The following is a 144179-nucleotide window of genomic DNA, read 5'->3' as shown; positions in this document are numbered from 1 at the left end:
GCAAGCCTTCAGAGCATTTTCTTAAGTTAGTGATTGAAGGGAGAGGATCCAGCTATTGTCAGTGGTGCCATCCCTGGGCTGGTGGTCCTGAGTTCTATAAGAGAGCAGGTTGAGCAAGACAGGGAGTAAACCAGTAAGCAGCACCCCTCCATGACCTCTGCATCAGCTCCTGCCTCCAGGTTCCTGCCATGCTTATGCTCCTGTCCTGACTTCTTTGACATGAACAGTGGCATGGACTTGTGAGCCAAAGAAACCCTTTCCTCCCCAACTTCCTTATTACTCATGCTGTTTTATCACAGCAATAGGAACACTAACTGAGACGCTCACTGTGTATACTTGAAACTAGAAAGAGGCAATCCTAACACGGAGAGAGGAAGGGAAAGGCAGAAGGTAATGAAACCCATATGACATGAAAGTAAAAGGCAGGGAGACGACTATCTGCAGGGTGGAAAGGTACCAGCAATAGATGACAGGTGGACACCGAATCAGAGCAAAGTATGTATGAAAACACTACACTGAAACCTACTACTGTGTGTCCTAACTGTGAAAAGGTATATTTCCTGTGTGCCCTTGAACTCCTCCCACACACACAATGCCACTCTGACCTTAGTTCCACTTTAGAGCACCAGCAAGTGCCCCTGTGCCTCGGGGGCTCTCCTTGGCCCAGAAACTTTGTGGAAGAACACCTTCATTTCTCTCCCCACTGCTGTGAGGGCCTGTGGGAGCTCTGAACTTCAAGGAACAGCTAAATTAGTCAGCCGTGATCGCTAGCAACATACCAGAGGTCATCAGTCAAGGAAGAAAGGCTTACAGTAGCAGAGGGAGTAAAGTCTAGAAGTAGGATGAGGCTATATACTCTCAAACCCCACCCCCAGTCAATACGTCCTCCATCAAGTCCTCCTAACCCTTCCCAAGCAGTGCTACCAACTAGGAGCCAAGTGTTCACACGGCTGAGCCTAGGGGACATTTCTCATTCCTACCCAGCACTGATGCTGTTCTACTTCATGCCTTATTAAAAGACATGTCCTGTACTCCATTTCCCTTTCCAAAGGCTACTAAGACTTCACCTAACCTATTTAACGTTTTTCTCTAGACTCTAACAAAGTTGTCTTCCGGCTTTCTTCTGAGTCTTTTTTCTAAATTCTTTTAATTAAACCAAGAACACCAAACGGAACTGTCAGTTCTCCCTTTCTACCTTGTGCCTGCTTGCTTGTCCACCTAGCTCAGAGCTACTGAGGAATGGCAGCTCAGATCATCCTATCGCCTTATCTCTCCCTCATGTTCTAAAGTGAGGACTCAGCACTGAAATGGGAGGCATCACTGCCTGCTCACTGTATTGTCCTGGCCTCACTAGGAGAGGGCTCTATTTAAAACAGGGCTTTTAAAAATGCATGTACAAGGAAATCCGTAACTGTTGCTTATTAATCAATTGAAGTCTTTGACTAATTTCACAAGTCACCTTGTTGAGTGACTCTAAGCCGGAAAGGATTGGTTGATTCACTGATCTCTCTTCTAGGAACACTGTGCCTGATGTCAAAGTATCTGGAGCAAGAACTAGCTGTGTCCCGAGCATCAATCCAAACAGCATCATTTTTGCACCAGACATGGCCTGTTCCCCTCTGGTCTCTTGGTGGTAAGGAGGACAAGTAGCAATTCCTTTGTTCTGCTCTATGGGAAAGGAAGCATTGATATTCTGAGAGACCCCTGTGTTCCTAAGAGACTAGGCTGACTTTAGTGACCTTGACATCAGATTAGTGACCAGAAAGCAAACGAGGCTCTTCCCTGAGGGGACTGAGCTCAGATTTGTTGCTAGCCTAAGATAAACCCAGAACAAATCTAATTACTCACTATCTTATCTGCCAGCCTCAGTGGGAATGTCTTAAATTCACAAGACAATTGGAAAGGTGGAGTCCCAGGGAGCGTGGTTGCTCAAAGAGCGTAACACAGAAAGAGGCTTCCTCTACAGTTAGAACTCTTCCATTTTCAATTTTGCTCTCTACAGTTTAAAGGAGAAAATGAACACCTAGCGAAACAGACCTAAAGTGCTAAGTAATATCAGAGCTACAAACATGACCTCAGAATCAGACATATGCATGTTTAAAAGATTGTTGCTTGAGAGCCACACAATAATGAAAAAACAAAACCCCAGGAGTGTGTGGCTCAGTAGCAGAGTAGCATGGGTGATGCCTGGGTTTGATGCCCAAAGTTTAGCCAAAGGTAAGAAAGAAAAATGGTGTGAAGGGGAGAAACCAAGAACTTCTAACAAGGGCTGGAGAGATGGCTCAATGGTTAGGAGTACATACTACTCTTGCCAGGGACCAATTTCTAGCACCCTCATCAGGTGGTTCTCAACCTCCCATAACTTCAGCTTCATTGTGGTCTGATGCCTCTGGCCTCCTGGAGCATCTCACTTAGCTGCACATGTGTATGCTCTCACACATACTCTCTCTCTCTCCCTCTCTCTCTCTCTTAAAAATGAATCTAAAAGAACTGTTAAAAACAAAAAAAAACAAAACAAAACAAAACAAAAAACCTACCAGGTGGTGGTGGTGCACGCCTTTAATCCCAGCACTCAGGAGGCAAAGGCAGGTGGATCTCTGAATCTGAGGCTAGCCTGGTTGACAGGGTTCCAGGATAGTCAAGGTTGTTACACAATGAAACCCTGTGTAACAACAAAAGTTAAATATTCTGATTGGTCAGAGAATGTGATGTGCATATGTTGATGCATCACCGTTCCCAATGGACACGTACAGTTTATATAGTAACTGAAAACTTTAAATTCCATACCTGCAGTTCCAGCAGTCCAGAAGCAGGAGAATCATGAGTTCAAGGCCAGCCTAGGCTACATAGCAAAATAATATCCCCAACCAACAACAAAACAATGAATGTAAGTTTAAAAAGAAAACTTGCAAGCACTGCCGCACAATTTCATCTTCGGTTTTTACCTTTGACCTGTGTTTTATTCTGCTTTCTCTAAATTGGTAGAATGCTTGCTTGTCATGCACAGAGTTCTCAGTTCTATTGGAAGCACCACTCAAACCTGGAGTGGTGGTACACTGTAATCCCAGCACTGGGAGGCAGAGGCAGGAAGATGAGAAGCTGAGAGATTTCCATTAGTGCCCTGCAATGAAAAAGAATAAAATCTTTAACACTAAGGGGCTGAGCTTAATAATCTTGCCATGCAGCCATCTAGCTACCAGCCTCAGACTCACGAGGCCGATCCTGTGTGGGTTTGCTCTCTTCATTTTCGAAGTGAGGATAAGCATATCTACATCAGAGGACAACCACTATGAGTCAGAAAGGGAGGCTGGAAATGATTAACTGGAGCACTTTATGAACTGGAAATTACTTTTTTTTCTTTTATTGAAAATAGATTTTGTTTTCACAAAATATGTTCTGATCACAGCTTCCTGTCCTCCACTCCTCCCAATTCCTCCCCATGTCCCCTTCTATCCAGATCCATAGCCTTTCTGTCTCTCATTATAAAAAAAGCAGACATCTAAAGAATAATAAAACAAGGTAATTCAAAAGCAAACCAATTAGAATAGTACAAAACAAACAAAGCCAAAGAAAAATCACAAGAAACACATGTAGATGAAGACACACACGTACACACACACACACACACACACACACACAATCCCATAAAACCAGAAGCCATAAGATATATGCAAAGAACCTGTAACAACAACACAAGGACTGAAGAGATGGCTCAGAAGGTAAGAGCACTGGCTGATCTTTCAGATGACTCAGGTTCAATTCCCAACATCCACATGGCAGTTCACAGCTGTCTGTAACTCTGGTTCTAGGGTACCTGACACCCTCACACAAGGATACATGCAGGCAAAATATCAATGCACATAAATAAAAATAAATTAAAAAAAAAAACAACACAAAAGCCCTGACTTAGCATTTTAAGACACAGAATCCAAGCAGGGACACTGATAGAACTCAAAGGGAGACTGATTTCTAAAATGCCATCTATCACGTGATGCATGACTGCATTTTGGCAAACTTGGTTCTAAAACTCTACCAAAGTTTAAGCTATACTGCATTTTTTCTTTCTTTCTTTCTTTTTTTTTTTTTTTTTTTTTTTTTTTTTTCTGAAATAGACTCAAGACTAGCTTTTAACTCATAGCTGAAGATGACCTTGAATTTGTAATCCTCTTCCCTCCACCTCCCAGGGACTGAGATGACAGGTGTCTGCCACCATGCCTGGCTGTGTATTGTTTAATTAAATCATTCAGAGAGCCTATTTAAATTCAGATAGGAAACACTGTTTCTGTATCTACCTTTAACAAGCAGCTATTTCCAACCCAGCTCTGAACTAACTTGCACAAAGAACTGGTTGTCCAAGACAAGATACTGAAGAGAATTCTCTCCAATGTTTAACACCCAATAATTTCATGGTGAAGCAAGCTAATCTTGAGCTCTGTCTCACACTGAGGTTATACCTTGTACATAACATTTACATAGTGATATTGATTATTTGGAGTTAAAGAAAGATGGCAGAGTGTTTCTCTAGCATGCAGAAAGCCCTGCATTCCCTTCCCATCACTACATAAACTGGGTGTGGCGGTGCAAGCCTGTCTGTCAGTCCAACACTCTGGAGATGGAGACCTGAGGATCGGAAGCTTAAAGTTGGGGTTGTAGAGATGGCTCTGGGCTAAGAACACTAGCTGCTCTTACAGAGGACCCAGATTCCATTCCCAGCACCTACATAACAACTCATAAAACATCTGTACTTCAGTTGTAGGGGATCTTTGTTCTTTTCTGGTCTCCTCCAGCATGAGGCACAGACAAGGTACATAGACATGGCATGTAATCAAACACACATGCATTAGATTAAATAAAAAAAATAATTTTTAACTAGAAGAAATTTGAGGACATTGTTGGCTACATAGCAAGCTTGAAGCCAATCTGGGCTACATGAGATCCTGCCTCAGAGAATAAAAGACAGAGAAAAAGACGTCTGAGCAGGACCATATTTGACTGTGTGGTCAAATATTTACTTAAAAAACTACATTGATTTGTAGATTGGACCTGACCACTACGAGCTCTTCCTCCCAGTGACATTCCTATTTAAGATATTGATTAAAGACTGTTCATGCAGGAAGCATTTTTCTTGTCAGTTTAGTTATGCTGGCTTTTGTAATAAGCTAATTTGATTTCCTTTTTTAACCTTTGTTTGATTAGGGGAACAGACATTTGCATTAAAATTCAAGAGAGATGAAGTCTATCATCGATCTTGACTTCCTCGTGGACCTCTTGTACTCAGGGAGAGATGATTTAGAGAATGTCAAGAGTCTTGTGACAACCATAATGAGATAGGGGGAAAAATCACTCCAGGCATATAAAGCATCGAGGGCGTATTTGACAGAAAGGGCAATCACATTTGCTAGATATGTTTCAGAGAAATCAAATTCAGGAAGTTTAATTTTGTTCTGAGGCCAAGTCATTAAAAGATCTATGAGATAAGCCACCATTAATAAAGTACTTGGAAGTTAAACCAAAACATCCCACAACAGTTGAAGAGGTTAAACAAAATACATGCATTACTGCTTGTAAAAAAGCTTGTTTACTTATTATAAAGGCCAGCAGTAAATTCTAATAGTGTGTGTGCATACATTTTTGTGAGTGTGTGTGTGAGCTCATGTGTGTGAGGATTCATGTGTTTTGCATGCATGTGCATATGCCTTTCTGTGGAATGTGTGCACATGTGTACAGAGATGACGTTATCCATCTTAAACACTCTCCACCTTGTGTTGCAGAGTCTGTCTCAGAACCTGGTGTTAACCCACACACTAAACTACCTGGCTATCAAGTCCAAGGGACCCGCCTGTCTCCACCCTCCCCTCCAATGCTGGGACACAGGCTTTGTGCAGCCATACTTTCTGCCATCCTTTTACATGGCTTCGTGCTTGCACAGCAAATACCTGACCCCTGACTGTAAGCAATGCCCAGAATTTAGAGTTGTTTTATTCTTTTGCTTAGTTTGTAAATATTTCTGGTAAAACATTGTCTCAAATAAGTTTTGAGTCCATCCTTTCTGACTTCCTCTTAAAATGGTGGAGTAAAACCTGTTAGACCAAATCTTACTTGCTGAAAGTTAGCGCTTTTTTACAATAAGGCTGTGCTGGTTTGGATGAGAAATATTCTTGATAGGCTCATGTATTTGAATATTTGGTCCTCTATTAGTGATGCTGGAGAAGCTGTGGGATCTTTCAGAGATGCAGCCTTGTTGGAGGAAGGATGGAGACAGGCCTTAAAGGCTTGTAGCTTCTCTCCACTTTCTGTGTATGGATGAAATGAGATCTGCCAGCTTCCTCCTGCCTCTGCACATGTCTTTCCTGTCATTATGCACTCTGTCTCTGGAACTGTAACCAATATAAACAGTTTCTTCTTTAAGTTGCTTTAGATCAAGATATCCTGTCATAACAACAGGAAAGCACCTAATTCAAAGAATTAAAGCTATTTGCCACTCCTTAGAATAGTTAGACTCTGCACCATTCTCTGCGACCTCAATATCTCAGGCCCATTGTTCTTATAATAACTTGAAGAGATCTTTATTTGTAGCCAGTGTGATGGTACGTGGCTTTACTCAGGAGCTTAAGACAGGAGGTCTTATATTTGAACCCAACCTGGGCTATGTAGAGAGACTCATCTCAAAAATCAAGAAAAATGATACTTATTATGTTACTTGCATGTTTTCTGGAAGGAGGCATTCCTCTGTGATTCCCACTAGAAATGTAAATTTAAGTGTTTCATTAGCATATGTTAATTATGCATAATGTCGGTTTTATTATGACATTGTCACACATGCTTATAGTATATTTTGTTCATATTTGCCCCATGTTACTCTTCCTTATTTCTTTCCAACTCTTGATAGTTCTATTTCCAAATAGCCCCTTTCTATTTTCGTGTGTGTGTGTGTGTGTGTGTGTGTGTGTGTGTGTGTGTGTATGTGAATAAATTAAATTAGCATTTCGTATAGGAACATGAATAAAAGGTTATTTTCAGCAGCATGAGCATCTTGCTAGTCTACACCACTGGAGAAAATGTCTTTCTCTGCTAGCCATAATTACCTGCTTGTAGATCCTTGGAGACAGCAGGATGTTGATGGACTCAATGTTTTAAAGATTGTATGCATGGAATATCAGCTGCTCTGAGTTCAAATGTGTAACAGCTATGTTATGCCTGCAAGACAGTGTCACACAGCACAGCACACCTTCCTTTGGAAAAAAGAGATTTTCAAAATTTCAAAATCAACTGAGACTGGGCAACGGTGGCACACACCTTTAATCCCAGCACTCAGGTGAATCTCTGAGTTCAAGTTCAGCCTGGTCTACAGAATGAGTTCCAGGAGAGCCAGGACTACACAAAGAACCCCTGTCTAGGAAGAAAAACAAACAAGCAAAAAACAAATAAACCCAACCCAAATTCCATCCTTGGAATCCACATAAAAGCCAGATGTGCTGGGGCTTTCTTATAACAGAAGCATTCCTAAAGTGACAGGGACAGAAGCATCACTTAGAAGCCCCCAGGCCAGCTAAACCTGGAGTCTAAACACAGTCTAAACAAAAAGGACAAAGTGGAAGGCAAGTACCAAATCCCCAAATCTTTGCACTGATCCCCACACATATCCTATAGCATGCTCACAACACACATACATGCAATAAACAAATAGTAAATAATGTGCTGTTATCAGGGATTTTATCACAGCAGCAAGAGAAGTAATTGGGACACCAATATAACTGACTTCTTCCAGTGCAAGTGAGTAAATTCTCATGATTCTAGATTACATAAATTACAGTTATGGTCTGACTGGCTTGCATACATTGTCATATATATTACATATACTTATGTATAGTTAGTTATATTACCATTGATGTGGCTCAGTGTTAGAGCACTTGCCTAACGTGCATGGCATTCTGGTTTCCATCCCTCCTCCTTGTGCATACACGTACATAAACACACAGTTATGTATATACATGCATATAAGTGTGTGTGTATGTGTGTGTACGTGCACCAGGGACAGAACCCTTAGTTCATCAATGTTAAGCAAGTGCTCTACAACTTTGCTGTCAACTTTATTCTTAATTTTTACATTAATACATTTTTCTCTTAAGTTAATCCAAGCTAGAACTCTGGCAAACCAACTTTTAAAGAACTCGGTTAAATCTGGGACTAGAAAATATTTATGACCTGCCCTCAGAAATAGATCTAGTGTTTCCTTCCCTTGTGGGTAATGATATAAAATTGTATGATAAGGTCATCATCAAGTGAAGTAGGTCACACATATGAGAAACATTTTTAAGACACAAAATTGGTATAACTGAGCACATTTGACATTCCATGCAGTTAGGCAATTTAGCTGTAAAGATGGCACAGTGACAAGAAGAAATGTTCTGTTCATGGCAGTGAGCCTCCTTGCTGAGTGGAAGCCCAATGTGAGGAGAAAGTTACTGGAGAGCCCTGGAGAAGCACTTACATATGTCTCATCCGGGCAGACCATTAACGTTCATCTATGCCACAAATCCAAAAGTATCTACATTCGATTTTACATTCTGTGACAAATAATACAATACAATGTAAACTACATGCAGAGGATAATTATGTACATATTCCTACAGCAATTTTAGTTGAGCCATTTATTTGGACTTCAATTTTAAACATAAGTTAGCTAAACCCCACCCTCAATAATTCCCAGGGTGGTAGCAGGGAACTCTCCCAGCATCTGGGAAACCCATCAGACTGGTCCAGCTGGAGGTTTGGAGGGCAAACACAGTTTCCACACTCTTCGGTTGCCCTTCAAATCCATTAAGCAGAATTCCTTATCTCATAACAAAGATTTTACAAGAGGATTTTATGTGCAATCCATCAGCGTGGCTGCCAAGATGTTCAAATGTGTATTAATAAGGCAGGAGCTTTGGGGCAGATGGGCTCAAGGTTTCAAACCCTGATTTTGCATATTCTTCATCTCCCCACTGTCTCTGACATTCTGTTGATTGGTGGGAACTGTGTGCTGTTCACCTCAGCCAGTTACCCATTACTCCAAGCCAGTGATAATGTCACATGGAAGGTCACAAGGCTCACCTTGAACCTTCATTCCAGTTCTGAGTGTTTTCAAGGTTAATAGATTGATTTTGAGCTGAGATAGGATGCATTTACAAAATGGAAGAGAATGAAAAATTTGGCCTCACCAATCTCAAACAGACTTAAATGATTCATTTGTTACATTTGGACTGTAGCCATGAAATTCATTTGACATATATCACCTAGTTATATTCCATCCAAGACACTGGAAAATAAATTAACGATACATTTTAACACTGGATGACTTTGCCTGCACCAACACATAGCTGCACCAGGGTGAAGCAAACCTGAGCAAGCTGACTTTCTCAGTCTCAAAGCGCAGAAACAGCACATATATAAAACGGCATCCAGTTGCTTGCAAGACTGAGACTCCATAACTCACAGCTAAGCTAGACTCTCAGCGCTAAACAGCTTGGTTGTTGATGCCTTCCTGCGTCTCCTTGCCTGGCACAGGGATAAATGGCATGCCCACTCTTCATGCTGCATAGCCTGGATCTCAGGCTTCAGTTCCAATGTGCAGAGACTCTGGGGTCACAGGGACCTTTTCCACCACCTTGTCTGCATTCCTGCCTGTGGTTTCTATGTGCCATCTTCAGTTTCAGGGATGAACTTGGAAATCTCCAGCAACTCATCAGTTGCTATCCTGGGTTGAGGTATAGCCCAGCATTGCTAGAACATGACCTACTAGAGAGAAGCCAGCATTTTCTGGGACAGTCCCCCAAAGCCCAGAAGCCCAGAGCCTTCACTTCCGTCTTTGAAATGTGCAGCATTGGTAGAATGCTTGCCTGGCTAGCATGAAGCCCTAAATTCAGCCCTTAGTACTGTATAAGACTGAGTGTTGTTTGCATACCTGTGACCCCAGGACTTGGGAGGTGGAGACAGGAAGCTCAGAAGATCAAGATCATTTTCATCTACATGCTCTAGTTTGAGGCCGGCCTGGACTACCTGAGATTCTGTCTCAAAAACAATTGCTGGAGATGGGGTAGGGGACTTAACAGGCAGAGGCAGGAGGATCTCTGTGACTTTGGCCAGCCTGGTCTACATTGTGAGTTCTAGGAAAGCCAGGGCTATGTAGAGAGAACCTGAATCAAAAACAAAACAACTACAAAGGGCTTGCAGGATGGCTTAGCTGGTAAAAGGGCTTGCTGTGCAAGCCTGATATCCTGAATTTGATTCCCAGAACCCATCACTGAAGGAGAGAATCTTCAATCTTTTCTCTCTCTCTCTCTCTCTCTCTCTCTCTCTCTCTCTCTCTCTCTCTCTCTCTCTCTCTCTCCTCTCTCTCCTTTTCAAGACAGGGTTTCTCTGTGTAGCCCTGACCATACTAGAACTCAGGTATTTGCCTGCCTCTGCCTCTCAAGTGCTGGGATTAAAGGCATGCAATACCACCACCTGCTTTATTACAATTCTTAAAAAGTACAGTTCAACTCAGTCCTAAATGGGATGTCTTCATCAAACTCCAACCCTCAGGGCTTAGGGAGCTATGCAGAAGAGGAAAGGGAAAGACTGTTAAGAGTCAGAGGGAATGGAAGACACCAAAGATACTCTCTTCCAGATAAAATAGGACTGTGCATATATGAACTCACAGACACTGTGGCAACATTCACAGGGTATCGCGGTTAAATAAGGATCAGGATAAACAAATAGGCCGAATAGATGTTTATTCAGGGAGAAATAACTTACAACCTAGACAGATGAACACCAGGAAATTCAACCCGATCCTCTCCTGTCCGAGTCACGCCAGCAAGAGAGCTTTTCCCGGCTCTCCCTCCGACTTCCTTCCACAGGTCACTCCGCCCATGGCTCCACCCCCCCCCAATGGGCGTGGTCAGTGCCACAGAAGGACTATCTCACTACAACAGGGCCTTCACAGGTTCCAGCCAGAAGGGGTCCCAGCTCTGAGAGCAGGAAGCAGACATGGATCCCCACTCCTAACCAAGAAACTACTTGCAGTTAACATCTTTGCAAAGGAAAAAAAAAAATCAGTTTTCTTCAATGGAGTCTCAAGTGTAGCCTGGTGTTGCCAGAATATGGCCTGCTAAAGAGAAGGCCAGCATTTGCTGAGAGAGCAAAACCCAGAACCTCCTCCCTACCCTGAGCACTTCAGGAGTCCTGAAGTATGTCTAAGATGTTCTCTGTCTCTCTGTCTTTCTCTCACTGACATGGTCTCCTGTAGCCCAGGCTCTGCTCCTATAGTCAAAAACTCTCTATAGAGCTGAGGATGACCTTGAATTTCTGACCATCCTGCCTGCACCTGGAATTCCATATTTATACTACCACATCCAGTGCTTGGGGTACTGAGGATCAAAACCAGGGCCTCCTACATGCCAACTGGGCACGCTACCCACAAAGACACAGCCATGGGCCAAACAGTCATTATTTAGAAAAGCATTTCTTTGGAAGAATGGCATATTACAAATCTCTTTACAGACTTGGTAAAGAAGACTGCAGGCATGGATGACTGTGGGCCAGCTGCCTTTCTTTTGATTTCTTTAGGACAGCCCTCGGTGTCTCTTCACTTGCACATCCACTAAGCTTCCTTCCTAGGCTCCCACCAGGCTCTTTTACAATACCACACCAGCTCAGTCACAGACTAATCACTGCTTCCATCCTTTCATGCCTGTGCTCTTGCCATGACCTCAGCATATTGTTAGATATGCTTAAAATCAGTTAAAGTGCTTTCTATGCAGACCTGAGGTCCTCAGATGGATCTCCAGTCTCATGTAAAAAGCCATGGGTGGCACACAGTTATAATCTGAGTGCTAGAGAGATTCATGTGGACTCTGGGGCTCTCTGACCAGCTAGTTTAGTTGAATCGGTGAGTTCTAAGCCAGTTCTGGTCTCTGCCACACACACACACATACACACACACACAGGTCAATTGCCATTTGTCAAAACAACAAGCCAAGGTAATATGTTTTGGTTCCTGTTTTGAAATTGTTTTTCTGCCATCTCTATGTTACAAAATAGAAAGTAAAGGAAAAACCCACTGTTTGAAATCCACTTAACTCAGCACCTCTGAGTTGAAACAAAAAGTCAGGGAAGACTATGTATTGTAAAAAGTACTGCTTGAGGAAAAAACAAAAACCTTAAACTGCTGGAGAGAGAGAAAGAGAGATGTTTTATTTTGCTCATGAAGGAGGAAATTTATCCAGCACACTTTGATCTAATGCTTTTTATTGACAGCTGCCACCTGTCCAGCAATTTTGTCCAGATTTCTCTTGCCCGGAGGTGTTAGCATTTAGACCCCATCTTAGTCCTTTCCCACCATTTTCAGCCCCTCCAGTGCTTGGAGGACCTGGCAGACCACACTCTTGGAGCCTCTGCTGAAGTGGCTGGGCCTTAAACCGTTTCTTTGCTGTCCTCCATAGATCTTGGTCATGAGCCAACCTCAGCAACCACTGGGATGGCACAGGTACCAAGCAGCGGAAGCATCTCCTGTAATAGACCCAGTTCTCATCACAGCGGACAAGCTCTTTGTGTTCGGCCAGCTTGACTGTGTCCACCCATTGGGGACTTTTCAGCTTCTCTGACTTTCTGAGGAAGGCTGCCAGGGTTCTGATGATCTCCTGCTGAGTTATGTCTTTCACAGTAGCTCCAGGCATCATGTGGCCTCTGCAGCTGCCAGCCAGGGGAAAAAGCAGCTGCTGTAGTTTTAACTACAGCTGTCAAGATGCTTCCAGAACCTAGAAAGAGTAGGTAGCCCAATAGAAACTTGCTCAGAAAATCTGAAGGCTGTGCAAAACCCTGATGGCCCTAGAGCCTTCCAAGCTTGTTCCTCATAGACTGCTGTGTTAGTTGCTAGCTGTCCTACCCGAGAAGCCCTAGTGCCTTGGCCTGCAGCTCTGAAGACGAGAGGGAATGTGCAGATTCTTAAGATGAAATATGACAAGGTGGGCGGGAGGCTAGTATGAGGACAGTAAAAAACAGAGGAGAAAGGAAAAGTTCTCTTTCTTGCAGACTAATCCTGTGGGTTTGGGTTTTCCCCAACATGTGGCTTGATTTGGTTGCTTCTATGTTTTTTAACCATAATGTAAAACCCTATACAACACATAACCCACACAAAGGCCACATGTATACATCATACAGGCTTTCAAAATTAAAGAGAGAGAGATTAAAGATGCGGGAGGGAAGGCAGAAAGAGGAAGAGGGGCAGAAAGAACCAGGCTTATCTCCAACTCACTATGAAGCTAAGGATGACTTCTGACCTCCCTGCCTCCACTTCCAAATGTGAGGTGTCAGCCTCCACACCCCATTTATACAGTATTGGGACGGACCCCAGGCCTTCATGCATGCTGGGCAAACATTCTACCAGCTGCATTTTGGAACAGTTGATACAGACCAACAAGGGACCGATTTCTCACTTGTTACTATTTTACAGCAACATCAGTTGGGTGGAATTTATTTACTACGTGATGGGATGTAGAGGAACACATGTTTGAAGACAGAGCTGGGAGTAGCCTGAGAGATGCTACAACTTAATGTCCTCTGTTGGCAGATGGAGAAACAGAGGGTGTGAGAAGTGAAGAATAGGGGATGGGGTGTAGCTCAGTTGCCTAGCATGCATGTCTTAGTGTTATATTGCTGTGAAGGTGAAGAGACACCATGACCATGGCAACCCTTATAAAGGAAAGCATTTGGTTGGGGCTGGTATACAGTTTCAGAGGTTCAGGGTATATGGTAGCACACAGGCAGACATGGTTTTAGAGAAGTAACTGAGAGTAGTTCTGCATCCAGATTTGCAGGCAGCAGGAAGAGAGAGAGCCACTGGGCCTAGCTTACAGAAGGCCCTGGGTTCCATTCTCAGTGCTACACAAACCAAGGAGGGTGATGCACGTGCTCAAGGAAGTAGAATCAGGAGGACCAGAAATTCAGTCATCCTTGACCACACAGAAAGTTAGATTTCAGCCTTGTCTTAGTTTGGGTTGTTATCGCTGTGAAGAGACATCAAGACCATGGCAACTCTCATATGGAAAAAGTTTTAATTGTTCCCTTTTCAGAGGTTCAGTCCATTATCATCATGACAGGGAGCATGGTAGCGTGCAGGCAGATGTGGTTGGAGCTGGAAGTGCTACATCTTTCAGGCAACAGGAAGTTGCCTGACTCACTGGCTGTTATCCTGGGCATAGGAAACTTCAAAGCCCACCTCCACAGTGACACACTTCTTCCAACAAAGTGGGGGCCATACCCACTCTAACAAAGCCATACCTCTTAATAGTGCCACTCCCTATGAGATTGTGGGGACCAGTTACATTCGAATTACCACACAGCTTGAGCTACATAAGGCCCTGTCTCAGAAAATAGGGATAGTGGGGCATGGGAGCTCTTGCCTGTGACCCTAGAAGCAGGAGGTCAAGGTGGGAAGAGTGTCACAAATTGGAAGTCATTCTATACTACATAGTGAGACTCCATCACAAAGCCCCCGCAAAAAAAAAAAAAAAAAAAAAAAAAAAAAAAGACAAAAACATGGAGACTAATGGACTCAAAGTCAGAAAGATGGTTCAGGTAAGACCTGGGATTAGAATTCAAGTCTTCTACAAGTAACTGGCTTTCCAGGCTCGAATGTTATCTCAGGGGTTACATTAACTTACTGCAGTGGGTGTGGTGGCAACATGCCTATGATTCCAGCCTGTGGGAGGCACAGGCAGGCATATCTCTGTGAGTTCAAGGCCAGCCTGGTCTACATGGTGAGTTCTGGGACAGCCAGGGCTGAGTTGAGAGACCTTGTCTCAACAAACAAATGAAAAACAAATAATAACAACAAAGCCCACTTATTGTACAATCACAATGGATCCCAGCACCCAGGAATAAGCCAGGCACCTTACTGTTCTGGTAGAAACTTCATCCCAGCCCCTGGCATTCATTACCCAAAGAGTCTGGGGTGTTATGGTGGAAGTTCCACCCTAGCTCCCTTCTCCCGTCTCCCTCCAAACCCTGCTGCATCTTGGAAAGCCCACCCAGAGATGCTCAAGACCACTCCCAAAGGGTATTTAAACTGCCTCCCAGAAAACAGTCTAGTGATTTTCCTGGTCTCCCTTTCTGCTCTCCGCTTGGGCGAGGGGGGCACGCGGCCAGAGGGCCATCCATGAGTGTTGTATCCATTAAACATGGGCTTTTCTAATTTGGTTTGATTTAGTCTGATTTGGATTGCTGGATCAGTGGAGAGGCTTATTGGGTTGTAGAAACTTTTCACTTATAAATTCTGTTCATGTTGGGTGGTGGTAGTGCATACCTTTAGTCCCAGCACTCAGGAGGCAGAGGCAGGTAAGATCTCTGAGTTCAAGGCCAGCTTGATCTACAGATGGAGTTCCAGGACAGGCTCCAAAGAGAAACCCTGTCTAAAAACAAAAACAAACAAACAAACAAAAAATCCAGTCAAATTCTGTTTGTAATTCCAACTCTGAGGGATCCAACATCTTTTTCTGTCCTTTACAAATACAGAGGTTCATGCACCTATCAGTATGTACACACACACACACAGACACACACCACACATGAACACACAAATAAATACTTAGAAATAATGATTAAAACCACCCATCCACTCTGAACAGTTGTCAGCATCCTTGTGTGGGGGCAGAGGGTGCTGGAGCCTGGGGCTGCCTTCTCACCCTGAAGTTCATAGTGTAGTGGGCTGTTTGCCTAACCGCTAGTTTGTGGTCTCCACACCTTCTGAGGTGTTTATGTTTCACAATGGCTGTAAGATGGAGAGGAGATTAATGAAATGCTTTCCTAATTCCTGGAGCCAGGTGCTTTCACTCTGAGACCCCTCTCAGCACCTTCTCCTACCTGTTCTCCTCTAGTTTACTCTCAGTTTTATCATTTCTAAAACATCAAACATAGTTCATCCTAAGCTGTTGGCAGAAGGCACTTGAGAAGCATTGGGGAAGCACCCATGACCAAAATTCAAGTCAAACTACTTATTTGTGCCACCCTGGGCTCCTCCTGTTAAATTACCTTCCTGTTGTCTTTTGCTGTTTAACTTCATGAGCTCATCCTTCCAGCACTCACCTTGGGCAGTGACTTATGGAGACAACAGAGAATCTTGGCAGAAATGGAAGAGAAACTGTCTTGAGGGGAAGGAGAAAATGGATTTAGCTGACAAAAAGCAGGGTTGCCTTTTCAGTCATGGAAACCAAAATGAGGTTTCCAACCTTATGTGAAAAGGGAATTTGACGGGGTGGGAAAAGTGAATTGAACATCTGTCTCTGTTGCTGTCCAGAGTCTGGATGCCAATCTCTCACTCTCTGGGTCTCTTCTCATTCTTTCAGATTGGACCAGCCTAGGTACCCCTATTAGCCATCCTGGGGGCTGATCACATGACACTGACTGATATATATATATACACATACATACACATACATACATATATATATACATACATACATACAATATATATATATACATATATACATATATATATATATACATATATATATATATATATATGAAGGTGAACTCCTTTTACTGCCAAAGTCACTGACTCAGAGCCACACTGCCACCATGCCAACTAGGAAGAGGCCTGTCTTTGCTTGTTCCTGAGATTTATTACAGGAATGAATTCTGCCCTGTAGCTGTCCATTTGCCTTTGGGAAAGTAGAACAGGAGCTCCTTTACTGGGATAGAATCCAGAGTATGCTCAGTTCAGGACATGGGCATTCCCAGTAGAAGGATGGGCTTTGCCATGCCTGGGAGATGAAATGCTAAAGTCAACTTACATCTTTTCTGTGTTTCTCCCAAACCTTGAACTTTTCTTCCTGCAGATGTGTGAGGATTCAGGCAGGCAGAATGGTCTGAGCTTGGCCCATCTCTTCTCCCGTGCCCAGGTCCCCACTCAGTGCAACAGCTGGAGTGTTCTTTCTGCTTCTCTCTCTCTCTAGCAACTCGATGCATTAGAACATATTTTTGAATAGCTTTCAACCCCTTTCCCCCAGCCCTTTGAGACAGAGCCTTGTATAACCCAAACTAGATTCAAACTCTCTCTGTAACTGAGAATGACCTTAAGCCTCTTTTATTTATTTATGTTTTAGTGTTTCACATTGATTGATATAATGAGTCAGGCAGGGCTCCTATCACCAAGCACTTGTGAAGGACAGAGGACAACAGGGAAGAGTGGGTTCCAGGGGTCCAACTTAGGATTGTCAGCAGATACCCTTCCTTATCCACTGAGCCATCTTACTGACCAAACTTAAACATCTGATCCTCCTGCCTCCACCTCCTGATGGCTGGGGTTTCAGCATATGCTATCACACCTAGGATGCCATGCATGACAGGACTCTATCATTTTCCCCTTCCCTTCCTTCTTCCATGGCCCCCCATGTACCCTTTGCTCTCTCTCAAATTCATGGCCTCTTTTTCTTTCATTTTGTTATATATACATGTGCATATATAGACATTGTTTTTGAAACAAGGTCTCACTTTGTAGCCTTGGCTGGCCTGGGGTGTGCTATGTTAATCTGCTTGCCTCTGCCAGCTGGGGCTACATCCCCAGACTCACCTTCAACTTTTCTTAAATAAAATTTGCTTTGGGAACCATGGTACATTCCTTTAGTCCCAGCACTTGGGAGGCAGAGGCACATATACATGTAGGCAAAAGTCTCATACACATAAGTAAAAATAAATCTTTTTTCTTTCCAGATGGAGTCTCTCTGTGTAGCCCTGGCTGTCCTGGAACCAGGCTAGCCTTGAGCTCTTGAGAGCCACCTGCCTCTGCCTTCAGAGTGCTAGGATTAAAGGTTCAAGCCACCATACCCAGCTTAAATAAATACATTGGGAATTTGTTTCTATTTTAGGGCATGGCCTTACTCTGTAGATCAAGTTAGCCTCAAATTTGAGGAAATCCTCCTGTCTCAGATGCTCATGTGCAGGGATCATTTGCCTGGTTTCCAATGTTGTGAAGTTCTGGCTAATGCCCAAGTTGGCTCTTCAGTTAGACGCTGGTACCCTTAAGGACTCCTAAGTATCTATCTCATTTAGTTATTTACCATGACATGCTTTAGCACAGTGGAGACATCTAGAAACATGCAAGCAAACAAGAAGGAAGCAAGCAGAAGAAAAAGACAGCACACCGGCTGACAACTCCCTGGCTGTGGTGAACTTTGTCCAGTGGGGGGGGGGGGTTCAAATCAAATCCACAGAAGAAGCTGGGTTGGCTGCTGGAGGGAGCAGGGCAAGGGGTATCGGTGTTTCATACAGGAAATGCCATTTGCAAAGCCCTAAAGGTGTGAAATGTATGTGATGCTTTGAAAGAGCAGTCAGCTCTGCTCCCCTGCAGAGTATGCAGCGCCTGAGGCAGAGGAGGCAAGCTGGGTCATGAGCAGCAAGAGGGAGTTGCATGAGGGCTGGATGGAGAAGGCATCTTGTGCAAGGGCTGGCAGCTCCTTCTATTAAGACTGGAAACATCAGTGTGTGTCTGAAAAGCTGACTTCTACACAGCAGGGGACATTTCTGGGCTCTCACTTAGATGGTGTTTACCCCCATGGGCTTTCCTTAACTTCTTCAAAGCAATTTGTTTTCTTCTTGGACATGCAGAAGACTACAATCAATGCCTGTACTCTGGCTACAAGGAGCTTTGTCCCTGACTTCCATCCAGGGAGATGTGTCCAGTGAAATGACTTCCCCTTCCAGAATCATCTACCAGAGAACCCCAGAGCCCCCAAAGCTGGTAGAGCCCAAGGTGAAAGAATGACAGGTCCTAGAGTCACTTCACAGAGTCCCTTCAATTGTTCAGCCATACCAATTGGACAAGGACCAGGGCTGGGGGTGGGGGAGCTTTCTACACAGGGAAGCTGGGAATGGGAGATTTTTCTGCATAGTATTTAAGCAAGCAGATAACCCACTGGTTGAGGAAGCTCTTAGGGAACAGGTATGTGCTCACCAGCTACTGAATCCCAGTGCATGGATAAACAATAGCATCACTTGCTCACTTCCTCTCAAGCTAAAGCTAAAGCCATCATACTAAACTCTCCAGAGCTCATTGTGACATCATTCCAGCCCTGCCCAACACACCTCCTTCAGAGTACAGATGAGCTGCATGAAACCAGGTCTCCAGACAAGCTTCCAAGTGTCCAACCCTGCTCCCAGAAAACGGGAGATGTTTATCCCAATAAATGTCGTCAGGGGTCCCTTCCATTTTTCAGAACCCCAGGAAAAAGACAGACATGTAGGAAGTAAGAATGCATGCCTATATGTAAATCTGATTAAGGCAGATGCTGGATTTCAAGCTCTGGAGCAGGTGTGGCGGGAACTCTGATGGAGTCTAGGACCTGTGGGTTCAGCCTGTCTTGACTCACTTTGGTCTTCCTCTTTCAAGCCTGTGATGTGGTGTCAGTGGTGTTTGCTTGACTTTAACCTGACTTTTTCTGTATATACATGCTTATTTAGGGGGTACCCAGGAGCCACCATATGTAGTATGTCTGAACTTAGTGCTCCCTGGAAACAAGTCTGGATACATCTGATAAGACATTCTTCCACCTGGAAAAGCAGACCGAGTTTGAAATAAGGAAAATTGAGGATAGGAAGGAGAGCACTTAGAAATAGGTGCTGGTCTGTGATGGATAGTCCCATGTAATTTCAAGAACTGAGTCCCTGAATATGATATTTAGCAAGAGCTCAGAGTTCAGTCCTTTGTGAATCCAGAGATAGGCTAGTAATGAGAACTCTTCTGGAACAAAGTTCCCCTCATATTGTAATGTGAACCCTCCTCAAGATGCTGTGGGTTCTTGCACCCAGTGAAAGTGTAGCAGAGTACTTCACAGGGAGCTAAGAAGGCTTGCTGGGGGTGGGGATCAGTCATGGAACCCCCTGGGCTTGGAGTTCAGTGCCTGTAGCCACTCCTATACCAGGTTTTACAACCTCAGGGGTGACACCACCAACATCAATTTAGTTGGCTCTTTCCTTTTGTCTTTCTTTCTTCCTTCCTTCTTTCCTTCCTTCCTTCCTTTTTGAGGTAGTCTTATACATCTCAGGCTTGCCTCAAACTAGTCAAAAATGACCTTAACTTTCTGACACTCTTGTCTCTACCTATCTTTCCAGTGCTGAGATCTCAGACATGAGTCACCACACCCACCTCATGCAGTGCTGGGCCAAGAACCCAGAGTTTCATGCATACTAGATGAGCACTGTAGTATCTGAGTCCCAGATAACTCATTCTTGGAAAAGCAAATAAGTTCATCTCAAGAGGTTTTTATGATGGTCACACTTGAGTCTCCAACTTTTGCTTTACTGGTAGCTGTTGAAACTTGAGACAAGAGAAGACTGTGAGTACCTCCATTAAAATAACAGATATGGCAGCAAAATTTGGAAAAAGACTCAGTATTCTGGAGTCAGATCCCTAGGACAAAATGCTGACCCTACCATCAGGAAGGCCCTTGGACAAGTCACTGAACCTCTCTGTGCCTCGGTTTCCCTCTCTGGCTAGACAGTCATAGCTGAGGCATGAAGTTTGTACCATCCATTTTCTTCTCATTTGCAACTGTCCCTATAAACATCCTCATCTCACACATTGATGCTTGGCCATGTGACTTACCCAAATGGCTCAGGAACAGAGAAAACATTTTCTTCCTTTAAGTAGGGGATTTCACAGATATGGAACATTCTCACCAGCTCTCTCATGATTTAACCCCCAATCTGAGTCTATTAGCAACTCTAACATAGTTGTACCTCTGTATGGACTGAAGGGACTACTGGAGAAGACCCAAGATAAGTCTGCAGTTCTCAGAAGGTTCTCAGAAGCACTGTCAGCCCTGAGTTCAAAGTATTAACTCCCAAAATTATCTATGATTATAAGCACTATGGGTAGCGCTTGCCTAACACACACAAAGCCCTGAGTTCAATACCCAGGAGCACCTAAACCAGGTATGGTTGCCCACTGTCATTCAGGAGATGGTGGCAGAAGGGTTGCCATTCTTTTTCTTTTGAGACAGGGGCTCATGTGTCCTAAGTGATCTATAATTTCACTATGTAGCCAAGGATGGCCTTGAGCGTCCCGTCTTCTGGTCTCTACCTTTGAGTGCCTAGATTATAGGTGTGCATCACCCTTCCCTGTGTAAGCAGGGGGTAGACCTCGGGGCTTCTGCATGCTAGGTAAGCACTCTCCCAAACCAGCCACATTCCCAGCCCCTACCCAGGGGCTTTACATTCTTTTCCAACAATGCCAGTCTTCCTGGTGAATCAAATACATGCCCTTCCCTTGGCACCCTCAACTTAGATACATGACTTGCTTTGACCAGTGAGACAAAAATGGATAAGATGTTTGTCATGAAACTGGAAGGTTTCAGAGGTGTCACATCCCTTTCGATGTCCAAGAGAGAGGTTTCTCAACCTCATTTTCATAATGAGAAGATTTACAAAGTCCACATAAGCCAAGCTGAAGCTCACCTTCAGCCTTAACACCGTAAGCTCCTGAGATTAGATTTACTTCCTGGCATCCAACTTTGACTGTTTCTTACAAAGTCATTCTGAATGGTGTCTGGGCAGGAGCTGAATGAAATGTTTCACGGAATATAACCAAATGCTGGGCTCACATAATATTAGTTAGTAACAAAACTTGTTAAATATGCAATGACCAAAACTGGACTCAAAACCAAATGTGTAATGAATCCTGCTGAGTCCTGGGAACAGGGCAAAAAAGGGTGATTAGGAGAGAGGGAAGATGAGTTCAATTGTCCTTCAAGCAAGAGATTGATTAGCACCAGCAAGTAGTATAGTGGGTTCTCATGTAAGATATTGCAGCCTTGCCAGACAAAGCAAGGAATCCATCTATTTTTTAACGTTTCTGTGAGAAAGGGAGGTGTTGTTCTTTAAGGAAGCATGATTAGTTAATATGTGACCTGTGATATGTGACTGAGTCAGGAGAACAGAGCACATGTAACAGGCTATGTGACAGGCTTGTTCTTCTTTTCTGGGTAGAGGAGTACGGTTGGTTAAAGCCTAGCAGGGAAGGTGTGTCAGGCTGCTTCAGGCTCCTGCACAGCTGAATGTGCTTCTGCCCTGCTCACAGCTCTTTCCACTCAGGCCTGGGTTCTCTAACCAACCTCAGGTACTTTCAGCAGCACTAAAAACCTTCACTGCAGCCTCGGCTCTGAATACCCAAGCGGGCACTCTTCACCCCACACATGATGTCACACCACACAGACCCAGCAAACATTGCCTGAAATGCCTTAGCTCAGAGCCAAGGCTGTTGTATGTTATGACTTGAAACTGTCAGTCAAAACAAATCTTTTAGTTGCACGTGTCAGGCTCCTTCTCTGGGCAAGGGTGTGAAATTCATGTAACTAGACAACAGTCAGGCTGCCTCTGACTCTAGCGGGGACAGAAGTGGGTGTGGGCTTGAGTACCAGAGTGGTACAAGCCCTGTCTCACCAGGGCTTGGTTACCTTAAGGATCTGGTATCATCAATGTTTACAGTTTCTTTAACTGTAAAGTTCAAGGCTCTGTGCTGCTTTTCTTGCTCAGTTTCATGTATGCAATCATTCTCCTTCAACAGTCTTGTTAGCTTCTGTGTAACTATCTCCTGGTGGAATGAATATCATCCATGTAGTCCCCAAACCCTAAGTACATACATCTATTTCTATTTTACTTAGCTACCAAGTCCTGCTCCAGGACCCAACCCCTCAGGGTCCCAAATGGGCACCAGAAAACATATGCTTCCATAAAGTTTTTTTTTTGTTTGTTTTGTTTTTTGTTTTTTTTTTTTTTTTTTTTTTTTTTTGGAGTTAGCACTCCTCCCTTGGGCCTTGAGCCTGCTAAGCAGGTACTCTACCACTGAGCTACCCCAAATCCCTTCAGTGCAAGATTTGATAAATTTATTCTGTTCAAAATAAAAATAAATGCAACACAAGACATCAGACAGAAAAATGAATCCATCATGGTCAGGGGACCGTGACTTTTAAGCAATGGGAAAGGGTTGAAGATGTGGCTGAATGTGTAGCATGCACTATAAATCCTGGGTTCATCCTCAGCATCACACAAACCTGGCATCCAGCATCCAGCACTCAGTTTGTGGAAGCAGATGAATCAGAAGTTCCAGCTCTCTGCAGCTACTTGGGGAGTTCTAAGCCATTCTGGACTCCACAAGACAATGTCACAACAAGCAAACAAATACATCTCAAGTAGCTGTTCTTCATTGTTCCTCACAGGTGGAGCCTAGTAACCCAGGACACCTGCGGCAGGTCAAAAAGCACAGCAATGCAGTTGAAGGAGTAAACAAGATAGATAGCTTGCTCTTTAATTAGAGGCCTGTGTTAAATAAAGAACATCATATCTTCCAGAGTATCAGTTAGTGGTTTTCAAAAGGGACAAATGGGTGTGGGCTGGCTGTGTGGCATAACCACTCAGAAAGAACTGAAATTGCCAGGCAGGCCAGTACACAACCACACACCCTGATTAAAATCTGCTGTCTGGCCACTCCCTCAAGCGCGAGCTTGTGTCTACATGTCCAGCTAAAATTAAAGGACTTTGTGCATCGCTCTCTCTGTGCCAGTCCAATGACAGTGAGCCTGGGAAGGGCACTGGGCAGAGGTGGGCTAGAGCTCCTGGCCTGGCACTATCAGGAATGCTCTGGATCTCAGGGTCCTCCTTCAGAGAGCAGGGATAACAGGGGCTGCTGATATAGCTTGGTAGAGTGCATGCATAGTGGGCAAGGAGCCCTGGGTTCCAATCCTGGCACTGTATATGTGCGGTGTGGAGGTGCACAGCTGTAACCCCAACATTTGGGAGGTGGAGGCAGGAGGATAAGGAGTTCAAAATCATTCTCAGCTGCACAGAGAATTTGAGACCTACTTTGGCTACAGGAGATCCTATCAAGGAGAGAGAGGGGGAGAGGAGAGGAAAGTAGGAAGGGATAGAGAGAGAAAGAGAGAGAGAGAGAGAGAACATAACAGCAGCTCCCTCTTCCATGAGCTGAATGAGAGTGACCAAAACCAATGGCCACACCTCTAAAGGATAGCACTGCATCCCCAAAAGTGCAGGGGATGTGAGAAGGGGTAAATAACACTATCTGGTTATTGTTTTACACTATGTGTTGTGTTAAATTAGAACAAAGTTTGTGTAAGAACTATTAACCATTTGTTGATATTTGCACCAGACTCAGTTACAGAACATATTCTATAGTAATCTCATTACAGATGATGCTGATACAGGAGAGGTTGGATGCTGATCAGTAAGAGGTTTTGACTGGACATGACAGCACCAGTGTCCAGTGTGAAGACCACAAGCAGCAATGAGACAGACTTACTGCCATAGAGTACCTGGGGAAGGGTCCACACAGAGCGAAAAAGCCAAGCTGTGCAGATTAAGCATGAGCCCAGATCAGTGAGACTCACTCACTGCCTCTAAACGTAAGGTGGAATGTGACTGGTAAAGAACCCAACATCAGCCTCTGGCCATTTGTTCATATACATGTGAGAATGTGGGGAGGGAATGGGGTTCCACAGAATCTAAACAGCAAGGGAGCAGCAAGGTTAACCAAAGAGCGGTGCACACTGGGTCATAGCTAAGAAGAATGGAATCACTGAGCAGCTATAAACCAAGGGGAACAGTGACAGGAAGTAAAACATGAAGAGGTTGGGGAAAGCTGGAGCTGAACTCCTCCCAGAGTCTCAGGACTCATGTGGCATCGAAAAATAAGAAACAGCAAAGACCAAATGACTAACTGGACATGGAGAGCTCAGAGACATTCACTCAATTTGAGCCTGCATGACCAAAAAAAAAAAAAAAAGAGTGGGTATTCATAGGTCTCTAATTGGCTTCTTGAAGTCTTCTCATTGTCATCTCGCATCAAATCTCCCGGTCCCTAGTTGCAGTGAATGTTCAGGGATGTGTCTTCTTGGTGTTTTGTTTTGTTTCTGTAACTCTTCATTCTAATCCGAGCTCTGGTCTCTGACTGGTATCCACAGCCAACACAGTGGTAAGATGCAAATCCAGCTGGGTACACTAGATGGCAGACAGCTACTTCCTCTAGATCCCATTCCCAAAAAAACCACATAAGCCACTTGGTGGGAAAATGAGGGCTAGGGTGCAGCTATGTTTCTATTGGTCACATAAGGGACAGCACCAGATCTGTGCCACATCTGCATCATGCCACAGAGGAAGGGGGCGGGGAGGGGGAGTGTCAGACTTTAGAGTCAGGATACATATTCTCTTACAGGGAGGATTTGTTCTTTGAGGTTTTTTTGTTGTTGTTATTAAAGGCATGTGCTATCACAGCTGGGCTCCTTTGAGGGTTGTTTTGTTTTTGTTGTTGTTTGTTTTTAGCTGAGCTTAAGTTCTATGTTTTAGCCAGTAGAAAATTCCGGAGGGAATATAGACCATAAAGGCCATGGCTGTGGTAATATAAAATGGGACCAGGTTGGTTATAATGCAGTAACTAATCAATTACCTTAGCTTCTGCATGTGTGTAGGTAGGTGTTAGTGCATGTAAGCTTGCATGCGGGAGCCAGAGGTCAATGTCCGTGTCTTCCCCATTTGCTCTCCACCTTACTACATTTTGAGACAGGATCTCTCACTGAACCTGGAGCTCACCAGTTTGGCTAGGCTGGCTAGCCTCAAGATCCCTCCTATTTGCATTTCCTATGATGCAGGACTGCGCCATCACATCGCCATCACATCCAGCCTTTATTCGGGTTCTGGGGACTGAACGAAATCCTCATGCTTGCAAGCAAACGCCTTTCCTGATTGAGCTGTCTCCCTTGATTAGCTACTTTTGCTGGCCAGAGTAAGGGCAAATCCGGGTGGGAGGTGCAGCAGGAGTATTTAGGTGGAAAGGGAAATAGGTTGAAAGGCCCTGCCTCTGCCACCCTCCACCCCACCCTGAACGGCCCTGGTTTCCCAGTCAGAGAAACATTAATAAGCACTGCACCCAGCGGGCCGGAATTGACTTTATTCTGCCTGAGTAGGCTGGTACTTTTATCAGTTTAGTGGAAAGAACTGGCTGTGTGTGGACTTCAGATCTGATGCTACGCTATGAAATGATGAGTCGCTGGGAAGGTTGAGTCGCCCTCCTTTGAGTGCTCTATTTGAAACACACTACAGGGCTCCTGCAGAAGAGGGCGAAGCATCCAGTTTCCCCTTTTCATTTTCTAAGTATAGGTACAAAGCAAAACTAAATGCTGTTTTATTTAAATACAAAATTCGGATGAGAACTCGGCAATAGCCTTGGAAAAAGTCTCTTCTCCATTAGGTAACGTTAGTCTATGATAGTCTCCCTGGTATTGACTGCTGCAGGCAAGACAGACACCATCCTGGAGCTATATTCCTAGACCTCCTTTTACACGTTTTACTTCGAGACAGCCTCACTAAATTCGGATTGGCCTAGAACTCAACTCTATACCCAATGTTGATTGGCCTTGAACTTGCGATGCGCCGGGATTCCGTACAGGTCAGCTTAAGAGGGTTTTTTTTTTTTTTTTTTTTTTTTTTTACCAAATAACCAGGGGTTTTTTTTTTTTTTTTGTTTTGTTTTGTTTTTTTTGTTTTTTCAAGGATGATGAGATCATTCTCAAAAGACATCCTAGTGCACGCATTTCCTTAAGCCTCTGGTGATTCGGACCGGCTTGGGCTTTTCTGGGGTCAATCTAAGTAGAGAACAGAGGAAGCTTTTTTTCCCTCAGAGACTAATAACCCAGCAGGATTCCTGCGCCGCTGCTCTTTGCTGTCCTGGAACTTCCTCCCTGGTGCTGACGGTGCCTAGTTCTGCATTACAGCATGGAAAAGCAGTACACTGCCCCGCAAGTTCCGTGGTTACGGCTAAACCACCAGACTTTTGGCAACTCCTCCTTCTGTGCTGTGCCCCACTATCTCAGCCAGAGCGCCCCACAGATCAGGCAACTTGCTGAGCGGCTAGGAACTGGTGCACTGGCTGGACCGAGGGCTCGGCACCCGCCGCGCATAGCAGCTTCACTGTGCACCAGGCGCCTGCCAGGCTGGCCCCCGCAGTCTGGCTCCGCACCTCGTAGCACCGCTCTGAGCTGGCAGAGCTTGCAGTAGCAGCACATCCACCCGCTACAGCTGCCTTAACAATAAACCTCCCGGTTGCTAACAAAGACGACTGCGGCCAATGTCAGAAAGTTTATGTTAGGGTGATGTCACTTTCCAGTCTTCCCGGGAAGCTAGCAGCTTTTCTGGTGAGCAGTATTACCATATATAGAAAGAAAACAGCCCGGTGGAAGTGGGGGAGGGAGTTGTGGGGGATGGGGAGACGAAGAAGCAGCGGATAGAGAAGCAAGAGCCAGCTGCCATCCTTAGGAGAGCTTGGGCCCCAGGGTCAGAGGAAGTCAGCCCTGGGCCGAAGGCGGTCTACTATCTGGTAGGAGCTATGATGAAGGCAGACTAGAAAAGGGAACCTCTCAAATGTCAGCATACTCAGAAAACCTAACTGCCGGGAGGGGTGGTAAACAGTTACTAAACTCTGGGAGAAGTGATGTAAGAGGCTTTCCATGACTTTAAAAATGAAAACTTGATGTTACTATTTTATATTTTCTTTCATTTTTGTTTTTTCTTTTCTAGTGCCAGTAATGCACCCATGTCTTGTGCATGCTAGGCAAGTACCCTACCACTGAGCTGTATACCCAAGCCTGCTTCCCTGGCCCCCCACATGAATCAAAAATAATAATCCTAAATAGAACACGCAGCTGGAGAGCTGCTAAAGCCTACTGTAGCAAGGAGACTGAGGTAGAAGGATCAAAGCCAGCCTAGGCTAACATTGCAAGTTCTAGATCAGCATGGGCCACAGAGTGAGACTCTAACTAAAATAAAAATAAGAAATAAGAACAGTCTAGCTTCTGATCTCAAACAAAACTCTCTATGACTAAGAGGTATTGCTAAAAAATTAAAAAAAAAAAAACAAACTCAGTTACAGGTCACATATGAGACAGCCTAGCTGACAGAGCAAAAATTCGTTTTTGTTGGTTTGATTTTAGGGTCAGAGCATCCTATAGCTCAGGCTGATCTCAAATTCACAATCACAATATAGTCAAGGATGATCTTGAACTTTTGAACCCTCAGAATCCATCTCCTGAGTGCTGTGATCACAGGCAGGTCCCAAGAAGTGGAAGCTTGACTGTGGAAAGGATTCTAAAGTGTTTCCATTTATCCCTACAGATAATTTTTGTTGACACAAGCCCAGCATTGCTTTCTTTCCAGTCTTAAGGCGAGCACCACTGGTCTCTATTGGGTTTCTTACACTCTATTTAAAAGTCTTCAGTGGTTACAACGTGAAGCTTTTGAACCTCCTAGAAGAAATATATTCTTAGCTTTTAAATGTTACTATCATCATCCTCCCTGGGGAGTGGATAGGGGGTGGGATGGGGGGGTTGGTGGAGGAGCATGGGAGCACAGGAAGGAGGGATCGGTATGTAAAATAAGAATGTTTTTAATTTAAATAAATAAATATATCCCCTGATGACCAATATTTAAGTACACATAGTCAATTATTACCAGATGATAATAAATTATAAGTGTTTGATAAAAAGGATTTAAAGTACTAACTAGAATGAGTCTGTGACTTATTCTTAGGTTCCATAACAATGGGAGAAAGGGACCTGGGGATGTGGTTCAGGTAGGAGAGTGCTTGCCTAGCATGTTTGATTCCCCAGCACCACATAAAGCAGGCAAGACAGTGCATGTCTGCAATCCCAGCCCTCAGTGTTGAAGAAAGGAAGGCAGGAGGATTAGGGTTAGGGTTAGGGGTTAGGGTTCAAAGTCATCAAGAGCCACACCGGATACTGCAGCCAGCCTAGGCTACAGGATACCCTGTCTCAGCAAATGACAATAAAAAAGGAAAGATGGACCCCCCCAAATCTACCTTAGGCATGAGGTAAAGGTAATACCTACTATGCCTTTCATGCTCACATCTGCTAGCTTTCTCCCTGTTTTTAAGCAATCTTTTTTGTTTGCTTTGTTTTTGTTTTTTGATATGGGGTTTCTCTGTATAGCCTTGCTTGTGCTATCCTGGAACTCTCTCTGTAGACCAGGATGACTTTAAACTCACAGAGATCCACCAGATTCTGCCTCCTGAGTGCTAGGTTTAAAGGTGTGCATCTCCACCGCCAGGCTACTTGTGTTTTTAAGCAACCTTGAGCATGTTCAGTAAAGCATGCAGACACAAAGAGAAGCCAGGGCCTCCTCAGGCCCCACAGTGATTCCAACATATCCTTCCCAAAATGTGGGCCTTCCAGCTTGATGGTAAAGGAAAGGCACAGAGAGAGGTGACTTAGTCAGAAAGTTTGCTCCTCAGTCATGGGATTAAGGCCCATGTCCATGGACTTCAGTCTGGTCCCTTGGTCCTCTACCTTCTACTGTGCAAGGACGTGGTGCTCCTTCTGCTCTCAAGGAGGCAGTGACAGGGTGCTCCCTTGAAAGCCCTCTAGACGAGACATTTCTGTTCACAAATCCTCAGTCTGTGGTGTTCTTTTGCAATTTGAGTTCCCTGCCAGACATAGCAGAAAGACAAATATGTCCAAAGTCTGTCCCTTGGTACTGGGCATTTCCTCACAATGTCCATCCTTTCCTTTTTCTTTCTTTCTTTCTTTCTTTCTTTTTTTCTTGGTAGAGCCTTCATTAGACAGTTTGCATGGGTTTTGTTTTGATTTTTAATGTTAATTTAACTAAAAAAAATTTTTTTCAGACTGGGTCTCATCACATAATCCTGGCTAGCCTGGAACTCACTATGGCCTCCAACTCACTGAGATCTTGCCTGCCTCTGATTACTAGGGAATTCTGAGATTAAAGGCACTGTTTTACTTGGGGTTTCTATTGCTGTGAAGAGACACTATGATACTTGTATTTAACTGAGGCTGGCTTACAGTTCAGAGATTCAGCTCATTATCATCATGGCAGGAAGCGTGGTGGCATGCAGATAGACATGGTGCTGGAGAGGCAGCTGAGAGTTCTACGTCTGGATCCTTAGGCAGCAGGAAGAGAGAATGAGCCACTGGGCCTGACTGGAGTTTCTGAAAGTTCAAAGCCCATCCCCCAGTCTCACACTTCTTTCAACAAGGCCACATCTAATCTAACAAAGTCACGCCCTCTATCTAATAGTACCACTCCCTATGGGCCTAAGGGGTTCATTTTTCTTTAAAACACCACAGGCAAATACCATCATGCCCAGCTACTTAAAAAGGTACGTGTGGGTGTGGGGGGGGTATAGCTGGGCATGGTGGCACATACCTTTAATCCCAGGACTCAGAAGGCAGAGGCAGGCAGATCTCTGTAAGTTTGAGGCCAACCTGGTCTACAAAATGAGCTTCAGGACAGCCAGAGATACATAGTGGAAACCCTATCTCAAAACAAACAAGCAAACAAAAACCCACAAAACCAAACAAACAAACAAAAAACAAAAACAAAAACCCAGGGTCTTCTATAACCTAAGCTGGCCTGGACTCACTGTGCAATGCAGGAGAGCTTTGAATTCCCGATCCTTCCCACTCCACCTCCTGAGTTCTGGGGTTACAGGTGTTTGCCACCACATGCATTTTTCTGCAGTGCTGGGAACGAAACTAAGGATTTCCTACATGCTAGACAAGCACCCCACAAACTAAGCTGTGCCCCATTGCCACATACCTGCCCCCCATCAGCCTTCTCATTCTTTAAATTTTCATTGTTATGCTAAAAATATGATACTGACATGAAACACCTAAGCACACCCAGGGACTCCCAAGGATCACGGGGGGGGGGGGGGGGGGGGGGGGGACGACGTGCTTTGGAAAGTCCACAAGGCACAGCTTGAAAACTAGCATTTACCTCTACCTCTTCATTCTACTGACTTATACCTCAGGCCCAAAAACATGTGAAAGGTGGTTTGAAGGTCAATTTACCATAAATTAGAATCACATGAGTAAGAAGCCACACTTGAGTTGTTCTGATTTCCTTAGTTGATGCTGGGAAGAGCCATCCAAAGCAGGCCAGTAGCAACCCAGAATAAAACGGTCTTGACAGAAGGAAGATTATTCACTTTATGCTCGATTGATGAGTTTATTTACCTTGCTGCTGCTGCTGATTCCTTTGCTGATATGGGAGCCAGCATTTCCAGGGTTCCATTGTTGACTAAGGGCCAACTGTTGCCTGGAGTCTTCCAACTCCAGGCTGGGAGGGCTGAATCCACAGGAACTCAAGAGCCAGAAAAACAAGATGGCCCAGAAAACCCACAGAGAAGCTTCTGGGATTTGCACCCCCCTGCTGTTTCTGTTTGTATTAGTTATTTTTCTGTTACTGTGACTGTGCTGCATGCACAGTTTAATGTCAACTTGACACAGTAAAGTCATCATAGAGAGGGAGCCTCTACTAAGAAAATGCCTGGATAAGATCAGGTTGTAGGCAAGCCTGTAGGGCAGTTTCTTAATTAGAGATTGGTCTGAGAGGACCTAGTCTGGTTTGTGGGTGCCAGCCCTGGGCTGGTGGTCCTGGGTTCTGTAAGGAAGTAGGCTGAAGCTTGGCAGTGATGGTGCACACCCTTACTTCCAACACTTGGGAGGCAGAGGCAGGCAGATCTCTGTGAGTTTGAAGCCAGCCTGGACTACACAGCTAGTTCCAGGACAGCATCCAAAGGCCTGCCTTTAAAAAACCGCAGGTTAAGCAAGCCAGGGGAAGCAAGTCAATATGTAACACTCTTCCATGGCCTCTGCCTTAGCTCCTGCCTCAGCTCCTGCCTCCAGGTTACAACCCTGAATGAGTTCCTGTCCTGGCTTCCTGTGATTATGAACAGTGTAAGCTGAATAAACCTTTTCCACCCCAGGTTTCTTAGGTCATGGGGTTTCATCATAGCAATTGTCACCCTTACTAAGACAAATGAAACACCATGACCAAAGGTAAATTAAGAAAGAGAGAATTGTATTGGACTTACATTTTCTTTCTATCTTTCTTCCTTCCTTTCTTTTTTCTTTCAGTTTTTCTAGACAGGGTTTCAGTGTGTAGTCCTGGCTGTCCTGGAACTCACTCTGTAGACCTCGAACTTACAGAGATCCCCCTGCCTCTGCCTCCCTAGTGCTGGGTTTTTAAAGGGGTTAAGCTTTCAAGGGGGAGAGAGTCCGTCATGGTGGTCAGGCATGGCAGCAAGTGACAGACATGGTGGCAGAAGCAGGAAGCTGATAGATCACATTTCAACCACTAACACAAAGCCAGGAGAGTGACCTGAAGTGGGGAGGCTATGACCCTGAAAGCCTGCCTTTGGTGATGTCCTTCTTTCAGCAAGGCCACACCACTTCCCCAAATACCAACAACTGCAACCAAGTGTTCAAAATCTCGTTCAAACCACCACAATCGTTTATATATCTTGGTCATTTGTACCCTCACCTATTGAATCATGTTTCGCTGTTGCTGTTTTTTCCTTAACAGAGGATCTGGGTGTTATGATAAGCGTGTAGGGAAACTTGGCGGATTCCATGGGGGAGGGGGACAAATATGCCAGGCAGACAAAACTTAAGTGAGAAGTTTTACTAGAAAGGTGAAGGGGAGAGGGGAGGAAAGAAAAGAGGTAAAGAGACACAGGACAGAGAGAGGACAGAAGAGAAGAGGGAGACAGGAAAGGTCCTGTCTGCCCCAGGGAAACAGCAGGAAAGAGAAGAGTGGAAAGAGAGTGGAAAGTGGGCGTTGCTCTTTCTTTTGAAGGGTCCTTTGAGCCGGGCAGGCGGTAGCGGCACAGGCCTTTACTCCCAGCACTGGGGAGGCAGAGGCAGGCGGATCTCTGAGTTTGAGGCCAGCCTGGGCTACAGGGTGAGTGCCAGGACAGGCTTCCAAAGCTACACAGTAAAACCCCGTCTCAAAACAACAACAACAAAAAGGTCCTTTGTGTCTGTGTGCAGACTAGGTAGCCATGGAACCCTGGGCTGACCAGTTTTCTGCCTTAGTGCATTTTGCCAGCTGACAGGGGCAGGCTAGCCATGCCTGAATCCTTACACTGGGCGCTTTATCTCAGACCCTCATGGATGCCAAGCAAACATCTTACTGACAGAGCAATTGCCCCAGCCCCTTCCTTCCAAAGGCTGTAATGAAAGGAAATCCCATATTTGGAAAACTTGAGACATGGCTATGTTTTACGAAAACTGTCTTTCAGGCATCCTCACCCAAATCAGCAGCAGTGGATCTAGAGGCCCTGTTCTTTTCTTGCTCATCTCTGAATGCTTTCTTCTACAATTCAACCAATTGTTTCTCCTTTGGAAATCCTTCCTGTCCATCCAGCCCCTCAATAGGCTACACCAGGTGCTAATTCCCAAGGATATTATGACTCTTGGAGAATAGCTTGTGTGACATTTCCATACTTGTGTGTTTGGTGAGAATGGACATTGACTTTACTTAATCTTTAAGAATACCCTTCCAGAAAAAAAAAAAAAAAAAGAATACCCTTCCAGAACAGTATGTTTATTATAGAAAGGGTTTTAGGATAATATATATATGTCTATAATAAAGGCACAATCTTGTTTTTATTTCCACAGTCCAGACTAAGTAGTACCCCCCTTAACATTCTCTCTCTCTCTCTCTCTCTCTCTCTCTCTCTCTCTCTCTCTGTGTGTGTGTGTGTGTCTGTGTGTGTGTGTGTGTGTGTGTTGTTAGGAATGGAATCCAGGACCTTGTACATGTGGTCAAATGTCCTACCACTGAGCTGTAACTCCAACACTAATGTGATTTCTTGAGCAGGACAGTTTACAGCAACAATGTATCCGGGTCAATTTTAAATGCTACTATGAAGGAAAACCATAGAGTACTTGCTAGCATAAAGAAAGCCTTGGGCTCCATTCCCAGCACTGAATAAACTGGACACAGTGTTATCTACCTGTAATCCCAGAATTTGGGAAGTGGAAGAAAGAGGATCAGAAACTCAAGGGTACTGAGCTACACAACAAATTCAAGGCCAGTCCTAAGTCAAACATAAGACAAAATGCGAAAAACAACCGATTATATCTAAATAGTTCAAATCAATGTACCAGTTCAGGGAATGGGCTGTGTAAGGAGATGACAGCAGGTGAGAGTCAGAATGATGGTAAACCAATTTTCCTCCACCCACCTGTAGCCAGTGACTGCAACTGACTGAGCAGGCGATGGGCAGGCCGGGCTGTGTCCTTTCCATCTTTCTGCGCTCTTCCAGCATGCCAAAGACCTGGCTGCCTACCACTGCCTGAAGCTAAACAGCATGTGCACAACACCCCTTCAGAGGACACGGGACCCGTGCTGCCTTCCACTCTTAGAGATGGAGGGTCCAGGAGCACATTTACAGAACCCTCACTGCTCTCAGGGTTCAGCCCTCCATCCTGCTGCTCAGAATTCCCACTCCCAGGCTACAGTCTCGAAACTCTCCGGCTCTGTCTGCCCACCTTCAGACTACACACTCCTTCTATCAGACTTTGTGCCCTCACTCATGCTGGGACATCCTGCTCTGCCTCCCCACTACTAGGTTCTGGCTCCCCATTATCAGGCTCTGGCCCCCCACTATGAGATCCTGCCCCTACTATTTGCTGTGGTACACCCTTAGCCTCCCCACTACTAGGTTCTGGTTCCCCACAGACGTGCTGTGCACCCCTACTATCAAGTCGCAACTCCCAACGTCAGGCTGTATTTCCCCTACTCTCAGGCCGAGACCCCCCCTCAGGTTGTGTCCTCTTATTCTTAAACTGTGCCCCCACCCCACCCCATTCCCAGGCTGTACTCTTCTACAAACTCTCAGGTAGCTTCACTGCCTGAAAGAACCACTGGCTCATGCCTGGAGCTATATCACCCACAGGGAATCTCCTCCAGCAGCCTGACTCATTCCCTCAAAGGCACAGGGCTGGATGACAGAGCAGAGGGAAACGGCTGCCTTAGACAGACTAGGAAATGGGTGCGGCTAGGAAATCAGGCTTTTGCTTCCGTGTTCTCTCACCAGACATAAAATTTCCTGTCAGTAGGTTTTTGGAGAAACAAGATTCTATGTGAAAGTATAGTCTTGTGAAAGTATCCCCAGTTCTTCGCGGTAGCACATGCCTTTAATCCCAGCACTGGGGGTGGAGATGGGGTGAAGAGGGCAGATCCCTGCCTTTGAGGCCAGCCTGGTCTACAAAGCGAGTTCCAGGACCGCCACTCCTGAAATGTATTATAACATGCTTCCTGTTGTTAGATTTAGGGCAATTCCATTTGTCTGGATCATCAATAATTCTGCTTTGTTCTAAAACTGTCAACCTCAGGTCTGCAAATCTGTGACCATAAGCAATATTGTTTCTTTTACTGAATTTTTATCAAGTACTGTTAAAAATAATTTTGTTTGCTCACATACCAACCATCCATTGATCGCAGATGAGTTATTTATCTATTTATATTTTGATTTTTCAAGACAGGTGTTCTATGTGTGTAGCCCTGGTTGACTCAGGGAACTGACTCTGTAGACCAGGCTGGCCTCAACTCAGAGATCTGCCTGCCTTTGCCTCCTGAGTGCTGGGATTAAAGGTGTGAACCACCACTGCCCAGACCCATTTTATTGTTGTTGGTTGTTTGGTTTAGTTTGGGGAGTTTTATTTATTTATTTACTTACTTACTGACTGACTGACTGACTTATTTTTTATTATTTATTTTTCTTTTGTGTGCATTGGTATTTTGCCTGCATGCATGTCAGTGTGAGGGTGTCTGTTCCCCTAGAATGGGAGTACAGACAGATGTGACATGCCATATGGGTGTTGGAAATTGAGCAGGTCCTCTGGGAAAGTGGTCAGTGCTCTTAACTGCTGAGCCATCTCTCCAGCCTCATTCATTTACTTTTTAATTTATGGGTTTGTTTGTTTGGTGCTGGGGATGGTGAAGGCTAGGCAAGCACTCTACCAACTTGAGCCCATCCCTATATATTTCTTTTCCTCCCACCCCCCCTTTTCTTTCCTTTCTTTCTTTCTTTCTTTTTTTTGTATGTGTGTCTGTGTGTGTGTGTGTGTGTGTGTGTGTGTGTGTGTGTGTGTGTTTTGGACTGAGCTCCATTAAGTAGACCAGATGGCCCCATGACCCTTCTGTTTTAGTCTCCCAGCTGCTGGGATTGCAGGCCTGAATACTCATACCTGCTTCCATATATATGTTTTAAGCCTAGTAGTCACATACCCCAACTAGAAGAACTTTGGCCAATTCATTTTAATATTCACTGGCAGTTTTGTCAGATCCTCTAAAGAATCAGTGTCTACCTTTATGAGCTTATAATTCAATATTTGGGGTTTTTGTTTGTTTGTTTTTTCTGAATCACTTTAAGCAGAGAGCATTAGATTTCCATAAGTGCTCTATTAATAGGTTTACTTATTATTTACCAGGCATCTCTCATGTGCCAGGCACTGTTATGGGAAGCAGGGGTACTGTGTCTTTGCACAACTTGAGGACCATCTTAGACACTGTGAATGAGGTACAAGGAATCTTTATATGATCCTTTTACCCCTTGCTTCCAAGTCCTATGTCAGTTACAAAGGAAACATCTGGTCTTTGTCCTGTACTTGAGAGAATGCATCTTCTCATCTCTGGCCCTGTCACTGACGTAGTAACCAGTATGGATATTTTAACAAAAGTCTAGACTGACCAGAAAATATAATTGCACACTTTATTTCCTGATGCAATCACAGCCTGCAGATTGTGCAGGAAGCTCTGTGCTCACAGTGACCTCAGCTGTGATTAAGTTAGGACTGAGAAACTGCTGGCTAGCCTTGGCCTGTTCTCAGGTTCCTGGACCACAGCACACCTATCTCTGTGTGTGACTATTGTTCAGGTTGGAATTTTCCAGGGTACATTTTCCTTCTAATGAATAGGTATATAGAAGCAAGTGTATGTTTTTCTAATAAACTTGGTTAAAACATGAAGAAAAACATTTTAATTTTTAAAAAAATGAAATTCTAAGGATCTTCCTGTTCTCTCTCTCTCTCTCTCTCTCTCTGTGTGTGTGTGTGTGTGTGTGTGTGTGTGTGTATGTGTGTGTGTGTGACTAATGTAATATAATTCAATAAGATTTTTTTTTTCTTGGCTCAAAGGAACTAGATTGGAAACAAATACTGCTTTTCATAGAATTGCAAAGTTGGAGGGGTCCTGGGAAAGCACCCAGGCTGGTGTTAGCAGGCTTGGCTGCCCATTCAAGGTTCCTACTGCCAGCTGCTCAGGCAGAAAGAAGTGGAGGGAGAATGTGCTGAGTGCTGCCTGGAGGAAAGTGAATGAGGCACATCTGTGTGCAGACCACTAAGGGTTTTAGGCACCAAAGGAGTTACCCTGGAATGAGTGGAGTATCTTTCACTGGGTTCTACTGTCCCAAGACATTTGTTCTTGTCTTTCATAGTCTATCTGGACCTGGCTTTTGCCTCTACCAACCTGTAGGTGCAGTTTCTCTCCAGATAAACAGACTTTCTTCCAAGCTGAGAAAAGGTGGTGGGGCAGAAGAGGGTGGTCTTTAGAATTTAGGATATCATGAGGGAAAGCATATGCCTTTAACAACCTCGCGAAGGGGAGGGTTTGCAGCCTGCCATACAATTGCTCCAGAAGCCCAGGCAGGAAGGAATGTTTGAGACCATCCTGACTACATAGTGAGACTCTGCCGAGGGTGAAGGAGAGGAGGCAGGGGGCAGGAGGAGAAAGAGGGAGCAGAGGTAGGAGAAGGAGCAGGGAGGGGGAAGGTGAAGGAAGAGGTGAGAGAGGAAGGGTATTGAGGAAAGGGAACAGGGAGGCAAGAGGAGGGGCAATAGTTTCCCTTCCACAGGCACGGAGAAGGCTGGGGTGCAATTCATTGGTAGATAGATAGAAGACTGCATTTGCACGACAAAGCTCTAAACTCCCTCCCCAGCACCAACAGCAAAAGCAAAATTAGCAGGTTCTGCTGCCCCAACAAAGTCATATATTGGGTGGCATCTCAGGAAATGCCAGTCCCAACTTCTTTCCCAGGAGAGGAAATTAGAAATCACAGAGATTCCTGGAGCACTATTCTTGACTGCTATTGTATAGCAAAGAGAACCTTGAACTTCTGATCTGACCCTATTGCCTTGACTTTCCTGAGTGCTGGGATTGCTAGCCTGTGCTGCCACCACACTTGGTTTATTCTGTGCCACCAACAAAGCAAACACTCGGCCAGCCTCAGGTATCATCCTGCAGCCAGCAAAGCAGGAAAACAAAACAAAACAAAATCACTTGCTTTTAAGTGATCCCCCCCCCCCCACCACCCTGCTTTGTTTAGTTGTGTTACCTCCCAGGCTGCAAAAGCCTGCAGTGCCCTGCATCAGCCTCTCCTCCCTCACCCTTAGTAGTCCTCACTCTCCTTCACCACCACCCTTCTTCCTCCCTTCCCACTTCCTTCCCTCTTTCTTTCTCCTCTCTTCCCTCCCTCCCATCTCCCTTTCCTCCTTCCCTCTTGTCTCTCTCGTTCTTTAGCCTTTTCATTTGTTTCTAGTAAGACTGGGTTACCCTCTGTAGCCCTGGCTAGTTTGAACAGGAGTTACAGGCAGCCTGCCACCAGCCTGCAAGCTAACCTGTCTTCGTGACTTCCTTCCTGCCTCCCTCCCTTCCTTCCTACCTTCTAACCTACATTAACGCTACAAAATAATGGGACTTCATTGTGACTTTTCCTTTGTGGTGTATATGCACTTTAATCTTATTCAATCTCCTTTAATTCTCTAGTCTCCTCAGTCTCTAGTAAATGATCCATTTAAAAACACAACTTTGGGGACCGGAGAGATGGCTCGGTGGTTAAGAGGACTGGCTGCTCTTTCAGAGGTTTTGAGTTTTAATTCCCAGCAACCACATGGTGGTTTACAATCTTCTATAATGGGATCTAATGCCCTTGTCTGACATGCAGGTATGCATCCAGGCAGAGCACTTATTGTATGTATGTGTGCATATATTTGAATACAGGTGGCAGGAGGCCAAGTAGCCTAGAAACAGTCAGATGCCACCACCAGAAGGTATTTATTTAGAGCCTACTGTAGGGCTGGCAATTACAGGTGGGTGCCGAAAACCATCTCCACAAATTGTCCTCTGACCTTCACCTGCAAACTGTGGCACATGCAGCCACACCTATGTACCATGCTTAGATACACATACACACTAATAACAACTAATTTTAAAGATATTCTACTGTGGATGGCTCTGGACATTTGAGACCAGGTTTTTTTTTTTGGTGGGGGGATGGGTACGCAGCCAGTTTTGCTTCTATAACAGAAAGGAAAGAAAAAGTCTTTGGGCTGTGAATGTAGCTCAGTTGGTAAAGTACCCACACCAAGCTCTGGGCTCCATCCACAGGATCACAGAGCCTTCCTTAGTAGTCATTGCCTCTAATCCTAGCACTGGGGAATCTGAGACAGGAAAACCCTAAGTTCAAGGTCATCCTTGGTCACACAAGTTCAAGGCTAGTCTGAGCTACTTGAGACCTTGTCTCAAACAACAATAAAGCAAGTGAACAAATGAAAGCCAGCCTTGTTAATGGAACAGATCATGAGAGAGATTTCCTTTCCTGATGTCAGAGCATCCTACTGCTGTTGAAAGGCTTCAGGGTCTATTTAAATGAACAGTAATGCAATCAAGTGGGAGATCCTGTACCTGAGGTTCTGGGTTTGAGTCTCAGCACTGCAAAGAATATAAAATAAACTTAAAAAACAAAGATTGCTTTACCCTGGAACTTACAAAAATCAAGTCGGGATAATTTTATTCTTGCCTCCCTCCTTCTCTCCCTTCATGGTTGCCGTTCTTTCTATTTCCTAGCTACTGGAGACTAATACTTTTGAAAAATTCAGAAAAATAACTAAGCAATTTCAAATTGTTATAAGTCATAGTTTTTTTTCTAAGTTGATAAGTTACCTGTTTTTGTTTGTTTGTTTGTTTTTTTGTTTTTTTTGTTTTTTAAACAGGTTCCTCACTATGACTGGCCTGGAACTTCCTATGTAGATCAGCCTGGGCTCAAACTCATAGACATCAACCTGCCTTAGCCTCCAGAGTGCTGGGATCAAAGCAGTGTACCACCATACCCACGTAGCTTTGTTGTTTTCCTTTCTTTCTGCTATTCTTGGTGCTCCTGTTTGAGGCAGCCTCACTTTGTAGCCTCAGCTAGCCTAGAACTCAAACTCAAATCCTCCCTGACTTAATTGTACAAGAGTTAGGGTTTTAGGCTTGATACATCATGACTGGTGGTCAGGCTGTCTTTGACCTCTGTCTGCCTCAGAGGGAGTTGGAATTATGGGTGCCATTAGTCCACCACTATAGGCTACTATAAATGCTGCTAATCGCCAGATTTGTCCTAAATTCCCCAAAGACTGTGAATGGATCATACTTTGCTCTATACTTTTGCTTACTAATCTGTAAAATCTTTTTTTTTAAAGATTTTATTTATTATTAAGTATACAGGGTTCTGCTTGCATGGATGCCTGCGTGCCAGAAAAGGGTACCAGATCTCATTATAGATGGTTGTGAGCCACCATGTGGGTACTAGGAATTGAACTCAGGTCGTCTGGAAGAGCACCTAGTGCTCCTAACCACTGAGCCATCTCTCCAGTCCCCTAATCCATAAAATCTTGATCCTACTATTTATATCATGTTGTTGTCATTAGAGAGAGAGAGAGAGAGAGAGAGAGAGAGCAAGTGAAGACTGAAGGCTGGGAGTGGTTGGTAGAGTGCTTGCCTGGCATCCACGGAGGCTGTGGGTTTTTCACGTCTAGCGTAGCTTATGATGAACACGGTGGACGCGTCTAAATCCTGGTACTTAGGAGGTGGAAGGAGAATCAAAAGGCCAAGGTCATCCTCAGTTGTAAAACTAGCTTGAGAGGTCTGAGCTACAAGAGACAAAATTGCAGGAAAACAAAACGGGGGGGGAGGGGGTCACTGTATTCTGCATGTCAGGAACACAAGGGTGCCGAGACAGTGGAGTGAGAAGACACAGACACCTCATCTGGGCTCACTTCACTTCCTATCTGAGTCGTGTCTCAGCATCTCAAATGCTCCTTGAGCTACAAATCCCACGACTGCAGTTTTTGAAGTGCTGTTCTGAGAGGGGAGTGAGTAGCCTGACTAGAGAGCTGTGACTCACACCAAGGGCCTGCCCATTCTGGACTCAGCCTGGAGCTTACCCTCTGTCCCCAGCACATCACTAAAAATAAGCCGACAGTCATGAGTGTGCCTGACTGAAAGAAGTGAGTGTGCTATGATCAGATTGCCACCAGGGCTCAGCTACTAACTCTCCCTTTACCACCCAGCAGGATTAAACAGAGAAAGCATACCTTACACCACCTGTGTAATAACCACGTTCCATCACTCCTTGGGGTGTCACACATTGACCTCAGGGATGGGATGGGAACTGGGAAGGGAATGCCTTGGAATGATAACCCCCGGTTATTCATGACTAGTGATGGGATTGTCTGAACATGCTGCTGAATCACAGCTTCACTCATCAGTCTTCCCACAATACTCAGCTCTCTGAGCATCTGGGTATGTAAATCATGGTGCCCCCAGGGGGCATTCTCTCATATCTTATTCAGTCTGGCATAAACCACAAGGGAGGTGCCAGGTAAGCACAAAACCTGAGACAAAGTATGACAGGAATTGTCTGATGACTGGAGCTCTGAGCAAGTCGACTTGGTGCCGGCACTGCCCACCAGAGTTGTCAAGCTCAAAGTTCAAAGCCTCCGAATTCCTGTAATTCCTAGCTTATATCAAACCGAATTCAATTAAACTATTAAAGACATTTTTGAACCAGGTACAGTGGTGAACACCTGTAATCCCAGCCCTCAGAAAGCAGAGGCAGGAGGATCAGGGTTTCAGGTCATCCTTTGCTGCCTAGTATGTTTAAGGCCAGAGCAGGCAACACCTACGGGAGGGCTGGGGGAGAGACAAGGAAGGAGGAAAAGGAAGTATAAGACAAAATAGCTTTGTCAAATCTGAAGCAGTAAAAAAGAAAGAAAGAAAAAAAATCTTCCAATTGCAATTCCCAGAGGAAATAAGGTAGAGAAAGTCAAACAAAAAGCCAGACTGATTGATTCAGTTGAATGAAAAAAAGAAATAAAAAGGAAAGGGCATGACTGTTGTTAGTATGGTGGAGTAGAAAGTTTATTGTAGATAAAAGGGAGGGAGTAGGTGGAGGCAGGGACAAGGACATCTGGGAGAGTCCAGAGTTAACATGACCAGACTGAGCTGGGCCACGTGGGGAGAGGGAGAGGGGAGAAAAGGGAACCAGGTGCAGCTGCCAAGAGGCCAAAGGTACAAAAAGGGCGGGAACAAAAATGTCTGGATTATATAGGAAAGAGGTTCTGGGAGAAGGGCCCAGTCGCTGGGCTGGAGAGTTCAGGGTGGCGAGCAAGGTATACCATCTATACCCTATAACAGATAGGGACTGAGGGATGATGGGAGACCCTGAAGGCCAGGTCTGCTTTGATATGTTAAATAGGCACCTCAAGTCTTTGGTCCTAGGTTTGAAACTTAGCATTGGTGAGACTAGGGATCAGCACATTGAATGTGGTGTGGTGTAAGATAGTGAAAAACAGCCTGATATGGCACATGCCAGCGAGTGAAATTGCTATTGTCTAAGGGTCTCGGGCAGCTACAACTTCAGTTGCATGGAGATGCTGCCAGAGCGAGGGTAGACAAGATTCTAGCTTGTAAGACAACCTGGACAGAGGAAGGGAACATTAAAGGAACAAGGTGTAAGTTAGTGTAAGATGTTAGTGTAGATGGGTTCCTAGGAGAGATCCTGCCTTAAAACAGATTATTAAGGGAAGAAAAATAAAGGGAGAGGATTCAGAGCCAGCTTAAGCCAGTTCATTAAAATCTAAACATTGTATGAACTCCACTCACTCATAATACATCAGCAAAGGAAACACATCTGCGTGGTTCTCCAAATGGGCAAATCTTATTATACAGGAAAGTAAGATACATTCAGCAAATTCACAAGGGGCTATATGATTTGATTTCATTAGTAAACTGGAATGAAATAAGTACCCTAAGGACTAATTTCAGGGGAGGTAATAAAATCCTTTAGGGCTTCAATTATTTACTTGGCAACGCTTCAAGTATTTCCTTCCATTAAAACTATATTCCTATTTAGCCTTCAAGTTGCATATTTGAAACAAATACTTCTATAAGGCAACTGACTTGGCCTTTCAACAGCCTGGTAAATCAAGAGAAAAAAGAACTGGAAAGGGATTAGTGAAATAGATAACAAGACTCACCACATATAAAACCACAGGCAATGTAGGATTAATTTGGAGTTTTTTTTTTTATTTGTTTAGGCTCTGACTTGAACAGACCAACCATATATATATATATATATATATCTTCAGAGAAATTTGGGTTTAGTTTTGGCATTATGTATTGAGAGAAAACCAGATCTGGGCTTGCTGCTCAGCTGGTGAATGGCTTGCCCAGCATGCTCAAAGCCCTGGCTTCAGTCCCTAACACTGAACTCATGACTGGAATTCCAGCACTTGGGAGGTAAAAGCAGGTAGACCAGAAGTTCAAGATCATTCTCAGTTACATATGGAGTTTGAGGCTAGCCTGCATTCCATGAGACCCAATCTTAAAATGAAAAAAAAAAAAAAAAAAAAGGAAGGAAGGATATAAGGATATTAAGAGAAAACAGAAAACATTGCTCTTCTGTCAGTTGTGCTGAAGACATCCTGGTGGTGTAAAAGAACCCTGTTTTGAAAAGTATGTGTTATAAAAGATCTGAGGAAAGGATCCCCAATTTCCAGGTTTTGCTTCCACATACTTCAAAAAGGTGAAACAGGAGGGTGAAGTCTGGTGAGGATTAGGTGTGGGAGGCTGGAAGTCTCTATGCTCTGCTCCTTAGATTGGACACCACTCACAGATGACAAGCTAAAGAAAAGGCTTCCAAATAACAAGGAGTCAGTTCTGTCCCCAAATGTTAAAGTGATTCTTGAAAATGAAAACTGGATGTATTCATATTTGCACTTTCCCCCATAACGTTAGACCACACAGTGTTTTCACGTCTGAGAAGATGGTTGTGATTTCGTAACTCGAAACTCACAGTGTGGTATCAGAACCTCAGAACCTCTGCAGTTTCCATGTTTTCTGAGGTCCTTTGATATTGTTGGGAAAGAATGACAATCAGTGTGCTTCGAGAAGATCTACTAAAATTTAAAAAATTTTTTTTTTTTTTTTTTTTTTTTTTTTTAAGAATTTCTCTGTGTAACAGCTCTGGCTGTCCTGGAACTAGCTCTGTAGACCAGGCTGATTTTGACTCCCAGAGACCCACCTGCCTCTGCCTCCTGAGTGCTGGAATTAAAGGCATGTGCTACCAAATGCCTGGCAAATTTTTTGTTGTTGTTGTTTCAAATATAATAAAAATAGATGGTGATGTATTTTTGAATTAAAGTTATTCCTTCATGTGTATAAAATGCCAAACAATTAAAAGCCATGATACTAAATATCACAAATTTTCAAAAATTTGGAGGATAAGAAATCTAAGAGTATAAAGGGGAATGGATATAACCCAGGTATGTTATATGGGCACTAAAAACAGCACAATAAAACCCCTTATTTTGCAGCAAGAACCTGGAGGACCATCTTCTCCTGGTCCCAAGAGCAAACTCCTCTACATTCTTTCTCCCTGACTTATTTATTTATGTATCTATTTATTTATTTTTGTAGTACTGAGGACTTCCCACATGCTAAACAAGTGTTCTACCAGTAACATACTTTTCCAACCCCTAATGCTTTTATTTTAAATCCTTCTTTCTGTCTTATTGGAATGTTGCTATGAAAAGACAGTGACCAAGCCAGCTCTTATGAAAGAAAGCATTTAATTGGGGGCGTGTTTACATTTCAGAGGGTCAATTCATTATTATCCTGGCAGGAAGCAGACAGGCATGTTGCTGGAGCAATAGCTGAGAGCTTTACATCCTGACTCACAGGCAGCAGCAGACAGAGAAGACACTGGGCCTGTCATGTGCTTTTGAAACCTTAAAGCCCGCTCCTAACAACATATGACACACCTCCCCAAGGCTACACTGATTCCAACAAGGCTACACCTCCTAATCCTCTCTAAGCAGTTCATCAAATAGATGAAGCATGCAACATATGAGCCTATGGGAGTCATTCTCATTAAAACCCCAGCCCCTCTTTCTTTTTCTTGAGACGGGGTCTCACTTTGTAGTCCTGGCTGACTTAGAACTAACTTTGTAGACTTGGTTGGCCTTAAACCTGTGGATATCCACCTGTTGAGTGTTGGGATTAAAGTCATGCACCACCTTTTATTTTTCTTTTAAAAATTATTTTCATTTATGTGCATGTGTGTACAGGTGTCTGTGAAGGCTAGAAGAGACTTGCAAGGCAGCTGTGAGCTGTCCAGTGTAGGCTTTGGGAACCAAACCTGGGTTCTCTGAAGAACAGCAGGTATTATTTATTCCAGGCCAATCTTTCCAGCTCCAAGGCCGAAGATCTTTTGAGTTTTTTTTCCTGCTATGAATGGAGGAGAAGGACCAAAGACACAATCTAAGGAGGGGCCTCTTTGCTATTTTAGACATTTTCTTCAAGAATTTTGAAGGGGAGGAGTAGCTTATGCTGCCTCTGCGGATCTGGAATGTATGGAGGAGCTGTGGGATAACTTCAGAGTACCCAGACTGTGTCCCCCTGAGTGCTGTGCTGTGTTCCTTAACAGACATGAAAGTAAAAAGGCCTCCTGGTTTTCTTCTGCCATGCTACAGATTGGATGGTAGATATCTGGGTGACGTGATGGCTGTCAGGATATTCACTCAGCTGTACACTAAGTTATCCACTTCTGACTTCTACAATACTATCAATACACAGGGCTACATAAGTTACTGTTTCAGTGTCGTTGGTTAAAAGTTGTACTTAATGTCTGGAGATTAAGCACAAAAGAATGTACCACCACCTTTTTAAAGACAAGGTCTTGTGAATGAAGCCCAGGTTGTTTTCAGACTTGCTCTAAAGCCAAAAATAGCATTGAATTTCTGGTCCCAGGTGCTGGAATCACACACGGGAGTCACCAAGCCTGGTTTTTCAGTGCTGGGATGGAACCCAGAGCCTTGTGCATGCTGGGTAAGCCCTCTACCAACAGAGCCACATAGCCAGGATTTGTTTCAATGCTTTTATTTATAGTGTCTTCCCCCTTTCTTTTTAAAAAAATTATTTATTTTTATTTGTGTATGTGTGTGTACCTGTGTGATTTTGTGTGCACCTTGTTCATGCATTTGCCCAAACAGGTTAAAAGAAGGAATCGATCCCCTGGGACTGAGGTTGCTGGCGTTTGTGAGCTGCCTATTGTGGGTGTTGGGAATTGGACCTGGGTCCTCTGCAACAACAGTGAGCTCTCTTCTCTGATGAACTAGTTCTCGAACTCCTAGTATTCTTTTATAAGGGCATGAATACACCATCAAGGGCATATTCAATAACTGCAAATTATGCCTCAGTGTATATGTGTGTGTTCATGTGTGGTATGTTTTAATCTGAAACTAGTCCAGTTGTCTCTTTCAGCTGTTCTGCGATGATTAAATGCTTGAATAGTTCTGAAGTCACAGCTTCAGACCTTGAGTCTCGGTGGCTCTTGAAAGGCCCATTGCCGTGGAGCACTTGCCAAGCATATGCAAGAGTGTGGGTTGATGCCAGGACCATATAGAAAAGAGAAGAAACTCTTTTAGCTGGGTGTGGTTGAGCATTTCTATAATTCTAGCATTTGGGAAACAGAGGCAAGGAGGATCAGCAGTTAAAGTCATCCTCAGCTACACAGCAAGTTAGAGGCTAACCTTGGCTACTTGAGAAGGTGCTCCTTCCCCAAAGCAGTCTTTTAAAACTCCCCATAAGTATAGAAAGACCAAAGCTAAAATGAAAATCAACCTGAGACAGTGACAATATTTCTTGCTTTAGAAGTAACACAAAGATTTAAATTTGCAGAAAAAAAATATAGAAACTATATTACTTTGAATGACCTGTAGAAAGTTCAAAATTTCAAAAGATGAGAATAGGTATTTAACCAGTCCCTCCAACATCAAATCACATGAAAACAGAATAGGAGTAAAAACTGCTTCCTTCCACTTTTTTTTTTGCATAACACCCTGACTGCCCAGCTGCAAGGTTTTTCATGTTTTTGAGTTGGTGACTCTGATTTACATGGCAAACTTGTCTTGGATCAGTTGTTCTGAACAGAGAAGAAAAAAAAAAAAAAAAAAAAAAAAGAAAAAAAAGAAAAAAAAGAAAAGAAAAGAAAAACTGGCCTCAAATACAGATTTTATGTCAACAATATTGCTTTTCTCATGAAATCTGGCACCAGCTTTGTTCTGCTTTGCCAGTGTAGTACCAGCTAAAACATTTCTCTTTAATAGCCAAAGGTACAGAACATCCATCATTCTAAAATAAAAGTCTCTAAGGGGAGAGGAGAAATCATTTACCATGTTTTATAGACTTAAGCTCCAAATTTACTAAACGGCTTGACAGTGAACAAGCAAAGCCTTCACAAGGGTCCTCATGGCATGTGTAACTGATGCTGTCCTGGGGAGATATGGTCAGGGTCGGTGATTGGAAGACCATGACACAGGAAATAAATGCTGAGAAGTACTTCGAAGGGTCCCCCTTTTTGTCATTTTACATGCTGATCCCAGGCTCCCTCCTCCCTCCCCTCCTTCCATCCCTCCACCTCTCCCTCTTCCCACCCTCCTTCCACTCCTCAGAGGGGTAAGGCTTTCCTTGGGGAGTCAACAAAGTCTGGCAAAGCCAAGTTGAGTCAGGACCAAACCCCTCCCCTCTGAATCAAGGCTGAGCAAGCTATCCCACCATAGGGAAAGGGTTCCAAAAAGCCAGTTCATGCACCTAGGATAGGTCCCGGTGCTACTGCCAGTTCCCCCTCCCCCCAGCAACAGATCAAGTGTGGCAATATATTTTATGAAAATATCTTTTACATCCACAAAAAAATATCTCTTACATTCACTTTTTGTTGTTGTTTAGAAAAGCCCTTTACTGTCTAGGTGCTTTATTTCTTTTTGTACATTAGGCCATGAATTCATGTATAATGGGATCCAGCAGCTCAGGCTCTCCTGGTTAGCCTTCACAAAGTGTGCTTCTCTGGGTGGAGCTGAAGTCAGGTGCCCTTCTCTTGGGCTTCCTTTTTCTTCTGATCATTTTCCTTTGCCCGCTGTCTTTGCTTTGAGCGTGCTTGTTGCTCAGTCTGCACGTTACTTTTCTTGGCAAGAATCTTGCCCTTAACTTGCTTGTTTACAATGATACCCACAGCAGGGTGGTGGTGACACGAGCCTTTAATCCCAGCACTTGGGAGGCAGTGGCAGGCAGGATCCCTGTGAGTTCCAGGCCAGCCTGGTTTACAGAGTGAGTTCCAGGACAGCTAGGGCTGTTACACAGAACAAACCCTGCTTCAAAAACAAAGCAAACAACAACAACAAAAAAACAACGATGTCCACAGCATCCTGGGTGACATTGTAGACCCTTCCTGGTTTGACATGGTAACACTTATCAGGCATTCCTCTTTGAACAGTGCCCATTCCCTTGATGGCTACAATATCACCCTTTTTGTCCACGTTTCCTAAAAGGCCTAGAGAACAGAGAGTGTCCTTCATCTTTCCCTTTGTGTTTGTTATTTTGGCCACCGCCGAAAAGGACATTCACATTTTAAAGTCCTTTTCAATATATTTAAAATAACCAAGGTTGTTTCCTTGTTTTTTTGGCATTCACCAACCTCATTCCACCTCAATCCATCTTGTGTGTTTCCTATTTGAGGTTGGAATCAGCCGTTGTTTGGCAAAGTATGTTTCTTTCCACTGGCCTATGGTTCTAACACTATAGTACACATCATTATTTCTAAGTGTTTTCAGTATTCCAAAGTAGGGATTTTTCTCATTGTTGTGTGACCAGTCTTCAGAATGCTTTTCATCTACAAAGCTGATTCTATGCCTATGAAAAGCAATGACTTCCCATTCCCCCTTTCTCTACAGACTTTAGTCTGCATCAGCTACACTGCTATTGTCTGTCTTTATAAGTTTCTACTTCAGGTCCCATTGCAAAATATTATTTATGTGTTTTATAACTAGCTTAATTTATTTTATTTATAAATAGCTTTTTAATATTTATTTACATAGCATGCTATCTTCACATTCATATCATGGCATGTATCAAGATGTCTTTTCTCATCATGACAGAAGACTGACTATTCAATTGAGTTTGCCATATTGGTTTATGTTCCCATCTATTGTGGGCACACAGGCTGCTTCCATCTATAGACATGACATGTAATGCTGCTATGAATAAGGGTGGCACATATCTGTAATCCCAGTTTCAGATACTCAGCAAGTTTTAAGGCTAGCCTGAATTACATGAGACCCTATTTCAGATAGGTAGATGGATGGACAGATAGATGAAGTTCTCTTCAGAGTATATTTAAAGTGGAACCTGTGGGTCCTATTTCTATAATACTCATCTTAAGGGAAAAGAGTTTGTGACTTTATATTAAGTAGCACACTAATATAATTGCAGGCATAACATTGTTAGACACATAAAGGATGGTCACTGTCCTTGAGAAAGTTGGTATATATAAGGCTCTAATAAAAGTTACCTATGTATAAAATCTGGAGTTATTAGGTTAGATAATTTTTATCATGATTGTATGTCCTTTTACAGTCATATGTAACAATTATAACATTATCCTTTACATACTGTTTGGGGTCCAAGTCCTAACAGCCACGCTCACTATCTCAGTTCTTTAGAGAAACACTGAGATGGGGATGTTACATCATTTTTACAGCAAATGCTGATCCTGGAAACTGGGCTTACTCATACAGATAGACTGTCCTTTCATTCTTCCTCCATGGAGAATGGCCAGGCTGTCCTCCACAGTGGTGCTGAGAAGAGCAGACACTGTTTCTGCAAAGTTGTTCAGGAGATCAAAGGAGGTAAGCGCCCTTGATAAGCATGTGAACTCTGGAGTCAAGCTGTCTGGGTTCCAATCTCTGTAACTTAGTATTGCTCTCTTGTCTCTTTTTGCTGGCTGATAAAATGCAAGAGGCAAGAGAATGGTGAGATCCAAACCAACTTGGGCCATATAGTGAGCCTCTCCATCAAAACAAAACAGGTTGAGGATATGGCTTAGCTATACAGTGCTTGACTAGTCTTCATGATGCTCTGAGTTGGATCCCTAACACCTCCGAAGCTGGGCATGTGATATGTTAGGATCAGGAGTTCAAAGTCCCCTCAGCTATGTAGTAATTTTAACACCAGGCTACATTATATGTGTCAAATAAAACAACAACAACAAAAAAAAGCAGTTAATTATTCAAGTTATTGGATCCATTCACTCAATCATAAGATCATGTTTTAAAAATAGAAGATTCAGGGTAGAGAGATGTCTCAACAGTTAGGAGCACTTGCTGCTCTTCCAAAGGACCTGAGTTCAGTTCTCAGCACTCACACTGGAGGCTCACAATGACTTGGAGCTTTAACCTCAAGGGATCTATGCCCTCTTCTGGCGTCCATGGGCAACACACACACACACACACACACACACACACACACACACACACACACACACACACACCAGGCATACATCCATACACATAAATATAAATAATACATCATTTTTATATATGGTTCAGGGCTGGTAAGAGACTAACGTGCAAAGGCACTTGCTGTGCAAGTCTGAAGACCTGAGTTTCATTCCTGGGGTCCGTGTAAATGTAGAGGAAGAGAACCATTCCCATATCACACACATAATACATACATTTAAAAAAAGTATAAACTTTAGTTCTGTGAAGTGGATATTGTACATCAGCATAAAAGTTTGACTGAAGTGTTTTTATTTCAGTTGTCAAATGCTGAAGTAAAAATTAAAACAAAACAAAACAGTTTTTAGTCATATTTTAGTCATACTGGGTAATTATAGACAATGGAAGTTTTGCTTGTTTGTTTGTTTTGGTTTGGTTTGGTTTGGTTTTTTCCAGACAGGGTTTCTCTGTGTAGCTTTGGGGCATGTCCTCGAACCAGGCTGGTCTCAAACTCACAGAGATCTGCCTGCCTCTGTCTCCCAAGTGCTGGGGTTAAAGGTGTGTGCCACCACTGCCCAACGGAATGTTTATTTTTTATTATAGAAGGAGAATAGTTATAGAGGATTAGTATAAATACAGTTAAATGAGGGCGAGTCCGGTATATAAAAATAGTAAAGAGCTATCAACATTTTTAGATCAAGACCATTTTATTCTAGTTCAAGGAAACCACACAAAGACCCAAATTCTCTCCACTTAAACATTTCCCAGGAACCTGCATAAGACTGAACTAGACTCCCTTAACAGAGGTGACAATGGTGTGGCTGGGACAAGATCTAATATTAATGCATAAACTGATTTAGTGGAGCCCTTGCTCCACTATGGAGAGATAGATACCTTGCTCAGCTTAGACACAGGGGTGTGGGAGTAGAGAGGTGCCTTGTTCCTGCCTCAATGGGATGATGGGGCAGACTAGTAGACTTCCTAGGGGAGGCCTTACCCTCAATAAGAAGCAGATGGGAAGTGGAGGGTTGGGTGGGGGAGCAGGAGGAGAGGAGAGAGGGGAACTAGGATTAGAATGTAAAAAATGAATACTAATAAAAAACCCTTCCCAGTTGTCAGCTGCATCATTGCTAACCAGGGAATTCCAGTGAATGAAGGAGAAGCTTGTGACATCAGCCAGTAGCCACACAGAAATATATATATATATATATATATATATATATATATATATTTTTTTTTTTTTTTTTCTTATTTTACATATTGATCCCAGCTGCCTCTCCCTCCCTCCCATGCCCCCCCCCAACCCATTCTACTCGGAGGGTGATGCCTTCCAGGAGGGATCATCAAAATCTGTCAAGTCATTTGGAGTAGGGTCTAGGCCCTCCTCCCTGCCTCTAGGCTAAGGGAGTATCCCTCCATGAGGAATGTGCTCCTAAAGTCCTTCCCTGCACCAGGGATACATCTTTGTTCCACTGTCAGTGGTCCCTTAGTCTGCCCAGGCCTTCTAACTGAGACACATGTTCAGGGGGTCTGAGTCAGTCCAATGCTGGTTTCCCAGCTATCAGTCTGGGAGTCCATGAACTCCCCCTTATTCAGGTCAGCTATCTCTGTGGTCTGTAGCCTGGTCTTGACCCCTTTTCTTATCACTCCTCCCTCTCTCCAACTGGATTCCAGGAGTTCGGCTCAGTGTTTAGCTGGCCACACAGAAATCTTACAGCAGAATGTCTCAGAGCCTGTGGTGCCAAGAACTAAGTGAAAATTCTAAGACATAGAATTTAGGTTTATCCTTAAAAAAATAATAAGGGTGACTTTTAACTTTTTGTATCTATGTGTTTTGTCTGTGTGTGTGTATGCACATGTGTGCAGAGGTCATAGTAGGATTTTGGGGACTGCTCTGTCAGTCTTCACCTTGTTCCTTTGAGACAGACTCTTTCATTGAACCTGGAGCTATAGGTTAGCAGCCAGGAATCCACAGTTATTCTTATGTCTCCAAGCACCAGTCCTGGGGTGACAGGCCAGTGGCCAGGCCCAGAATTTTATTTGGGTGCTGGGATCTGAACTTGACACCTCATACCTGTATAGCAAGTACTCTTGTTCACTGAGCTATCTCTCCAGTTCTTACTCTTTTTCATTTTTTATTTCTCTCTTGGTGGTGCTGGAACTTGAACTTGGGGCCTCTCACTTGCTAGGTGAGTGCTCTACTGAGCCATGCACCTCAGCCCTCAGCCTGGATCATTTTTACATATAATTTGTTGAGGGCATTTTACTTCTACTGTCTAAAATGATGACTCTGGTTTTCAGTGCTGGACACTGAACCCTGGACCTTGTGCATACTAACAAGTTGCTCTACTATTGAGTCACACCCACAGCCAGCCCTTAAACTGAAAATCTGAAATAAAAAGGTCTAGTTTCCCTTTGAAGTTTTTTTTTTTTCTTTTTTAACTTTGAAAAGCATGCACAGACATCTCCCCGGTTGTATAGTTTGATCCTGAGTTCAGTTCTATTTCTACATATAGATAATATGCAATGAAAATCTCATTATAAAGAAGTATTTGGAAGACCTAGCTAATGTTCTGAAACTTCTTTCAGATAAGATTAATGGATCTATCTATCTATCTATCTATCTATCTACCTACCTACCTACCTATTTATCTCAAAGTCCCAGACAGAGCAGCAAAAAGGATGTTTATTTAAGCACCTTGTTTGTAGAAGAGACTATTTATATATGTGCTTAAAATAATAGTTCTTGCAGCTAACATAAAGCTGAAATCAAAATAATGAAAATATGTATATCTGAAATTCTGCTTACAGATTTTGAGGCTTCAATGGCATTTCATTTGTTTGCCTAAATTGAGGACTCAGTGGGGAAGAATTCTCACTAATGTAAGATATGAGAAGTAATTTGGGGAATTCAGGGAAATGTTAGGGAAATGTTCTTAACAGATATTCCTTTTTTTTTTTTTTTTTTTTTTCCTTTAGGAAAAGCAACCCTTCCTACTACCGAATCTATCCTAAAAAGAAGAAGTATTTCTAATTCAAGATTGTAACTGCTACATTTCCCCCAGATACTCAAGAGCTGTTAAATGAAGAAAGAGACAATGTTGTCTCATGGTCACTAGCCCTCTCTGCAGCCCTCATTTCCTGTAATGAATGACCCTGGTTCCCAAAAATAACTTCAGTTCTGTTCAACTGCTTGTGTTTGGCATATTCCTTCTTATTTAGGAAGGCACATTCCCTTCTACAGCTGGACAAACTCAGTGTTTGTAGAGAGCTGCCCCCAAACACTGTTCCCTCTAGGCCCTTAAAAATGTTCAGCATCTGAGTGCTGGCAAGGAATGCTCACACCCAGTGAAAATAAAACTCTGTGGCCTGAGCCAAGGGAAAGCAGGGATGCTATCTATATATGGAGTACAGGAAACAGGGCCAGAGCTAACTGCCTTACTCACATGCTACCCATATACAAAGCCTTGAGTCAGGCACTACTAACTTATCTGGAAAAGAGGAAGACTTACTGGCTAGCTGAAGTTGCAAGGAGTGGGCTATTATTCTGCCACTTCCCAGCATGCTCTTAGGTATGCAGAGAAACAAAGGGCTCCCTAATGCCTTAAGACAGCCTAGTAGGCTGACATGAACAAGGTCCTGGCCTCTAAAACAAACAAAACAACAACCACCAAATAAATAAAGGGAAAGTTAAAAAAGCTGGCTAAGTACCCAGATACATAGGATACATGCCCCGCAAGTGGTTGCACAGCAGACTATCCACAGTTCCTCTTGTAGACTGTTGACAGCCGTCACTCAGTGGAAACACTCAAGCCCAAGTCAAAAACTTGCCAAATCAAACTTCCAGTTTTCTCTACATTATATGACTCTTTGTACCTTATTTACTTATTTGGAGACAGAAAAAGTAGGAACTGAAAGAATGGTTTCACCTTTTCTAATTTTGTGAAATGTCAGAAATTCCCAGGCTGTTTTTTGTTTTTTTTTTTCCAGTGTGCATGGCTTTAGTGCTGGGAGGGGTCCCACAATGCTATTCTATACAGCTAGGCTTGATTTTCAAGTTCACAATTTTCAAAATGGACTTAACTCTGGATATGGGGGGATTAGGATAATGCATAATGAGTTCAGCCAAGCTGGACTACATGAGTCCCTGACTCAAAAAGAACAAAAGTGGTGGCTGGAGCTGGAGAGATGATTCAGTGATTAAGAGCACCTGTTACTCTTCCAGAGGACCTGGATTTGATTCCCAGCACCCAAATGGCACTCACTATAGTTTTAGTTCCAGATCTGACAGCTTCTAGAGATCCCAGGCACCAGGCATGCATGTGGCATACAGACAGACACACAGGCAAAATAATCACATGCATACTTTTTTTTTTTTTAAAAAGAAAAAACTGCCATATTTAGGACAGAGAAACCTGTTTTCCTTTTACAAGCTTGTATGAACATATAGAGGTGACCAAAGGGCAATTTTGTCTTCTTCTTTAAAAGAAAATAGCGTTCCTCATCATCTCTTAATAGAGGTGGAGGCATGAAGGTACCCTCTGTGTAAGTTACAAGCAAGATGACTTTTGCATTTCCCCTCTATCCTGGTCCAAGATGGAGGATTAGTCTCCATACTGATTCTGGGAGATTCTGGTGCTAGGGACCAATGCTGGGCCCCAAGATAAGGATTGTGGATACAGTGACTAAAGGAGGACTCTATCCCTTATCTGAATAATGTGGATGATTGTTTCTGACTGGAGTCCTATGAGAAGGGGAACCCGGGGTTTGGAAAACATGGGCACATCTCTTCTATGACTGCCTCAAACATAAACTGACATTCCAAATCCCATTACTGCTTAGACATCAGACACCATAGTCCATGAGCTGGATGAAAAGACAGCAAAGATGTCCAGGGGCAGCAAAACACGACTGAGGGGACCACTTCAGACCTTTGAATGGTGAGAATGTGTCCGAACTTGTACTAGTTCACCTTCCTAGCCTAAGGCTGCTGGGCCTGTGCCTGGCAGTAGAAATCCTGATGATTTGGAAGAGAGTGCTCTAGCAACAAGAGAAATGCAAACAATGAAGGATCCTGGGCAGCACAGGGATTTCTCTTTTAAAGACTTTTGATGGCCCACAATACTGTTTCTTGCACATCACTCTTCACTGAAAGATTTTTATCTCTATCCTTGGGTTATTACTAAATAGGTGCAGCAGCTATTGTTGGGGAGAATAACCAACAACACAGTATTGTTACAGTGGGGAAAAAAGCTTACACCTTGAAAAGCCAAGAGGCAGTTCATATTCCCTGCCCAGGTAAAGCTTCAGTCCCCAAGGCACAGGGTAAATGGCTTCTGCTTCTGCCACTACAACCCTCAACTTTGTCAAAGACAGACTGTGCCCCTAACTGTGATCCAAAATAAATCCTCTCATTGAATTGCTTTTGTCAGGTATTGTAACTAGAGACAAGTAACCAGAACAAAGGTCATGCATTTTAGATAGCCCACGTCTTAATATCTGTATGAATTCAAGTACAGCTACATTTCTGAGCAACTGCTGCATTTATCAATTTCTATTTGTAGAAATTCTATTTATCAATTACATACTTCTGCATGTAAATTGGACCCCTTCTGTTTAGGCTGAGCACTGGGGGAGAAGAGCAAGTACACCATTTACTTTTGTGTCTCCTAAGTAGCTGTTGATAGCTGTTCTTGAGGAACTGATTTTTTAGAGTTGTCGGAGAAGCCTGCTTAGGATCTTGTGGTAGATTGTTACCTCCTCCCCAAATCAAACACCCACGCAGTGCAGGCCAACCATGGATGAAGTATGTTTATATAGTAGTTTCCTGTGCAGAGACTGGACGAATGGTGTAACTCTGAAGAGGTAAAAGCAACCAATACCTTTAAAGGCAAAGGCATGGAGCTTTACCACTGGGTTGCTGCAGCAGAAGTAGTCTCTAAGCTCGTCATTTACTAATTAGGAAAAATGATGCTCGTTTCTTAGGACTTTAGTTCAACAATACATTTGATTTGCTGATGGGCAATACGCAACTTTCCCATAGTAAATATTTTCTATCGTATTTTTTTGAGCATCCCCAATTTTTTTTTTTTTTAAACTCTTCCGCAACAGAAACACTACTTCTCGGGTTCATAAACCTGGCAATGAGAGCTGTCTTTCCGGCAGAGTGCCCTGCTCCTATTGGCAGCTCATGGCTGGTAAGTTAATGTGATGGCAGCTGCCTGCCACAGGGCTTCCAGTATGATGCGGCAGGCCCGAGTTTCAAGCTCCTCATTTAGATTGTGAGATTGGTTGGCTTCTTTCCAATTCTTTTTTTTTTTCTTTCCCAGAGAAAAAAATTCGTAAACACAAGATTTTTCCTTTTCATATTGGCTTTCCTAAGCAGAGCATCGGGCAAAAGCAGCCTCCAAGCTGGCACAGTAGGGGTGGAGCGGGAGGCTGCACCCGCAGGGCTGTCGGGAGGCTCGAGAGCTGACTGCAGAACGCTACCACCCCTTCCTCCTCGGCCCTCAGCCCACAGGCAGGTCAGGCCCGGGGTCCTCGGGGAAGGGATCCCGGCTTCGGCTGGGCCTTCCCGCCGGTGAGCCGGCGCTTTGGCTACTGCAGCGCCAAGCCCTTTCAGAAAGGACCAGGCCTCCTGGCTCCTTTGTCTGCACCCGGCCCCACCTTCCTCCTTCCTGCCGCCTCCCCCCTACTTCGGGCGCGGCTGACGCGGCGCGGAGGAATGCGTTTCCGGAGGGAGAGAAAGGCCTGGCGGCCGGCCTGGGAGAGGGATCTTCGCCTCGGGGGCGGGGCCGGACCGGCTTCCTGAGGGAGTCGTCGGGCCGAGTCTCCGCCCACACACTCAAGAGCCGCAGAGACCCGCCGAGCGGCCGAGGCCCGCCGACACCGCCCGAAACCATCCGAGAAGCCGAGGCCCGCCGACACCCTCCCGAGACCCTCCGAAGGGCCGAGGCACGCCGACACCCGCCCGAGACCCCCCGAGAGGCGGAACGCGGCGGAGCCCGGGCCGCACGCGTGCCGGGCGGACGCTGGGGAAAGGTAAGGCCGCGGGCGTACGGACTTGCGGACATGGGCCCTGGGCCACCAGGGCTGACCCGGCGTGTCTCATCGCGGCCTGGGCCGGGCGAGTCAGGTCTCAGAGACTCGGCCGCGCCGCCACGTCCGGCTGCAGTTCTCCACCCCGCCCGCCTTTGCCTTAAGGGAGGGTCTTAGAGGGAGGGTCGCGAGCCCCGCCTGCCACACCGGGGCGTGGCGGGCCAAGGGATGGCGGTGCCCAGCGACTCCTGAGGGGTTCCGTCCACCGGTGCCCAGCTTCTCCCGAGCTTGGCGCGGGACCCCGGGAACCAGGCCGCGGCGTCCGTGGTCCTCCAGGCGGTGCCGGCCCGAGGCCTCGTGGAGTGTGGTGCCTACCCGTTCTCATGCCTCCTAGTGACAGGCTGGGCTTATGACCGTCCTGATCCCGAATGCCACACTGAATTCGAACTTTTCATTTGAAACCTAGCACTCAGCGGTAAAGTGAGTGATAAATTATCCTATTTCCGTTTCCTCATTTATAAAAGAGAAAAGAAGCTCCTACACTAGTTACAGTAATAACTGGGATACTACTGACGGGTCAGGCCCAGCTTCCAGCATGTGTTTACATGTACTGACCTTACTGCAGACCCCGATCCATGCGGGTATAGGGACTTATCAATTTACTCAGGGGCAGGAGTTTAAGTAGTTCACCTCCAGAGCCCAATTTGAACTTCGAGTAACCTCAGCTAATGTAAAATCAACTAGGTATAGGACAAAGGCAATGCCAATCTGGATTAAAAAAACAAAAAACAAGGCACAGTAAGATGTGAAACCGCAAGTTTAGACAATAATGCTCCATATATATATATTGATTCATTTTCATTGCTCCTTGGTACATTAAAAAGGTCTGCAAACTTCCTGGAATGTTTTGGTAGCATTAGGAAGGTTTCCTGGCTCTGCCGTACCACGTGGTATGAAAAGGGTGGTATGATTTAAGCTTATTTTTATGTTTTACTTTTTTTGGTTGTTGCTTCCATAGTACACAAATAAATGTTAGATAAATTTCGATTAATTTCTTTCTTAAATCACAGACAGCCAATACAATAAGTCATACCATAGCTAATCTGTAGAAAGGACTACGAAATTTTAGTTGAAAGTTAACCTATTACACATTTATGGACATTAAGACTAGAAGGGAAGGGACTTAAGAATCTCAGTATATTAGTATTTATGAGTGGTTTTGATTCATTCATCATTGATAAGTGACTGGACAAATATAAAACAGATGAAACACTGGTATGTCATATATGGACACTTGGGGAGAGTAGAAGATACTAGAGTGTTAGTTTCTTATGTTAGTAGAAAGCAAATTATAGCTTATCTATATGAATTCACAGGACTACAGTTGAAGAATCTGTGTTATTGAATTCTTTTTAAAGGGATGTGAAGTTCTGCACTAAGATGATGTCTTTAATTTTAATTTATAATTATTTTTGTGTGTGGGTGTAGTGACATGCATGTCTGGGGTCAGAGGACAAATTTGTAAGGTTTGTTTTTTTATTCCACAATTATGTGAGTTCCAGGGATTGAATTCAGGTTGTCTGGTTCAGGAAGACACTTGCATGTGCTGAGCCATCTCATTGACCCAGGTTGTTATTTTTTTAAAAGTTTAAGTTTTAAATATTTTGTGGGTGGGTGTTTGCATGTTTGTTTGCAGTGTGCATTCCAGCATCTGTGGAAGACAGAAGAGGGAGCCAGATCCCCTGGAACTGTACTGAATGAAGATGGTTGTCAGTCACTGTGTGGGTACTAGGAATAGAACCAGGTCCTCTGGAAGAGCAGCTAGTGCTCTTAACCACTGAGCTGTTTGTTTGCTTTTTTTAGTTTTTTAAGCATCCCTCTCCCCAAGTTGCTTTTAATCTTCAATATTCTGTAAATGAAAAGTGCAAGTACAGAATTAACAAAGTTGAAAAAAAAAAGATTACTGGATTTAGTACCTTTTTTTTTTTTTGTGGGGGTGGGGGTAAGGGTTTTCAAGACAGGGTTTCTCCATGTAGCCCTGGCTGTCCTGGAATTTGTTTTGTTGACCATGCTGGCTTTAAACTCTCAGAGATCCTCCTGCCTCTGCTTCCCTAGTGCTGGGATCAAAGGCATGCTCCATCACCACCACTGGGTCCTGGATATAGTGCTTTTAACACCAGTTACCTTTTAGTTTACTGATCAGCCTAATTTGATTCTGCCCTGGATCAGTATCACTGAAATGAAAATGTAGTTCTGTGTTGATTAACTCCAAAAGGACACTGACCACCTTTCATCACTATTTATTACAAGGAAAATTAATTGGTTTGATGTATTAAATTGAAAATTAATACCTTTGTCCAGAATGTTTGCTATCAAATGTTGTTCCTAACTGTTTGGCTTTTTGCTAGCAAAGCCAACCCTGGCTTACAGGGTTTTGTATAACAGGTTGTGTATAGAGGAGGTGTATAATATAGCTTGTTGTCTGAAGACAATACCTGTACTAGTGTCCTGTGAATGTACTGCTCTTAACTATGCTGCCAGAGTGATGAGATAAACATGTTGTAGCTGGTGAAAGTTTTAGAGGAATTTTTTTTCCTCATAATTTAAATGTAAAATTCTTGATTGTAAGAAGCCCAGCTGATTTGAAGATTCATTGTAGATGGAATCTGTGAATATGTTAAAATAAGCTTTTACCATTTATCTGCAAATTAGTGAGTTTGAGAGTTGGTTATATTAGTGTTTTCAGTTATATTACTGTTTGTTGTGACTGGCTATATGTTTTCAGTTTGTTTATTGTATGTTAGGGATGTGAGGATAAAGGTAGGAAAGAATAAGCAAGCCTCTGGATCAGATCTGGAGCGGTAGCAGTCTACCATCTCAGAAAGCGCAGGTGTACTGAAGGGCAGCCCACACAATACTGACAAGTTGGAGACTGAAGTAGGTAGGTGAGAGCAGTGTACCTCACTTCCAGGAGCTGCATGAAGAACAGCAGAGCTGTACTTGGTAAATTCCTCACAGTTTGAAAACTTTATTTTTGGTGTGTGGCTCTAGAAGATAATACTTATCTTTACTAGTATGTCTAGCTTGCATATTATCATGAAATGTGTACATGAGAAAAAAGGCTCCTTCAAATTTACATTTATACATAAGCAGACTGCCTTAGATAGAGTTTCTGTTGCTTTGATGAAATACCATGGCCAAAAAGCAAGTTGGGGAGAAAAGGGTTTATTTTAAAAGCTTACACTTCCTTATTGCTGTTCATTATTGAAGGAAGTCAGGACAGGAACTCAAGCAGGGCAGGAACCTGGAGACAGGAACTGATGCTGAGGCCATGGAGAGGTGTTGTTTACTAGCTTGCTTGCCTCACATGGCTTGCCCAGCCTGCTTTACAGTATCCTGGACCACCAGCCCAGAGATGACACAACCCAACATGGGCTGGACCCTCCTCCATTGATCACTAATTGAGAAAATGCCTTACAGCTGGATGTTATGGAGGCGTTTCCTCAATTGAGGCTCCTCCTTTCTCTCTGATGACTCTGCTTCTGTCAAGTTGACACACAAAACAATCTAGTACACAGACATGCATACATATACATGCATGTACATATTATATAAGTATTTTTATAAGTATAAGAATATATGGATGTGTATACATAAAATTCTTACTTGCAGGAACAGTCTCATTATACCAAGGCTTCAAAATATTGTTTCTAACTACAAGGATATGTAAAACAACTCATTGGACTACAAGGAAGAACATTTTAGACACTTTGTAGCTTTTAAAAGATCAAAGTGTTTATTATGCAGTATAGTTGTATTGTGTTGCTATAAAAATAGGTATTTTTAATTTATAAATAATGTAGATACTCCCAATTTTTTTTTTTTTTTTTTTTTTTTTTTTTTTTGTGACAAAGGTGAGACTCAAAAACTTAAGAGATCCCAAGTGGTTGCAGGTGGGGAAACAAGAATCATGCTGTTTAGGAAGGAGAATTGGTGAGACAGGAGTTCTTGCTGACAGAAACAGAGTTAAATGACTAAGTGGTGCATTTACCCAGGGAGGTAAGTAACCACAAGAGGGTAGCATCTACAATGCTGAGCTTTTGAAAGGTGACCTTGGGGCATAGGTACAGATGTGTTGCTTGGGATTGAGAATTAGTCATCCATCAATACTGGTTGATAGAGTAGGTTGGAGATAAAAGCACCAGAGTGTGGAGTAGAAAGGGACCCCTGAGAGAGAATCAGGGAACTCTTAAGAGGTGGGTGGGGGAAGAGGAATAGGGAAAGCAGATTTTTGTTTTGTTTTGTTTTTTTGCCAGCCATTTTAGAGAGTGTGTAAGAATTTGTAGGGTTTCCAGCTATTAGTGTGTTTAAATTAAAGACTAGCTTATTTCTACACCCTTCTCTCAGAGCAGTGGTCAGAGCCCCAATTTGACTTAGGAGAGGCTTCTCCCTGGGAAACCTGGGTTTCAGAGTAGGCTCTGACTCTGGATTTCTGCTTGACGTTGGTCCTCCACTCCCTAGGGCTTTGGTTTCACATCTGCACTTTGCTCTCATTTTGAGATGAGAGCCAGTGGCTGCCTGATGTAAGTACTGCAGAGTGCAATTTTTGCTCTTTCATGAGAAATCATTTTCTTTAAATCTTTAAAAACTATTTTTAATTGTATGTAGATATATGTTTCTGAATATGAGTTTGTACACATGAATCCAAGCTTCTTCAGAGGCCAGAGGCTTTAGATTCCTTGGAGCTGGAGTTGCAGGTGGTTGTGAGCTCTGGGAACTGAACTTGGGTTGTCAGGAAGAGCAGCAAATGCTCTTGACTGTTGAGCCACCTCTCCAGCTCCGGGCAGCCATTTTCTCCTGTCATCGTAAGAAAGTAAATGCTGTACAAATGACCCTGGGAAGAATCTGCCAGTGCTGATTAGTCAAGTCTATTACGGGAAGCCCTTTGTCTGGGTGTCTTTACTTGTGCATTAGCTCATCCGTGTGCTGAGACTGAGAACATTGTGCTCAGTGAGTGTAAATCAAGAGGTCCACATGTCTTTGATTTTTTAGTGAATTCCTTAGTTGGGACAATTGTGTTCCACTCAGGAAAACATGACAGAAACCAAAGAGTTTTTTCTACAGTCAGTGTACCATACCAGATGATACTTTCAGTTTTTGATTAAAAGGTCACCTGCGGCTTAAGTGGTTTTGGAAGGTTTGGTGGAGAAGATGAGGTCTGAATGAGGAATGGGCTGAGCTAAGGTATGGATGACATGAATGATGTGTTTAAAAGAGACCAAAAGACAATGGAGTTGGGAGGTATAGCCCTGTCTAACTTGGCAAATATTACTTGCATATGACTGTGTGTATGTCATGGAAAGGTAAAACGAAGGCCTGAGTTCTTTTCAAGATATGACACATACATGAATTAAAAAATAGTAAAAATAACAAGTAATTGAGTGTCACTGGAAGTTTGCCATTGTTTTGTGCTAGGCAACATCAAGATTATGTTCTTTTTTTGTGTGTGTGGGGTTCGAGACAGGGTTTCTTTGTGGCTTTGGAAACTGTCCTGGAACTAGTCTTGTAGAACAGGCTGGCCTCGAACTCACAGAGATCCAACTGTCTCTGCCTCCTGAGTACTGGGATTAAAGGTGTGGGCTACTGGCCGCAGATTATGTTCTTTAAAGAAAAGAATGAATTCTGTTTATTGTGGCTGTTGAAGATTAAAGATCCAAATAAACTAAAACAAAAGACAAGTAAAAGTCACAAAGGTAGAAGAAAAAAAAAAGCATTGCATTTTGCTTAAGGAACGTAGTTTCAGTGGAGGGGTAAAAATATTTACATTCAGAATCCAATATGGAACATTTGAAACACGGAAGTTTATTTCACAGTCTATATGTGTACTGAATATTGAATAGGAATAAACTTCATACTATGAAATTAGGATGTTAATAGCTCTTTCTATTATGGTCAGTATTTTATAGATTATGTATGATTTATTTCATGTTATGATTTTGGCTCTTAGGCCAGTAGTGGGGATGTATTATTTAATTATTATGATATTGATGCTTGAAACTGTACATTTAGCATTCTGCTGTTAAATTTGGAGAATGTAATATTTATTGAAGATTCATGGAAGCATGACTTTAAAAGAGTTGCAGAAGTTGGAGGTGTCTTTTGTGGTAGAGTCTGTTCATATTTTCACGGTCCTAGGTTCAGACTCTAGCACAGAACAACAAAACAAGTTGAGAAATACAAATTAAATAGTCATCCAGGTTTTGTTTTCTCCTATGATCACTAAATATTTGCCAGTAATAAGAAGAGCAGTACAAACATATTTGTTGCTAAAACTTTTCCTTCATCATCTTATTTCATCCTTTCCAAAATTCTGAAATTGGTGCCGCTCACTTCCAGTGTACTTTTGAGTAAAATGAGAAATGATTTCTGTAATTTTGTTTTATGCATTTGTTGTATAAAGTGTGCCTTGGTTGTGCTTGTTCTGTCCACTGAAGGGAGAGAGAAGGAAGAGAGGATAAAATGTGGTCAGAATGAATCTGATCAAGAAAAAATTTTGGAATAATCTATTTAAACTAGTAGATAAGATTATGCAATGTTGAAATGTACCTCAAAATTCTTCCTAATTGAAATTAAAAATTAAATATGGAATGAAAATGTTGCAGTTAATACTAACAGGCATTTAACTTTCTTTTTTAAAGATTTATTTAATTTTATGTGTATGTGCCTGCATGTATGCATGTGTACCTCGTGTATATTGCTGTCAGCAGAGGGTAGAAGAGGGCGATGGGAACTTCTGGTCCTGGAATTTCAGATGTCTTAAGCTGCCAGGTGTGGATGGGTGGGAGCAGGACCTAAGTCCTCTGCAAGAGCAGCAAATGCTCTTAAGCACTGAGGCTTCTTATTTCTCCAGCCCCCAGGTAGTGAACTTCTGCCATGATTTCTGAACACTTACACTTGGGAACAAAGTAAATTTTGTCAACTGAAACATTTGATAACTCACATTTTCCCTATTCATAGGGAAAAACAAAACAACAACAGAAAGCAGAAAGGAAGAATGATTTGCATATATGGAAAGTCTAACGGCACAGCTTACTAGGTTAGTTTGGAAAGTCTCATTTGATAGCAGATGGTGTGGGGAAGGAAAGCAGTTTTTCTCTTACTGTGGACTGCCTGTTCATATTTTGGCTTAATAGCTTTGCATAAAATGCTGTGTTTTCAAAATCCATCCTTTGACACTCACTGGGTTTACTTTTTAGTGTCTGATTTGAATTTGGTGCTTTTCCATGGGGCTGCCCTTCTTTTGGGCAAGGGTGGTGGAGATGGGTGTCAGTTGTCTGTGGGTTCACCACACATTCTGTCATGTTTTCTCTTCCTTTTGCTAGTTTGTTTTGTGTGACGTATCAGGCTTGATCTTGTTTTGTTGATAATATTCTTGGTGTTTATGATTTCTGAAGAGGACATCCATACTCTTGATTTTCATTGGGATGGTGGAATCATCACTAGTTAGGGATTATAGATTTGTTGTGTCAGCTTGTATTCTTTTATTAAGGTATCTATTTGTGGTGTGAGTGAATTGTTTTCAGATTCTTTTGTGAGCTTTGGGACCAAACACATATTAATTTATTATTATTATTATTTTATTGTAGCTTAACCAACCTGGAATTTGCTGTATAGAAGAACAAACTATCCTCAAACTTATAGAAATTCTTTTTACCTCAGCCTCAAAGTATTGGGATTATAAGCATGAACTATGCTCAGCTTCATACAACAGCCTTCATTGTTGGAGTTTATTAAGCTCAGACAAATGTTTTGTTGATTAGAAAAGGTTTTCATTGAGTTCTTCAAGTCCTTTGCAGTCAGGGCAGTCTTGGCTCGTGTTTGGGAGGCGGTCTAGTGAGACTATTGTGTACTTGTAGGGCAGTAAGCTCAGTGAGGTGCTACCAATATTTCCATGCTGGATTACTTAGCCTCTTTTTTCTATCCTTGGTTTCTTCCTCGTGCTTTTTGATACTTTTTTTGTTTTGTTCTTTTGTCTGTTTGTTTGCTTGAGACTGGGTTTCTTTTTGTAGCCCTGGCTGTTCTGGAGCTTGCTTTGTAGAACAGTCTGGTCTTGAACTCACAGAGCTCACTTACTTCTGCCTCCTAAGTGCTGGAATTAAAGGTGTGTACCACCACACTTGGCTCTGTTTGCTAAATTTTGTTAATACTTAATTTGTTCTTGTTATTAATGATTGGGTCAATGACTGACTCCCTAGTCATCACCATACCTCTACCTGTCAGACAGAAGAAGTTGAGTATTAATTGTTCTTCCTGTAAGAGAAAGGTTATCTTGAAATGATCTGACTTCATTTCCACATCTCACCCTCAGATGATAGGGAGCTCAAAAGATTGGTTTCTGTTTTTCAAGGTCTTTCCATTTTATTATTGTCCATGGGTGACAGTAGAAGGAACCATTTGTTAATTTCTAGAGTTTTTTTTTTTTTTTTTTTTTTTTTAGTTTCCTATGTTATTTTTCTTAAACATTGATTTTTATTTTTATTTATTTTTTTTAAACATTGATTTTTATGTGTTAAAATCTGTTATTGCCTTATTTCCCTCCCTCCCTATCAGTCTTTATTTCTCTATAATCAATCAATCAGTCTGTCAGTCTGTCTGTCTGTCTGTCTATCATTGATTTATTTTGGAGAGATAGTGTCTCACTGTGTAATTCTGGCTGGTCTGGAACTCCTTATGTAGTCCAGGTTGACTCAAAACTCAAAAGAGTCATGTGCCTCTGCCCCCTGACACTGGGGTTACCCAGCTCCTTCACCCTCTTTAAAAGGCAGATTCAGGAAGCTGGGCGTTGGTAGCTCATGCCTTTAATCCCAGCACTTGGGAGGCAGAGGCAGGTGGATCTTTGTGAGTTCGAGGCCAGCCTGGTCTACAGAGCTAGTTCCAGGACAGGTTCCAAAATAATATTGAGAAACCCTTGTTTTGAGGGGAAAAAAAAAAAAAAAAAAAAAAAAAAAAAAAGCTGATATGGGGAATGGTGATTTAGCATTTAGGAGATACTTATAACATACCTAAATAAAAGTAGCATATTTTCTACCATTAAAGTTAAAAGCTTTAAAAATGCTATGATATAACAGGATATATTAGAATGATGTAAATCTTTAGCTTTTCATATTTGAATTCTGACTTTGTTAAAATCTTGGCCTTTGGGATTTGGCCTGAGGTTTTCTTATTAGAGCCTATTTATTTACAAGTCTTGCACACACTAGGTATGCACTGTTTTTCTCGGTTGGTTAATTCATTGGAAAGAGTGCAGATGTACCCACATAATAAGACTATTTCTTACTAAGAAATAATCTGGTGGATACTTGTTTGTGACAGTGGGGATTAAAGACGGTCTTGCACATGCCAGGCTAGTGCTTTACCCCTGAGCTTCATCTCCAGCTGTCTGGTGCTTCATCTTGTGTGAGTTGGCTTACACATACTTTGTGGAGGCCACAGGTTGACGGGGTGTTTTCTTTAATTGTCCTCTACCTTATTCTTTGGAGACAGGATCTCTCACTGAACTTAGAGCTCAGATGTGGCTGTGTTGCCTGAACAGCAAGCCCCTGGGGTCTCCTTGCCTCCCCCACCTCACTCCCCATATTAGGATTATGGGCACACATTGTTGACACCAGCATTTTACATGGCCATTAGGGATTTGAACTGAGCAAGTAACTTTGCTGCCTGAGACAGTTTCTTATTTTTTAAAGTAATTTCTTCCAAAATAATAATGAATTTCTACAAAGTTAGTATGTGGAACATCCTTTATCTGAAAATCTTTAATGGTCCAAGATATAAATCTCTTAATGTCAACATGGCACACTTGGAAAGTTTTGCACCTAGTGTCCCTTCAGGGCGTCAGTGGTATCCAGGTACACTTAATATTCAATAGAACTACCTTCAGGCATGTGTTTAAGATACGTATTAAACATAAGGAGGTTTTATATTAGACTTTACAAAGCAAGTTCCAGGAAAGCCAGCACTATAAGATATTTCCAAGATATATCACTGCACACATGCAGCTATTTCAGAGTCTGAAAAATGTCCAGCACTTTTGGCCCCCATGCAGTTTGAATAAGAGATACACACTCTGTATATCAAGCTTTAAAAGATTTCATCTGTACATATAAAAGGAGTGCATACCTTTAATCCCAGAACTTGGGAGGCAGAGAAAAGCAGATCTCTGTGAGTCTGAGGCCAGCCTCATCTACACAGAATTCCAGGCTGCAAAGTGAGACCCTGTCTTAAAAACAAAAAAGTAAAAAGGAATACCAGCTGAGTTATTTATATTTTATTAAAAATGTAGTAAATTTTAAAAAAAGACCCAGGAAAGATCAATTTTGAATAAAGAGAAGTTTACTCTGAAGATTCAAACAGTTGCATAAATGTGGGCTAATTCTTATTAAACGGATTATTTGTAGGTTATCCTTAATATTTTGCTCAGGAATGAATTATGTTGCCTTAGATAAAATTGAATATGGTTAAAAAAATCTAACCTTGAGATGCTTTTGTGGGAACAGGATACAAAACTGGTATCTGTTTGGAGATTAGAATAACTTGTTGGCTTCCATTCACTTGAAGTGTTTAATAAATAAACCCATAGAACATCATCATAAGCCCTTTCCATTTCTGTGCTCTGAATCAGTTCTAACTCTAGACAGATGTTCATTCTTTTAAAATAGTGACTAAGTAGGTCTTCAAGGATTGTACTTAGTGAAGCACAGAATCAGGTCATAGTTTCTGGGTTCAGGAGCTCAGGTGATAATTCCATCTGTGCGGTTACTTAACCTCTTTGAGGTTTGGATTCCTCATCTGTAAAACAGAGGTGGTCTCATTTCTTTCTGAGCTCTTGAGTAATGTCAGAGAACAAGTTTATGTAATTTTATATAGTCCAGCAAAACATTTTTGAGCATTATCTTTTTTTTGATATTGTAATATAATTTTAGTATTTTCCCCTTTCCTCTCTTCAAACCCTCCCTCCCACTCTCCTTCAAATTCATGGCTTCTTTTTTTTAATTTATGGTTAATGCATGCATATATGTATAAATATATGTATATATTCCTAAATATAATCTATATAATGTTACATGTATGTATGTATGTTTTTAGGGCTGATTGTTTGGCACTGGACAGCCAATGGGTATGCTCTTTCCTGGGGAAGACTATTCTCCCTCTCCCAGCTTCCCTTGGGCACCTATAGTTCTAGGCTTTTCTCTGGTCAGTTTGGCATGTCCATTGGTGTCATCCTTGTTTAGCTCATGCTTGAGCATTCATGTTGGAGAGGCTTCATGTATGTAGATTCTGATGTTACTAGGAGACACAATCTGACAGCAAACTCTCTGATACTCGGCTCTTACCTTCTGCTGCCTCTTTAGTGTTCCCTGAACTTTAGGTGTTAGTGTGTTGTAGATGTATCAATTGGGACTGGGCTCCATTTGGTTGGTTGTTGTTTTATATAATGGTCTCTGTTGCAGAGGGAAGTTTCCTTGGTGAGAGGTGAAGACTACGCTTATCTGTGGGTTATGCTGGTTTAGTAAATTAGAGGTTGTAAACTCTCCTCCAATAACTTTGTGCTAGTGAGTGACTTCACTCGGACTGAGTACATAGCTAGGTTTGCAGTATTAGGCATGGTTTTCCTCTTGTTGAAGTGCTAATAACAAAAGGTGTGTACTAGCACTGTTCAGCGAGGAGACTTATTATTAATTATACTCAGCCTTAGTTTATGCTTGATCCACTAGCTCTTATAACTTAAATTAACCTGTTTCTCTTCATCTATGTTTTGCCTCAGGACCTTTTACCTTTCTTTCATTCTGGATGCCCTACTTTCACTGCCTCTAGTGTCTGGCTGGCTGGTGGATGCCTGGCTCCCGGCCCCACGTTTCCCTCTCTTTCTTCCTTGTTCTCTCTTTTCTCTTGTTCTTGAGGCTAGACTTCTCCTCCTATTTATTCTTTCTGTTCAACAACCTTGCCATCCCTCTACTCCTAGCTATTGGCCATTCAGTTTTTTATTAGATTAATCAGGTGCCTTAGGCAGGCAAGGTTAACAGCAGCACATCTTTACCTAATTAAATGCAGTCTCCAAGATGATTTAGTTTGAAACCAGCTTCTTTTGGAGACTTTGACTCACAGTTCCTCTTCTTGGGCAGGCATCACATTTTGTATATGTGGTAGCCACGATTTATTTACTAAATACTATTCACTTTTCCCATTTTTAGGAAAGGTTTACTAGGATCTGATGTAGATCAAGTTGATTAGTAGGCAGGTGAGCAGTCTTCAGGGAGAGAAAGAAATGGCTGGTGTGATAGCTTCAGCTATCAAGTTGACACAAACCTAGAGTCATGTGGAAAGAGGGAACATCAATGAATAAATGTCTTCCAACTGATTGGCTTCTAGGCATGTTTCTGGGGCATTTTCTTGATTGCTATTTGATGCAGGTAGGTCCAGTCCACTGTCGGCTGAGTTATCCCTAGGTGGGTAGTTGTATTATAGTTGAGCAAGCCAGAGGAAGCAGCCCCCCCCCAAAGTGTTCTTTATGTTGAGGAAGCAGTCCCCCAAAGTGTTCTCTATGGTTCTACTTAAGTTCCTACTTCCAGGTTCTTGTATGAGTGAGCCCCTGTGCTGTCTTCCTTCAGTGCTGGACCTGGAAGTGTAAGTCAGCCTTTCCTCCCTAGGTTGGTTTTGATCAGTGTTTTATCACAGCAACAGAAAGCAAAGTAGAACACCTGGTAGAAGCCATTAAACAAACAAACAAAACAAAAAACTCCTAGATTAACTATATCATTAAAATCTACTAGCCATTATGATCCAGATCTTATTCCCTCCACCCCTTCCCTCCAAAATGAAGACAGGGTTTTTCTGTGTATCCCTGGCTTTCCTGGGTCTTGCTCTGTAGATCAGGTTGGCCTCAAACTCAGAGGATGGCCTGTTTCTGCCTCCAAAGTGTTGGGATTAAAGGGGTGCACCACCACAATCAGCAAAAGTTCAAACTTCTCTTCCATCCCTTCCCCTCCCTCCCCTCCCTCTTTTCCCCTTCTTCAGCCCTTATCTTCCCCTTTCTCCTCTTACTCCCTTTCCCCTCCCCCCTCCTTTTTTTTTTTTTTTTTTTTTTTTTTTTTAAGACAGGGTTTCTTTGTGTAGTCTTGGCCATCCTGGAACTCCATCTGTAGACCAGGCTGGCTTTGAACTCATACAAATTCTCCTGCCTCTTCCTCCCAAGTTCTGGTATTAAAGGTGTTTGCCTTCACTGCTCGGGGAATGACCAATTTTTTCTTCGACTATTTAGAGTTATATCTTTCATAGGCTATGATAGTGACCTTGAAAAACCCTGTTGTTGTTATTGAGAAGTAGTACTGGTAAAAAATGTCCTTAAAATCCCTAATGATTATGTGTGTATACTCATACCTACAAACATTAAAATAACTCATACCTACAAACATTAAAATAACTCATACCTACAAACATTAGAATAAAGTACACAGGTAAGTCATCCTCTTAATCCTTTGAGTAAAGAGTTGAAGCTGGGTGTTAGTGGTGTATGTCTTTACTTCTAGCACTCGGGAGGCAGAGGCAGGTGGATCTCTGAGTTTGAGGCCAGCCTGGTCTACAGAACTAGTTCTAGGACAGGCTCCAAAGCAATACAGAGAAACTCTGTCTCGAAAAACTAAAAAATAAAAGAGTTGAGCATCTCAGAGGAGGGCAGTTATCTTATGGGAAACATTATAATTTGGAGCAGGAGTACCTCTGCTTTGCCAACATGAACTATAACACTCTAAAATCATAAGCCCAAAATAAAATTGCCTTGGTCATGGTATTTTATTACAACAGTAGAAAAGTAGCAGATACATGGTGACTCTCTTAGACTTTGGGTTTGTTGAAGTAGTCCAATAAGTAAATACATTCCAAAAGGTAATTAGTACTGTTCTTCCCTTCAGAAGGATTTACCTAATGGAGAGTCGGGTATGGAGGAGGGAGAATGTGCTGGTTGATTTTGTCAGTTTGATACAAACCTAGACTTACCTGGGAAGAGGGACCCTCAATGGGATGGATGCTCTCATCAGATTGATTCCCACCTGGGGGCCATTTTCTTAGTTGGTGACTGATGTGGGTGGGCCTAGCCCACTGTTTGTGGGGTGCTATCCTTGGGCAGGTGGTCCTGGGGTATATAAGAAACCAGGCTGAGCAAGCTATAAAGAGCAAGTCAGTGAGCAGCAGTCTTCCGTGGTCTCTGCTTCAGTCCTTGTCTTCAGATTCTTGCCCTGAGTTCTTGATGATGGACTGTAACCTGTAAGCCAGATAGACTCTTTTCTCCTTAAGTTGCTCTTTGCTCATGGTCTTTAACACAGCAATAGAAACCTAAGTAGAATAGCAGGCAGTAAATGGCTATTAACAGGGAAAAAGATGGCTCAAGATAATTTGGCTCTGAACTTGTAGCATTTCTAACTCTCCACAGTTGTTGAAGTTCTTATCAGCAGTGCAGAAGGTTCAGTTTGAAAGCAGCTTCTTTCTGGAGACTTTATCCACACTCACCCTCTTTATAGACATGATAATACTATACTGTAATTGTTCGCATTGTTATCTATGAACTGTTAGTTCCTTGAGGCATTTGTATTTTGGAGCTGGCACAAAACCTGACAGTTCGGGGAAGGCTTTACCTTATAGTCAGGAAGTTTATCAGTGAACGGATGTAGGCTCTAGGTTACAGCCTGAGATGTCCTTTTCAGGACCAGTCCATGTATGATAATGAGTGTCTTTTAGCTGTAGAAGTTTTTAGGAGACCAGATCAGTTAACAACCTTTGTCTAAGAAAAGCAGACAAAGGTTTAGGGCCATGTCTCATGGCATTTTCTCTGTTGTCCCCCTCTGATGATGATTTGTCTTCAGTGAGATGCCATTGATGGAGAACCTTTAAGCCCCCTTTCTCAGCATAAGAGTCACCTGCTGAACTGGCCTGCTACCCAAGGTTATGGCTTTAGGTCTGGAAAGGACATCTATGTGAACTATGACAGTCTTTCTCAAGCCTTCCCCCCCACTCTGCCTCATGCAGGCACCTGGTCCAGATGCCAGTTGTGCTGCCTCCCTCAGGGTCACTCTAAGGTGTGGTTTTAGTCTCATGCTCCTGGCACTTGCTTTTTTTGTAAGTTACTGTCATTGTCCTTAGAGTTCTGCTGGATTCTTACTACTTCTCTTCCCAGCATTTATGAATGCCGCCAAGCAACAATGGTGCCTCTTGTTTCTTGCCAGCTTACAGACATTTACAGGAGAGTTGGCAACTGTCTCCAAGTTGTGTCCAGAGCTGTCCTTGTTCTCTTAGCTGTTCTTGAACATTGGAACCTTCTTTTGCCTGCCTCTGAGCTTGACACACTTCAGAGGACTTTAGTAGATTCTTTGGCCTATTAAGTTTGTAGTAGAGGTCTTCGGCACTTACAGTAATGGTTTAAAGTGCAGCTTATTGGGAAACATCATTTTCTCTGCGTCATAATGTGTCTATCTGACTTGTATGGTATTTTGAAAGATTTCTCAAGGCTAGTCAGCAAGTATCAAAGTAGCCTGAAGGAATGCATCTGTCCTCATACAGATACTGTCTCATCCGCTTCCACAGGAGTGCATGTTCTCTGTTCCTACTCATCAGTGGCAGTAGTTGAATTGTTGAGAATTACACTGACCTTAGACATACTTTAGAACATCACACTTTTGTGACACTCAGGTTTTAGTCACCACTTGGATATAGTCCCAAGCCATCTGCAGCATCCTGTCATTTCCTGGAGTAAGCCTGATTGCTGATGGATGGCTCTCAGAGCTACCCCTCTCAGGAGCAGAAGTGTTCATCCCAGGATTAGGACTGTGTCTCATCCCACTGTAATATGCCTGCCTTTACTCCTCATATGAAAGGGGCCTGTGGCCAGAATAGAACATTTTCTGTGCTTTGGGAAGAACTGTGTGAGATATAAGGGCTTGAAATTGAAGAGCTTTAAAAGAACTACTCAGTGTTAATCTGGAATTTAAAGAACCATTCTTTTTTAGACAAGGCCTTGAACTTGCTATATGGGGAAGGATGACCTTGTACTTTTGATCCCCATGCATCCACCTTGCTGGTGTTTTCTCTTTCTCAAGACAGTGATTCTGCTGTGTAGACCAGACTAGCCTTGGATTCATGGCAGCCCTCCTGTCTCTTCCTATTATGTTCTGGGATTATGCCTAAGAGAACATTCCTTGCTCTCCTTTCATTTTTTGGGTGAGGCAGATGCATATGCATGTATATTAGACTGGAGGTGTCCACAAACAGTAGGCAGTTAAGGTGTTAGCTGAGCTAACAGGTTTCTCCGATCTCAGTCATCTTTGAGCATATTTGATTAGGAATGAATTGTGGAACTAAAAAAGATTGGCTGAATAGAAGAAGGGGTAATGCTTAGAAGTTGCTTGTTTAGCATATAGAAAATTACTGGCTGCGGCAGAGTGGGAGAGCTATACTGAAGGACAGACACTACAGACTCTGAGTCTATATAGTGAGGCCTTTTGTTATTGTGGAAAGTTGAGGGAATATTTTACCAATTCTGTGCATAGTTTATGTTCTTGCAAAAGAAGAAAGTAACAGGAAAGCAAACTGAAGAGTTGAGTCAGAGTCTTACATATGATGATGTGTTTCAGTCTTAGGAGAAAAAAAAAAAAACAGTAGAGATGTCATTATGGAGATGGCTGATTGAGTTGTAGAAAGTACCCTCGGTTCTGTGGTGACTGGGCCTCTGGATGTGCCTGTTGGGCTGAGAGCCCCAGGAGACTGAGGGGATGGACATTTTACAGTATATGTTACCATAGCCTTCTGCTTGTAGGAATACTAACTGGGTTTCTTTAGGACATGTGCATTATCACCATCATCCTAATAATAATAATAATAATAATAATAATAATAATAATAATAATAATATCCTTTGAGACAGGGTTTCTTGGTGTAGCCCTGGCTGTGCTGGACCTAGCTTTGTATACCAGGCTAGCCTTTAACTTCCTGCCTTTGCCTCTCAAGTGCTGGGATTAAGGATGTTTACCCTCATCGCCTGGCTTGATGTGTAATTTTGTGATATTTAATTGAATTCTAAGTCATTTCACTTAGAGAAGACAGGAATGCATTTTGCAAATGTGGTGTGAAATGTTGGAATAGTGTGGGTAAATGTATGGTAAGCAGCTGGGAAAGAAAGGCAGATGACAGTGTAGAGAAGTTTGGAGAGGAAAAAGAAGGGAAGGTTGAGCATAATATGTGTTTTCTCTCAGTCTTGATACATTCTTTTTTGTTATAGATGAATTTGCAACTGGTGTTCTGGATTGGATTCATCAGCTCGATTTGTTCTGTATTTGGCCAAACAGGTAAAAAAAAAAAAAAAAAAAAAAATGTTTTTCTTGTTATCTTTTTCTTTTAGCATTTTGTGTCAGTAGTCTTTGGTCAGTGAGATTCATGGGGGAGTGGAGTAGGAAAACAACCCTCTGTTAGATCACACTACTCCTGACTTCTGCAGCACGCCCTCTCCTGTGAGTGAGGGGCAGAGGTTTCCAAGGGGCCTGCAGCCTGCAGGGGTTCTCACCATCAGTTAATTGTCCCCCACTTCAGTGTGAAGATAGTGAGATTCCAGATAACAGTGTGTCAGAAACCACTCAATAGCATGTGGAGAATGTGAGAGTGCTTAAGGGACCAGGACAAAGGCAGAGTCATGTAATATATTCAGAAGCAAATAAATAACATGCACAGTGGTGGATGATGAAGTGGAAACTGAAACTAGGTGGGGCATAGTGGCACGTGCCTGCAATCCCAGCACTTGGAAGGCAGAGGCAGTCAGGAGGATCATGAGTTTTAGACTAGCCTGGGCTAAACACCCCTCCCCCCAAATTTATAAAATCCAAAGGGTTGGGGATATAGTTGAGTAAAAGCTGTAGGTTCTGCTCAGGAGCAGTTTACTTTCTAGAAGATACTCTTGTTCTGTGATCAAGAAGTCTTGAATAGCGTTAGCATATCTATAAGAGTGTGGAGCAAGCTGAAGACATTATAAATTTCTCTGGCAACCATAACCATCTACATCTGGAATAATGGATACCTGATTCTATTATCTGAATCTCAAAAACTGCATAGTAAATAGAATAATTAGAATGATCTGACCTCAGGATGGACATGTGAAAATGATGAAAGATACTGAATAGGAAACTTGATACATTTGATACTTAAAACCTACAGCCACCCAGAACCTGTATCCCAAGGACCACACTTAAAAACTTGTTAGAGGGTTCTTTTAGGGAGTAGATTGTGGGAGATCTTAAATTTTTTAAATTCAAGTGCAGTTTATATTCTAATCAGAAGAAAAGATAATCAGGAAACAGTCTTACTAACGTTTACTAGTAGAAAGATGTGACAGTCTAGATTGAATCAAAGCAATGCAAACAAACTCAATTGTTTGAATATGGATGAATTGGATGAATATGGATTTGGAGTTACTTAACCTACTAAAAGTGAAGTGAATACCTGGAAGATACGGGTGTGTGACCGTAACTCATAGGAAAAGACAAAACCTGACCCAGCTTTAAAAATACCAGAACATCTATAACCATTTAGAATGATAGGCTCTAAAATCATGCTTTTCAACAAAATAGTCCACTGGTGTATAACTAGGCTAATGGTTCCTAATCTGTCATACAAAAGACAAGATGACTGCCCTTTTGTGACTCTTAGTGTCAAGCGGATCCTAGACCATTAGGTTTTCTTTGTACTGGCCTACTGTAGCTTAGTAACTAGGATTGAGTGTTCATATTTAACATATGTTTATCTACATATCTCTGTCTTTCATTGTGATCTATTCTTTTTTTTTTTTGCCTTTGAAACTTTAAAATTGTCTTTTTTTTTTTTTTTAACAGATAAAAATAGATGTTTAAAAGCAAACGCCAAATCTTGTGGAGAATGTATACAAGCAGGGCCAAATTGTGGGTGGTGTACAAATACGGTAAGATTTCTAATACTGTTCAGTTTAGTCTCTGTTTTTTGAGCCTCCCTCAGAGCCTTATCCTTGGGAAGCACCTGAGAAGATACACTGTATCATGTGGCCCAGACTATTTTGACTTTTCAGTGTAGCCAGGGATCTGAACTTACAATGTTGCTACCACCACCTCCCAGCTGTGCTTCATCACACCTGGCTTTCCTGCCTAGGGTCCCAAGATATTTTGAAAAGACTTTGTTTATTGAGTAGTGCTGGTGGTCAGAACTGTGCTGTTTGAGAAAATACCCACTAGACATGTCTTAATTTTCTATTACTGTTACAAAACACCATGATCAAGGTAGCTTATAAAACAAACAAAACATTTAATTCTGGGTTCAGAACAGTGTTAGCCCATGGCTATCATGAATGTGCAAACACATATATGGCGGCAGGCAGGCAGGCAGCCATTGAAGCAGTAGCTCAGCACTCACATCCTGATCCACAGTAAGAGGCAGAGAGAGCTAACTGGGGATGGTGTGGCCTTTTTAAACCTCAAAAGGTAGCCCCAGTGAAAGGATATGGATGCAAATTCAAGTTCAGGATTTTCGATTTTGCATTTATTTCCTTTAAAGATTTTTTTGTACTTTGCCTAATGTGGTCTCTTTTAGAAAGCTTACTAAAACTGCGATGAGTCAATTTGAGGTTATGCTAGGGTCATTGTGTATGTCTTCACTAAGGTGTTTGGACACAAAAGGCCTAATTGATCAGATGTCAGATATGACATAGGCCATGACAAGGTGAAAGATAAAACGAGAAGTTTTATTTTATTTCAGAATTTTTCTCATGGTACTATCCTACATATGGTATGCTGGGGTGAAATTGGGGATATTTAAGGAAGGCTAATGGAAGCTCTTGCCTTCCTTCTCCAGAAAATGAGGAGCATAGCTCATGCATTACCAGTTGTTGTGGTTAGAATTGGTAGATTAAAAGAGGCAGGTTCACTTTACAGGTTCTGTTTATCTGGCAGCTGCTGACACGATAGATCAGCATCTATTTTATCTGCCCAAGTTTAAGGACTTTTCTAAGAGAAAGTTTTAGAAAGTTTCTGGCTGATGTGTGGGCTTATGTATAATGAGGGGCTAAGTATACCAAGAACTGAAGGATATAGTTAGTGAGTGATGACACACTCTGAACTTGAAACTTGGACTTTAAAAATATGCACTTAGTCTGGGGAAAAATAGTGCTTTCTCAGAGTCCATTTTATTTGTTTTTGTATAAGAGCACTTACTATGATGTAAAAAAGCTGGAAATGAATGATTTTTGTGTTTTGCTTACATACAGTAATAATTATATCAACATGCTTGTTACACTTTTTGCTGATGTCAGTATTTTACATATCGTGTAGACATTTTTACAAGAAGGAATGCCTACTTCTGCACGTTGTGATGATTTAGAAGCTTTAAAAAAGAAGGGCTGCCAGCCAAGTGACATAGAAAACCCAAGAGGCTCCCAAACTATAAAGAAGAATAAAAACGTCACCAACCGTAGCAAAGGGATGGCAGAGAAGCTCCGGCCAGAGGACATAACTCAGATCCAACCACAACAGCTATTTCTGAAGTTGCGATCAGGTACCTCCATCCCCACTTGATATCTCCATAGTAACTTTATACAGACCTTCCATCTTGTCTTTGGAGGGTTCAGATTTTGGCAGTTGACTGGTGCCAGAAAATATGGTATCAAGTTAAGTTTTAGCAGATATAACCTTTTTGTTGTTTTTTGATTGTTTTTCGTTTCTGTATTTTGAGACAGGGTTTCTCTGTGTAGCCTTGGCTGTCCCAGAACTCATTCTGTAGACCAGGCTGACCTTAAACTCACAAAGATCCACCTGCCTCTGCCTCCTGAGTGCAGGGATTAAAGATGTGTGCCACCACCCAGCAAATTCTTGAGTTTTAAAATCATAGCATTTGCTATTTGTTTAGTACCATCTAAATACTAAAGTTTTTCTAATTACCCATGGCTGTCCCACATCTGAAATAGACAGCACGTCCTCTTTCTGCCTGTTGTCCTTCCATCCTCTTACTGCTACAGTAGACTCTGTTATAGCTTGAATGTGAAATGCCCCACGCAGGCTCATGTTTTCGAACATTAGTTCCCGACTCAGTGCAGGAACTGGGAGATTGTGGAGTTTTCAGTTGATGGGGCTTGGCCAGCACAGTGGGTTTCTGCAGGTGGGCCTTTGTTGCTAAAATTTGGAGAGCCGCTCCCTCACAGTCCTACTATTGAGGGCAGACCTGTCCCAGTTTCCATGGCCTCCCTGAAACTGAGCCAAAATAAATTGTCCTCCTCTTATGTTTCTGTGTCAGTGTTATGTCACAGCAAGGAGAGAAGTACCTAGTGCAGACTACTGCTTCTACTCCAGCAGAGCACCACATCACCTTGGAGCTACAGACCTGCAAGGACCCTTATTAGAACAGCCATTATGTACTTGTCTAAATTGTCATTTTATTTTCATCATTATTACTTTCAAACATTTTTTACATGTTTGTTTTGCCTGTATGAATATATATGCACCATGTGTGTGCCCGGTGCCTGTGGAGGTCAGAAGACATCAGACCTGTGGAACTGGAGTTAAGGATAGTTGTGAGCCACCATGTGGGTGCTGGGAAGCAAAAGTGAGTTCTCTGCAAGATCAGCAAGTGCTCTTAATCTCTGAGCCATCTTCTGTCCACATTATTACTTTAAGTCTTTCTGCACTATGGGGTGCTTGTAAGAGTTCATGGAACTCAGGAACCATGATGTCACTCCTTGTTTTTCTCAGTTCCTTCCATTGCTTCCAATTTACCTTTTGTGTTTTTTTTTTTTTTTTTTTTTTTTTTTTCCTTCATCCCTCTGCATTTCACTTACAAGTCATTGAAAATCATTCATAGTCTGCAACAATACATGCTTTTCAGGTTAGCTCCACACCCCTTCTTCCAGCTGCCTGCCAGAAGGCCATGGAGAAAAAAAAAACTAACAGGTTTTCATCCAAACAGCCTTCATTTTCTCCCAAGTTTGTAAGCGTTTTGTTAGTGTGCCAAAGATAGAACTTAGGACCTCTATGTGCTAGGCAAATGCTCTGCGACTGAGCTGCTTCAGCTCTGTGCTTGTGAGTAACATATAACTTCTGTTACCTCTTACCTTCTCTTTTTCAGTTCATCCTTCATCTCCTGCTATTGATCTTTCTGTAGTTTCTAACTAACCTCTCTACCCTGTAACTTATTTTTCTAACTCTAAAGTAAAACTAGATTCTTACTTACTTTAGCAGTATCTTTTTACACAAAGAATATTCAACTCTTAATTTTAGTCTCTACCTGTTCATTGGACTCTATGGTGTGCGAGTTGCTTTCATTCTGCCAAAGTTTATGGTGTTCCATTTTTCTCCTAAATGTATGTGTAAATCAGCTTGTGGTTACAGAACAACTACTTGAAATACCTTGTAAGGAGAAAAACCTTGTTTGAGCCCATAGTTTTAGAAGTTTCTGTTGAGCTGAGCTTGTGGTAAGGTAAGTCATGGTGGGGCATCTCAGAGGTGTCATTACAGCAAGGAGGTCTTATAGACTCACGGGCACATCACTGTAACCCAAACCTCCTGCTGGTTTCTACTCTCAAACTTCAAACTGCCTCCTGATAGTGCCAACACATGGGCAGATCTAAGTGGCTGTAGTATTAGTGTCTTTTGGGTTACTGGTAGGGATTGTTGCCTTTATAAATTGTGTGCCTGTTGAGGCTGTAAGAGAAACCTTAGGTTTTGTGAAAATTATACACTTAAAAGACTACTATTTAACATGTAAATTGGACTTATTATATTATTTAATTAGTTTTCTAATTTTATTTTGATTATTGACCAACTAATTTCAATTTTGAATCTTTTTAATTAGGAGAACCACAGAAGTTTACATTAAAATTCAAGAGGGCCGAAGACTACCCCATTGATCTCTACTACCTTATGGATCTCTCCTACTCCATGAAAGATGATCTGGAGAATGTGAAGAGTCTGGGGACAGATCTGATGAATGAAATGAGGAGGATAACTTCCGACTTCCGCATTGGTAGGAATGTTTGCAACATAGTCTTCGAGTGTGTGTGTGTGTGTGTGTGTGTGTGTGTGTGTGTGTCTGTATGTAGCCTTTTGTACACATGCAGAGTAGGATGTTGAATGTCTTGCTTTATCCCTTTCTGTCTCATTCCCATGAGACATGGTTTAACACTTAACCTAGGTTGGTGGCCTGTAATCTCCCTATCTCTTCCTGCAACAGTGCTGGGGTGCAGGTATGTGTGACTGCACCTGGCATTTTACCTGGGTGCTAGGATCAGACCTCATCCTCACGATTGTTCAGCAAGAGCTCTTGCCCACAGTGCAGTCTCTGCAGCCTTTATACTGGGCTTTAGAAAAAGATGTCTCTAAGTTGGTGAGGTGGGTCAGTGGGTAAATATCCCTGCCTCCAAGCTTGAAGACTGAGTTCAGATTTAAAACCAACTCCTACAATTTATTCTCTGACCTCCAGTCATACATTGTGGTGTTTATGTGTTACCCTCCCCCTAAATCAATAACACCAATTTAGAAGTGTTGTGAATTTGTTGGTCTCTGCCCATTCACTTATCCAAGTGCATTCTTTTCTTTAGGCTTTGGCTCATTTGTGGAGAAAACTGTGATGCCATACATTAGTACAACCCCAGCAAAGCTCAGAAACCCGTGCACGAGTGAACAAAACTGCACCAGCCCCTTTAGCTACAAAAATGTGCTCAGTCTTACTGACAGAGGAGAGTTTTTTAATGAACTTGTTGGTCAACAGCGCATATCTGGAAACTTGGACTCTCCAGAAGGTGGTTTTGATGCAATCATGCAGGTTGCAGTTTGTGGAGTAAGTGATTTCTACAGGGGACTCTTAGCATTATCTGCCATGATTTAAGTGGTTTTTTTTTTTTTTTTTTAAAACTAAAAGTTAGAACAAAATGATCTTAGCTACTATAAGACCCAAGGGAACATTGATGTCAGTCTTTTAAGTTTCCACCCACCACTGCTGCTTTCTCAATTATCTTTAATCACTGCATCTGTATCTGTGCCAGGCAGGGAGTTCATGCCTAAGGAACTGCAAAGGCCAGGATGCTGTTCATTTGAAACTGGAGCATAGACTTTAGCTGGTGGGGTTTTTGGAAGAGACAAGATGTCCTAACTTGGTGGCTTCCCTGGAGATGTCACTGAAGTTGTCTAGCGTGTGTGTCACTAGGACTTCTGAACATGCTGTGTGAAATAGTACCTCACCCCATGGTCCTCAGGTCAGTTTTGTGCTCTGCTCTTGCCTTTGAGACATGTCTTCCTCTTCTGTCTTAATAATAAAAGGAAAGGACTTTCAAAGGCCAGAATTGAGTTATATGACAACTTATACTTGTAATAAAAATAGAAATAAAATGTTTGTGATTTAATTATAAGATTTTCAGTGATAGTTCTATTGGACTACTATTTGTGATCCATGGGTATTTTTGCTTTTTTTCTTTGTTTGAGACATGGGCTTGTGTGTACCTCAGGCTATCTTTGAACTTGCAGAAATGTTTTTGTCTCTACCACCCGAGTACTGGGATTACAGGTATGCTCTACTACCTACCCCAGACCCTCAATGATCTTTAATGAGAAATGAGGCTGAAAGTAGACAGCTAGTCTGGAGTACTTTACTGTAGTGAGGGGGGAGTGTGGGTGTGTGGGTATTCCAGACAGTAAAGCACTGTGGTGGTGTGAGGGGAGGGTTTTCCTGTCCTCACTGCTCCTGGGCAGTGATGGTGTCATTGGAGCTGTGTCTTCTAGAAAGGGTAACAACAGACAGCTCACAGGACAATGGTAAGTTATCATCACAGTGATCTATATGAACTACACGTAGTCCACCATCTTTACTTTTGACTTGCCTGTGGAGTACTTGTAATCTAAAAAATAGTATTCCAGGTATCCAGGTATCCTTGAAAAGCTTTGTTTTCTGATATGGAGAACATTTCCTGGGCTGCCTCTGCTTTAACCAGTAGGATGAAACTAATCATATACCTACTCTTTTTCTATCTCCCAACTGTGGCTGTTTTTTCTGCATTTGTCATACTGTAGAGACAAAGGAGCAGATAACCTGACTTTGAAAGATGGTTAGAATCAAGAAACTTAATTTCTGCCCTGAGGCGGTAGCACACATCTTTAATCCCAGCATTTAGGAGGCAGAAGCACACGGGTCTCTGAGTTCGAGGCCAACCTGGTCTATAGATCAGGACAGCCTGGGCTACACAGAGAAACCTTGTCTCAAACAAAACAAAAAATAACCAAAAAAAAAAAAAAAAAAAAAGAAAAAACCCAAAACAAAACAGTTTTTAACTTCAAAGAACTTATAAACGTGTTGAGTCAGTTTAACTTTAGGAAAAAATGTAATTTTCCCATAATAAAAGAGGATTTTCACAATACTTAAATTATTTATTGAATAAGCTAGTGAAATTGCACAAATGAACTGACTTTATGAGCTAGAATGAAGGGATTTAAAGTGGAGCAAGTTGACAGATTTTCCTACAGTAAGAAAAAGAAGCTAAGGCGTAGTCACACAAGTATAATCCCAGCATTTGGGAGTTAGGGACAGGAACATCAAAAGAGTAAGGCCATCCTCAGCTATGTAGTAAATTTGAGGCTAGCATGGATTGCATGAAAGCATGTTAAAAAAAAGTAGAGTCCAATGTGGAGGAGAGGACCAATAAAGGATGTATGTGGTATCAGACATCAGGAGTGTCCAGCAGGGGGGTGGAAATAGGACCCCACAGTCTCTTTATATATTCATAGATACTTAGTACCCTCGCTAGGCTCTGAACTGAGTGATGCCATTATGGACCGCCAGCAAGCAGCAGCTGTAAAGTGATGGAGGAGGATCAGGTGGGCTCTCTGCAGTATGAGCAACATTAGCATTGGACAAGAAAGACAAATGATACAGAATTAGGTGAAAAGTGCAGTTGCAGCTTGTGAACCTGAAAGGATTTATGTTGAGTTACTAGGAGCAGTATCTACAGTTGCCTTCCTTTTTTTTTCAAAGTCGCTGATTGGCTGGAGAAATGTAACACGACTGCTGGTGTTTTCCACGGATGCTGGGTTTCACTTTGCTGGAGATGGGAAACTTGGTGGTATTGTTTTACCAAACGATGGACAGTGTCATCTGGAAAATAATGTATATACAATGAGCCATTACTATGTAAGTACTTAAGCTCTTACCTGGTGAGAGGCTTCTAGTGGATTTTAGCATGTAATATTGAACGTGTGGGACAGTGGGTTTGCAGCTTTCTTATTTTGGCAAGAGTGAGCCCTGCTGACTGCCAGGATAGCTGCATTGCTGTTTGTGAAGCTCTGGCATTGTGCTGATCTGTCTAGGGAGCGGGGTGCTGAGACCCATCTGGTTCCTCACTTGCATACATCATTTGGCAACTTCTTGGTCATACTTCTAAGTGCACAGTTTAATTAGGCTTACCCTCTCCTATCTTACATATATAACTTAAAAACATGCATTCTGGCTCTCATTAAAAATAATATAGGCGGATCACTTACGGTCTAGAAGAAATCCAGTATTGATGAATCTTGGTCTTAAATGCTAGGTAACAGGAGCTTTTAGTTTTGTTCCTTAATTTCACTGTCCTCACATTTAATGAACATAGGTTGTCTCACATTTAAAATCTCTTAAAATGGGGCTGGAGAAATGGCTAAGCAGTTAAAAGCACAGGCTCCTCTTCAGAAGACCTAGGTTCAATTCTCAGCACCTATGTGGCAGCTCACACCTCTCTGTAACTCGAGTTCTGGGACTCTGGATGCATGCAAAACATAATGCACAAGAAGTAAGAATAAATTATATAAAACCTCTTAAAATATGGAAGTCCTTAAACATGTTAAAGAGAGAAACTCAAATATACACATGACCCAGCTCAGCAATTCCTTGATATTTGATGTTTGATATTCTTACGTAAAATTAGTTTTATGTGAGTGATTTGGTTATGAATGCATATCAAATGAAATACTGTAATATTAACAATTGGGAATTTAGCCTGGGCTACAGAGTGAGACCCAAACAGTCCCTCTGATTATACAGTGTATTTATATACTAAATTATATTACTTTATTTCTTAGGATTATCCCTCAATTGCCCACCTTGTCCAGAAACTAAGTGAAAATAACATTCAGACAATTTTTGCGGTCACTGAAGAGTTTCAGCCTGTTTACAAGGTAAAAAAGAATGAAAGTTCTAGATTTTTCCTGTTGTTTAGTCATTAGTAACAAAATAATGTCTTTGAAATGTAGGAAAATGCTAACAAATAGACTAAATTTGACAAACACTGTTTATGTTCATTTTAATTTCATATTAGGATTGTGATCATGTTTTAGATTTAATTTTGGAAGATGCTTAGTAAATGAATAGAGACCTAAGGTGTCAAACTAATTGTTACTTTTTAATGGATTGTAATTGGTTGAATAAATAATATTTATGTTTTACATGTTTAATTGTAGGAATTGAAGAATTTGATTCCTAAGTCAGCAGTGGGCACATTGTCTGGAAACTCTAGTAACGTGATCCAGCTGATCATTGATGCCTACAATGTGAGTACACTTTAAATGCTGTCAGCTTCATACCATGCCCTAGGCAAAACACCACCCTTTATATACACTTCAGCAAGCTGAAGGGACAGAGCAAAATGTGAATTTAAATTCCCTGCCTGGAGGAAAAACTTGTTGTCATCTTAGACTTATGAAAGCATAATTTAAGCAATGCAATAATATTTAGATAAAGACTGTGGGTAATTTCCAAGCTCTTGTTTATGTGTCATCAGGCTACACATCTCCTAGTTGGAACAAGGGTAAAACATAGCTGACGTGTTGATGTACACAGCTCCTCTTTCTCTTCCCCAGTCACCTTTATAGAGGCACCTTTCTTGGGACTCATGATGTAGATCTGGTTGGTCAAAACACACAGAGATGTACCTGTCTCTGCTTCCTGAGTGCTGGGATTGAAGGTGTGTACCGCTGTGCCTGGCTAGATCCTGTTATGATGAGTGATCCATGACAAGGACCTTTTTTTACTTCTTTTTCAAAGGACAGACTCAAAGGACATGCTTTTCCTTTTTCAATAGTAGTCATACCCTTGTATGTATGTACATACATAGGCATACCATTTAGAAACTGAAACTAGCAGAGTTCTCTTCATTTGGGAGCTTAAGTCACAATGCCTGTAATGATTCCCAGTAAGTACCAGCCAGTGATTATTTAAAATGACCTGCAGGCATCTGCAGTTTCATGGTGATTACTATGCACTGTATACACCAGTCTTTGGTAGGTTAAATTTAAATTAAAAATATTTGTGTGTGTGTGTGTGTTCGCGCGTGTGCCACACTACGAGTTAGTTCTCCTTCTACCATGTGAATTTGGGATCAAACTTAAGTTGCAAGCTTAGTGGCAAGCTCTTTTTGCACGCTGAACCATCTTGGCAGCTCTACAACTTTCTTTGAGACTGTATCATGTGGCTCAGGCTGTTTAGACTTCTTAGTATAGCCTAGGATCTGAACTTGTGATGCTCTTGCTTCCACCTTCCAGGTGTGCTCCACCATGCCTTGCTTTGTGCCTAGGTTCCCAACACATTTCGGAAGGACTTTGACAAAGACAACAAGATTCTAATTGTTTCACAACCTTTCATTCCAGCCTCTGTCAGTCTTGATAGATTGTTTTCCTCATTGCTTACTGTCCTGAGATTTCTGCTCTTCTAAAAAAGCACTGGCTGGACTCTGCCTTGTTGGCTGTCCCCATATTTTATCTTGTCAGCATCGAGAACCAAGTCCAGGACCTTGTGGCTGCTGGGCAGTGCTGACCATTGAGCTCCACTTTTCCCAGCTCTAGTGAGTGTTTAGGAGGTGAAAAGATAACAGTGGTCCCTAGTAAACTTGTATGCTCTGTTGCTCTGGTCTGGAAGGGGGTAGGTCAGAAGAAGGCTGTAGACAGCTGTGTGACATTGGGGACAGCAAGCATCTGTTCTATATTCTTAGAAGTTTTCATAATCAGGCCATTTGCTGTGAGATCATTAGCATTTTGACTAGATGATAATAAAAAGAGAAACACTTTTACACTATATACATTATTTTGAAGGTTGGACCCTTTTTAGGGTTTTCTAACATCTGTGGATTGAGTTGTGTTGAAATGATAGTGTTTTCGTAACATCTCATCTCATCTCTTCTTTTGTGTGTTCAAGTCATATTTTACTTCCTTGTTCACGGTTAGTCTTTCTTTTAGTCCCTTTCTTCAGAAGTCATTCTGGAAAACAGCAAATTGCCAGAAGGAGTAACAATAAATTACAAATCCTACTGCAAGAATGGGGTGAACGGGACAGGAGAAAATGGACGAAAATGTTCCAACATTTCCATTGGAGATGAGGTATGTTGTATGAGCATTTTCTGCAAACAAGAAAAAGCATGTGTAGAAAAGTTGAATTTCAGGGCTGAAGAGAATGGCTCTGTGGTTAAGAGCATTGGTTGCTCTTGCAGAGGACCTGGGTTGGATTCCCAGCATCCCTATGGTTATGGTGGCTCATAGCCATCTGTAACTCCAGTTCCAGGGGAATCTCATACCCTCTTCTTACTGCATGTACATGGTTCACAGGTATTCATGCAGGGAAAACATCATACATGTTAAATAAGTCTTAAAAAGTTAAAAACATTTAATTATATGAGAAACATTAAATGAATAGCTTTTGAGATATTCATTGTTGTTAATCTATTTTTTCTTTTTAAGGTTCAATTTGAAATAAGCATAACTGCAAATAAATGTCCAAATAAGGAGTCTGAAACCATTAAAATTAAGCCTCTGGGCTTCACTGAAGAAGTAGAGGTCGTTCTTCAGTTCATCTGTACGTGCGATTGCCAAGACTATGGTATTAAAGCAAGTCCCAAGTGCCACGAGGGAAACGGGACATTTGAGTGTGGAGCCTGCAGGTGAGTGCAGCCTGTATGTAGAAGGACAGACACATTACAGGCCGCTCTGCAGGGGAAGCCTGTAGAAAATAAAATCATAAACCCTTATACAGTCTGAGGAGCTTTCTGTTCTCCACAGTGAAGCTGTAGCTAGATAAGCAGTGTGTTGTCAGTCTCTCAGGGCAGCCTTTGGGCTTTGCATTCCTAATGGCTCTCCCTGTTCTCAGCAAAACCTATCTGAAAAAAAAAAAAAAGTAGATAGATAGAAACATATTTTATAGAAATAGTCACACTGATAGTGGTAACTTTTATTTATTTTTTGTAAATTTTGTTTTACTGTGAGAAAGGGGCTTGCTTTGTAGCCTAGGATGACCCCAGATTTATGATCCTACTGCATCAGTACTTGGGTTATAGGCAGAAGCCAATACTCTCAGTGCTAACTGACAGTTTTATCTATGAATTAGCAAGAAAAAGAAGTGTTTACCTTGTACTGGATTAATTTTGCATTGCCAGGATAAAGAGAAAACAGTTCTTAAAGTTTACATGTATTTGTGTGTGTACATACATTTATGTGTGTATACATATATGTATTTGTATACACACATGTCACAGCAGACTTGTGGAGGTGAGGACAATTTCTGGAGTTGGTTCTCTGTCTATCATGGGAATTCCAGGCATTGAATTCAGGTTGTGGGTTTGGTGGCAAGTGTCTTTATCACCTGAGCCATCTCACCAGCCCCCATGGCTACTTTTTAAATTAAAAATTAAACTATGTTCATACTACAGCCTTTTCTTTAATAGAACTTTTAAATCTAAACGTCAGTCCCACATTACTGTGGTTTTCATAATTGGCCAAAAGAAAATTGAACAGCTATGTTTACCATCAATTTTTTTTTTTTGTTTGTCTTTGTTTTTTCTAAAACAGGGTTTCTCTGTGTAACAGTCCTGGCTGTTTTGGAACTTGCTCTGTAGATCAGGCTGGCCTTGAACTCAGAGATCCAGCTGCCTCTGCCTCTTGAGTACTGGGATTAAAGGTGTTCATGAACACAACCCAGCTATGATCAATTTTTAATTGCCCATTTTAAATAATGATTTAAATGTATTTTTCATGTGTTGTATTTATCTTGTTTAAATCATTAAAATATCTTTTTAGACAGGGACTGTTAATGTACTCCTTTAATCCCAGTACTTGGGAGGCCAGATGCAGGCAGTTCTCTGGGTTTGAGGCCAGCTTGGGCTATAGCTTGAGTTCCAGGACAGCCAGGTTCACACAGGGAACACTTTCTTTCAAAACAAACACAGAAAATAAAGTTTTAGTAAAATGGCCTTTACCCAAAATGTTTTTTTTTTTGTTTGTTTGTTTGTTTTTGTTTTTGAAAATTCTTTGCCTCCTTTTTGAGGCAGAGGCAGGCAGATCTTTGAGTTCAAAGCTAGCCTGGTCTACAGAGAATCTTATTTCCCTGAAAAATGAATTTGTTTTACTTTTCCAGATGTTTTGTTTGCTTGTTTGTTTAACTAGAGTGTTTTCATTTTGGTCATCATTGTTCCTTGCAGAAGATGCATTTCCATAATAACTTGAGTTGCTGCTGTGTGTATGCATGTGTAAACACAGTGCATAGCTCTCATGACTGTGTGGGTGGGCATCCCTAGCTGATAAGTTTGCTAGTGAGGAGATTGTTACACTCTTGTTTTGTGTGACTGAATCTTTCTGTAGGTGCAATGAGGGACGTGTTGGGAGGCATTGTGAATGCAGCACAGACGAAGTGAACAGTGAAGACATGGACGCTTACTGCAGGAAAGAAAACAGCTCAGAAATTTGCAGTAACAATGGAGAATGTGTCTGCGGACAGTGCGTGTGTAGGAAGAGAGATAATACAAATGAAATTTACTCTGGCAAATTCTGCGAGTGTGATAACTTCAACTGTGATAGATCCAATGGCTTAATTTGTGGAGGTGAGTGTGCACCAGCAGTAGCTACACAGTGCAGGTCCTCTGGTGAGGTCAGATATCTCAAGCATCACCGGGTGAACACACAGAAAGGAGCAGCAGTTAGGGCAGGCCTTCCATGAGATCTGCTTTCTTTTGCGTTATAGCTTGTTTTAACTTGTGAATAATTAACGGTTATGTTGAAAAATGATGTTTTTCGTTGCAGGAAACGGTGTCTGCAGGTGTCGTGTGTGTGAATGCTATCCCAATTACACTGGCAGTGCATGCGACTGTTCTCTGGACACTGCTCCATGCATAGCATCAAATGGTCAGATCTGCAATGGCCGGGGCATCTGTGAGTGTGGTGCCTGTAAGTGCACAGACCCCAAGTTTCAAGGGCCAACCTGTGAGACATGTCAGACCTGCCTTGGTGTTTGTGCAGAGCATAAGTAAGTACTGCCTACCAGATTCACGTAGTTACTCTCATTTTGCTGAGCCCAGTATCTCTTGTTTTACCACTAGAGCCAGAGGAGAGTGCTGATACATTACACTTCAAGGAGAATATTTGCTGCTTTTTATGTAGCCCTTTTTTAATGTTCTAAAAGTTCTTAATAGTAAGTGTGGATTGTATAACACTGAAGTGTGACATGCGAGCTGTGCTTTCTTTTTCTTTTTTTTTTTTTTAAATCTGAGATCACTATGTGATGAGTGTGTGATGTTACCTTATTTAGTAATTGGCACTGCTATCGTTTGTTTTTAAGCTTAAGTGGTAGGGATAGAGCTCTGAGCTAGTTCTTACCTTTTTTCAGGAGAATGGAAGGTTTTCCTCCTCGATAAACCATTACACCAGTATTATATTCACTTAAGTTATTGTAGTTTTATGTTACATATTTAATGTGTGATATAGGTCCAGTTTTATTACCTATAATTTTTATTACCTGTAATTTTATGCTGTGGAGGTGGGTGTACATGCATGTGTATGTGTGTGCATGGAGGTCAGACAACCTTGGGTTATTTCTCAGGCACCTTCTACCTTTGTTTTTCATTTACCTGGAGCTTTGCCAAGTAGACTCCGTTTCCCCAGCACTGGGATTACAAATGTGTACCCTCATGCTTGGCCTCTTATGTGGCTTCTAGTGATCAGAACGCAGGTCCTCATGTTGTGAGGCAGACACACTTCACTGACTGAGCCATCTTCCCAGCCCACCTTTATTTCTTTATTGTGATTTAATTATTATTTTGGAGACCAGCATTTTTGTTTTTAAAAAAATCCATTAATGGGAAATTTATTTGTATGAAAAATCCAAGTGTTAGCAATGACTTGGAAAATGTATTCTGTTTACTTATAATTGTTATAAAACTGAATTGCTAGCTTATTCACTGACACATGCTGAATTGTGTTAATGTTTTTTACAAAATTTATATACAGTTTAGAATGAGAGATCTTGCTGTTGAATATAGGCTGTCCTTGAACTTGAGATCCTTCTGCCTCAGCCTCCCCATGCTGGACTACTAGGACCCCGTGCTTGACCACCACCAAAGGCTCAGATTAGGTTTTTACACATCCCCTGGTCTGCAGTGTGCTAGTTGGTGATCTTGGGCATACTTGTTTCAGGTTTGTTTGGACACATTGGTGTCTTTACAAAAAGGATCCACTATGCAGGCCTCTCTGGCACCTGTGCAGCACCCATAGCTGTGCTGTGGATGTCAGGTCTATAGCCGACTAGGAAGTAAGGTTTGTGAATCAGATGTTGGATGAACCCTCTATAAGGTCTAGTGTTACCAGACCCCAGAGGTACTGGCCTTTACTGAAGTTCCTTATCCCTTCAGTGGAGGGCAGGAGCTTGCAGGTAGCTTCTGTAACCAGAGGCTTCTTGGGTGCTTTGCCACCAGTGGTCCAGGGTGTGTCTGGAGAATGCCTGATTTGTCCTCTTACCCTTTGACTATGGCTTTCCCAGCCAGGATGGTGCTAGCCTTAGTGTCAATGCTTGGCTGAGGCTGCTGGATACTGGGCTCTCTAATGGAACATATTGCCCCCATTCCCTCTGAGTTTATGCCATTAGTTTAGCCTATGAAGTATTAAGCAAAATTCAATTTAGTACATGCTAAGTGTACCGATTTCTGTTTAGAGAATGTGTTCAGTGCAGAGCTTTCAATAAAGGAGAAAAGAAAGACACGTGTGCACAGGAGTGTTCTCACTTCAACCTCACCAAGGTGGAAAGCAGGGACAAGTTGCCTCAGCCTGTGCAGGTCGATCCTGTGACCCACTGCAAAGAGAAGGACATTGATGACTGCTGGTTCTACTTCACCTACTCAGTGAATGGCAACAATGAAGCCATTGTGCATGTTGTAGAGACTCCAGGTAATTTGGGAGATTCCTTGTTTCTGTGCTAGGTCATTGCTGGGGCTCTGCCATTAGAAACAGCCTGGGTTCTTCCTATTTAAGTTTATGTTGGAAATTTTTCTCTCAAAACATAAAGTAGAATTTGATTAATTATATAACAACTAAGGAAGAGAGAGATCAAGTTTTAAGTTTCTTGAGTGGTGCATTGCAAGACTAAATGCAACAATCTGCCTGTAGATGCAACATTGTTGATGATATTTGAATCTGAGTTTGATTGGCTTTAGGTATTCGGAGAGATTTTCTTAAAGATGTTACTAATGTTGAATTTGTTCAACTTCCCAAGAATTAGGCACATTTCACCTTTTTTCCCCCTAGTAGCCTTTGTGGATTTTTTTTTTTTTTTTTGTAATTCTTTATTATTTGTGCATAGGTTTTTTTTTGGTATGAACATATTTTGAGCATATGGTGAGCATTTGTTTAATGTTATAGTAAACTGTCCAACTTTAAAAAAAATTTGTTGAGAGAGAGAGAGAGAGAGGAGAAAGTGTGTGTGTATGTGTGTGTGTGTGTATATGTAACTTTGTGAGGTTGTTTCTCTGCTTCTGCCACATGGTTCCTGAGAATCAGACACAAGTGGTCAGTCTTAGCAGCAAGTGCAATTATCCACTGAGCCATCTTAAGCCTTTACATTCTTCTAAAGCACCAGGCAGGAGCTCTGTGAATACTGTAGCACAAATACTCAAAACCCAGAGGCAGATATTGGTGCCTAAGCTGAAGATCAGAAAAGCAAAGCCACAAGCTCTTACCTCTACCTCAGACGGAAAGGGCCATTGTGTCTCCTTGAGTCCAGATTGAATCTCCAGACTGCACCGCTCCTTACCAAATCTCAGACTCTTAGACTGCTCTGGGGTAGATCCTGTCTCTTCCCACCTTCTGTTCCTCTCGCCCCGCTATATCACTCATGTCTCCACCTCTGTAGTGCTGAAATTAAGGCGAGAGCTCTGTTTCTTTTTTAGACTGATTCACTCTCATGTAGCCCTGTCTGGCCTTGAACTCATGGAGATCTACCTGCCTCTGTTTCCTGTCCTGGGATTAAAGGTGTATTCCACCATTCTGCCCAGCTTCTATAGCTTACTAGTGTGGCTGGCTTTGCATTCTGATCCCCAGGCAAGCTGTATAAAATCATAAACGATATATCACCACAGAATACTGTCAGGTGTGCCTTTCACTGTATCTTTCCACTGTGCTAGCAATCTTTGTAAACAGAAGGTTTGTTGATGTTTTGTTTTTTTGTGCAGCGACCTCAGGGGTTGCTATAGGTAGGTTTTGCTAATTTCTATAGTAGTTGTGACAATACTTTGACATTGTACCAGATTATAGATCTAATTGGGGGAAAATGCATCTTGATAAAGTACTGCCTTTTTAAAAATTAATGAAATTAACGTGTGTGTGTGTGTGTGTGTGTGTGTGTGTGTGTGTGTGTTGTGTGGTCGTTCATGTGTCATGGGTTGGTGCCAGGCACCTTTACTTGCAGACCTCATTCATGCGCATAAGCTATTTCTCTATCTCAGTCTTTTTGTTTGGTTTTGGGACAGTCTTGCCATATAGCTCTTGGGTGGCCTGGAACTCACAACATAGACCAGGGTGACTTCAAAGTTCTGACAATCTTGTAGCCTCTGCCACTTGAGTGCTGGCCTCTGCCTGGCTGCCAATCATCTTTGGTATATTTTTATTTATCATTGCTTAGTCCTGTGTACTCTTGAACATATTATTCTTAATTATATATAAGCTTTCCATTATTTTTGATGCTGTTAGGATTTTTTAAAAATTTGCATCTTTAGGGAAAGAAATATTCTGTAACCCTCAAATAAATGACCTACTGATTATATTTCCTGCTGTCTTGTGAGCTCCCTGGTTAGAACCTAGTAGCTTCTTTTGTTTATTTGAGACAGGGTCTAACCTGTAGGTCAGTCTATCCTCAAATTCATAGAGGTCCACATGTCTCTTAAGATTAAAGGTACATGCCACCACACCTGGCCTAGAACCTAGTAGCTTTTAGATAGGTTTTGGGGATAGTGTGCAGTTTCTTTTGAGTTTTTAGTACTCTATTAATTTTGTAAGTTCCTGCTAAGCTCTTTGTGGTTATGTTACTGTGTATACTTAGGCCTTGTATATTTACCTTTAACCTTTTCACTTGCAGACTGTCCTTCTGGTCCTGACATCATTCCAATTGTAGCAGGTGTGGTTGCTGGGATTGTTCTCATTGGCCTTGCCTTGCTGCTTATTTGGAAGCTTTTAATGATAATCCATGACAGAAGGGAATTTGCTAAATTTGAAAAGGAGAAAATGAATGCCAAATGGGACACGGTAAGTTATGAAACATCCACTGAGAAGTAGGTTGGCTCATGGAATATATGTAACTTTACTGGTGAGACTGACCTCTAAAGTCCTCTTTAAATATTTCATTCCCCAAAGCTTATTATTCAGAGAGCTTGCATTTGCTGACAACTAGAAGCCTGCTATTGCAGTAAAACATTTATGAAGATACATACTCTGTATATTGTGGCCAGTGTTCTTAGTTCTTTAATAGGTCTGATTGTGAATGTGCTGTCTCATTTATCTAAGAGCAGGGTCTTAAATGATGTTATCACCAGTGTCTCATGCTACACTAAAGAAAGAGTCTCCTCTCCTCCTCCCAACTACATACACTCAGTGTGATTCTCTTCATGTGACTGCTGGGAAGCACAACCAGATCAGTGGTTCTGAGGCTAGAATGATGGGAGGGCTGACCAGAAGGCGGGGTGGGATACGTGGGGCCTTCTTGAGATGAGCTCTGTAGTACATGGGTTTGTGCATTTGGAAAAACTTGACCTGAACTTAAGGACTGCATCTCTGTAAAATTTGCCTAATAGGAACACAGGCTTTGACTGGCAAGTGCTGATTCAGTGCTTTCAGAATGGAGTGGGGTGGTTGGCTAAATGTGGCCTTTATTTGTTCACACTTTGACACAAGGAGATGATGTCTCCAGTATTCTTAAATTGTAAATAGAAGTAGTCACATGTCTTTTCTACAGTTAGGTTGGGCTTTTTAAAATTTAGAAATTTCAGAATCGAATTAGAATAGAAACAGAATTCCGTTTTATGGTGCTTATACACTATTCATACCAATTTTCTTTCTGATGAAATCACTTGAAATTGTTTCTTTCACTTTAGCAAGAAAATCCGATTTACAAGAGTCCTATTAATAATTTCAAGAATCCAAACTATGGACGTAAAGCTGGTCTCTGAGTTGCCGTTCGTATTTCCTTTCACTTTCTATCCTTGCATGTGAACCTCTGTCTTTTTTTTTTTTTTACTGCACTGTGTGTCTCTCAGCACTACTGCTGTTCTTGTTTGGCTTTGTTTATATGGCTGTCTGTGGCTTCTCTCATGTTAACTTAGTGCTTGGGAGAACTTTACCAACAACAAGGTATAGAGCAGCCCCCTTGTGGTGGAGAGAGAGAATGCGCTGCAGCCAGGCAGCTCTGGACAGCCCTAGCCCCTTTGCTTAGTGAGCAGAGCATCCCTGAGCTCTGTCACCTCACCTCTCCAGCAGGGAGGGTAATGCTGTCAACTGTCATGTGGGGTGGCTGTGTGAAGCAGTGGGACTACATTCCACCTAATCTCTGATACAGTCCTGTCTAGAAAATTGTCACATAATAAATTACCTGCTGGATTGAATAGTGAAACTAATTGAGTGTGAAATCAAAGTGACAAAACCAAGGGTAAAACCATAGTATAGTGTTTGTATTGTTCATAATTACAATTCATATTATCCACTCTAGAAAGATTCTGGGACTTTTAAGTTCTTGATTATGTGGGAATTCCACTGTGAAGCAGAATACTGTTGTGTTTCTTACTTATTTTATTTATTTGTTTATTTGGTTTTTTAAGACAGGCTTTCTCTGTGTAGCTTTGGAGCCTGTCTTGGAATTCACAGAGATCCACCTGTATTTTGTCTCCCTAGTGCTGGTATCAAAGGCATATGCTACCACTGCCTGGCTCTTATTAGTTATTAAATGGTTCTGACTTTCAAGTATAAAATTGAATTTTTTTTTTTTTTTTTTTTTTTTTTGCTTATTTTTTTACTTTGTTTTTTGCTTGAGTCAAGGTCTTACTCTGTAGCCCTGGCTATCCTGGAACTTGCTATGTAGACCAGGCAGGACTTGAACTCACAGAGATCCACCTGGGTTTTTCTTTTTCTTTTCTTTTTTTTTTTTTTCTTTCTTAAGACTTTCCCTGGGCTGGAGAAATGGCTCAGCAGTAGAGAACACTGTTTGCTCTTGCTCTTTCAGAGGTCCAAATTCAATTCCCAGCAACCACAAAGTGGCTCACAACCATCTATAGTGGGATCTATAGGAATAAAGTCGTATATGCAGATAGAGCACTCATATACATAAAATATTTTTAAAAACCCCCCCAAAAAAAACTCTCCCATAAGAAAGGATTACATTTAGCATCAAATTCTTTTCTCATATATTGGATAGAGCCTGGGAGGATTCATGTTTTTTTTTTTTTTTTTTTTTTATCTCCAGTTTCTATAGACACAGACAATGTTGGTAACAGCTACAGGGTTCTCCTGTGTTTCAGGAATGGGTCTCCGTACCCTGTATTCTTTGTTAGTCATGAGAATAGTGGGGACTATCTTTATTCCTGTTTTATGTAAGAGAAGACTAAAGCAGAGAAGCCAAGTTCACACAGGATTAGTGACATGAGACTATCCTGTCAGATTCCAGCACTTACTTTCCTGTCCTCTACCTGCAGGTTAGCAATCACATTTTTTAGGCAAACGTCACCTGGTTAGGAAGAAGTTGAGCGCTTTATGGAGCTGCCCGTTTTGACACTGGTGACTTGGGGTAATGCTGTTGGACAAATATAATGGGGAATCACTTTTCTGCACAGAATTCAGCCCTGCTGTTATGGTTTCTTTGTTAGCAGACCCTGAAAGCAAAATTGAAGGGCTGGAGGATGTGTTGTGGGAGGCCTGTGGTTCTATCCCCAGCCCTGTAATTACTCGGTCATGAGTCAGTCAGTTAATGAAAATGGACTGTAGAAAGCTCCAAATATGGGAATATTTTGTATGTTTAAGGGACACAGGATGTAGCAGTAGTACTAGAAATCATGGCTTGCTGGATCTCTTTTACATCTAAGTAAGTTTTATGTAAAGGTTAGTTTCTTGATGCATTTTTTTCACTTTCACCTGACACTTGGCAGAAGGAATGGAATTATTGCTGGAAAACTGGTTAGCTAGTGAAATTACTGGGTTTTATTTTATTTCTTTCCTTTGTGGAAACAGTCAGGTATTAATAATTTCATATACCTACTTCTCACAGAAGAATTTTTCACTTGTAATACTGAGGTGAATATTTGCCCTTCTGTACATTTACTGGCACTTTGATTAAATAATCAGTAGTTACTATTTATACTTATTGTATACATTCTTGATTTAATCTTTGGCCATAGTGTACTTTCTTCAGCCAAAATAAGCATTTCAAATAATTAAAAAAAAGCAAGGGATTTAAAGTTTTTATTTACATATTATTGAAATGTAAGGAAATTTATGGGTATAGATTATATATCCTAAGATGTTTTCTTAATAAAAATTATAGTAGAAATTAACAATAAGAATTAACGAGAGTTAAGTCAGAAAAAAAAATCACAAAAACAATTTTGTGATACAGGATCAAGGTTTCCTACCAGTAATTACTTATAACATTAGCAGACACTGTAATTTTGTGCTCATGTTAGACTGCCATGTTGGGACCCTGAAAAAATGATCAGGTCTGTTCTTCCCTGCTGTGGATTACAAGCCTCCCAGTTCACATTGCACACCTCATATACCATGTACAGAGACAGTTACAGCTCCCACTGTCAGCTGCTCATAATAGACAAAGGACTCACTGCAGAGGATAGCCTTCACTTGAGAGGCAAATATGCTTTGGCTTCTTGGGGCAAGGGCTATGCCCTGAGTGACCAGACTAATCTGAATTACTTTAGTTTACCTCCATTTAAACTGATGCCTAATACACATAGTGAGTTTAATTTTATCTCTAACTTGCATGTTAAACTTTTGTTTGATTGAACTTTGAAAAATAATAAATATAAATGTTTGTGTATGGCAAAGCAGACTTCTCTAAAGGTAAGTTTTTCCATATAAATTCCACTTTAGACTCCATGACATAAAAATTGAATTTTTTTACATTTTACTTTCTGGTTTGCTCCCTTATAATCCTTAAGCACTAAATATTAGATTATGTTAAATGCATAAACACAAACACGATTAAATGGCAGTTTAAAAGCCTGGTATATTTGAAAAGGCAGCAGGTCCCGTGTCACACCCAGATGGAAGCAGTGAGTTTCCAAGAAGGCAGGCAGCCTCTTCCTGAAGGAGGGGGTGTTGTGAGCCTGTGAAGTGGTGTGCTTGTTCCGGCCAGCCCTTGAGCTGAGGAGTTGAGAGTCTGAGCAGTTTTTTCAGTGTAAGAAGGTGTTTGTTGGAGGGATCTTGTATTACTTACTTTTCTGTTGCTCTAAATACACTGACATGAGCGCCTCAATGAAGAAAAGCTTTCCTCTGGCTCCCGATTGGAGGGTACAGTCTGTCACAGTGGAGGACAAGTCACAGCAGTTGGACCTTGGTCAGATCGTATCTGAGTCACAAAGCAGAGTGACAGATGCTGGGGCTCAGCTTACTTTCTCATTTTATACACTATTCAAGATCAGGAAATTATTCTGCCCACAGTGGGCAACCCATCTTAATTAGCTTAATCAAGATAATCCTCTACAGACATGGCCAGAGGCCTGTCTACCACGTGATGTGAGATGTCATTAAATGGACAGTTGACATTAACTGTCTATTCTGGTTTGCAGTCTATTGCTATGATAAACACTGTGACCTGAACCACCTTAGAGAAACAAGGGTCACAGGTCACATCCATCATCAAGGGAAGCCAAAGCAGAAACTCAGGCAGGAACCTGGAGATGACTCTCTCTGCTGTATACTGGCATACTTTCTCTGGCTTGTTCAGCTACCTTTTTTTTTTTTTTTTTCTTTTTGTAATTTTTTTCTTATTTTACATATCGATTCCAGTTCCCTGTCCCTCCCTCCTTCCCATGTCCTCTGGCCCCCCTCCCATCCCATTCCCCACCCACTCAGCTACCTTTCTTATACAGCCCAGGCCTACCTGGCCAGGGGTCCCACCATCCACAGTGGGCTGGGCCCTTCTACACTAGTTAGAAATCATGAAAATGCCCCAAAGACATGCTCACAGGCCAGTATGATGGAAGCGGTTCCTTAACTAAAGTTCTCTCACCCAAGGAGACCTTAGTTTGTGTCAAGTTGACAAAACTAACCGGCATCCCAGCACAGATCCTCTGTGCTCGGAAAAGTCATGTTTTGAGGAATGGGAGTAAGTGATCAGGTCTGGTCCTGTTCCGACTGCCTTCTTGGTAGATGCTGATCTTGCCTTCAGGGCTGAGTCCACACTGCCTTACTCTCTTGTCTCTGCCATTCCCAGCCCTTCAGGACATATTTTATGTATGTTGTATGAACTGTATGTATCTCTGCCTAGATGCGGCATTCTTTGCTCTATACCTTGGCTTTGTATATATTTCTATGTTTTTCAATAATTTATTTGTAGTCAGTTTCTTTTTTCTTTTCTTTTCTTTCTTTTTCTTTTTTTCTTTTTTTTCCCCCTTTCTTTCTTTTGAGACAGGGTTTCTCTGTGTAGCCTTGGCTGTCCTGGAACTCACTCTGTAAACCAGGCTGGCCTCAAACTCCCAAATTCTACCTGCTCTGTCTCCCGAGTACTGGCATTAAAGGTGTGCACCACCATTGCCTGGAAAGTATTCCAAACTTCTCATGTTAATCTCCCTTTCTAGCATTGTTCTCATGTTATGTATATAATTCTATATACTGTACTGTCCTCAAGGATAGAGTTGTGATTGTACAAGTACAATTCCTATTGTTCTCCTTAAAACACCCGCAGTCAGTATGTTTTTCAATCTTGAGAAATGTTTGTAGCTTTGAGTTACTTGCTGAATTCTCAGTGATCCTCACTTCAGACTAAAACTGATCACATCTCCTATTGAACAATAGTAATTTCATGAAGAATGTGACTATTTAACATTCTAAGCATATTTTTGCAGTGCCTTGGGTGACACTGGCAGACATATCCAGAACACTAAATCAGTCAGTTTTGTAGAAGATCCCAGAGCACAGCTCCTCCCAGGGACAAAGGCAGCCACCCCATTTATTAGCAAGTACTTCTATGCATTAGGGTGTGTGAGTCAGGTCCTCAGTGTTTCTTTAAGTTGGGAACCAGACCTTCAGAGCTCTGATGGCAGCTGTGGAAGCCACTTGTGAGGCATCTCTCCAGGGATGATGGGCTGGAGTCAGAGCACAACATTCCAGTAGCCCGAGACTCCTGGGGCAAGGGTGTCCTCTCACTGCTGTGTCAGACATTATCTGTGCCATCTAAACACCATGACACTGAACATTGGAAGTGGCTTCTTAGGAAAACTGCAGCTTTTAATCTTGTGTTAGAGCACCATGATTTTTAGAGAATAACTGGTGATTTTTGTTTGTTTTAGGGTGAAAATCCTATTTACAAGAGTGCCGTGACAACTGTGGTCAATCCGAAGTATGAGGGAAAATGAGCCCTACTCAGGCCGATTTTTGCAACACCGAGCTCACAGCAGTGTCGTCTTAGTCACGTAGAGTAGCTTTGGGGCTCTGTGGCCAGGGGTTTATTCACATGCAGGTTTGGGAAATGTACAATATGTATAATTTTTAATTTTTTATTATTTTGAGAATAATGTTATAATCCATGCCAGGGACTGACAGAAGACTTGAGAAAGGATCTTTATCCTTGTCAGCTGAGGTCACAGTGTGCCTTTTTAACCCTTCCTCCCGGATCAATGGAATCAAGCTCTTATTGGATTAAGTGAGACTGCTAGGGTGAATGCAGGCCACAGTTGAAGCAGCAGCATCAGGAGTATCTGCATTGCCACCGATTCTCCTCTGTCCAGAGAGGCCAGGGCTGGTTACAGAGCCCAGGGTACACTCTGGCTGCCGGCTCGGGCCCTGCTTCAGCCTGCTGGCTGCTCACTGGGCATGCCGGATAATGCATCTGAAAGACAAGTGTGCTGACAGTTTCTAGTTAAAATAATTCTGACACAGTTGATTTACAAAGGCCATTGGGAAAATTCTGAGAGGTGGAAGGAAAAACTTAGCTTTAAAACCTGTGTGCCATTGTGAGTTACTTGATCCCGTAACTCTAATGCCTTCTCTTTATAAATCCAAGCTTGGATACAAGTCCTGGGAACTACTCTGCTAAAGAGTCCCTGACTTAGCACTATTCACATAAAGGCCATCATTTTCATACCGTTTGCTGAGCGGGAACCTTTTCGCCGAGTTTATTTTACTTTTCTGTTTTTTGTTTAATTCCTGGTGCTCTTTTGTCACCTCCTGATCTTTTAATGTGTCTGTCTGCAATGTGGGGTTAAGACTTTTTTTTTATCATTACTTTTCATTTACGTGGCTGTACATTTGCCTTTTCACAAACACTCTAGGCTGTCCTGCTGCTTGCAGGCACTCCAGGGCCCCTCAGCAATGACTCAACCACTGTCCGCCGTCTGAACGCACGGCACGCGCCTTCCCTTCTGCGCTTGCTGTCTCACACTAGTCACAATCTTGTTTTAAGTGCCTTTTAATTTTGACAATGCTATTAACTGAAGTTATTTATTAAAATAAAAAGGCCTAAAATACAAGTGGTTTGTTTTGTTTGACTCTATGTTTTTGTTAGTTTTGTGTAGTTATGTGTGAAAGACCCTGAGGAGAAACATGTCTCAATCCACTTAATGAGTTGAAGTGATTCTCTTAGACATGGGGAGTGGGTGGTAGAACAGATTGTACTTCATGTGCCTCCCTCTGAGTTGGGAAATGTCTCGTTCTTACACTAAGCAGAACTTTTTATGGATGCCATCTTAGACTACATGCTTTTTTGTTTTTATTTCCATAAAAACACTTGTGTAAGATTTCAAAGAACTTGGGTTGGCAAGATGGCTGAGTGGGGAAGAGCTTTTGCCATGCAGCTGCTGATCTGAGGTCAGGCCTAGAACCCATGCGGGGTGAAGTAGAGAAACAACCCACAGATTTGCCATCTGACCTCCACACAAGTGCTGTGGCCCACGTGTGCCCCACCCCAAATGCACACACAATAGTAATACATTTAAAAGTTTAACATGGCAGTGTGTGTATGTATGTCTGTCAGTCAGTCTGTCTGTCTGTCTGTCCTCCTTGGATATACAGCAGATGTCAGGGCGATGTGAGAAAAGAGATGGTTAGCAGTTTCCACCATGGTCCACTGAGGGCTTAGGGGTAAAGGTGCTTGCTGACTGGTCCGATGACCTGAACTCGATTCCCAGGACCCAAGAAGTACAAGCAGAGAGCAGAATTCTAAAAGTTGTCATCTGTCTCATGCATGTACTCAGGAGCACACACATGTGCACTCACAAATGCACCCCTCCAGCACACAGCAAATTAATGTAACTTTAAAATGCTTCTGATACACTGGTTAGTTATGCTAAGTGGTATTCTTCTCATTTGTCTCTCTTCAATTTGATTCCCAGTTTTGACTAAAACAAATTTGATGGTAGTTTGTAAGATCCATGAGGAAGGTCTTTATCTTGTCCATGTCTTGTGTATTGCCCAGTAGATCCTGTGTTCTGCTGTTCATACCCCTGCTTACTCTAGCTAAGTTCCTTGTGCTTTTATATAATAAATAGGATTTGTACATTTTTTTTTCTAGAATGCAGCTTGCTTCATACCATAAGAATGAAGTTTGTTTTCTGTAGCACTACTGCAACACATACATGTTGGTTTTTAAGGATGAAATGGTCACTAAAACATTTTGTATTACATCTGATAGCAAACAAGAAAAAAAATTTTTTTCTGGCTATTGTCTATTTCATAGGCTGTATGCAAGGATATTAACATATGTATCATTTTAGGCTTGAAATAGACAATTTTGAAATATAATCTAAGAGACTTAGTTACATATTTTATATACACACTGCATATTGAGACTTTATAGACACTGTTGGAAGACATAGAACTTTGCCAGTAAGGTACTTAACGTACTTTTTATTTTTCCAGCAATAACACATCTCCCCCCTCCTCTCCCCAGGCTTTCTCTGTAATAGCCGTAGTTGTCCTGGAACTCACTCTGTAGCCCAGACTGGCCCTGAACTCATGTGGATCCGCCTGCCTCTGCCTCCCAAGTGCTGGGGTTAAAGGCGTGAGCCACCACTGCCCGGAAGCAATAACACATTTTAAGACTCATCAACATACTCAAAAGTTCACTCACATTTTCAAATTTTTGCTGTCCCTCTGCTAAGTGTTACTTCATGAATTTCCTTGAGATAGAAGGCTAGGCAAAGCATTACGTGTCAAGGACAGTGCGTAGCTGTATAGTGAGACGGCACCTGTGGGATGGGCTTGAACTAGGATCTGGGCTGGTCCCAGTTTACACTGTGGTTGCATTCTGGCTCAGAGCCACCGTAATACAATCTCCCCATAGCTCTGGTTCTCCACAGACTCAGCCAGTCCTCACATCCTTCTCAGTTGAGAGTTGTCAGTGGCACTGGGTACTTCCTCTGCCTAGCAGTGTTGGTCTAGAGTGGGGATACACCAGTGAGGTGGCTCTGATTTGTTTCTTAAAAATACATTTGAGTGCTGTTTGTGGTATGTCATTGTGTGGGCATGTAGGACTTCACATATGATAACTGGCATGGCCATTGGGAATACCTGGGAGAAGGTGGGGATTAACTGATGTAGCCTTGGCTTTGGATATTGTGTTAGTCAGCAATTCTATATGTTCAGGGGTTCAGCCAGGAGAAATGAAAACTTGTATCCACCCCAAAAAAAAAAAAAAAAAAGTATTTTAGAGCCGGGGAGATGGCTCAGTGGGTAAAAGCCTTGTCATAAAAGCACAAGGGTTTAAGTTTTTCTTTTTTAAAAGATTTATTTATTATGTGTACAATGTTCTGCCTGCATGTATGATGCCTGCATGCCAGAAGAGGGCACCAGATCTCATTACGGGTGATTGTGAGCCACCGTGTGGTTGCTGGGAATTGAACTCAGGACCTCTAGAAGAGCAGCAATTGCTCTTAACCTCTGAGCCATCTTTGCAGCCCGGGGGTAGAGGGTCTAAGTTCTATCCCTAGCACCACTTATAAGAACTGGGCTTGGTGGTATGCTTGTGTAATCCCAGTCCTGGGGAAGCTGAGACAACCCCTGGAGCCTGATGAGCACCCAGCCTTGCCTGATTGTTGAGTTTGAGGACAGTGACAGACTCTGAGAAATACAAGATGAATGGTGCCTGGAGAATGACAGCTGAATGGGACCATATGCAGCACATGCACATGCATACACAGAGTTGTTCTATTAATGTAGCAAGTTTGTTCATGATGGCTAGGGACAGGAAACAACTCAAATGCTTGTCCATGTTGACTGAACAAAGTGGAGAACAACTTATAGGAAGGAGTGAACTACAACTACACGTGTAACAGGATGGATTAATCTAAAAATACCACCTAAGTCACAGAGCCAGACACGTTAAAAGTTCTGTGTGACTCATTTACAAGGAAAGGACAAGCCTCATCCATAGTGACCATACTTGGGCTAAGGACAGAGAAGGATAGGCACTAGGGAACTATGGGATGGCAGGTTCTGTATCATTGAGGCAGAAATTCCATAACACACATTTACCTAAAATTACAGAATTACTTGTTTAACGAATTTTATTGTTTGTAAATTGACATCTGTTGATTAGGAGAGTTGTCTGTATGTCATCTTTACATGTTCACTCTTGAACCTCCTTGATGTCCCTAACAAAACTGTATGTGTTGGACTAGGAAGATGGCTCAGTTGGTAAATTGCTCCTTGCACAAGGATGAAGATGAGTTTGATACACAGAGTCCAAATTAAGTGCAAAATCTGGCTGTGGTAGTGGGGAGATAGAGACAGGAGGATCCTCATTGGCTGGCCAATCTAGGCAAATGAGTAAGCTCCAAGTTCAGCGAGAGACCTTGTTTCAAAACTAAGGTGGAGGGGTTGGAAAGGTGCCTCAGAGGTTAAGAATACTGACTGCTTTTCCAGAGGATCAGGGTTCAATTCTCTGCACCCACATGGAGGCTGTGGCTAATTCCAGTTCCTGGGGAAATCTAGTTCTTTCTGTTGGGCTCTTTGGCAGGCATGCATAGACATACATTAAAAACCAAAACAAAGTGGTGAATGATTGAGGAAGATCCCTGATATCAACCTGTTGTCAACAGTGTATACATATCCACACATGTACATACATTAACACCTACGTACACGCAAAACTTGTTGGGCTGATGATATATCTCAGTGGGTGAAAGTGCTTGTTGCCATCCCTGCCATCCCTGTTTGATACTTAAGAGCTCATGGAGTGGGAAGAACGGACTGCTGTAAGTTGTCCTCTGACTTCCACACACACAGCATAGCATGCACATGTCCTTTACATTAAATATATAGAACATTGTGAAGGTCTTCATTCTCTTCCATTGTTTAATCCCGTGGGAAGATGTCTTTATTTGCCCTCTTAGCATTTAATCTGCTGGTTAATTCTGTCCTTTAAATATGTTGTATTTCAACTCAAGTCCTGGTTTTCCTTTACCATATAGACTGTTCTCTGTAAGTCACCTACTGACCCATTGGTGTACCTCCAGTGTCAAGGTGGCATGTGGAGTGAGCTCAATCATGGGAACACTTCTTAGCTACACTGATGCCTTCTGTGTACTCCACTATTGTGACTTGCAATGTCCTCTTTATGGTGACATCGCCCAGTGGCTGTTCCAGCGGAAGTGTGCAGAGAGACTCAGCAGTCAGTGACGATAACAGAAGCATCCTGAATGAAAACAACTCAGGTGAAAGAAGACTGTGAGTTTCACCTGTGAAGAGCTGAACGCCGTTTCTACTTGGAAGAGTGGCGTTCCTACTTTTGACATAACTGCTCTTGAGGATGTTTTAAAGTGTGTGATGATGGCAGAGGGCTGAGGCATTCCACAGTTAGGCTCTCGGTTGCCCAGTGTCCTGAGGTGGACCAGAGTTTCTGGACTCAGGATCGTGATGAATAGAGAGAGACAGGACAGAGGAAGGCAGCCAAGTGAAGTGTATTGAGAAGAGAAACAGCTCCCTGTGGCCAGGCGGGGACTCAAAATGGATTCTCTAGGAGCTTGTTAGTGTTTCTTGGAAAGCCTGCTCACTCTGAGCTGGTTCCTACTGGCTCTGTCAGGATAGGTAGACATTTGATTTTACTTGGGCCTGTAACCCTGAAACTGCCTGGAGGTTAGGGCTGCCTTCCCCTTGTCAGTAGCTTTGAAGCAAATGAGCCAGTTGTCATTCTTTGAGTATATTGGAGTCAGCGAACTGAACACCAAAAGAGGCAGAAATGGATGAAACCTGTGTGTGTGTGTGTGTGTGTGTGTGTGTAAAAATTGGGAAATATTAGAATTGTTTTCTAATCAGTTACTTGGTCAGTGAGTTAAGCTTTTTAAAAGGTAGAGGTTGTCAGGATGAATAAAAATAAAACCAGTCTATAACAAAGTGCATGCTTTTCCAAGAGTTACTTCAGGTCGAGACACGGAGGAAAGGAAAAGGATAGAAAACCAAGAATGGCTGTGCTAACACTAGAGAAAAGAGTCTCTCAGGGTAAAACTGGAATAACATCACCCAGTGAAAAATAGGCCAGTTCATCAAGAGGATTTAACAATTGTAAATGCATACATCACACAATAGAGCTCTCAGATGTAAGCATCAGCAACTGACAGGGTTAAACAGAGAAATGGAGTACCTGTAACAGCTCTTAGGGATGGACAGAACAATGGCACAGGTGAGGAGCAGGTGCTAAGCAATGCTGGACCCAACTAGATTACAGCTCCACTCAACAGCAGCTGAACATGCTTACAAGAAAGTAAATGTCAAAACACAACTGTTAGCCTGGTTGTAGTGTATTTAGATAATGTGTCTCTACATCAAAACCTGTAGTGCACCTTAACTATGTACATCTTTTTTTTTCTTTTTCATTTGTCTTAGTTAGGGTTTCTATTGTTGTGAAGAGACACCGTGACCATGTCGACTCTTATAAAGGAAAACATTTAATTGGGGTGGCTTGCAGTTTCAGAGGTTTAGTCCATTATTGTCATGGTGGGCCATGGTGACATGCAGGCACCCATGATGCTGGAGAAGGAGCTGAGTGGATCCTGCACACAACAGGAAATGGTCTGAGACATTGGATGTGGCTTGAGCGTACATGAGACCTCAAAACCCACCTCCATAGTAACATACTTCCTCCAACAAAGCCATACTGCAACAAAGCCACACCTCCTAACAGCACCACTCCCTATGAGCTTATGTGGGTCAGTTACATTTAAACTACCATGTGAGTCATACCTCACCAAAGATTAAATGAAAAGGAAAAACTAAAATTAGGTACTTACCGGATGCACTGAGACCCTCGGGTTCTTCATCATATTAAAAAAAAAAACTTTGAAATTATTTATTATTGTTCATGAGTGGAGAATGATGTGTGTGTGTATGTGCATGTGTACATGTGTCACAGTACACCTGTGGAGGCCAGGGGAAACTTAATGGATTTGTTTTTCTCCTGCCTTACTTGGGTTGGGGACTGAATTCAGGTTGCCAGGCTTACATGGCAAGCACCATTATTCACTGAGCCATTGAGCTGCCTTGGGTAATAATCTTTCTGAAGAATATTACTTATACTGGACCCATGCATGGAAGCTTGCTTATCCTTCAGGGCTGATCATTTTCTTGTGTGTTAGTGCTCACCTTTGCTGAGATTTCCTCCATATTTTAATGCCATAAACACCCTCAAATATCTTATTTAGGGGCTTCAGAGATGGCTACCAGAGGACCCGGGCTCAGTTTCTAGCACCCACATGGTGCCTCTCAAAAAAAAACCAGTAATTAGTTCCAGGGAATTCAGTGCCCTCTTCATTCTCTGTGGATTCCAGGCATACATGTAGTGTAAAAATAAAACAAATCTAAGGTTTTGAAGAAAATAAAGTATCTTCTTTAATCCTTCTGTTTCTTTACATACTACAGCTATTAAAAAGAAACCTGGTGATTATGCCCCAGACAGTCAAACTGTTTCTCATTAAGTCCCACTCACACTTTCTGGTTATATATTTCCATTTAGCTTGACTGCTAAGCACACCAGACATAAAAACAAAAAACAAAACAAAAACCCAGACAACAAATTTTAGAAGAAACACCTATTTATTTACAAACATATCACCAGTTTTTTAGTGCTCTCTCAGAAAAAAAAAAAAAAAGAAAAAAGGACTAGACAGTATCAAAAAATATTGTCCATTCACAAGTTGACTACAAATAGGAATTATCCCTCTATAATGAGCATATTTTATGAGGTATTTATCTGGGATACATGCTTTCCCTTTCACATACAAAATATCGTGGGCTGTGGCCCAGGATTAAAATCTTGCCTGTTTTCCAGGTATGATGGCACACACCTGTAATCCCAGCACAGGGGTGACTGAGGTAGGTGGGTAACCGAGTTAGAGGCTGGCCTAGTCTATACAGTGAGACAAAACAACAATAAAAAAACCACTGTAGCAACAACTTGCCTGCTGATTTCTGCCTGTTTTCCTAGCCAGAATTCCAAAGCTGTGTAATCATTCAGTTGGGATTAGTCTTAATGACAGAATATCCTTGTGACAAGGTCTGTGATCTTTTCCCCACAGCCCCCTTGAACCTACTTTAGAAAATTTAAAACATATCCTCCAGGAAGCTGTTAAATTAAACTCTTGCAGACATTCTTGATGATGCCTGTTAATGCTTCTGTTTATCCTCTGTAACTTCTTCTCAATGAACATGTGCAGTCATAAACCCAATTCCAAGTGGTTCTACAAGTGGGCAATGATGCAGGGATTTAGGAGCCTGCTTCTGCCTTGAAGCCCACCTGACTACCCACTGTGAGTGGTGGAGGGGAACCTCTGACCCGGAGACATTTCAATCCAGCAGTAAGCAGCTAGGTACTGAGTTCGATGCTCACTAATCCCTTGACCCTCCACTCATTTTCTTTCCTATAAAATGATTCCTGCTTTTCTTTACATAACAGCTGGAGATGTTAGAGCACACACACACACACACACACACACACACACACACACACACACACACACACACACCTACCTCTTGGCCACTATAAGCAGTGTGAACTCAGAGCTTCCCCTGCTGTCTGGGATCTAAGGCAGCCTATGGTCCCATCTTAGAGGTAAGACACTATTAAAGCTCTACTCCAGTGACCAAAGAGTGACTATGTAATGTAGCCTGAGTCACATGTGTTCCTCTTCCCTATTAACAAAGGCTGCTTCCCCTTTCTCTTAGACACTTCAAAGTTGATACTTTGCACACTGAATCCTTTTCTTACTACCATACTGCCTGCTTCAGCCATTCATCTGTTGCTGGAAGGATAGTGCAACTTACTATCTTTCTCTTGAACCTATTCTCTCTTTCCTAAAATATAACATCAAGGACTAATGAAGATGACACTTATCTCATAAGTTAATCAAGCAATTTAATGCAACCCCTATAAAGATTTTATGTGGAAGTGAGGCAGCTAGTAAAGTCCTTCCCCCCCCCCCCCAAATGTGCTCTAGAGACACTCAGGGGAAAACTCTTCAAAAACTCATCAGGTTTTGGCTAATGCTCAAAGAGAAACTGACCCCACACAGAAATCATCTGCAGCTGACCTAGATCTTCGGCTATAACATCTCATGGACACTGTCATTTGTAAACCTCTTTTAGGTCCCAGCTGCAGGCTACCACTGAGCAATTAAGCATGTTCTACAGAGACAAACTGCGGGCTGGGTCATTTTGGACAAATGGGAGATTTGCACAGCAGAGATGCCATGGCAACTCTCTCTGAAACAGTCCGAAGTGGAAAAATTCACACCACAAAAGATCGTGGTGATTATTTTGAAAGTGGAGCAATGCTGTTATTTGGGGACAGCAGTTACCCAGGGCCAGTCTGCCTGCTTGACAGATCTATCTCTTCCTGAGTCTTCCTGATAGAGAACCAGGACTTAATAGTGGCCATTACCCATTCTTTCCCCTTGGTGGAGGCATGTTCTTTGATGTTGGGATGGGGCTTAACTAGCACAGTCTTAGTCAATGAATCTCTACAGAAACATTCTCAGCAAACATAAACTTTAATTTGTTAGAGCAGCAAACTTTTCCTATAGTTTCTAAGAAGTCTGGTTTGTATTCTACTCAGCCTAGAGCACTCCTTCAGCCCAATTCCACTTTGTGTAGCTTAGTTATCACACTCTTTTCTCCTATTGGAATAAGTAGTTAAGATTCTTTTTTTTTTCCTTAGATAGGGTTCTCTGTAGCTTTGGGGCCTGTCCTGGAACTTGCTCTGTAGACCAGGCTGGCCTCGAATTCACAGAGATCTGTCTGCCTTTGCCTCCAGAGTGCTGAGATTAAAGGCGTTTGCCACCTTTGCCTGACACAAAGACCAACTTTTAAATAAAGCAGCGTATGTGTTACCCTTCTGGGCACAAGGCACAATGCAAACTGTCCCATTAAACACTGAACACAATTCCACCAACTGATGACCAATTTCAGCGGTACATATTGGGACCATGTTGAAGTAGCCAGGGAACAACACTCAGAAAGGACAGAGCAGGGCAGCTTCAAGGGCACAGAGTCAAGATCAGCACATGCCTCCAGCGTCTCAGGCAGTGCAGTTTGCCTGGCTCTTGTGTGGAGGAGGAATAACTCCATTGCCGGTTGTGGAGTGTGCGGTTCTGCCAGCTGAACCTTTGCTTCAGGGCTCCTGAAGGACAGTTGATCCACGAGGAAGGAACACACATTGAGTCTTAGGCACAGGCTGCATGGGCACGGATTTCCTGATAAGGAGATGCTCCAGGGTAGAGCCTAATCTTTGGTGTGGCCAGTAATAGGGATGGAGCCTGGAAGCCTTTCCCAGTTCAGCAACAAGGGAATGGGAGGCCAAGGTAGGATCAAATCCACCCAGGGTATTTTGACACTAATAAATGATGGCGGCACTGTTCCGTAGATGGATGGGGTTGAGAAAAGAGGGATGCATAAAAATGAAACTGGGTCTCTCCAGTCTAGTATAGCAATAAAATCAGCCCCCACGGATTAAAGCAATATCGATTAAAATCTGTTGCCAACTTTTTTTTTTCCTCTTAAAAAAAAAAATAAATTTTAAGTATTTTCCCTGCATGCAAGTGTGTCAGATACCTAAAAATGCCAGGAGAGGGCGCCAGATCCCCATGGAAATGGAGTTACTGTTTGAGTATTTCTTCTGCACTGTTAGGTACAGGACCACGAATTTCCCCCTCCCTTTACCTTCACTTCCCCTTTGCCTATCCCATTTTCCTTAATTTGGTCATTTTCTTTTGGTCCCTTGAGTTCCTTGAAGACAGTTGTTTTAACCTCTGTGTTTATCATGTCCACCATCTGTGTTTTTAATTTTTTTAAGTGGGTTACATAATCATGCATCTTTGTGTGTGTGTGTGTGTGTGTGTGTGTGTGTGTGTGTGTGTGTGTGGTGTATGCTTTTGAATATATGTGTTCAGGTGTGCCTTCATGAGAAGGCTAGAGGATGATATTGGCTCTTCTCAGATATCAGATCTGTCTTATTCCCCTAAGACAAGGTCTCTCACAGAATCTAAAGCTTGGCATTGTTTTTATAGCTAGCCTGGTGCACAGCCTCCCAGAAAATCCTCCTGTTTCTATCCCCAGGCCCCAATGATACTGCCAAGCTTTTTAACATAGGATCAAACTCAGATCCTTGTGACTTATCCACTCAGTCATCTGCCAAGACTTTACATCGCCTATTTCTTTTACTTTTTATTTTAATTAAAATAACCTTATTTTACATACCAATTACAGTTCTCTCTCCCTCTCATCCTTTCATTCCCCCCACCATACCCCCCCACTCCTCAGGGAGGGTGAGGCCTCCCGTGGGGCATCATCAAAGTCTGTCACATCATTTGCTGCAGGATGTAGGCCCTCCTCTGTGTATGTAGGCTGAGAGAGTATCCCTCCATAGGGAATGGGCTTTGGGAGCCTATTACTTTTTAACCTTTAGTTTAGTTTTGTTTTTTAATTGGAGGATGGGCATTGAAATTTCACATCATAGTGGTGACCCGAGCCCTTTCCTATTCCAGATGTTGGTTTGGGTTGATATATGTTTTAATTGTACAGGCTGGGAAATCAGCCTGAGGGGGAACTTACACACAAGCTCAGAAGCAGTGAGCAGCCATCTTGCATAGATCCCGAGTAGTGCAAAGACAGGGTCCACACTGGCCTCCTTGGCCCCTGTAAGTTGTGTACAGCATGCTAAAGGGGCACAGCTGCTGCTCCCTGCCTCTGGGCGGGGGCTGCTGTTTGGGTAGAGCTGAAGTCAGTTGTAATTATTGTTAATCCTGCCAGTGCTGCCCTGGAAATGGCAAACTGGCATCATGCCCTGAGATGACTGCCCTCTAGTGGGGAGGACTTGTGCTTGCAGCTCCTCCATCCTCCAGAATCTCATTGTTTATCTCTTATTCTCCATGGTCTCACTGGGCTCACAGGCCTGGTTTCCTTTAATTGTTATACTCCAGCCTTTGGCATATTTGAGCAGTAATTTTAAAGTATGTAGTGATGTTGATTCCAATGTTTTTTTTTTTTGGGGGGGGAAAGAGAGTTCCAGGGATTAATTTCATTCCTTTGAGTAGAACAAATGACCACCCTCCCCCCAACTCCCTTTTTATGTGCATCCCTGTGATCTTCATTTGGAAACTGGTTATTTGGGGCCAGGGAGCAATTTCAGCTGGCCAAATGCTTGCCTTCTATTAGATCCTCAGAACAAAGATTAAAAAAGCTGCATGTGGTGGCATGTGCCTTTGATCTGTAACCCCAGAACTAGAGAGGCAGAGATAGGCAGATCCTCAGGACTCACTGTTCATCTGGCCTTGCCCACTTTAAAGTCCACGAGATGCTCTGTTCGCCAAAACAAGGTGGATAGGGCCTGATAGATGACACCTGAGGTTGAACTCTGGTCTCTAAATGCATGTATGTACATGTGTATGTAAGTGTACACGAACATGTGTGTGCATGCATGAACACACGATGCATGTACAAATGCATACATGCATGCATGCATGCCAAAACCCCAAAACAAAACAAACCCCCAAATCTTAATGGGCACGTGTGAAAGCAGACTCCCAGTCTTTGCATCATGTCGTGACACTTTGTATTTTATCCAGTAGTGGTGACACATGCCTTTAATCTCAGCACTCTAGAGGCAGAGGCAGGTAGATCTGAGTTCAAGGCCAGCCTGGTCTACAGAGGGAGTTCCAGGACAGCCAAGGCTAAGTGGAGAAACCCTGTCTCAAGAAAACAACAAAAACAAAACCCCCCAAACAAACAAAAAACCACCAACCAAGCAAACAAAAAGAAAAAAACAAAAACACCCCCCCCCCAGCAAACTTTTGTTTTCAGCTCAGCCTGGTATGAAAGCTGAAGGTAACCCTTGGTCTCTTCTAGGAATGTGATGAATTTCATACACTCACTTGTCCTTGGATTTCTCTCCAATACACTTATTCATTAAGCTCTCAAAGTGTGTGGCTCCAGCCCCTTTGGGACCTTCCATGATCTATTTCATCCACATGTCTCCAATTTCCTTCCCAGATGTCACAAGTGAGCTCCCCTCTCCTCCCTGGGCCCCCCAAGACACACTGTGCTTTCTGATCTCACTTGGCTGAGACCCACAGTTTTGGGTAAGAGAGGATGGGAAACAGTTCCTCTGGGAGCCTTCAGCTAGTTGAATGTTCCAAATATTTCTGACTCCATCTGCAGCTTGAGAAAGGAGATAGCACTCAGGACACTCACTCCTAAACACCCCAGGCCTTGGTGACGTAAGGTAATGAATGCCAAAGTTTGGCATGGAATTTCCCAACGCTTTGAACATCGTCTTTTCCTTCTAAAATAAAACATTTATTCTTTGAGAATTTTGCATTTGCATACAATGTGTTTGGAGCATATTGGACCCCTCCTCTCCCCATGTTCTCTCCAACTCTCTCTGGATCCCTCCACTATGTCCTCTTACACCTTCATGGTCCTTTTCTTTGTATGTCTGGGTTGGGGTACACTAGACATGAGCAACCTACTACTCTTGGGTCCTTTCTGGGCTGCACACTTACCTGGTCATTGCAGATCTCTGACTAGTTTCCAGAGCTCATGGAAGTTCTTTTCAGTCTGTTTGCATTTGTTTTTACAGCTGTTTCCCTCAGAAAACAAGGCCCTGACCTTCCCAGCCCAGCACTTATCTGATGTCCTTCCTCAAAACCAATGCAAACCTTATCCTTCTGTACCAAGCACTGGACTCAGTCACCGGAGGGACCCCCAGGGACTCCTTTCAAGATAGTTCCTGTTAAGTTGGTACCTGATAGCATGGCCATGGGGAACAAGGCCGAAGAATAGCATGAATGGCTGTCCCTGGAGTCTGTGGTCCACTTGGCAAAGACCCATGGACTTTGCAAAATTATGCAGCATGGAGTTCACTGTGTAATTCTGGGCATGTCGCAGGAGCTACGTGCTCTCCTTGCTTTTGCTATACAAGCCATATTGATGGCTGTCTTTAGTTTAGTTTTCTCAGTCACAGATAAAATAGCTATTGCAAAAGGAAAACTTTCCCTGAGTGAGCCAGAACAAATGTTGCTAAAAAATACACTGTGGACCTGATTATCCCCTAAACTAAAGCCTTTGATGTTTCAGGTGTGACCATGAATTCAGGCTTTTTAAGAACAAGATTTTGTCTTTCCAGTGCACCCAGTAACTAGCCTGAAAGAATCACAATAGTTCATGAAGTTTTTTGTTTGGTTGGTTTTTTTCTTTGTTCTTTGTTCCTTCCTTCCTTCCTTCCTTCCTTCCTTCCTTCCTTCTTTTCTTTTTGCATAACTGGTAAATGCTAATAAATGATATCATGAGTTAATGGGAATAGTGGATAAAGCAGAATCATAGAAATCCACAGTTTTCTCATTTCTAGTAACCGCCAATACCCTAAGAGGAGAGACAGATATAAGAACAAGGGATAAGCAGCACTAACTATTAAGAGCAAGTTTCCAAGTCATGTTGCTTATAGAGAAAAAGAAGAAACTTGGTATATCCCCAGAGGTGATATAGTGGCACAGAATGCAGAATGGATTGGTTCAGCTTTGGTTGGTGAGGTGATTGTGAGAACGAGACCCTGTCAGATGTAAATATTCCCCACTAGGGACCAAACTCTCTCTTGCATGACATCACAATCACAAATGCTGCCAACCTGGACAGATGTTCTACCGTAGGTGTGCCTAGCTAGAAAACTTCTTTTGTGGCTTGTAATACTGCTTATGCTTCTAATATTGGAGCTACACATCAAATAAGTAATGCTGATCTGACCAGTGGGAACGTTGGGGGATGGAAGAGGGAAGAAGCAAGGAACAAACTGATAATTTTTGTAACCGTTACTAGAAACGTAAGGAAGCAAAACTGAGTGTAAAACTGTTCATACAAACCATAAAAACTGTATAAATAAAAACAGCCCAGGCTATCCAGAGCCACTTGCTTGATCAAGAGGTAGTCACAGTCTCTTCTTAGTGCTGTCTTTATACATTGGTCCCAGCTCATCGAACCTGTCTGGAGCAAGTCTCACAGCAACCCAGCATTAAAAGAGATAAACCAGACAATACAAAGACACTGTGTCATATAGACATTCACAAGGTTTCTCTGTTTATAACATCAAAAATTATAATTATTTTATTTCAGTTTATGTGTGTGAATGTTTTGCCTATAATTATTTTATTTTATTATATGTGTGTGTTTTGCCTGCATATATGTCTGTGTAACACGTGTGTGCCTGGTGCCCTGCGAAGCCAGAGGAGTTCGATCCCCTTGCGCTGGAGTCACAGATGGTGTGAGCTGTCATGCTGGGAACTGAAAACAGGTCCTCTGGAAGAACAGCAAGTGCTCCTAACTGTTGAGCCATCTCTCCAGCCCCAGGTACTTTTTTTAGTGTTCCTCTTAACTAGTATTAATCAGGTAACCATCTCTTTAACTAGCACGAGTTACACTTGACGTTCATTAGTGGAATTGTAGAAACAGACCGAGTGTGTGAACACATGATGACAGGGTTTGTGCGCTTTGCTTGCAGATCTGCTGGTGCCAAGCCATTACAGAAGTAACAGTTTTTGAATGGCATTTCTATTTTGTGTGTGTGTGTGTGCCTGTGTATGCATGTGTGTTTGTGCTGGTGCCGTGTCATGAATGTAGAGGCCAAGGGTCAACTTTGTGGAGTTGATTCTCTCTTTCCACCTTTGTGTGGGCTCTGAGGATTAAACTCAGGTCTCCAGACTTGTGCAGCACATGCCTTTATCACTAAGCCAACTCTCCATCCTTTGCCCTTTGCTTTCTTTTTTTTCACTTCCTTTGACACAGGGTTTTTATTGATCTGAAGCTTACCAGTTAGGCCAGAGTGGCTGGCCAGGACCTTCAGAGATTTTTTCCACCTCCCTAGTGCTGGGCTTACAGACATTCACTGCCATTCCTAGCCGCCCCGCCACCCCCCCCCCCCCCCCGTGGGTTCTAGGGATCAAATGGCAGGTCTTCGTGCTTGCAAGGCAAACCCTTTACTGACTGAACTACCTCTTCAGCCTCAATTGATGATTCAAATGTTAAAAATATTAAAGCAACATATTTTACTTTCTAAATTAAATGTCCCTGCTTGAAAGTGTGACATATCAAAGTTTTTTTTTTAACAGGATCATATAGAATAGCTTTGTAAGTCAAGCGACGCTTCAAGAATCACTCATTTCAAACACAAAGAGCACAAAATGTCGTTTCATTGCCTTTACACCACACCAGAAGGTACTGCAGGGATCTTATCTAGTCAGAGCAAGTTGGAACATCAGTGACAAGAGGTTCAAGCTGTTCCAAGAGTGGAGAGGAGTTCTGAAAACAAAGTGGCAACATCGTGATTATTCCAATTCTTTTCTGTCTTGTCTTTAACTTGTGTGTATGTCTCTGTGTAGGGTCCCCTGGAGACAGTTACAAGTGGTTGCGAGCTGCCCACCATGGGTATGGGAACCCAACTCTGGCCTACCCCAAGAGTAGCAGGTACTGTTTACCGCTGAGCCATCCATTACTCTACTTCTTGCCAGGAGAAAATAGGTGTTTTCAAGGTTCAAAATAGCAATTCTAAAATCTACTGCAATGACAACCCAGATCAGATTTAGTATAGTCACAGCAGTGTTTATGCTCCATAGGAGATGGTAATGTGGTTAAAATTTGGACGTCCAAAAGCATTAAGCTGACAAGAGTCATCTCCTTTAAAGCCTTGGCAGTTGATGTGCAGTATTTAAACATTGAATGGGGTGAATATTTTCTTTACTTGTGACTTAAAGTTATTATTGTTTTGTCAATATCCCTAGGTCCTGTCCCTATGGTCTTTACCTCTGAGCTGCATTCTTTCCCAGCTCTTTACTTGTGATTTAAAAGTAATTGTAACTTTTGTAACATCAGGAGAATAAAAACAACAATGAGACAATAGAACCCACCTGTTGCCTTTGAAGGACTCTCGCCATCTGGTCCTACCCTGTTCATCAGGTGCTGTCTGCATGCTGTTTGTAAGCACTGTCCCCTCACGTCTTCCCACACATCGGTTCCCAAGGCACTTTGCCTCACAGTTTCCACGAACATCTTCACAGTGCTTACCTTGGGATTCTTTCTCTCAACTGTGGATGCAGGACTTTCACGGAATAGCATTTAATGCTAAAGAAAAAGTATTCAGTTATTTAATTTTATAGTATTCAATAACATTGTTATTATATTTGATGTCAGGGAAAACAGGATATGAAGGGACTCTGGCCAGCCTGAGGGTGGTGAGCATGGCTCTGGCAGTCCTTGCCCTTCTTCCCTATTCCCTCTGCCTTACTAAAAACCATTAGATTACATTCCTAAAGCTAGCCACTGAGGTCTATTTCCTTATTTGTCCACTTCCTCCTTCTGAGGCTGACCACCAAGGTTCAGTTATCAAAGTATACAAGTCCAGAAGTCCAAAGCCCCCTTTGGCTCACCTAATTAACATGCCCAATTAAAATTAAACACCTCATCCTGACATGGGTTTTCCATAAGAGGCTGGAGCAGTGGCTTAGTGGTTAAGAGCACTGGCTGGTCGTCGAGAGAACCCAGGTTTGATTCCCAGCATACACATGGTGGCTCACAATGATCTAGTTTCCTCTTTTGATCTCCATTAGCACCAGGCATGTACACACATGTATGGGTACAAAATACTCATGCACATTTAAAGTGAACATTTCTCAAAAAGATTAAACAAATCAAAAAGTTCAAAACAGTTGGGCAATAAACAATGCATTTATTATTTATGAGTATAAGTAGCTAAATGCAAATTTTCAGTTATAGTAACCTGCGTATGGAAATATATCCACTTTTGGAAATGAAGGCAATATCCCAACAATAGGAAATACGATGCAAGAAGAGATCGAGGGCTGGAGTATGGCTCAGCCCAGCATATATGAAGCCCCGGGGAATGCCTGGCACAGAATAATCACAGTGTGGTGACATGCTACTGTAATGCCAACACTTGGGAGGTGTACGTAGGATAATTATGTGTTCAATACCATCATTTATATAGGAAGATCTTTGACCCCTACTCAAAACAACATTGGCAAATTAAGTATTGTATAGGGCTTTCTCTGTGTTTTATTTTCGTATTTCTATAGTTTAGCTCTTACTTATAAGTCTTTGATTCATTTTGAGGTGGTTTTGAACATAATTTAAGTGCCCTCATTTCATGCTTCTGCATAGGATATCTAGTTTACCCAGCACCATCTCTGGCAGATTGCTCTCTCCAAACTCTGTGGTTGGCCACAGAAGTGAATTTAATTCTGGACGCTTTTCTTTGTTTCACTGTTCTGTGTGTCATCTGTCTGCATGCCGGGGCACTAATGCTTCCATTTCCATAGCTTAGGAGCAAGTCCTGAAATCACGAAGCATGCCTCTTCTTACTTGGATCTTTGACAAGATGGTTTTGACCACCATAGTCTTTGGAGAAATAATCTGAATTTGGAAATGGACTTTTCTATTTCGGTAAAATGTCTTTGGAATTCTCACAGGGACTTTTTAGACTCTTTAAATCATACCCTGTTGTTTTGACACCTAAAATATAATTCCATGTCAGGCATTTAATCCTAGCACTTGGGAGACACAGGCAGGTGGATCTTTATGAGTTCAAGGCCAATCTGGTCTACACAATGAATTGCTGGTCAGTCAATGGCTACATAGTAAAACCCTATCTCAAACAAACAAACAAACAAATGATTTAACATTGTTAGCATTTCAGTCCATCAAAAGACTAATGTTGGCCAAGAGAAAAAGAGGTATTTTTTTTTTTTTTTGCATGTATTTACTGGCAGAATTACTAACTTATCACTTACTCTAATCAGTTTGGTAGTTAGCAAATTGATATGTTGTGAATTTGGGTGGCTTTACCCCGAATATGTGCTCCAGTGTGGTTTCTGTATCATGTGTGTGAACATGTATGGATGTCAGTAGTGAACACTGAATTTCATTCCACATGTTGTAGTCACTGTGTTTCTTTTGAGACAGGGTTTCTCTCTGGTGCAGAACTCACAGGTTCGGTGAGTAGACTGGCTAGAGGGCCCCAGGAACCCACAAGTCTCTGCCTCTCCAGTTTTAGGATTACATTTACTTCGCTATCTCTCCACTCACACTGCCTGCTTTCCTCTCTCCCCTCTCCTCCAATACTCCTGCCCATCCTCCACCCCCATACAGGCCAAAGGTTGATGGCAGGTCTCTTCCTCAATCATTCTCTACTGAGTTTAAAATTATTGATTCGTTTTGCATGCATGCCTGTGTGTGTGTGTGTGTGTGTGTGTGTGTGTGTGTGTGTGTGTATCCTAACTCAGGTCATAAGGCTGTATGTACCACAAGCATTTGACTGACACAGCTCTATGACCAGCCCAGATCCTTTGTGATTTATAGAAACATAAATGTCATAATAAATAGCATACAATGATACTATCGCTCCACTGATTGTGGTTTTAACAATAAAAATCTAAGGGTCTCTAAATAAGTGAAATATTGAATAAACTATGATATCTCTTTTTCAGTTCATCATGCAGAAAGGTAAAGCTGCGAGAGATGAAGGAAATGTTAGGTTACTTACTTAGGTTAAACATAAGGGGAAGGTTCATGCACAGGATCCTTTATTGTACAGACCCACAAAGCCCTCCACACACTTATCCATTCATACAGAAATCATGGACCACCTGCTATGCTTGTTCCATTGGCTGCTTGTTGGAAGGGCTCACAGCTTGGGTACAGTGGTAAACCCAAAGACTATCACTTTACAGGTCTATATTACAATGGCTCCATTACCTGTAAGCCCACGCTTACTGGAGCCAGATGCTGAAGGAACCAGATTATTTGGAAGGTGAACACCTTTGCCTAGTGTAGCTTTTGGCTGCCCTGGAAATACAAGAACAATGTCACTCAAGGACAACAGAAATAAAGGACTTTTATTTTATTGAGACATAGTTTTTTTGTTTTTTGTTTTTTTAATCTAGCCCCAGCACACATAGAACTCACTTTGTAGACCAGACTGGCCTCCACCTCAGAGATTGCCACCACTGCATGGGGTGCTGGGCTTAATGAAGTCCCTTGCCATGCTGGCTTGAAATAAACTGATTTTAATTCTTAAAAAGTTAAAAATGACCTTAACCTTCTTTCTAAAGCAAAGCCTCTTATAACCCTCTTCAGTCATTTAGACAGAGTGACTTAGCCAGCATAAATACATTCTGTATGGCTTTTCCTTTATCATGTCAACATAAAAGTGTAAGTTAGCTGGGAGTGGCAGTGTGCACTTTTACTCCCAGCACTCAGAAAGCAGAGGAAGGCGGATCTCTGTGAGTTCAAGGCCAGTCTGGTCTACAGAGTGAGATCCAGTACAGCCAGGGCTACACAACACAGAGAAACTCTGTTGAAAAACCAATCGCCCCACCCCAGAAAAAAAAAAAAAGAGTATAAGCCAGTGATGCCAATATACACCAACACTTTTGAGGCTAAGGTCTGAGGATGACGGAGATCTGGAGACTCTCTGGCCAGCATAGGCAGTCTGGTGCCAGCATTCTTGTACAACAACAAGATCCTGTCTCACAGGAAGAATGGTGTCCTAATCCAAACACACATATCCAAAGACAGAGTGCAGAGTATTTGTGTTTCCAGGTCTGGCTTATCTCTCTCACAATTATTATTTCCATCTTGATCCATTTACCTTGAATTCATGACTTCAGTTTCCTTTACAGTTCAACAGTATTCCACTGGGTATGTATATCATCTCTTTATTATCCATTTATCTATTGGTAGACATCTAGGCTGTATCCATTTCCTTGCTATTGTGAGCATGGCAGCAATGAATGTGTATGTCTAAGTATCTCTGTAGGATGTAGAGTTATTTATGAACACACCCAAGAGTGGTGAAAGTGGGTCATATGGTAAATCTAGTTTATATATGAAACTTCATAGTGATCTATCTCTACAGTGCCTAACAATGACTAGGTGTTTTTCTTTGTGCACATCTATGCCAATGTTTTTTGTCTTTTTTTTTTTTTAATGGTAACCATTCTGACTAGGGTAAGATGCAGTCACAAAATAGTTTGTTTACTTTTTCCTAATGGCAAAGGATAATGAACATTGAAAAAATATTTGCAAATACTCGGCCATTTATTTTCCTCCTTTTAAGAACCCTGTTTTGTTACAAGGTCCAGAAAGATAAACATTGCATGTTCCTTCTCATATATGGATTCTACATTTAAATGTTTAGATAAGTTTTTAAACTGGAATATATAGAAGTAAGGAAACATTTAGGATGGTGCCATGGAGGGCAGATCTTAAGTGAGGGTGATAGAATGCGGGTGATTTGAAGCAGGAAAAAGGGAAATGGTGGGATAGGAATGAGTAACTGGGGTGGGGAATGGGGTTATATACACACTACTATGGAGAAAATTGATGCCTCTGGGCTACAATAACAACTGGCCTGGCAAGCTATGCCCACTGTGTAATAATGAAGGGCACAGATGTTACAGAAGTAACAACTACTTTCTGGTTGGATTTAAAGCCTTTAATACAAGGTAAAACTCACTTCCAATATTAGTAACTGGGCCAAAAACTCACGGCTGCCTATGCTATAGGGGAGAACCTAATACTATTATTCTCGTAAGTGGGCACAGAAATAAACCACCACCCGTTTTTACCCTTATATCCACAGATGATGTGTATCTTTCAGCTCTCATCAGAGGACCTTCATTTTGTAGTAGATGGTGAGTAGCACAGAGATCTATGACTGGTCAGTGAGCAGAATATATGAAGCTGTGGAATGCCCACCTCTAAATGACAACTCTAAATGACACTCCCTCTCCTTGGTACTCAGGGACCATTGTGGAAGAGAAGGAAGAAAGATTGTAAGAGTCATAGGTAGTGGACACCTGTATCAAAAGGTTTTGCCTGGTATAACAGGGTCATGGCACACAATGACTTTAACAGTGTCTCAGACCAAATGCTTAAGACCTATATAAGATCAAATCAGGAAAAATTTCTGCATGGAAGGGGGAAGGTCTCCTCAAGCCCCATCTCATGGCAGTTGATTGCTGCTAGAGGTACAAGAATCCATTTTCTTCAGGGATGTGTTTCTGGAAAGGCTACACACTCTTTAGTATTTAGTAGATGGTCCTATACTCATACCCAGCTAGGCAACACTAAGTGGACTTGTGCGTTTTAAAACAAAGCACGTGCTTAGTCCCACGTGCTTTCCTCTCCTCCCCTTCTCTTTCTCCTAGTTCCCTCTCCACTCACTCAGGGGAGAAATAGAAGAGAGGAAAGAGGAGAGAGGAGAGAGGAGAGAGAGAATAAAAGAGGGAGCCATTATAGGTTTGAAGAGAAAACTGAACTTAAATGTCCAGAGACTCACAAGACTGACCCCAACTAACAATTTGAGCAACAGTGGAAAGGCTACCATAAATGCCCTTCCCTGATAATGAGATCGACAACTAACTTATCCACTATCATAGAGCTCTCATCTAGTAGCTGATGGAAACAGAAGCAAACACCCACAACTAAACACTGAGCCAAACTGGAATCCAGATGCAGAGAGGGAGAACAAGACCAGGCTGCAGAAACATATAGAGACAACTTACCTGAACAAGGAGGAGCTAATGGGCCCCCAGACTGATAGCTGGGAATCCAGCATGGAGCTAACTCAGACCCCCTGAACATGGGTCTCAGCTAGAAGACCTGGGCAGTCTAAGGGACCTCAGGCAGTGGAACCAGGATGTATTCCTATTACATAAAAGGACTTTGTGGGCAACTCCCCCATGGAGGGATACTCCCTTAACCTAGAGACAGGAGAGAAGTCCTAGTCCTTACCCCAGATGACTTAACAGATCTAGATGACCCCTCCTGGAGGGCATCACCCTACATGTGGAGTGGGGGTGGATGGGAGGGGAGGGTGGTTGGGGGGCATGTGAGGGTGGGAGAAAGGGAAAGAGGGAGGGAGAGGGAACTGGGATGGATATGTAAAATAAAAATAAAAAATAAATTAATAAAAAAAACAAAGCACATGAAATTATGAGGAAGAAGTAGTGGGTGGATGGTGATGGAAATTAAAAGGGATATGATCAAAACAGCATACGTGCATATAAAATTACCAAACAATAAGACGAATGAAAAATAGGACCACTATATAAAATGTCAATGATTAAACCATTTAAAAAATAGTAGCATGACAAACAAAACCATGAGTAGCTATCTTATAAATCTTCAGATACACACCAATATAAAGCCACCTGCATTGTTAACAGGAAATTAATGAAAATTATAGTGCATGAGTAGAGTGAGAAACTAAGTAACTAAACTTAAAGGAAACTATAATGCAAGTAATTTAAATATCTGTTTATTTGCAGGCAAATACTAATCTAAAAAACAGAATGAGGAATCATTAGAAAATACTTTTAAAATTTACACAAGCATGTTGAATTTTTCCAATGTATTTTTTCATACGAGTTTTTTCTTCTATTCATTAAGACAAGTGTTTGTTTGAAGAATGTGCCATTCTCTCTAGACTCAATGTTGGATGCTCTGATAGAAACTTATCCTCACATCATTTCTGTTCCAGACACAAAGGATTATGAATGGAGAGGGCACGTGTATTGCAAATGGTAGGGCTCACCAAGCCTGTTGTAGGTCAGGTGACACCATGTGCCTCTGGTGCCCAGTTTCTTGACATCCTTTCCAACATTCTTTGTTTGTTTGTTTGAATTACTGGGGACTGAACTTGGGCATTTTCTATGTTTGGTGAGTACCACACCCCTTAATTATATTAATTCCATCTTTTGTTACTGAAGATTTTGAGACATGCTCTTTTCATGTTGCACAGGCTGGATGTGAGCTTGTAATCCTCTTGCATCAGATTCCCAAGAAGCTGGGATTCCTGGCTACACTGTAGGACTGCATTCATTCCCCACCCTCCTTGCACTGTGTGTGTGTGTGTGTGTGTGTGTGTGTGTGTGTGTGTGTGAGAGAGAGAGAGAGAGAGAGAGAGACTTAAATGGCAATGTTTTCTTTCTTTTACTTTTTTTTCTTTTATTCTTATCTTTCTCATTTCCTTCCAGAGAGTAGCCAAGTCATAGATATGAGGTATTGTGTCTTCAGTCTGTCATTGATTTCCCTAATTATTGATATTAATCACATTGTATATGTCAGTTACTTAGAATATTTCCCCAGAAGTAGCTATTAGAGTACTTTTCCTGCTTTTTACTTGAATTTTGTTGCTGGGTGTAATTGTTAATGTTAATTGTCAACTTGATAGAATCTACTAAACTTGGGAGGTGGGCCTCTTGGCATTATTGTGGGGGATTATACTGACTACATGTCATATTATTACTAATTTTTATATTACTCCTCTGTCTTATTATAGATCAGAAATTATTTTAAAATCATATACAGTTTACCTACTTGATGGCTAAACTAGTTCTCAACTTGCCATCAGTACAGGTTATTGATTTTATTAATTTCAAAGTCATTATAATTACTCCAGTTATCTTTTACTCAGAGAGTTCATACACTTCATTTATTAAACTAAAGAACAGGAATTGCTACAAGCTGCACGATCACACAGTAATTATACAGTCAATGTATCATAAGATAACTCAGAAGAATTAATGATTCTCCTGATGGATGAAACCAGTTTCAAAGTTGAACCTGGCATTATAATCTCATTCTTAATAAAAAGCTGACTGGTCAATAGATGGGCAGGAAGAGACTGGGTGAGACAGCTTGAGACAGAGAGAATGCTAGGAAGAGGAAGGTTGGAGTCCAGAGTCGATAGCCAGATACAGAGAGAGCAGGAGATGAATGTTCCATGCTAATAAAGGTACTGCCATGTATCAGAGTGTAAATAAGGAATATGGGTTAACTAAAAATGTAAGAGCTAGTTAGTAATAAGCCTGAGCTATTGGACGAGCATTTATAAGTAACATTAAACCCTTGAGTGGTTATTTGGAAACTGGGGGTTGGGAAAGAAACATCCATTTACAGGTAAACACGAAATTGAACTAGAACACAGTATGACTTCACAGGTCTATCTTACAGTGACTCCTTTAACTTTAAGCCCATGCTTACTGGAGGCAGACGCTGAAGGAACCAGATTATTTGGAAGGTCAACAACTTTCTTGTACAGTGTTGTAGGCTTAGGCTGCCCTGGAAACACAAGAACAATGTAACTCAAGGATATAAGAAAAAAATAATTTAAAATTTTAAAACATTAAAATAAACCTTAATCATCCTCTAAAGTATATAGCTTCTTTATATCCTTCTCCAGTTACTCAAATAAAGAAACTTAACCTGCAGGAATAGATTCTATCTGTCTTATCCTTTCCTGGAGTTGATATGTAAGACAGGAATACAAAAGAATTGGCTGTGTACAACACATTTACGGGTAATATGGAGATGGAGTTTAGGAGCTTCCTGTCTAACATGGGGTTTCTGATGCCAGACTTACCCTTATAGCTAGTTTCTGGCTCAAAAGGAGGATAGACTGGTAACTGCAAATGCCAGAGAGATCATTTTGAAAATAGCAAAATGAACTAACCATGAGTGATTCTATAAGTTTTCATTTATACTTTTAACTTTATACAGTACTATCTATAGCTAAAAGAAAAATAGGGTGACCTCATAATGAAAACTACACTCAGGACCCGATACCATAATGGTTTACCCAGCATCCACGTAAAGGAGAGTGAACACATGTGAATGTTACTGAAAAGAAAGTATGACATTGAAAATAGTTTTAAGGTCTGTCCATTTAAGTACAACAACTAAAGCAAATAATAGGATGCAGGTAATTAGAAGGTATCTTTCAAATGGGACCACATTTCCCAGTGCCTTCAGAAGAAAGTGACTCAGGATGGAGATCATGTGTGACTCCAGGTTAGGGCTACTGATGCTTACAAGGTTCCACATCTTCTAGAAGCTCCAAGCTAAGTTAAGGACCTGATTTATCTCTGGGCAAAGGGGCCCACAGCTCACACGGAAAGCTTAAGGATTATGTAGGAGGCACTAGATAGCACAGGACTACAATTAGAGGAAGATGCCAGATGAAGCTTCTGAATCTAAATAGCTGGGCTGTGAATGTAGGCATTTCGTATGCAAGGCAAGTTCTCTACCCACACACTACCTCTACTCCACTGATCTCACTCTACTGGACATTGATCGTTTAGTGCTTAAACTGTCACACCATCACCACAGGCCTGAAAAAGGACTTTTCTAATTCTACAACATGTCTGTCTTTGAATTCTAGGGTTGTCCCCCAGACTCTTCAAGTTACTTCCTGTGCTACTGTCAGTTGATCAGTGTAACTTGTTATTATTTTCAATTCGTTAAAGCAATGCAGTGCCAAGAATCAGGGAATAGTTTTCCCAGGCAGTTCCTGCCATGACTGCTAACTACACCCATTCCAGGGTTGTTATGTAGACACCCTGTACAGTATCTGTGGAACTGAAAGCGTTCATGCCCTGAACCCAACAATACCAATTACATTCTCTACTGCATAGATACAAACCAGTAGTATAAAAAACTGTGCAGCGACAGTTATTATACTTTTGATTGCATTTGCAACAATAGAAATATAGAGGTGACATAAAAAGGAGCCACTGAGGAGGTACAACATATTCTAATTTCAGAATATCATGCAGGATATTAAAGGTTTGATATTTGAAAGAAATTGACTGATTTAACTGGGCTAGATATAAGAATATACATTCAGGGTTCTATTACTGTATAGAACCACAAAGCCCTCCACACATGTATCTACTTATAGGAAACCTGCTGGTATCATAACACTGACTGTTGGAAGGTCCCACACTGAAAAACAATGGCATATATAACAATGGGGGTGGATGATTTCTATGTCACACATTTGTATGGCAGGGACTCCCCTACCTTTAAGCACATTCTTCTTTGTAGCAGAAGTTGAGATGTGAAGACTACTGAGATGTTGAACCTTTTTTTCATTTAAGATCATAGGCTTAGACAGAACTGGGAAAAAATGGGATGGCAATCATTAAACAATACTGGAAATAACCTAATTTCTAGAGTGACCCTCCCTTTCTGTTGTTTAGGTAAAGCAGATTAATCAGCAAGAGTGGACATCATCTGAAAGATCACAAAAGTGCTAGTCAGGAATAAAAGAGAAGAGTGTCAGTCCTGGCATTTGGGAGGGTAAGACAGGAACAAGGCTGTCTGCCTGCCAATCTGGCTACATACCAAGTGATGATGCCAAGTCTGCTATGCATACCTATCTCAAAAAATAAGTAGAAATACTATATGCAAATGCCAGGAAAAGATTTTTTTTTAAAAGTAGGGCAAGAAAGAAAACAAAGAGTGACGAAAATTTAAGTTTTCAGATAAAGTTTAATCTCTATGTAAAACTTTTTTTTTGTTTTTGTTTTTGAGACAGGGTTTCTCTGTATTGCTTTGGAGCTTGTCCTTGAATTGTAGACCAGGCTGGCCTTGAACTCAATGAGATCCACTTGCTTCTGCCTCTGGAGTGCTGGGATAAAAGGCATGAGCCACCAATGCCCAGCAAAACTTTAAATTTTTTTTTTATACATGTGAGTGCTTTGCCTGCATTTATGTCTGTGTACCACATGCATGCCTGACACTCACAGAAGCCAGAAGATTGCCTGGATCGGATTCTTTAGGACTGCAGTTACAGACAGCTTGGAGCTGTCATGTGGGTTCTGGGAATCCAACCCAGGGCCTCTGTAAGAGCAAAAAATGCTCTTAACTGCTGAGTCATCTCTCCAGATCCCTAAACTTGTGCTTTTAAATAGAAATTGACATTCTTACATTGGAAAAGAAGTACAAGAATGAAGGGAGAGAGTAAGACACACTTCTGCGTATGTATCTGGAATACTACTAAAAGGAATGTATGACTAAAAAATATAGACTGTGAGGTTCAGGGGTAAGAGCTCTTGCTGCCCTTCCAGAAGATCCAGAATCAGTTCCCTGCATCCATACGGAGGCTCAGAACCATCAGTAACCCCAGTTCCTGGGCATCTGAGACCTATTTTGATCTCTGTGGGCAGGGCACCTATAGGGTGTCTTATCATACATGCAGGCAAAACATCCATAGACATGAAATAAAATAAAAACTAAAAAAATATATAGATTCAATATCTCTCCATTGGGATAAATGCTAAAACAAAGTAGACTATGACTCTATCAGAGAGCTTTTCTCAAACTTGGCAAAATTTACAAGAATTTGTTCAGTTTTTACATTATATTTGTTGCACAAAAGTGAAACATTCAATGTCCATTCATCAAGGCAAGGGCTTAGATGAAAACTATGTGCACCTTTCTTTTAGCTTTGGGGGAAACCCATTTGTCCTTACTTCATTTTCATTCAGCACAGAAAAGGAGAACTTCCTCCTCTCTCTATGATAAGAGAGTCAAATGTAAATGAGGGTATGGTGGTTTGAAAGAAAAGGGTCCCCTAAAGGGAGTGACACTATTAGGAGGTGAGGCCTTGATGGAGGAAGTGTGTCACTGTGGGGGTGGGCTTTGAGCTGTCTTTTGCTCAAGCTTCCCTCAGTGTGACACTGGGACCACTTCCTGTTGCCTGCACAATGTAGTACTTTCAACTACATCTCCAGCACCATGTTTGCCTATATGCTGCCATGTCCCACCATGACGATAATGGATGGAATCTTTGAATTGTAAGAGAACCACCCCAATTAAATGTTTTCCTTTATTAGAGTTGCTATGGTAATTGCATCTCTTCACAACAGTAGAAACACTGACAGTCACTGAATGACTCTAACAGAGGGTCACTGAGGTTGAGAGGCCACCTATGCTACCGATGGCAGGGCTGCCAGGGGAGGCTGGTTATGCCTGCTGCAGCTTAGGTGACACTGTATGTATCTGGTCCCTGAGTAATGTAATCCCTTTTGTAGATAGTACTTTTACTCCATTGAGATTGTTTCATTTTATTTACCATTTTAATTCATATATAGTAATTGCAAAATTATGTTTTCCTTGATGCTTATAAGTTTTTAATTCAGGTGAACTCTAACTTGTCTGTATTTGTCGTTGTTGACTGTGTCTTTAATGCCAATTCAAAAGTACATTTCCAAAATGAGCATCATGTAGGTTTCTTAAATATGATTTATGTTTCTAAAATGTTTATTTATACTTTGTTATAACCCACAACATTGTATCTACTGAGCCTTTCCTGCAGCTCCATAATGTAGGTTTTCGCCTGTATTCTCTTCCAGTGTCTTTGCTTTTACATGTAAGGTCTGTCTTCATGCTGACTTGTATTTTGAATACACTTTAACATGGGCTTCTTTTATGTTTTGCTTGGGGATATCCAGATTTCCCTGCACGATATGTGACCGACCCATCTCCCCTATTATATGGTCTCGAAATCATTAACCATGTAGGTTAGAGTTAATTTCTCAGATCTCTTCTGAATAGTCTCTGTGCTACCTGTACGCATGTCAGAACCACAATGTCTTCATTGCTATAGCTTGACAGTGAGTTTTCAAGCTATAGAGTCTTCATTTTGTTCTCTACATGATTATTTAGACTATTATGGTCTCTGGAAATTCATGTGAATTTTCAAATGGACTACTTGGTATTTCTTCAAAATACCTTTGAAATACTAGGGATTTTCTTAGACTTTTTGATTCCTTAAAGTACTATTGAGTATCAACAATGTAATTCAGCATTCACATTTGAGATTTATAAAGTCTGTTTCTAGAGAAGATCCTCAGAAACAGGTTTTTCACTTATTTGCTGGCAGAACTATTACCTGCAATTTTCAAATAAACTGCCAACCTCTTCAAATTAAAAACATTTATATCCCTTAGCCAACAACCACTCTGTCTTATAGAAACATAAGCAAGAAAAGAGAATTAAGAACACTGAAACTTACCACAGCTCTGATGATAGAAACACTAAAGAGTGAAAAGGGTATTATAAGAAGCATTGGTGGCACACACGCCTTTAATCTCAGCACTCAGGAGGCAGGTGGATCTCTATGAGTTCGAGGCCAGCCTGGTCTACAGAGCTAGTTCCAGTACAGGCTCCAAAGCAATACAGAGAAACCCTGTCTCAAAAAACCAAAAGGAAGCAACTGTTGACTAAGTTACAGCACATTCTCCTTTTAGAGCATCATGCAGAGAGGAGAAGGTGTGAGGGATGAAGGATGTAAATGTATGTACTATGCCATCATGGGACATATGCTATGCCCACAATATTAGTTGATTAGTTGAGTGGCTCACAGGTTACTGGACGGGGAGAAACTGTGGGACTGGAAGGGAGTTCTGTTTCACACATCTGTACTGCAGTCACTCTTACCTTGGAGCACCCGTGACTTCTTAGCAGTGGGTCTCATGCGCAGAGTAGGTGTAACTTCGTTCTTGCCTAACTTTTTAGTCTTAGATGGCTCTGAAAGATGAGAACAAGGCCTTTCAATAACATGGTCTCTGAAGCAAAGCCTCTCTTTCAGCTAATCAGCATGGCACTTAAGAACTATGAATAGATTCTGTCTGAAGCAGCCTTGGCTGTTATCTGGTATCTTATAAAAATTCATTATAATAGAATAAGTCAGGTAAAGAAAGAAAGCTGGGAGGTGTAGCGTGTCTGTAGTTCTAACATTTGAGAGGCTGAGGGAGGCAAGAATTTCTGCCTGACAGGCAGCCTATGTACTGTGTGTGATACCAGCCTTGATATCCATAGCACCCTTACCTCAAAAACAAAACAAAACAAAACAAAACAAAAAACCCATAAATGCTATATACAAATGACACAGAAAGGACTTTAGTAAAACTGGTATATACAAAACTGTGAGTGCATAACGTTTTCAGACACAGTTTAATGTCTTTGTATCCCTACCTTTGTTTTCAAAATAAAGTTCAAGAATGAAAGAAGATAACAAGAAATGCTATTGTGTATGCATGTGCAATGATATTAAAAATGTATGATAAAAAATATAACTTGTTCCCCCCCCCCCACGCCCGAACTCCCTGGGTTGGCCCCTTATCCTACTGCTCCTGTCTCCTGTCCCCACCGAGAGCACCCTTGGAGCTCTGATATACCCCCACCCATCCCCACTGAAAGCCTGCCCCCCCCACCCCGTGCCCTACCCTACCCACAGTCCTGCTGCTCTGGTTGAGCACTGGGACAGAGGGTGGAGCCAACAGTCCACCCTACTTTGGAGACTTCTCAGAGCAACTCTGAACAAAGGAGACCTGACTATCCACCGGGGACCACCCGTAATTTCCACCTGCTTGGTCTCTGACCCCACCTCCAGTCCTCTGCTGGAGCCCCGGGCCCCTCCCAGAGATCTGCCTATCTCTGCAGGACCACTCTGAGTTCCTGCTGGCATCTTCTACTGGATCCTCATCCTTGATCCCATCCCTGGGTCCCTGTCTGGGGAGAAACCTCCTAGAGAGCTTGGACCACACAGAGCTACAGATATTGAATCTCAGACCCACATAAGCCCACCAGGGAAGTACCATAGAGAGAGGGGGAGACCCCACCAACAGCTACTGGAAGAAGCTATGGGAAGAAGGCAATACAAGAGGACACCTAACAACAGAAAGACAAGCATGACACCACCAGAATCTAGGGGATCTACACCAACTAGAATGGAACACAACAACAAAGCAGAGGAAGCAGAAGGGAACGACTTAAAAATTACCGTCATAAAAATGATAGAGACCCTCAAAGAAGATGTGAGAAAATCCCTTAAAGAAATGGAGGAAAAAACAAACAAAAAAGTGGAAGAAATGAACAAATTCCTTAAGGAAAGTACAGAAAGCCAAGAAAAAACAATTAAGCAGGTGAAGGAAACGGTTCAAGACTTGAAAACTGAAATAGAGAAAATAAAGGTAACACAAACTGAAGGAATGCTGGAAATAGAAAAACTGGGCAAAAAATCGGCAACTACAGACACAAGCATAACCAACAGAATTCAAGAGATGGAAGAGAGAATCTCAGGCACAGAAGATAAACTAGAGGAAATAGATTCATCGACCAAAGAAAATCGTAAATCCAACAAGTCCTTAACACAAAACATCCAGGAAATGTGGGACACCATGAAAAGGCCAAGCCTAAGAATAATAGGCATAGAGGAAGGCGAGGAAGCCCAGCTCAAAGTGCCGAAAACTTATTCAACAAAATCATCGAGGAAAACTTTCCAAATCTAAAGAAGGACATGCCCATGAAAGTACAAGAAGCATACCGAACACCAAATAGGCTGGACCAAAGAAAGAAGACCCCTCGACATATAATAATCAAAACACCTAGCATACAGAGTAAAGAAAGAATATTAAGAGCAGTGAAGGAAAAAGGACAGGTAACATATAAAAGCAGACCTATCAAAATTACACCTGACTTCTCCATGGAAACCCTCAAGGCCAGAAGGTCCTGGATAGATGTTCTAAAAGTATTAAGAGAACACGGATGCCAGCCTAGGCTACTATATCCAGCAAAACTCTGTATCACTATATATGGAGAAAACAAGATTTTAATGACAAAACCAGATTTTCCCAATACGTATCTACAAATCCAGCCCTACAGAAAGTATTGGAAGGAAAACTCCAACCCAAGGAAGGTAACTATGCCCACAAAAATGTAGGCAACAGATAATCCAACTACACCAGAAACCAAGGGTAAAGCAGAACTAATATATTCACAATACCACTGCCAACAACAAACCTAAATCAAACAAGCATCAACAATCACCCTTAACATTAATGGTCTTACAAAACAGCTAAAATTATACAATGGGGCTAGGACAGCATCTTCGACAAATGGTGCTGGCACAACTGGATGAGGGTGTGTAGAAGACTGCAGATAGAGCCATGTCTGTCGCCATGCACAAAACTCAAGTCCAAATGGATCAAAGACCTCAACATCAATCCAGCCACATTGAACCTCTTAGAAGAGAAAGTAGGAGATACCCTTGAACAAATTGGTATAGAAGACCGCTTCCTGAACATAACTCCAGGGGCACAGACACTGAGAGAAACAATTAATAAATGGGACCTCTTCAACTTAGAAGCTTCTGAAAGGCAAAGGACACAGTCGAAAAGACCAAACGGCAGCCCACAGACTGGGAAAAGATTTTCACCAATCCTATATCCGACAAAGGGCTGATCTCCAAAATATACAAAGAATTCAAGAAACTAGTCAACACAACACCAAATAACCCTATTAAAAATGGGGTACAGAACTGAAGAAAGAATTCTCAATAGAGGAAATCAAAAAGGCTGAAAGACACTTAAGAAAATGCTCTACATCCCTAGCTATCAGGGAAATGCAAATCAAAACAACTTTGAGATACCATCTCAGTCCTGTCAGAATGGCTAAAATTAGAAACACCAATGATGACTCATGTTGGAGAGGATGTCAAGAAAAGGGAACACTGCTCCACTGCTGGTGGGAGTGCAAACTCATACAGCCATTTTGGAGATCAGTATGGCAGTTCCTCAGGAAAATGGGAATTAGTTTACCACAGGACCCGGCAATCCCCCTCTTAGGCATATAGCCAAAGGATTCACATCATCCATGCAACAAAGACTATGTTCATAGCAGCACTATTTGTAATAGCAAGAACCTGGAAGCAAGCTAGATGCCCCTCAATTGAAGAATGGTTAATGAAGATGTGGCACATCTACACAATGGAATACTACTCTGCAGAAAAAAAAAAATGGTATCTTGAAATTCGCAGGCACGTGGATGGCACTTGAAGAAACCATCCTGAATGAGGTAACCCAGTCACAAAAAGAAGAACACAGTATGTACTCACTCATATATGGATTTTAGATCTAGATCAAAGGATCACCAGCCTATAATTCACACCACCAGAGGAACTAGGATACAAGTTGTATTCTAAGAGATTCATATAAAGTCCCTCACAGAAATGGTAATGGACAAGTCCCCCAGAGCTCAGGGGAAGTGGGGGGGGCAGCGAATGGAGAGAGAAGTAGGAGAAAACGAGGGGGAGGAAATGAAAACATGTGCGACCAGGAAGATTTAGCCTGGTTAGGAATAGAAGACAGGAAAGAGAGAGAGACAGAGAGACAGACAGAGAGAGAGAGAGAGAGAACATAAAATAGGGAGCCAATATTGGTTTGACAATAAAATTGAACACAAAGAAAGGTCTAGAGAACTACAAGATTGCCGCCAACTAACAATTTGAGCTTCCGTGGAAAGGCTACCATAAATGCCCTTCCTTGAGAGTGAGATCAACAACTAACTTCTCCATGGAGCCCTCAACTAATGCCTGTTGGAAAAAGGAGCAAACACCCATACATAAACACTGAGTCGAACTAGAACCCAGATGCAGAGTGAGAGGACAAGACCAGGCGGCAGAAACACATAGAGACAGCTTACCTGAACAAGGAGGAGCTAACAGGCCACCAGACTGATAGCTGGGAAGCCAGCATGGGAGTGACTCAGGTCCCCCCCTGAATATGGGTCTCAGCCAGAAGAACTGAGCAGTCTAAGAGACCTCAGACAGTGGAGCCAGGATGTATCCCTGGAGCCCAAAAGGACTTTGGGAACACATCCCCCATGGAGGGATAACTGCCTTAATCTAGAGACAGGAGAGAAGCCCTAGTCCCTACTTCACATGACCTGTCAGACCTACATGACCCCAACTGGATGACATTCCCCTACATATGGAATTGGGGTGGGGGGATGGGAGGGTGGTTAGAGTGCATGTGAGAGGGCAGAGAGGATAAAAGGGAAGGAAGGAGGGAGGGAGGGGTGGGGGAAGGGAGGGAGAGAGGGAGAGGGAACTGGGATCGACATGTGAAATAATAAATTAAATTAAAGAAAATGCTTTGACTCCAAAATTTAAGTTCAAGGACAAGTTACTGGGGAAAAGGATTTCTATTTTTGTTTCCACAGAAAATGAAAAGATGTGGATTCCTTCCAGACTAATGTGGTTTGATCAAGCCAGATTACCTGAAACAGAGTACCAGGCGATCCTACATTCAAAACAGCTCTACAAAGCAGCCTGACAGACTACAGCCAGGATTTCTGAATCTTCTTCGAATCCCACATGACAGCACCCCTTACCAGCAGGAAGTAGTTTGGAAAGAACAACGCCCAAATTCCTAAATATCGTCCATAAATGTTTGTTTTTATTTAAATGGACTTGGTTATATAAAATAATAAAACAAATATAATTTGTCTTCATTCAGGGACAAATGCTGAAATAAAAAAGCTGACTATGGGTCAGTTTCTCTAAGTTAGTGTCCTGGCTAGTTTTATGTCAACTTAACAACACAAGCTAGAGTTATCTGAAAGAAGGAACCTCAATTGAAAAAATGCCTCTGTAACAAGGAGCTGTAAGGCTTTTTCTTAATTAGTTATCAGTGGGAGAGGGCCCAGCCCATTGTGTGCTGAGCCACCCCTGGATCAGAGTTCCTGGGTTCTATCAGGAAGGAGTTTATACAAGTCATGAATAACAAGCCAGTAAGCAGCACTCCTCCATGGCCTCTGCATCAGCTCCTGCCTCCAGGTTCCTGCCCTATTTGAGTTCCTCTCCTGAGTTTCTTTAGTGATAACAGTGATAATGAAGTACAAGTCAAATAAATCCATTCCTCCCCAAGTTTCTTTAGTCATGGTATTTCATCACAGCAACAGAAGCCTTGGCTGTGACAGATTTGCAGACAAATTTACATGTTTTCCACTCGTACTTCTATTTCTTTATTGATATTATTATCATTATCGTTATTATAATTATTATTATTTGAGACAGGGTTTCTCTGTGTGACAGTCTTGGCTATCCAGGAACTCACTTTGTAGACCAGGTTGGCCTCAAACTCACTGAGATCCTCCTGTCTCTGACTCCCGAGCTACTTGAATTTCTTACACAAGAATGAAATGTTCATACTTCCATTCACCAAGGCAAGTGAACCACCCCAATTAAATGTTTTCCTTTATTAGAGTTGCTATGGAAATTGCATCTCTTCACAACAGTAGAAACACTGACAGTCACTGAATGACTCTAACAGAGGGTCACTGAGGTTGAGAGGCCACCTATGCTACCGATGGCAGGGCTGCCAGGGGAGGCTGGTTATGCCTGCTGCAGCTTAGGTGACACTGTATGTATCTGGTCCCAATTTCTTTTTATCTATGAAAACATTAAATTACAGTGGATTTATTTGCAACTTTGGGGACAAATGACAACTGGAATACGTAGGTACTTTGTTTCTAGCATGTATTTTGGAGACTGGAATAGGTAGGTACTTTGTTTCTAGCATGTATTTTGGAGACTGGAATAGGTAGGTACTTTGTTTCTAGCATGTATTCTGGGGATGGTATTTTTGTGTAGGGTTCAGTGGTGAGAGGCTCTACCCACTGAGCCAACCTGACACCCCCACCTCCTGTTTATACTTTCTTGACATTCTTACCAAAATTTATTCTCCCTTTTTGTTTGTTTGAAGGTCAGAGAACTGAAACTGGGCATTTTATATTCAGGGCAAGTACTCCATCCCTGAACTACATTAATCCCACCTCCAGCTTCTGACAACTTTGAGACATAGTTTTACCATGCTACTCAGGCTAGATGTGAATATGTCATTCTCTTGCATCAGCCCCCCAAGGAACTGCAATTACAGGACACACCCATAGGACTACTCTTTCTCATGCAGTTGTAAATGTTAATAGTTTCCTTTCTTTTACTTTCTGCTTCCCTTTCTCCCTTTCTCTCTAATAACCATATTATGGACATGAAGTGCTAACCTTGTTGTGGTTGGGGTTAATGTTTCCCATGAAAGTTCTTCCTCCTAGTCCCACAATGGATACAACAATATGAAAATAATATGCAACCTTCTCCTATATGCTATATGTTAATAGTCACTGGGTCCTCAAAATGGGTGGGGTCTCAATGACAAGTCCTCTGTTTTTCATGGATGATTGAAAAGATCAATTCAGGCTAGTGTCTATAGCTGCTATGTGTTCATGATTACAACAGCCGTGTTACAGTGTCATATCTTCATGGAAGCAATTCATGGCAATGACTCCCATACTGCTCTTAAATTGTTTGGGACATCTCTTAAGTAATGTTTCCTGGCCCATTTGGGTATGATGATATAAATATCCCATTCAAGTGGTTGACCAGAGAGGTCTGTGAGCCCCGCCCCCATAGGTTATTGCCTTTTGTTCTTTGTTTTCCACCTGAGTTAGATAATGAGACTTGATTGGTTAGTATACCACACTGTTTATTCAGGACACAGAAATTTCAAGATGGGACTACACTGAGTTGTTGCTCCCTATTTGCTGTTGTTCACAGTGCTGATAAGTGCTATGCACTCTACTGGGGGAGAAACTCATTGATGGTCTCAACCACCTGTGTACCATGTAACCTATAATACTAACTATGCAGCAATACTAACTAACTACTGGTATAATAGTAGCATGATTATTTTGGAGGAAGCCAACTACTTGTGATTGCATATGAGGACAAGAGGGAATACATCCATGGTAGTATACACATGGTCAAAGCCTATTCCTAGTAAGGACATGGGCTGAAAGGGGTTTACAGTACTGTTGTTTCATTGAACAAATGTCATAAAAATTTTAATTTTGATGAAGCCTAATTTGTCTGTAGTTTTCCTTTTTGTCTGTGTTTTATGCCAACTATGAAATTTGTACCCATATGCAATTATGGAGTGTGATTCTTTCTAGGTTGTTTCCAATCAATTTACCTACAATATTGTTTCAGGATTCCATATGAATTTGAAATGGATTTCCCCTTGTTCTTTTTAAATGCATAAGTGGAGGTGGGATTACTTGCACATATGAATTCTTGCATACATTTTTGTGAGGTATTTCTGCTTATGATAGATAGTCTGAGGTATTTGTGGAGGATCTTCTTCCATCCTACTTTTTGTTCAATGAGGCAGTGTCTGTTTATCCAACTCACAGCCAGTCTATGTTGCTATTCTCAGTAGCTAGCTTGCTCTGAGGATCCTGTCTCTGCCTTGCATCCTAGAATTATAGATGGGCTGTCATATGTACCCTGCATTCCACATGTTTTTTTGGGGACCTGAATTCTGGCCCTTTTTCTTTCACTGCAAACCCTTTTAGCTTTTACCTTTGCAGCCCCCCGAATAGAATTTTCTAGTTCTACAATATATCTTTTAGGATTTTTTTTTCACAAAGTCTGCAGGTCATTTTTTGGGCTATTGTCAAGTGACTGATATAATATAATTTACTCTTTTAAATGTTTCAATTTCTAAAACTCTAGTGCTAAGAACCAGGAGTTTTCTCATGCAGTTACTGTCATAACTAAACATTACAGTTATTCTAGAACAGATACATAGATTATTCTATCCTGTAACTACTGAATTGAGAGCAGACATTTATGGAATTTAACCACCCCACTCACACATTCTACTGTATAGACCCAAAGTGGGAGGAGAAAAATCTATAATGATGTTGACTGCACCATAGACTGTAGTCATAACCACAGAAATATAAAGGTGACTTAAAAATGAACAAGTTTAAGAAGTCTCAGATATGCTCACTTTAGAAAATCATGCAGAATATTAGGAGTGTGGGAGATGAAGGAAACCCACCCTGGGTTAGAGGTAAGGGGGAATCCACACATGGAATTATATTATTGCACAGAACATAAAACCCTCCATGCAGGTGTCTGTTTACAGGTAAAATACTGGGACACAACTTGTTTTCATAATATTATCTGTATGTTAGAAGGGTCCAGACATTGAGATTATTGGAAAATAGAAACAGTGAGGAAAGAACAGAGTTCTGTTTTACATATTTGTATGACAGTGATTTCTTTACCTTTGGGCACATGTTTCTTTGAGGCAGTTGCTGTCTTGTGCAGAAAATTTGTTCCTTTAACAATTTGCTTGCCTAAATTACTGGTTTTTGATGGCTCTGAAAAGTGAGAACAATGCCACTCATTATATTGCAAGTAGGCATTCTCAGCTACTCAAGTACAAAGTTAACAGTCATGAATAGCTTTTGTCAAGGCTTGTGTTCTAGTTTTCTTTCTATTACTGTGGTAAAAACCATGATTAAAGCAACTTGGGGAAGAAAAGATTTATTTGATTTACACATTCTGATTACAGCCCGTCATAGAAACCAAGGCTCATGCCAAGATTAGCTTTGAACTCTCTCTGTGGTCAAAGCTGGCTGTGAACTTGCGACTTTTCTGCATGAGTTCCCAGGTAGTGAAGATTCCATAGGTGTGACTTCAGGGCTAGCCATCTTTCCTTCCACATTTCTTCTTTCCACCACCCTTCCTGGCATTGCCATCCAATGGGTGTGAAGTGTTTCCCTCAATGGTCTTTTGGGTAGAATTTCCCAATGAGCAGTGTTGTCTTTATCATCTTTCTATACTCCTGTTGGTATCTATAATACATCCTCAAGAGAACTGTCTGTTGGAATACGTCTTACTGTTTTTATGAGCTTTGTTGTGGTTGAGTTTCAGACCTTTATTAACATATCCCTGTGATGATTTCTTTGCTGTCAACTTATCTATATCTAGGATTAACTAAAACGAAGGGCACACCAGTGAGGAAATTTTGCATAATCTCAAGTAGGAAGATCTACTTCTAATCAGGATCTTGAGGTGGGAATGCACACCTCTGATCTGGGTCACACCTTAGGCAGGAAGCCTATATAAGGACATGGAAGAAGGAAGCTTTTGCTTTTTGCCTGCTTGCCTTCATCTTGTTAGCAAGAATATTCTTCACTGGTATTAGAGTCTGCATCTTTTGGACTTCAATGTGTACTGAAAACTAGTTGAGACATCCTGCCTTGTGGACTGAGCAACTACTGAATTCTTGGACTTTTGTTCACAGATACTGAATTAGTTGTACAGCAGCCAATACATTTTTTTTGGTTTGTTTTCTGAGACAGGGTTTATCCGTATTGCTTTGGAGCCTGTTCTGGAACTCATTCTGTAGACCAGGCTGGCCTTGAACTCACAGAGATCTGCCTGTCTCTGCCTCCCAAGTGCTGGATTTAAAGGCATGCTCCACCAACATCTGGCTTAAATCTTTTTATATGTAAATATAAAATTAATAACTACATATATACTATATATATAATATATACATATAATATATATATATTATATATATATATATCCCTGAGTAATGTAATCCCTTTTGTAGATAGTACTTTTACTCCATTGAGATTGTTTCATTTTATTTACCATTTTAATTCATATATAGTAATTGCAAAATTATGTTTTCCTTGATGCTTATAAGTTTTTAATTCAGGTGAACTCTAACTTGTCTATATTTGTCGTTGTTGACTGTGTCTTTAATGCCAATTCAAAAGTACATTTCCAAAACGAGCATCATGTAGGTTTCTTAAATATGATTTATGTTTCTAAAATGTTTATTTATACTTTGTTATAACCCACAACATTGTATCTACTGAGCCTTTCCTGCAGCTCCATAATGTAGGTTTTCGCCTGTATTCTCTTCCAGTGTCTTTGCTTTTACATGTAAGGTCTGTCTTCATGCTGACTTGTATTTTGAATACACTTTAACATGGGCTTCTTTTATGTTTTGCTTGGGGATATCCAGATTTCCCTGCACGATATGTGACCGACCCATCTCCCCTATTATATGGTCTCGAAATCATTAACCATGTAGGTTAGAGTTAATTTCTCAGATCTCTTCTGAATAGTCTCTGTGTCACCTGTACGCATGTCAGAACCACAATGTCTTCATTGCTATAGCTTGGCAGTGAGTTTTCAAGCTATAGAGTCTTCATTTTGTTCTTTACATGATTATTTAGACTATTATGGTCTCTGGAAATTCATGTGAATTTTCAAATGGACTACTTGGTATTTCTTCAAAATACCTTTGAAATACTAGGGATTTTCTTAGACTTTTTGATTCCTTAAAGTACTATTGAGTATCAACAATGTAATTCAGCATTCACATTTGAGATTTATAAAGTCTGTTTCTAGAGAAGATCCTCAGAAACAGGTTTTTCACTTATTTGCTGGCAGAACTATTACCTGCAATTTTCAAATAAACTGCCAACCTCTTCAAATTAAAAACATTTATATCCCTTAGCCAACAACCACTCTGTCTTATAGAAACATAAGCAAGAAAAGAGAATTAAGAACACTGAAACTTACCACAGCTCTGATGATAGAAACACTAAAGAGTGAAAAGGGTATTATAAGAAGCATTGGTGGCACACACGCCTTTAATCTCAGCACTCAGGAGGCAGGTGGATCTCTATGAGTTCGAGGCCAGCCTGGTCTACAGAGCTAGTTCCAGTACAGGCTCCAAAGCAATACAGAGAAACCCTGTCTCAAAAAACCAAAAGGAAGCAACTGTTGACTAAGTTACAGCACATTCTCCTTTTAGAGCATCATGCAGAGAGGAGAAGGTGTGAGGGATGAAGGATGTAAATGTATGTACTATGCCATCATGGGACATATGCTATGCCCACAATATTAGTTGATTAGTTGAGTGGCTCACAGGTTACTGGACGGGGAGAAACTGTGGGACTGGAAGGGAGTTCTGTTTCACACATCTGTACTGCAGTCACTCTTACCTTGGAGCACCCGTGACTTCTTAGCAGTGGGTCTCATGCGCAGAGTAGGTTTAACTTCGTTCTTGCCTAACTTTTTAGTCTTAGATGGCTCTGAAAGATGAGAACAAGGCCTTTCAATAACATGGTCTCTGAAGCAAAGCTTCTCTTTCAGCTAATCAGCATGGCACTTAAGAACTATGAATAGATTCTGTCTGAAGCAGCCTTGGCTGTTATCTGGTATCTTATAAAAATTCATTATAATAGAATAAGTCAGGTAAAGAAAGAAAGCTGGGAGGTGTAGCGTGTCTGTAGTTCTAACATTTGAGAGGCTGAGGGAGACATGAATTTCTTCCTGACAGCCTATGTACTGTGTGTGATACCAGCCTTGATATCCATAGCACCCTTACCTCAAAAACAAAACAAAACAAAAAAACCATAAATGCTATATACAAATGACACAGAAAGGACTTTAGTAAAACTGGTATATACAAAACTGTGAGTGCATAACGTTTTCAGACACAGTTTAATGTCTTTGTATCCCTACCTTTGTTTTCAAAATAAAGTTCAAGAATGAAAGAAGATAACAAGAAATGCTATTGTGTATGCATGTGCAATGATATTAAAAATGTATGATAAAAAATATAACTTGTTCCCCCCCCCCACGCCCGAACTCCCTGGGTTGGCCCCTGATCCTACTGCTCCTGTCTCCTGTCCCCACCAAGAGCACCCTTGGAGCTCTGATATACCCCCACCCATCCCCACTGAAAGCCTGCCCCCCCCCACCCCGTGCCCTACCCTACCCACAGTCCTGCTGCTCTGGTTGAGCACTGGGACAGAGGGTGGAGCCAACAGTCCACCCTACTTTGGAGACTTCTCAGAGCAACTCTGAACAAAGGAGACCTGACTATCCACCGGGGACCACCCGTAATTTCCACCTGCTTGGTCTCTGACCCCACCTCCAGTCCTCTGCTGGAGCCCCGGCCCTCCCCAGAGATCCGCCTATCTCTGCAGGACCACTCTGAGTTCCTGCTGGCATCTTCTACTGGATCCTCATCCTTGATCCCATCCCTGGGTCCCTGTCTGGGGAGAAACCTCCTAGAGAGCTTGGACCACACAGAGCTACAGATATTGAATCTCAGACCCACATAAGCCCACCAGGGAAGTACCATAGAGAGAGGGGGAGACCCCACCAACACCTACTGGAAGAAGCTATGGGAAGAAGGCAATACAAGAGGACACCTAACAACAGAAAGACAAGCATGACACCACCAGAATCTAGGGAATCTACACCAACTAGAATGGAACACAACAACAAAGCAGAGGAAGCAGAAGGGAACGACTTAAAAATTACCGTCATAAAAATGATAGAGACCCTCAAAGAAGATGTGAGAAAATCCCTTAAAGAAATGGAGGAAAAAACAAACAAAAAAGTGGAAGAAATGAACAAATTCCTTAAGGAAAGTACAGAAAGCCAAGAAAAAACAATTAAGCAGGTGAAGGAAACGGTTCAAGACTTGAAAACTGAAATAGAGAAAATAAAGGTAACACAAACTGAAGGAATGCTGGAAATAGAAAAACTGGGCAAAAAATCGGCAACTACAGACACAAGCATAACCAACAGAATTCAAGAGATGGAAGAGAGAATCTCAGGCACAGAAGATAAACTAGAGGAAATAGATTCATCGACCAAAGAAAATCGTAAATCCAACAAGTCCTTAACACAAAACATCCAGGAAATGTGGGACACCATGAAAAGGCCAAGCCTAAGAATAATAGGCATAGAGGAAGGCGAGGAAGCCCAGCTCAAAGTGCCAAAAACATATTCAACAAAATCATCGAGGAAAACTTTCCAAATCTGAAGAAGGACATGCCCATGAAAGTACAAGAAGCATACCGAACACCAAATAGGCTGGACCAAAGAAAGAAGACCCCTCGACATATAATAATCAAAATACCTAGCATACAGAGTAAAGAAAGAATATTAAGAGCAGTGAAGGAAAAAGGACAGGTAACATATAAAAGCAGACCTATCAAAATTACACCTGACTTCTCCATGGAAACCCTCAAGGCCAGAAGGTCCTGGATAGATGTTCTA

The 144179-nt window shown here is 42.0% G+C and overlaps 1 protein-coding gene across 1 annotated transcript; it reads left to right on the top strand.

Moving 5' to 3' along the window:
• Nucleotides 1-57395: 57395 nt before the first annotated feature.
• On the top strand, nt 57396-101580 carry Itgb1 (integrin subunit beta 1). Its single transcript, XM_051201602.1, has 16 exons — nt 57396-57539; nt 74857-74923; nt 76457-76542; nt 77921-78143; nt 80433-80603; nt 81178-81416; nt 83601-83756; nt 84680-84775; nt 85058-85147; nt 86828-86968; nt 87326-87525; nt 89219-89457; nt 89657-89879; nt 91560-91792; nt 93975-94141; nt 100402-101580. Exons 2-16 carry the CDS (start codon nt 74857-74859, stop codon nt 100465-100467), a joined length of 2397 nt encoding a protein of 798 aa, XP_051057559.1. The 5' UTR covers nt 57396-57539; the 3' UTR covers nt 100468-101580.
• Nucleotides 101581-144179: the final 42599 nt, after the last annotated feature.

This window comes from Phodopus roborovskii, unplaced genomic scaffold (assembly GCF_943737965.1).
Source record: "Phodopus roborovskii unplaced genomic scaffold, PHOROB, whole genome shotgun sequence".
Taxonomy (NCBI): domain Eukaryota; kingdom Metazoa; phylum Chordata; class Mammalia; order Rodentia; family Cricetidae; genus Phodopus; species Phodopus roborovskii.
The sequence above is the reverse complement of the archived record's forward strand: the minus strand, read 5'-3'. Positions and strand labels throughout refer to the sequence as shown.

Bases quoted from the DNA above. Each gene is read 5' to 3' on its own strand.
- Itgb1 (XM_051201602.1), top strand. From the start codon at position 74,857: ATGAATTTGCAACTGGTGTTCTGGATTGGATTCATCAGCTCGATTTGT. The intron at 74,924-76,456 runs GTAAAAAAAAAA...TTTTTTTAACAG, and splicing joins TTCTGTATTTGGCCAAACAG to ATAAAAATAGATGTTTAAAA. The intron at 80,604-81,177 runs GTAGGAATGTTT...TCTTTTCTTTAG, and splicing joins AACTTCCGACTTCCGCATTG to GCTTTGGCTCATTTGTGGAG.